At 43.9% G+C, this 144,179-nt stretch overlaps 3 protein-coding genes across 8 annotated transcripts in view; all 3 read left to right on the top strand.

Moving 5' to 3' along the window:
- ZFR (zinc finger RNA binding protein) overlaps positions 1-12,014 on the top strand; it is a 38,741-nt gene extending 26,727 nt beyond the window's left edge. For 5 of the 6 annotated variants that reach the window (XM_075587605.1, XM_075587620.1, XM_075587588.1 and 2 more), the window contains exons 12-21: positions 225-370; positions 672-822; positions 1,095-1,300; positions 2,645-2,795; positions 2,952-3,093; positions 6,347-6,444; positions 7,258-7,353; positions 8,237-8,348; positions 9,477-9,574; positions 9,760-12,014. In XM_075587605.1, the coding sequence (XP_075443720.1) occupies positions 225-370; positions 672-822; positions 1,095-1,300; positions 2,645-2,795; positions 2,952-3,093; positions 6,347-6,444; positions 7,258-7,353; positions 8,237-8,348; positions 9,477-9,574; positions 9,760-9,939 (1,380 nt within the window). In that variant the 3' untranslated portion in view covers positions 9,940-12,014. Of the gene's footprint in view, positions 1-224; positions 371-671; positions 823-1,094; positions 1,301-2,644; positions 2,796-2,951; positions 3,094-6,346; positions 6,445-7,257; positions 7,354-8,236; positions 8,349-9,476; positions 9,575-9,759 lie in introns of those variants that run through there. The other variant, XM_075587630.1, reaches the window with a different exon arrangement.
- A 48,856-nt stretch (positions 12,015-60,870) lies between these two features.
- LOC142487741 (myotubularin-related protein 12-like) lies at positions 60,871-135,291 on the top strand. The gene is made up of 16 exons (XM_075587554.1): positions 60,871-61,043; positions 91,355-91,415; positions 96,922-97,058; positions 101,137-101,209; positions 112,355-112,485; positions 114,936-115,029; positions 115,277-115,406; positions 120,479-120,554; positions 120,928-121,034; positions 121,534-121,658; positions 122,402-122,480; positions 123,578-123,648; positions 126,405-126,574; positions 129,996-130,166; positions 131,738-131,899; positions 133,688-135,291. The coding sequence occupies exons 1-16, from the start codon at positions 60,963-60,965 to the stop codon at positions 134,261-134,263; spliced, it is 2,244 nt and encodes a 747-aa protein (XP_075443669.1). The 5' UTR covers positions 60,871-60,962; the 3' UTR covers positions 134,264-135,291.
- A 5,918-nt stretch (positions 135,292-141,209) lies between these two features.
- LOC142497610 (myotubularin-related protein 12-like) overlaps positions 141,210-144,179 on the top strand; it is a 58,964-nt gene continuing 55,994 nt past the window's right edge. Inside the window, exon 1 of the mRNA XM_075606081.1 lies at positions 141,210-141,272. Coding sequence (XP_075462196.1) covers positions 141,210-141,272 — 63 coding nt within the window. The remainder of the gene's footprint in view (positions 141,273-144,179) is intronic.

Raw genomic sequence — 144,179 nt, 5'->3', positions numbered from 1 at the left:
CAGTACCCCTGGTGGGCCACTATATAAGAGCATGTCTGTCTGATTAGAAAAATGATTGGTTAACCTGCTTCATCTGTGGTTGCTCACAGAGATTAAATGTAAGAAGCCAATACAGCCCCTTAGCTAGTATTGGTAACCTCGTCTTTTTAATGTAGAGATATTAACTAGAAATAAAAAGCGTGGCATAAAAGTCCATTGTGCACATTTACTTTTGTCTGAAATAGAAAAAGGTGAATCCAGATTTACAAGTGGAAGTAAAGCCAAGCATCAGAGCAAGAAAGATCCAGGAGGAGAAGATGCGGAAGCAGATGCAGAAAGAGGAATATTGGCGAAGACGTGAGGAGGAGGAGCGATGGAGAATGGAAATGAGGTAATGTGGCACTCAGAGCATTTCTTATACTTCTCTTCCTCATGCTGATGGCTTGAGGTGGATCTTTGTTTGATTTATTGGAAAAAGATTTAAAAAAAAAAACTGTTAAACCTACATAGCAGAGTTATGGGTTTCTGAGCCCGTTTCTTTTATCATTAAAGCTCATAAACATCTGAAGTGAAATGTCCAATGTTTTGTAAAATGTAGTTATTTTGGAGTTCATATTGTAGATTTGTTGAGGCATCACTTATGAAATATTTCACTAATTTACATTAAATGTGTGATTTATTTATTTTTGCAGACGCTATGAAGAAGACATGTACTGGAGGCGGATGGAAGAGGACCATCACTGGGATGACCGTCGGCGAGTACCAGAGGGAGGGTACCCCCACGGGCCTCCTGGCTTGCTGGGAGTTAGACCAGGAATGCCACCCCAATCTCAAGGACCAGCAGTGAGTTTACGCAACAGTGAGAATAGTATGTTGGCAAAGGAATGGCTGGAAACATTATTAAAGCCCTGTAAATTGTGATCCCAAGACATGTAGCACGCCATGTAAGCCCACCAGCAAGAGCGTTTGTAAAGGAAATACAACAAAATGGACTAGGAAGCCATGATTGTCTCACTGATGTTTTTAAAGTTTCTTTCAGGGCCACCCAGGTTATGAGGTCATATCTTAAGCCAATATATGTTGGACTTGGCATATTTGTTTTTCTCTCTCTCCAGGCTTTACGCAGACCAGACTCGTCTGATGACCGCTATGTGATGACTAAACACGCCGCAATCTATCCAACAGAGGATGAACTCCAGGCAGTCCAAAAAATAGTTTCTCTCACAGAGCGAGCTCTTAAACTTGTGTCTGATTCCATGGCTGAACAAGACAAGAGTAAGATCACGGAGAGTGATGAGAAGAAAGAACCCACTAAAGAAAGGTATTTTTAGGATCATGAGTTAAGATTAATGTTAAATAGAAAAAATGCTGTCCTGCGCTTCAGCCTAACAGTAGGCACCGAAGGTGTCAATCCGCCATGTCTCTGGGTGTGAGGGAGCATATAAAAGACCCTAGGGTGACCGGAGTGTGTGGAGAGGTAAAAAATAAATAAATCTCTTACCTTAGTTCTCCACTCCGGTCTGGGTCCTGCTGACGCCTCTCTTCCAGTGTCCGCGTGCTGCCCTCAATGGATGCGAATGGTGGATGTGTGAAGAAGGCGCTACTGCGCATGACAGAAGTCCAAACAGGTCCCGGATGATACAAAAAGCTTTATTGACAACACACTTGGGGGCTACACCACGATCTCCTCAAAGATTAATGTTAGGCCACTTAGCAAGGCTGCATTAAAAGCCTTTAATAAAGTATTCAGATGAGCGACAGTGATGCACCTGACTGCATACTGATTTAAAGCAGCAGAGGAGCGCTACATTCTGAGAGTATTGTATGAATGTGGGAAAAGGAACTACTGAAACTGTCTCGTTACGTTGTTTTGGTTTATAGATTACGTTTTGTGCAGGAATGTACAGTGGATTTTAAGATTTGCGAGGCGGAGGTTCATGACCGCTTCATCATAGGTAAACGCTTTGATGCAGCAAGCACCCGCAACACTTTGCACTGCAAAATTTGTAGCCCTTCTGGCACTGAATCACATCTAACCCGTGTGAGGTTGAAGAATTTAAACCACTATCCAGATTTTTAGTTTAAGATTTGCTAATGGAGTGTTGGATCCGGCAGCTTTCCGTTATTAAAATCCGAGTCCAAATGATGGAAGTGGTCAAAATGTTACCAGAAGATCTTTACATACTGCTACAGGGTACATGTGAAAGAATTGCTGTAGAAAATATGCGATTTGTGCGCGCTAAAAGGCTAGTCGACATTTTCTAAATATACATATTTTAGTCATTACAGAAAATCATTCCAGATGGGAGTGCATTTATGGCAACATAAAAGATCTTTGCTATTAGTATTATGTAATTTATCATTTGTTTATATGCATTATTTTGTCTTCTTACATTGGTCCTCTTTGTCACCAATTGCTTTAATTTTGTTATTTCCCCAATCTCTTATTATGCTCCATACTTTTTTTTTTTACCTGTATAGATGTTAAATCTGCATAAAATGCGCTTCTTTCCTGTACCAGTTGGTACAGATGATGTTGGATTACAAATAAATCCTTGTCCTGTTTGTCTGTCTTGTTAAAAATATCGTATAGTTGGTTGCATCGCAAAGCATGTGTACGACACCAAAACAGGAGTAGGATAAATAATCTGTTTCTTCTCTATAGAGCGCTGAAAGGCGTCTTGCGTGTTGGCGTACTGGCTAAAGGATTACTTTTGCGTGGCGATAGAAACGTCAGCCTGGTACTACTCTGTGCCGAGAAACCTACAATAGCCTTGCTAACCCGTATTGCTGAAAACCTGCCCAAACAACTTACAGTAAGCAGAATGAATCACATCTAACTATTGCTTCTATTTTATTTGTAATATGTCCCAGGATGTGGTTTGCACAAAATGAATGTCGGTGACGCGTCATTTGGCTGTAAATATTGATCTATATGATGGGCTGTTTCCCCTGTGTTTTTGTCTTTATAGGCTGTAAGCCCTGAGAAGTATGAAGTGAACTGCTCTGTCCAGGAAGCAGCCATTGTTTTGTGTTCTTGTGTGGAGCCTAAAATGCAAGTTACAATAACACTGACCTCTCCAGTTATAAGAGAAGAAAACACAAGGGACGGAGGTTGGAATACATTTAACAATGTTACTTCTATAACAACTGTCTTGTCTTTATTGTATTTTTCTATTTGAGATGACATTCTACCCTGGAACATAACATGCTGGCACAGACATTCATGTGAGATGCAAACAGGCAGCTGCTGTTACTTTCAATGTAATGAGCAGACCTTCTGTTTGAGCAGGTTGTTTTTGTTTTTTAAAGTGGATTACTTTATTTTAGCAAGTTATTGCCGTTTTGAACATGGTGTAATGACTTGATGGCCCTTGTGTTTTATTTAAAACGAGTGCATTATGGTGCACAGTTAAGTTACAACATTGCGTCTCCAGGGATAATATTTTTAATAGATATAATGAAAATACATTGGATTGTACAGATTTTCTTTTTGCAGATTTTAGCAGTTTGCTTCCCGGTTGGTCTCGTTATGTCTTTAATACAGACCTAGCTATGCGCATCAGTTGCATGCCTTACCCAGTCAGAAGCAGACCTAATAGTACTAAATAACAATTTAATTCTATTCATATATTGCAGTAAGATCTACACATTTGAAAACCTTTTGCATCTTTAAAATGAAATGTGCTGCCAGCATTGTTGCTCAGGCCTGTTCTGTTCCCTCTCAGACTTCCACTAGCTTTGAAGCCAGCAGCCGCATGGTCACTGTCTGCATTATGTTGGTTCTGTTGCTCTATGGGTCAGATGAAATGACCTTTGTTTCCTTTCGTTCATGTTTGTCCATAGCTTGTCTGCAACTGAAGGCAACTGCTTTTTGAGGAATGGGCTAGTTGCCATCTGCCATAAACATGAACCATAAGTGATCAGCTCCTCCGACGTATCTGCATTATCCTGTGATATTGCTTATGTAATATAGTTGAACATTTGCAAGCATAATCACATCTATAATTACATGAGTTGTAGTGCTAGGCTAATTATCCCACTGTTGGTATTTCTTATTGCACTTTAGACCTCTAATCCTACAATATGTAGAACGGTATGGCTGTTAACGACTGTGTAGATTTATGTATTTTTGTATGCTTGCTAGTCATAAAGGAAACAAAACCGTCGTTTGTCTGACCCAGTCTGGATCTGGTTATACGGAGCTGGACCGAGTTACACTTTTGGTAGTTGCCACTTTCCTGGGAGATTCTGTAAATGCTACTGAAAGACACGGAGATATGATGTACTGAAACACTGCCCATAGTCATTCGCATTGGAGTTGCAAGTTTTAAAATGTGAGACGCCGCTTGCAAGATATTCTCTAGAATACATAACCTAATTCCTAACGCGTTCACGTAACCCATTGCTTATTAGATTCAGCACAAAATAAGTGTACTCCTTGCGCTGAGGTTTCATAAGGCTCTGTGTCTGTCGCATTCTCAGGAAGGCTTTGTATGGAGAAATGTAGCACAGCTAAGGAAAAAAAATTCTGCATGCATTTGCGCCAAGGTGTTGTGGTCCTATTTTAGGCTAAAAGTGTTTTAAACAAAAAAAGTATATATATATATTTTTTTTGCAATGGAACGGTTAATCGCATTGTATATTTTCTTGCTAGGCTTGTGCGTTTAACAGTTAAACACCTGCTATATAATTAACTTTGAATCAATATTCAAACTGTTTTAACCCTTGCTGCTGAATCCACCAGCAATTGTGTGTTTTTTCCCCCACCCTGAGCTTATCAACTTCTAAAGCCTTCTAGCAGAGTTCAATCCTGCCAGGAATTGTTGCCAAGACGTCGGAAGGATTTTTGACCAAGGTTTTTTTTTTTCTAGCTCAGTGTCACACCAGTCATGCTTTGTTAGGACGGGATTTGGTTGCATAGTCCAGGCATCTGCTTTTCTTTTCATTTCCTCTTTCAAATTTAAGCAACGTTCACGCTATTTTCTGTGATGGCTGACTACAGTTGTACAGTAAAGGGTCTATGAGGACTTTACTAGAAACTAGTGGAATTGTCAACTTCATGCAAGAAATAGTGTGGACAGAGCATTCTTTCCACTGAAGATTAACCCCTTATTTCAAGGGCATTTTAGAAATAGTTACTTTTTCAATCTGGTTACACTAGGTTTTCATCAGTATAGCTTGTTCCTAAAGCGTTCTTGAATTGTTCTCTTTAAGGGGTTAATCCAAAGAAATATAAAATGGATGCAAAAATCCACACCAAAATTGAAGTTGTTTTATTGGTATTGGGAGATTCTGTGAATTGTGGTATAGAGTTGGGCAATATACCGATATGATAGTAATGTCGCGATAATAGAAAATGACGATAAATCAATGCTATCTGTGAGCCATGAGTCATTGATGTTATAGGGACAGGAAATGATGTGCAGATTAACATACCACAGTTACAAAAAGGCAGAGCTACCAATGTAAACAGAAGTGCAGCTCTATCGACAGAGGATCCCTTTGCCCTGTGTTGACCAACTCCTCCTTAATCCCTTTCCTTAAATACCTCCAGAATTACTTATTTTTAACATTTATTGGGGGAAAGGGGAAAATAATTATGTAAAAATAAATGTTTTTTTTCCTTTTGAACATTTGTCGTAATTAATATCACAAAAAAAGTTATTGCCCAACCATAATAATGCCCTTTTATTGAAATGACATGTTTGTTAAAGATACGGTCATTCCACAAAGTGTCTAAACCCCTGAAGAGCTCTGATTCTCATATTGCATATAGTACGTGTGACTGAGTGCAGGCTAGTCCTGATTGTTACTGGTTTGGTGAATATTTAATTGAATATTGCAACTGAGTAAAGAAGTCAATATTGACACATTATTGAAAATGATATCACTTAAGACTTTAAACTTGTTATATCATACTTCACTATAGTGGATTTCTGCATCCTTTCTGTCTTGTGTTCTTTGTGCTGGTGCATTGTGGCCAACCATCCTTCCTTCAGCATTCAATTTTTCCAATAATTCCTCACAGAAAACTCCTTTTGATGTTCTACCAACCTGCTAAATGCAACCTGCCACTGTTTCAGTCTTTGCTGGATAGGCATGCAGCACACCATGTTTCAGGCCCTTTCAGCTCGGAAGGAGATCAATAAGCAATATATATATGCATATTTCAGCCTATTTTTGCTGATATAACTAATCTCTGGCTCATATTTCAACTTCAGGGTGCATTGGTCAAAGCGAAGTTTGTGTTAATTGAACCTTTTTAAATGGCTTGTGTGACACTGAAGCTACATAAAGGAAGTGTCTTGCTCACCTGGTCAAACACCCGTTCCTCACTGCATTTTGCCAATTCAATTCATTTTAGATGTAACCTCGGGTATGGTGAAAGACCCACCGGACGTCTTGGACAGGCAAAAATGCCTTGACGCTCTGGCTGCTCTACGCCACGCTAAGTGGTTCCAGGTTCGCAACATCATTTTACTTTCTTCTTGTAGCCTTATGAGAGATTAGCACTATGAATGTTTAATTTGTTGCATATAAAACACGCTTGTCCGTGGTAATGTTTCTTTTAAATTGAAATGACCAGAAACATGTGGCCAGAATTTTTTAATGTTTACAATTTGCATTATGCTGTTCTTGCCAATTTGACATTTGAGGTCTCTCTTTTGTTTGTTTTTTGCATCATTTTAATTTCAATTTTTTTTTTCTGGTCATTGAGTAGTCATTAACTATAAAGGCTGACTCATTTTTCAGTGTCCCCATCATACACTGTGTTGTGAATCTGTAATATTCCATAAGGCTGCATAGTATTTTTGCTTAACAGATGGGATACATGTTAACTGCTTCATGTTTAGCTTTAAAATTTATTGAAACTCACTTAAGTATAGGAAGTGAAAGGTACAAAGAAACTGTTTGGTATGGTGACTTTGCACTCTGGCAAAGGCACAGTATGAAAACCAAACCGATTCAAGCAGCCTTTCAGTCCCTACCAACGCTTTGATTTATTATTATTTTTTTTTCTTTTTAGATATTTGTTATTTTCTAATGTAAATGTAATAAAACTGTTTTTGTTTTTCTGCAAGGCTTCCAAGTCAGTTTACAGGATATAAAGCATAAATCTTGCTTAATTTATGCACTTTGACTCCATTTTAAGTATTGACACATGTAAAATACCACTGTAAATGGGAGCTCATTGAGCTTACATTAGAGTGGTATTTTAGCCTCTGTGTACTTAGGTTGATGTAAGTAATTTTGTGTTTTGTTATTGCACACAAGGCTAGAGCTAATGGACTGCAGTCCTGTGTCATTATTATCCGCATTCTACGTGACCTATGCCAGCGGGTGCCTACGTGGTCAGACTTTCCCAGTTGGGTGCGTATAGCTTTTAAGTGTTATATAAAACATGAAAATAGGTTTTTCAACTTTGTTGTATATCTGCAATGAAAAATGCATTGCAAATGTAAATTAAAGTATGTAGTATAGGATATAAACAAATCCCAGGTAACACAACTAAATCTAAAACAAAAAAAATCCATACTTTTCTCAGACTGTATTTAGTGGTGCAATTTTGTCAGTGTAGGTCACATCAAACAGCAATGTCTCAGTAGGAAGCCAGACGGTTCTTTGTCAGCTTTGGGATTCGACCGCATACTTTGTACTTGATTCAGAGTCTTATTAATTAAGGATTTGTGCCCTAAGTTATACAGTTCTCAGTTGTGACAAATGGCAGTGCTTGATGATAACTTGTGACCCATGATCATTATGGCATGATACTACTGAGTAAATATGACCCACGATGTCCTAATCATGCTATTAAAGCTGTAATTTCCCAAAGATAAATCTGTAAATTAATTTAAATTGAACTCCGATGGGGTTTTCTATACAAAAAGATCTCCACTTTGGATAACTTCCCTCACCCCCCACTCCCCCTCTTGCTTTGCATAATTAATCTACATGATCAGGACATTGAATGTTTTGAAATCTAATCCTCGGCAGTGTGGGAAATCCTACAGGGAGAGGTGATGGGGATATTGAGCAAGATGAAGTGTGGTCATATCAAGCTGATTATAAGGTGTAAAGAATTTACAGAATTAAAATGGGTTCTTCAAAGTTGCATCCACTTGCAAATTTACATTAAACTGCAAATCCGATATTCGGAGCTTTCAGTGCACAGAGTTGGGTGCATTGCACGGTGATACTTTAGTGGAAACAAAAGTTGTGTAACTAATTTGCTTACTAACTTCTGCTGTCTTAGGCCATGGAGTTACTTGTAGAGAAGGCAATAAGCAGCTCTTCAGGGCCCCAAAGTCCAGGTGATGCTTTGAGAAGAGTTTTCGAGTGCATTTCATCCGGCATAATCTTGAAGGGCAAGTACATTTTACTTTTGATATTTTAGTAGTCAGAAGAGATGGTTACTTGTACTGTACCTTCCAACAATGTTCTGACCGTCTTTATGATGTTTTTTTGAACCTCTAGAAAACATTGGGTTGGCCAAAGTAAGCTTTTGCTGGTAGAATGTAACTGAATTGAACACTGGTTTTGTAAATGGCATCCAAAGTTTGTGTAAAAAAACAAGTCCTTCCCCCTTCCACCTCAGCTTTTATGGCTGCATCTGGAGGACTGGGATGAACCAAGCCAAATCATGTCATTTTGAAATCTTTTGTATGCTTTTCTCTCCCCGCCCCCTTCTACTTTTTTTTTTTTCCCTCTATCATCCCCTTGTGTTTTCCCCTCTACCCCCTCCCCCCCCCCCCCCCCATCATTCTCACACTTCCCCTCTATTCTGCCTACCTCCTCCTTTCTCCCATTCATTCTCTTCTCTCCCCCCCCCCCCTCTTACGGGATGCCCCTACCTGTGGAGGGAGGGGGTTCCATCTTGGGCAGCAGACACTGGAAGTTGTTCTTGTTGCTATGGATCCTGTCCCCCTCTGCAACCGCATCCTGTGCCACCCTTCTCATGCTCTACTAACCCCAACATCATGCTCCCTCCTCCGCCGCTTTCTTCTGACCACATGTACATCTGCTTCCCTCTAACCCAGGGGGTGCGTGATTTTTCTGGGGGGAGGAGGGAGTGCGGTGGTTGCAGAGGCCCCGCGCTCTTCCCCAAGGCATTTAAATTAAATGCCGGGGGATCGCATGAGGCCTCTGCAACTTCACTTACAGAAGCTCCGTGTGCATGGCAACGTGGGGTCTGACGCCGGTTGCCGCAGCAACATGACATCACAAGATCCAGACAAAAGAAGTATAGGGGGGAGCAGGCAAGAGTGGCGCAGCTCAAATAGTTTGCGCACCCCTGCTCTAACCCTCTACGCCTGGGATGACTGCCCTGCTCGCTTCCTCCCTCATCCCATTAAAAATATTTTGAAACCATGATTCCAGTGTAATTAAGTGAGAAACCCAATTATGCATAAAAAGCTATGTATTCCTTTTTTATATTTAATAAAGAAATGGATGTAAACGTTTTTAGCGCTATTAAACATTATTTTGTTACACAGGGGGTCCCGGCATACTTGACCCATGTGAAAAAGATCCTTATGACACACTGGCTACAATGACTGATCAGCAGCGGGAAGATGTTACTTCCAGTGCACAGGTAATGATTGTGTCCTCATGTCTTGTTAAAGATGCAGACCTGCTGCCTTGGCCCCAATTTAAATTGGAGATCTTCCAGTCTTATAATTGTTTTATGTGAACATGTATTACTTTTGTTAGGTTTGCCTACTTATAGAACAGTTCCAGTTTGTATGGTTATCTGACTTTGCTTTTTCTCCTTATCAGTTCGCATTGAGGCTTCTTGCGTTCCGTCAAATACATAAAGTGCTCGGCATGGACCCACTGTCTCAGATGAACCAGCGCTTCAACATTCACAGCAACCGCAAGAGAAGACGTGACAGTGATGGTGTGGATAGCTTCGAAGCTGAAGGGAAGAAAGATAAAAAGGATTATGATAGTCTCTAAGGATTGCAGAAACTCTGGCAACTACACAATGCCTGTGCAGTACTTGCCTGAGAAATACATTTTCATTCATAGTTGTTTAATAGGTTAAAACTATTTGTATAGCTGTTTTAGATTACATTAGCAGAAGATGCTCTTATCTTTTCCCTCTCCCAAAGAAAAGAAAAATTGCTAACCTGATTTTATCCCGTCAGTGCTCGAGGCGCTATACACATTGCGCTGCAATGATTGTCCGCTCTTTTGGCAGTGATGGGATCAACACACTATGTAACAATAAAAATAAATAGGAGGCTACAGCTTGACGCCTACTCACTCACCTCTGTGATGTCATTTTATCTAATGGTCACATTGCATTCTAAGTTGTGGTTTAGTTAGCTATGTGTTTGCAATTTATTTTATTTAAAGAATTATGGCAGAGGGAGCGTAAGTCTTTCATTAGTTGTACTTTAATTTTTTGTGCTAGACATGGCATTGGCCTTCACTAACTCTTCATATTTGACAGCGTTTTTGTTTTGTTTTTTTGGTTCTGCAAATTGATACAGTTGGATGTATTTGTTCTGTAAGGATTACAACACAGGCTGAGCTGCCATTCGATTGCTCAGAAGTAAATGTTTCTACAAATCTTGTGGCATTTGTCTCAAGTGATTATAGGTGTAATTAAGGCAGCTTTCTGTCAGTTCGTTTGCTTTTAGTTGTGCTAGTGACAGAGAAAAAAGCTAATATATATATGTATGATATGGTCTTGCAAAAAAATTGATTCAGCTACATTATTGCTGCCAGTACTTGCATGACATTTTTGTTTTTTTTTATAGAATGGCTTTTAAAACTTGTATTTTAGGTCTTATTCCTGTTTGCTAATTGTTTGTCATTTTGATAAAGCAGGGCCAATGTGAATAATTTTCAATATTTTTTTTTGTGGATTAATCCCTTCACCCTTATGCCATGTTCCCGTGAGCTGTTAATTTGCAATGAAATCTGCTATTTAAGACTTCAAATCGGTTTGGTTTATTGGAGTCATTTTGATTCTGTTAACTTGATCTTCTTTAATGCAGCAGTGACACTTTTGCTGTAAAAAGAAAAATACAATAATTAAGTTTACCCTTTGCCTTTATCACCCATATGATGTATATCTTCAGAATTTCTCCAGTTTTCACTTTCTTTTTTTTTCCCCCTCCCCAGGGGGGGAAAAAATCATCTTAAACACTGAGGTTCGTTAAAGATGCTTGCTGTACATTTCTTGCTTTAATCCAGCCCTCAGCAGGAGAAATCATTGCTCCATTCGTTCCACAATGATGCTTATGCCCTTGGCATTATTGTGTACAAAGTATGGGTTCAGGTCCTATGTTAGAAAAGTTATTAATCATTTTAAGAAAATTACCATTTAAGAGGTTACCGGGTTAGTCAGAGTAAATCGCTTGACTACATTTCTGGTACATCTTATTAAAATCAGATAATTTGCAGAGCCTGAATCGACTAGAAAAACCTGTTTGGACATCTACAATAGCAGTGTTATCTTCACCATATATTATATAAGCAGCTAGTATTTATTATATTAGCTGTACTTAGGCATTGTGTGAGCAATGGGTTAGCCATTCAGACCGTGCGTGACATTCCTGCACAATACATATATGAATGCTGTGCTTAATGTAGATAGTGGGTTTTGGTGCAGCTCCCGACAATGAATGTCTTCAGAAAAGGGTTCATTGTATTCCTTGAGGAAATTAGCAGTTGCAGTGGAATTTAATCATTACAAGATTAATATTGAAGTGAATAGCTTGTATGAGCAGTTACACCATAAATGCTGGAGCATTGACGCGACCGTTCCTAAACATTTCTGATATTTTAGTAGTTCATAAATTCATTTATACCATGATGTGTAACTCGCAGGAAGTGAGACTTGCAGAAAATATTAAAACCTAGAAAATTGTTTGTTTTGGCCTCCTTTAGTTTCCTGTTCAAGGCTGAATATGATGACAGTGGTGTAATGTAGTTTGCATCATACTGTTAATGTATGCTCTGGTACAGATATTTGTTGTCACAGCACTACAGTGAAATAAAAATTCAAGTTGACAATCTAAGTTTACATTTTATTGTGTGGCAAAGCTTTTAGTTCAACATTTTGTCTGTGTTCTCATATTTTGCTAAAATTCCAATCCTGCTGATCTTTCCTTTTTGTGTAAAAAAAAAAAAAAAGTAATTCTGTCTCAAATATACATCCCAAATACTTTACACCTATTAGGAGTGGATGTTGCTATGGATGTTTTAAAAGTGGTAAACTCTTTGTTAGTCTTAATGTTGTGTTGGTGATCAACAAAATTAAGAAGTTGCATATTTACAGAGCTATTTAGTGCTGTTACGTACATTTTATCGGAGCAATGAGTTGCGCCCTGCTGAGCTCTGTTTAAAGAAAGGTTAAAAAAAAAAAATTCAAAGACTAATAAGCTTTGTAGGGCTAGGTACCTGCTGCAGCCGGCGGCATGCGCGCCTCTCGCCAGCCCCTTACCACCTCCCTAGCTGTCCCCAGTGGTGCCTTGCTCCCCGGCTCACTGCACACAGTGATGCGTCAGCCAGCAGGGGCTACAATAGAATTGTGATCCTGAGCGCTTACAGAGGGCATGCGCTCTTCCCCACAACATTTAAGTAAAATGCAGGGGGAGCGCGCAAGGCCTCTGTATGTCTCTTACTTCTTCTTTGACGGTTTCTGGCAACACGTCGCCATGACAACGCAGAGTCAAATGGCAATGCGTTGCCAGACGTCAAATGATGCCGATGCTGGAGAAAAGGTGGGGGAAGAGAGGGTAGAGCAGGCAGGGGGTCGCATCAAACAAAGTTGCAAAACAATGTCTTTCTCTCCCCCCACATACCAGAACCAGGGTGTCTCCTTTTTTTGGGGTGGGGGGGGGGGTGTGTGCTGGTCTTGACCAAATATGGACATGGGGTCAAGAATAGAAAGTCACAGTTGTGTACCAGGCACTGTCCATTTTGTGTTTGACAACCAAATATTCTTGCTTAGTGGACAAACCTGCTCTGTCGTTCAGGGTCCTGCAGTCTGGGGATCACAGATCAGCTCTGTAAGATCTCCTGTTTCAGGTAAATAAAAAATAAAACAGCAGACAGGATGGACTGCTGGTGTATTAGTCTAAATATTGCATTGAGCCTGCTAAAATAATGTGAACTTTACGGCCATCACTTTCCATGAAACAAAAAAATTATTATTTTAATATTGGCTATTACAGTGCATTGTATCCAATGACAACCTCTAACTGAGCAGGTATGTAGCAGGTCTGACAAAAGCTGCAATGTTCACCACCAGGATTTTCTACAGGGCACAGGATTTGATCTTGTAGAGTTTATTCATTAAAGGATTTATCTCCCTTAGGAACATACTCTCTTACTGGAAAAGCAATAAACCAAAGTCAAAACAGTTGATTGTATAGCACCATAAACATTTTTACAACATTTTAAACTTTTTTTTTTTTTGCTAATTCTTAACCATAGATCTGAAAAGTAAAGAAATAGCATGTGAGGGGCAAGAGGCTGAAATTGTATACACCGCATATGCATAGGTGGGTTGACTCCAAAACAATTGCTCACATGGGTGTTAATGCTTTTTTTTATTGGATCGCCACACCCCTGTAGATGTGACTACACCAGAGGGTAGTCCTGATACTATTCAAACATGCAAGGAGCCTAGGTTCCTAGAACGCGGCAACCAATGATTGCTTAGTTTATGTAGTCATATGTAAATAATGTATTCTATGTTGTATGAAGAAGTTGCTCTATGTAGTGATATGCATAAACATTTTATATATATATATATATATATATATATATATATATATATATATATATATATATATATATATATATATATATAGTGTTCGACAAATCACCCAAAAATCTACTCGCCCAACCAAAAACTCTACTCGCCACCTAGTCCCGCCCCTAACCCCGCTTTAAAATAAAATATATAAATAAAATACATTTAATAAATTCCTAGTCAGAACAACATTCGTTTTTGACAAATGTATTTATTACATTATACTACAATTAGTCCTTGTTACGTGTGTCTGTGTCGGATCTAGAAATAAAAGCCACAGGTGAATGACTAGTTTCCTGAACCCCTTAACCAGTGTCTGGACATCCCCGCTTCACAAAATCTAAAGCAGCAATCCCGCCTGGGATCTTACCTGATCCGCAGTCCCTCAATGTCCAGGTACCTCATTCCCGCAATGTTATAAGTTGGAGGGGATGTGTTCCCTACCTGTCTTCTGGGTTAGGGGGGATTCCGATGTCTTCCGTGTGAAGCTTGAGTCAGATCTGGAAGAAAGCAGTATAAGTTATTTTGGTGTAGTATAGGACAGGAGAGAGAGAGAGAGAGAGAGCGAGAGAGAGAACGAACGGGGAGGGGAGACTGGGGGAGACCAGAGAGAGGAGACTGGGGGAGACCAGAGAGAGGGGGGCAGGGGTGACTGACTAACCGGGGCAGGTGACTGATTGGGGGGGGGGAGGGGGTACCTCTGGTGTCACACACATACACACATACACATTCTCCCATATATATATATATATATATATATATATATATATATATATATATATATATATATACACACACTCTCTCCCCCCTACACGCACACTCCTCTCCCGCCCCCCCGCCCCCTTACTCACCGTGGATCGCTGTGGTCTCCGGTCTCTGTGACAGCCAAGGAAGCGGCAGGCCGGGTGTCGGCCTCGGCCTCGGCGGCTGTCGCTGCGGGTCACCGGGTGGCAGTGAGGGATCCGGACACATGGGAGAGAGGAGTGGGGGGGGGGGGGGCTAGTGATGCGGCTGGTCACCGGAGGCCGGGGACACGGAGTTGGAGGTGAGATTGGGAGTGGGGAGATTTGGGGTGTCGGGGGGGAGATTGGGGTGTCGGGGGGGGGGGTCACGGAGGCCGGGAGAGATTGGGGTGAGGGGGGGGGGTCACGGAGGCCGGGAGAGATTGGGGTGAGGGGGGGTCACGCAGGCCAGGAGAGATTGGGGTGAGGGGGGTCACTGAGGCCGGGAGAGATTGGCCCGATGGGAGGGGGGGGCGACAGATGGCTCTGCAGGGGCCTGAGGCAGACAGGCATGGAAGGGGCTGGCTGCCGGAAGGGGGAGGAGTGGAAGCGCTGAGGAGGGAAAGTTGCTGAGACAGCCGGAGGCGGGGTAATCTCCCCCAACAACATGAACCCGCCTCTGGCTTTTTTTTTTTTTTTTTCTCCAGCGCGAGCGCGGGAAAAACAGCAGCGCGAGCGCAGGAAATTTAAAAAACACGTGTGCTGCTTGGGCCAATATTTACTCGCCCAGGGTTAAATCCACACGCCCCGGGCGTGTAAATGTATATAATTGTCGAACACTGTGTATATATATATATATATATATATATATACACACACTACAGTGGTTGACAAATCACCAAAAAAATCTACTCGCCACACAAAAAAATCTACTCGCCACCTAGTACCAAACGTATGCTGCTTGGGCCAATATTTACTCGCCCGGGGGTTAAATCCACTCGCCCGGGGCGAGCAAATGTATAGGTTTGTCGAACACTATATATATATATATATATATATATATATATATATATATTATAAAAACTGTCCTTGATGCCTAAAAAAAGTCAGCACACTAAAATACTATCGAACAGTAAATTAAAATAGTCCACCCCAACAGCCAAAGGTGGTGGTATACCATAAAGATGGCTCCAATGTAATCAGCTACTGAAAATCTGAGGTTGTATTTACCTAATTTTAAGACCTGCTAAGAAACAGATGATTATGTCCTAATATATAAGACCATAGAATTCAAAGAGGGTGTACTTTCTTTTTCACACAACTGTATGTCCCATTATAACTTTCTTTCCCCGTTATCTCTTATGTAAGTCCTCTTAGCTGCAAGCAGTTACAGGTTAAATCTATGGGCTTTTGACCCCCCCCCCCCTCATGCCCATCTTTGTGAGTCATAGAAGTAAGGTGGTGACTCATGGCCTGTGTAAGCCTATCGGGGATAGGTATAGACCATGAGCCCGCCCCTTCTTTAGTCCCCTGGGAGGGTGTTACCAAGTTTGTCAGAGTCCTGCTTGAGCTCTTGAAGAGAGAGGAAGCACAGAGCTGTGAGTCTCTCCTATGGCAGGATGAGCGTGCTCTGCCTCTGAGCTGGGGGAACATCAGATTCAGCCTGATGCCCTATACTATCAGGGCAAAAGCACCATCCAGAGGAATGGGACCTCTGAGACCATGTACCGCTGTGATGAAGAACTGTAGTGAGTGCCAGCCAATAAAGATCCTGTTCTAATACACCTCAGTCTGAGTATCAGTCCTTGGGCTGAGGGGGAAAGAGGGGCTGACCGCTGAACATACTGGAGCCCACTACTGCTAGAGGCGCTAAGCACCATGAGAAGAACCTAAGCCTGTTCTGATCTCCACACTGCTGCAGCTCAGCTCTCCTGACCCTAACAGGTATCGCACCACACACTAGGTAGCATAGGCTGTAATCTCACTAGGGGGGGAGGGAGAAGAGATAGAAACAGTGCTACATTTGTGGGAGAGATTGGTAGACTGCCCATGTCAACTAAATTTGGAATAAAAGTGTAATATAATCCAATCCTACTTTTGTATTCTCATTAGCTTGCCTGTTGTCAATTTTGGTATAATAGAGTTAAGATCTTGAGAAATACCAGCCTAGATCCTCCTCACACTGCTGACCTAGAGTTCAGTGGCAGGTGCTGTGCGCATCTATTGTCCTGTCAATGTGTGAGGAACAGTAGCGCCCAATTACTAAGGGAACCAGCCACTCAGAAGACACCCACCACCATTGTACTGTGAAACAATGGTAAAAAGGAAAAAAAATACAGGTGCTGCGAAGGTATAATACTCTGTCCTATATCTGCATCTACATGTTCAATTTACATGCATTGTAAGCTGGATATGTTGTGTCCAATGTTCTGAAAATGTGTGGCTTCTCAAGATGATGCTTTCAAGAGGGTGTCCCGCCTACTGCTTTTATGCTCAATAAACCTACTCTTAAGCATTCTTTTTGTTTTCTTGCCTTAGTAGATGGAGTGGCTCAGTGAGTAAAGATACTGACTGGCACTGAGTTTGGAGCTGGGGAATCTTGTTCAATTCACGGTTTTGGCTCCTTGTGACCTTGGGCAAGTCACTTTATCTCCCTGTCTCAGGCACCAAAAACATAGATTGTAAGCTCTACGAGGCAGGGACGGTCTACAAAAATGTCTAAAGTGCTACGTAAAACTAGCAACGCTATACAAGAACAAACAATTATTATTAATTAGTAAAGGCCACACTGACACTTCAATAATTAAACTTTATGGTCTGTTTCACTTGTAAAAAAAATAAATGTCCTTAACCCCAGATGTCTACATCTGTGTGCAGTGGCGGATGGTACTTACCTGCCGGTCCAGGCGATTCTTTGAAGACTGGCCTCCTGCAGTGTCGAAAGGTGTCGCGGTGTCATTTGACGTCGGGTTGCCATGACAATGTAACGTTGCAGGAGGCGTGCTGATCCAGAGAATGTAAGACCCCTCTCACCATTCACTCCAACAAACACAAACTTACCTTGGGGCGAGGAGAGATCCTGCAGGTCCCGGGAACACTCCAGCTCCCTCCTCCAGTCGGGCAGACATTGGATCGACGGAGAGTGGTGCAGGTGGTGTGGATGGCCAGCCACTGTTGTTGCTCCTCCATGGTAATATCCAATGCTAGAGATTAATTTTCAGCACAATAAACTCGGGGCTAATAGCGATATTGGAATTTTCTCATATGGGCTTCTGGGAGGGATTACTGCTTTGGGCAATTTGCCAATAAGTTGACTATAGCACACTGCATCTGCAACATCTATAAAAAGCATTTTTAGTTTGTGAGGAAATATAACTTCCTATATTTGTCTTGATGAACTACTGGGAATGTTTATCCCTATCTTTACTACTTACTGGTACCAAAAGGTCATCTCTGTTAATCAATGTAACTTTTTCAAGTGGCAGCTTCCCCTTTCCAAAAATCTGTGATACATATAGTAGGGTTCCAGATGCATTATCGTCCCTTGTTTCATGGAATTGTCCTATTGTCCCCGAAAGGTCTGTTGGGATGCATAATCTGTATTTTCAGATGGGAGAGCTCGGACAACAGTTCTCTGTTGGCAGCCGAGCCCCAGCTCTCACTAGCTGCAACCGCTTCACCGCGCCAGAAGTCGGTTCCCGTTCTTCATAATGAAAACTTCCACATATTTTCATTTGTTGAGCACAATGGCAGTATGCCGGGCACCATTGGTGAAGAGATAATCTTGAGAAGCTACCAGTAGAGCAAAAAAACTTGCAGCCATGGACACCTGTTACAATGCATGGCAGTTGACAATATGGGGTAGATTGAGACAGAGTACTATTATTGGAGGGGAGGTCTAGTGCATACGCACCTCGTGAACATCTTGACCACTAGAAATATCAGGCTTTATCTTGTTTTCAGGATGAGATGGCCTTTGTTATTGGAGGGTAATGGTATATGTTTAGAGAAGTGTTAGTGGCACTACCCAGACCACCTCCACTCTGCGCAGGATGTTTATATTACCAGTACCGTTTTATCAATTGAAGTACTGCTGGTAAAACGTTTGCCTCAACATTGACCATGGCCACTCCTGTCGTTCCACTTCTGTTTGACCCGCAAAACCTCTGGCTAGTGTTTGATATTTCTTACTGATATACTGAGGCCATACAAACTATCCAATAACTTGGTAACTGCCTGTCTCATTTATTTACCCCATTGACTATGATTTAGGATAATTGTGTTTAATGTGAAGACAAAAAATCAAGCGCAAATACTGTATTGACTAAATTAATTAAACTGCGTGAACACACTGGTGAAAGTGAAAATTGAATATATACAGTCCTCAGAATAGGTGCCACGCCTGTAGTGGACTCAATCCAATCCAAGTCCATGAATAGTGTAGACAGTGGGTCAGGAGCGCACTCACATCCAGGGGTATATTAAAAAGAGAAAGAACATGCACATATAGTGCACGGCGCATACCAGTGACTGCAAGATGCACCGCGTGTGACAACAGACCCGGTGGGCATAGCAACCATGATGCTGCCGAACAGCGCGGAGCGCGAGGCAGCTGCTTGTGGTCTGGGCAGCTGGGAATTGCAGGTTAGTATGAGTGTGAATACCTGATATTAAATAAGTGTATAGTGGCGAAAAATACACAACAATAACTTTAAAAGACAAGTGATTGTGGATTGTTAGTGGTGCTGATCGACATAAATAGAAACACAGTATTAAAACGAGTTGGTCACTCATGATAACCACAAAGCCCTTCTCACTCTCAGAGAATGTGAGTGAATTTCATATCATTTATTAGAACACTATCATCCAGTAATTTGTTGCACTATATGTGTATGTTCTTTCTCTTTTTATATATACCCCTTGATATATATACCCCTTGATGTGAGTGCGCTCCTGATCCACGAGTGGGAGTGGTGTGGATTGATTTTGTAATTTGTAATACATTTAGTAGAACACATTATTTATATCAACACACGTGCTTGCAACTCAATAGTATTGATTATTCAATAATTTCATATTGTCTTTTCTACGATCTAACTACCAATCAATAGTTGTAAATATACTGTATGTATTGTTTTAGAGAATAAACAGACGACCAAAGAAAAGGCCTCCAAAAACATATAATTTGAGTGCACACCACGACAAAATTACATTTAATAATAATCATTAAAACATAAGTGATTAATAATTAAAAAGGTGATGGGATGGAAAACATTCCCACAGAAAAAGGATACATAATTGGGGAGCTTCAATTAACAATAACTATCTAGTAAAGAATCATACCCAATTAATAACGGCATGACGGAAAAGATTCACTAATAGGGAAGACAAATATAAATTTGTAGGAGTTAAGTTCAGTAATAGCCAAACTATTACATTTAATATTCAAGGACTCCATTTCCACAGGCTCAGTACCACAAGATTGGCGTAACACAGATGTGGTGCCTATATTTAAAAAGGGAGCTAGATCCCAAAACTGGGAATTACAGACCTGTAAGCCTGACTTGAATAGTGGGGAAACTACTTGAAGGTTTAATACGGGATAATATTCAGGAATACCTAATGGAAAACAAAATTATTAGTAATAGTCAGCATGGATTTATGAAGGATAGATCATGCCAAACTAACCTTATTGGTTTCTTTGAGGAGGTAAGTAGGAATTTAGACCAGGGTAATGCAGTTGATTAGATTTTGCAAAGGCTTGTGATACGATTCGACACGAGGTTAGTGTACAAAATAAAGCAAATTGAACGAAAAATATTTGCACCTGGATTGAAAACTGGTTGAAGGATAGACAACAGGGAGTTGTCATAAATTGAACTTTTTCAGGTTGGGTTAAAGTCGTGAGTGAAGTACCTCAGGGATCAGTACTGAGACCCCTGCTTTTTAACTTGTTTATTAATGACCTTGAGGTTGGCATCGAGAGCAAAGTTTCCATCTTTGCTGATGACACTAAATTGTGTAAGGTAATAGAATCAGAGCAGGATGTAATTTCTCTCCAGAAGGATTTGGAGAGACAAGAAACTTGGGCAGGTAAATGGCAGGTGAGGTTTAATACAGATAAATAAAAGGTTATGCATTTGGGAAGCAAGAATAAACAGGCGACTTACAAATTAAATGGGGATACATTAGTAGAATCCGTGATGGAGAAGGATTTAGGAGTGCTTGTAGACAGCAGGCTTAGCAATAGTGCCCAAAGTCATGCAGTAGCTGCAAAGGCAAAAAAGATATTAACCTGCATTAAACGGGCAATGGATGGAAGGGACGTAAACATAATTATTCCCCTTTATAAAGCATTAGTAAGACCACACCATGACTATGGAGTACAATTTGGGGCACCACTCCTTAGAAAAGACATTATGGAACTAAAGAAAGTGCAGAGAAGAGCCACCAAATTAATAAAGGGGATGTGGATCATCTGATTTATGAGAGGCTAGCGAAATTACATTTGTTTACATTAGAAAAGAGGTGTCTAAGGGGATATGATAACTATATACAAATATATTCGGGGAAAGTACAACGAGCTTCCAAAAATAAATATTCATCCCAAGGGCAGTACAAAGGACTCGGGGCCATCCCTTAAGGTTGGAGGAAAGGAGATTTCACCAGCAACAAAGGAAAGGGTTATTTACAGTAAGGGCAGTTAAAATGTGGAAGAAGTGTCATCTGACACGAAACGCGTAGGTGACGTCATTACGCGGCGACGCACGTCTGTGACGACAGACATTGCGCTGATGCTACTGCCCAGAGACACCACGACGACGCCACCAGGGAGATTTACGAGATTTACGAGTGCTCAGGTTTGATTTTCACCATCTTGGCAGCCTTAGTACTCTCTTCCCTTTGTACTAGCTAGGGGGACATTCCCTGTGTGAGGTTGGGGTGTTCACACTCCTACTCCCATGTGTGTCATGGGCCATATCTGACCTATGTGGTCTATATCTAAATGCAGTGTCATGTGGCCTTCATATTGATACAATTTATGTGGTAATTCATGTGTTCTTTTAAGATTTATGTACTAATTTCGTTTTTTCTGGTTTTCTTTCCATGCGCTCCTATTTTGGTGTTATATGTGCTGAGTGTGCCCCGCTGATCACGGGAGATTAGGAGCTGCAGGGTGAACTTGAAAGCCGAGGGAGAACATTGGGAGGGACAGCGCGCTCAATACCCTATTTTTGCTTTAATAATTGCCGACTTTTCTCACAGGGCTTGTATATCGAATGACTGAATTTTATTCTGATGTATACGTAGTACACTATCTACAGTATAAAGCATATTAAAATATATCAGTGGCTATGTATATCTATCCATCTAGGTGTATGTGTGCATATCATGTGTGTCACACCTCCATATTTCTTTTAATATAAGGTTGCAGGATTCAGTTCCTTATAAATCCAGAAGGTGTCAGTCTATGTCTGTTAGATGGGCCGTGCATCATCAGTTACTAAATCAAGGTAATGTGTCTTTATTTTCCACACACAAAAACCCCAACTAAATATGAAATATATATATATATATATATATATATATATATATATATATATATATATATATATATATACACAGTTCGGTCTGGAAATAATTGGACACTGGCACAATTTTCATAATTTTGGCTCTGTACGCCACCACAATGGATTTGAAATGGAATAACCGAGATGCAATAGAAGTGCAGACTTTCAGCTTTAATTCAAGGGGTTGAACAAAAATATAGTATGAAACGTTTAGGAATTGCAACCATTTTCATACACAGTCCCCTTATTTCAGGGGCTCAAATGTAATTGGACAAATTAACACAATCATAAATCAAATGTTCATTTTTAATACTTTGTCGAGAATCCTTTGCAGGCAATGACTGCTTGAAGTCTGGAACGCATGGACATCACCAAACGCTGGGTTTCCTCCTTTGTGATGCTTTGCCAGGTCTTTACTGCAGCTGTCTTCAGTTGTTGTTTGTTCGTGGTTCTTTCTGCCTTAAGTTTTGTCTTCAGCAAGTGAAATGCATGCTCGATCGGGTTGAGATCAGGTGATTGACTCGGCCATTGCAGAATATTCCACTTCTTTGCCTTAAAAAAACTCCTGGGTTGCTTTCGCAGTATGTTTTGGGTCATTGTCCATCCGTAAAGTGAAGCGCCGTCCAATCAACTTCGCTGAATCTGAGCAGACAATATATCTCTATACACGTCAGAATTCATCCAGCTGCTTCTGTCTTCTGTCACATCATCAATAAACACTAGTGACCCAGTGCCATTGTAAGCCATGCATGCCCATGCCATCATACTACCTCCACCGTGTTTTACAGATGATGTGGTATGCTTCGGATCATGAGCCGTTCCAAGCCTTCTCCATATTTTTTTCTTCCCATCATTCTGGTACAGGTTGATCTTAGTTTCATCTGTCCAAAGAATGCTGTTCCAGAACTGGGCTGGCTTTTTTAGATATTTTTTGGCAAAGTCTAATCTGGCCTTTCTATTCTTGAGGCTTATGAATGGTTTGCACCTTGTGGTGAACCCTCTGTATTTGCTCTCGTGAAGTCTTCTCTTTATGGTAGACTTGGATAATGATATGCCTACCTCCTGGAGAGTTTTCTTCACTTGGCTGGATGTTCTGAAGGGGTTTTTCTTTACCATGGAAAGGATCCTATGATCATCCACGACTGTTGTCTTCCGTGGACCTCCAGGCCTTTCTGTGCTGCAGAGCTCACCAGTGCGTTCTTTTTTTTTCTCCGAATGTACCAAACTGTTGATTTGGCCACTCCTAATGTTCCTGCTATCTCTCTGATGGATTTTCTTATTTTTTTGAAGCTTAAGGATGCCCTGTTTCACTTGCATCGAGTGCTCCTTTGACCGCATGTTGTGGGTTCACAGCAACAGCTTCCAAATGCGAATGCCACACCTGAAATCAACTCCAGACCTTTTACCTGCTTAATTGATGATGAAATAACGAAGGAATAGCCCATACCTGTCCATGAAGAAAAATGTTATATCTATGGCGCTAAGCCTGAATCAAAATATATACAACCAGATAGAAGTGGATGTCCTCTGGGGCTCTCCTCACGAAGACGGTCAAATCATGTAAAAGATATAAAAACAAACATAGTGTAATACAATAAAACCTCCTAAAGAACAAACATACTAACACATATAGACAACGAAGGCTGAGACAAACAGATGATTGATGAGCAATAAAAACATTTAATAAGACAATTCAATATATAATGAATAATAAACACTAAAAAGGTATATGTGTGCACACCAACACTGGCTAAGCTGGCCGCTTACCAGACTCTGGTGGTAAATAATCAGTGGATAATTCAGAGAGTATCCCCTCTCGTGATGGTAGATGTCAGCTCCCAAACTCAGCAGCGATCCCACGGGACACAGGAGCTTCCAACGGGGTTTCTCCTTCCCCTTCTCTGCTCAGGTCTCAGCTGGGCAGGCACGCCGGACCGCGTGTAGCCGGAACAGGCGTCACCCCGTGCGCAATGACAACGTGGGACCCAGGCAAATCACAGCAACGCTCCGTGGCAGATGAATACAGGCAAGGGTCTGCATGCAGTTGGAAGCCTGTGAATTGTCCGTGTAGCTGAAAGTCCAAGGAGCTGTTAGCGATGTAGAGGGTACTCTGAAACGTCGGTGGTGCACAAGTGATCCACCCTACGCGTTTCGGAAGACTGCGCTTCCTTCCTCAGGGGCAAAAAACAGCTTTTGAGTCAATTGTCCAATTACTTTTGGTCCCTTGAAAAAGAGGGGGCTACATATTAAAGAGATGTAATTCCTCCAATTTGGATGTGAATACCCTCAAATTAAAGCTGCTAAACTGCACTTTAAGCCCATATTCATTATTTAACTGTAACTTGAATTTATTTTGGTACACAGCCGAAATAACCAGTGTATGCTGTGACGGCCGTGGAGCGGATGCTGTTGCTGTGAATATCCTTGTCTGACCATATGACCCAGGGTGGTCTGAATGCTCTCAAACAAGGGCACTTATGTAAGTAGAATACTTTGTGTTTTTAAAATTAAAAACAGTATTATACTATTTTTTCTTCCCCCTTCTTTTGTATATGGATTTCCCCCCCCCCTCTATGTGGATCTGGAGTACCCGTCTGGAGACATAAGTTGGTAACTTCTAATAACCACAACGCTTTCATTTCACGTTAAACACATGAGTGCAAATTTTATAGAACTCTCCACATTGAAATTATTTGTTGGAGTAGACAATATTGCACTATTTTGTGTTTCTACTTTCTTTTCATGTCCTGATGTGATTTGCGCACCTGTTTCTCCTTTGTTAGAGGATATTAGTAGCCAGGGGTTATATGGCTACATACATGAGTCATCTATGTACAAAAGCAGGGGTATTACACACCCTTCTCTACAGATTTCCTATTTACTTTATTTGACTAGCTACAATTACATAGTTACATAGTAGATGAGGTTGAAAGAAGACATAGGTCCATCAAGTTCAACCTATGCTAAATTTAGACAACAGATACTGTATCCTATATCTAGACTTACTTATTGATCCAGAGGAAGGCAAACCAAAAAACCCCATTAAGGGGAAAAATTAATTCCTTCCTGACTCCAAGAATTGGCAATCGGATTAATCCCTGGATCAACATCCTTCCCATGTATACTTATTTGGTATATCCCTGTATACCTTTCCCATCTAAAAAGTTGTCCAACCTTTTTTTGAACAAATCTATTGTATCTGCCATCACAGTCTCCATGGGTAATGAATTCCACATTTTAACTGCCCTTACGGTAAAGAACCCTTTCCTTTGTTGCTGGTGAAATTTCCTTTCCTCCAACCTTAAGGGATGGCCCCGAGTCCTTAGTACTACAGTAATAGAACTACTGTAACATCATGGCTGCTTTGATGTACAGGTGATGATGCAATCATAGAACCCTGCTACTGCTGCACTCTATGACATCTCTCAGCCTGGAGTATATAAAGCAGTGCATGGCACAGGGCAGTCACCTATAAAGATTTGTGAGAGTAAGTGCATCAGGGTGCAAGTCCCTGATTTCTCACCTTGTACCCCTTTTCCTCTCTTTCTTGCTTGTGGTTCCTTCATTCTCTCTCTTTCTTTTTCTAACCCTTTTGCTAACCGGTGTTTATTATTCTGCTTCTCCCCTTTATGTTTTCTCTCACACACCCTGTCTCTTCTTCAGTGGCCCAATTCAATGTGCCGGGAAGCCGTCTTCTCTGTGCTGGAGAAGACTTCATTCCCATTCATTTTAATGGAATTGAGCTCTTCTTCTGGATGATGCTTCATAGAAATAATGAATAAGCGGCTCTGCCCCATTTCACTCTGCTCTTGCTCTCTCCTTCAAATCTTAATTCTGACAGATATGTGTTCTCCATAACAGGAATACCAGTGCTTTATTAGGTAAGTACCTCTGGGACCATCTGCGTATTTGGAAGAAATTAGAGAATTGTTTCTGGAACCATGGAAAGGAGAAGAGAGATAAAATAGGTTACAGCTGTATCAGAGAGTGTTTGTATATAGAGTATATTTATTTGGGGCACATAAGAAATTAATTCCTTTATGGTAGAGGGGCATTAAACCCATTGCTTCCCCCTCTCAATGGGTGACGTTAATTGGACTTCATTGCTTACCATTATGATATCATTGGCTGATCTGGGATTTTAAAGATGTAAATTGCAGTATTTAATTTTTTTTTACTGGAAGTTATTTGAAACAAAATTGGCCTGTAACATATTATCGGAAATAGCAAGCTCAGGCACTATTGAAAATAACCAGAGGCTGCCAGAGGGGGGCAGTAAGCCTATTGCTCCCTCCCCATTTAACTTTGGCCATTATTATACATAATTTCTGTCATTTCATTAGGATATTATGTGCTGATTTGGGGTTTCAAAGGCTTAGGGTGTAATGCATAGCTCACCACAAACGAGGCGCGACCGCTGTGCTGAGGTAGGAAATTGGTTAGCTCCGACCCACAGCCACGCGGGCGCGCCTAGGATGTTGAGTAGTCGTTCAAGCCAGTTCAGGGTTATAGATTGGAGAATAGTAGTAAGTACTTGCCAGGTCTGGAGTGGAGAGTTGCGGATCGTCGGAGTGCGTAGCCAGGTTCAGGATAGGAGAGTATCGGATCGTAGGAGTACTTAGCCAAGGTCAGGACTGGAGACAGGAGAATGGTCGTTCGTAGCCGGATCAGCAGAGAAGTGCGGAGTCCAAGAGAGATGCAGGGTCAGGCAATAAGAGTTCAACAGGCAAGGTCACAGGAACTGGAATGCAGCAAGGCACGGCGTCACACTAGACTATGCTCAGCAAAGACTGAATGCAGCAGGAAGGTATATAAAGGAAGGGCCTCCAATAGCCAGCCAGAGCGGAACCAGGAAGAAGACTCCAATAGGCTGCTGGTGCACGGAGGCATGCCCTAGGATGCAGCCTAATCAGGGATGGGGCAGAACCGATCGCAAGCCGACCCACGCATGTCACGGAGGTCAGAGGGCGGAGCCTGAGACGAGTGTCACTCCCATGCTGGTCCTAGAAATCCTTAGAGCGAATGGAGGCAAGACCGATCACACGTCGACCAGTGCACTTCATGGAGGTCAGGGGGCGGAGTCTGAGGTGCGCGTCACTCCCATGCCGGTCCTGTCTATCAATAGGGGGGCGGGGCTTGGATCGTGTGTCAGAGGCGAGGCTGGACGAACGCAACTGTCGTTCGTGCGTCGGAGCAGGGGGGCGGAGACGGAATCCGCGGACGGGGAATCAGGCCGCACAAGATCCGCGTGCGTAGTAGGACCACGAGACAGCGCATCCTGAGTGTCCATCACGGAAGGGATATTGAGGTGAGGAGACGGCCTGCGACCGCTAGGATGGCGAATCCTCACATAGGGGGGATTTAAAAGCATGGATCCTTTATCTGGAACCTGATTTCAACTCTAAAGTCACCCTTTTACCTCCTTTCACTGCCAGAGGATCAAGAAATTGCAAGCCCTACAGCAAATAAATTTAAGGGAGATTAGATTTCCTGAATGTGTGGGGCAAGATGTGTTTTGCTTAATGGGTCATTCTTTTCAATATTTTTTTCTTTTAACTCCATGGGGTCATTTTTTACAGAGAATGTCTGAGGAAAACCTGGGAAGACTCGTGAGTGTCACCTTTTATTCTTTAAAGCTGCAGTTCAGTCAATATCCTGCATGTGTGTTTTTTTTTAATAAATCAGTTCTGCAGTAAGAAAAAATACTTTTAGCATTTTCTGTTTTAAAAACAACAACTTTGAAAGACCAATTTTCTTGTATTCTATTTTAACAGCCATTTGCTAAGGCACTGCCCCTTCATGTCCTGTCACAAGCTCTGGCACACCCCTTTGTCAGCCCTGCCCTCCCTCTAGCACATGTCAGTGCAGGAGTGCTCATGAATATTCATGAGCTTCCACTGAGAGACAGAAGCAGAAGAAAAACAGATCCCTTCACTAATTATGTCACCACATTTCGCCTATCAATACATGGAGAACGAATTGACCTGCAGCTATACCGTCCTTTAGGTAATTAGAGATTGCACACATGAAACTATTGAAGTAAAAAAATAAATAAATAAATTTAAAAAAAGACTGAACTGCATCTTTAACATCTTTGAACTTTCATGCAACATTTTTGTAGTGGTGTAAATTCCACATAAGCAAAAATGCATATCTATGTAGAATGGTGTATATCTGTGTGTATGCTCTGTTTCTATATTTGTATAAACAGACCAGAATATAGAAGTGTGTATCTGTGTTACTATTGCTCACAGCAATCTATATTAGAGCAGTGTGTGTGTGTGTGTGTGTGTCTTTGTCCTTCTTTGTGTGCAGTGTGTGTGTGTGTGTGTGTGTGTGTATGTGCAGAGCAATGTATGTGTTTGTGTGCGGAGAGCAGTGTGTGTGTGTGTGTGTGTGTGTGTGTGTGTGTGTGTGTGTGTGTGTGTGTGTGTGTGTAGCAGTGTTTGTCTCTGTGTATGTCTATGTTGAAATAATATTACACACATTTTAACCTTTAGTTTTATTTTCATTCTTTTTTCTCTTCTAGATGTTGGAGTATGAGAGAAAAAAGACAGAAGTATTATTATTGTTTATAATAGATAATTAAAAAGAATACCTACACTATTATTTCTAGAAATGTATTAAGCCCCAACCTAATTATTAATCCAAACACTGGCCTTTATATTATTCTAATTAATATATGTATCCGAATTAGGAAATCATTTTATCATCCAACTAATATTTACATATAGCGAAAATACAGGGGCGCAAATTTTACCCAGGAACATAGAAGAAAATATATAACAAGACTAGTGCAACACTGTATAACAATCTGAAACAGTTTTGGTTAATCTTTGAATGTTAGACTCGCGGGTTTCACGTGACAAACAGGCAGTTCGGTTATATAGAGTAACCAACTCTGAACTCATCCAGGTAAATTCTTCACACCGTCACAGACGATATCCCAAATGTTCCACAAGAAAAATAGAGGGAGGGGAATCCCACATACAAGAAGAAAAAGCAAATATAGCGAAAAATGCTTTAATTATTAAAAAAACACAAAGTAATGCACTTACATGAGTGTCTTTGAGGTAAGCATTCAGACCACCCTGGGTCACAACACAGGAGCTGGACAGACAGCACTCCCAAAACAGCCTTAGATTCTGCTGCATGGCCTATAGGCAGTCACTGGGCTGAGTAATTGGAACGTATTCTAGGCTAAACTCCACCAACGGTGAGTGAATGCCCCCCAAAGTCTGTAAAAGTGAATGCCCCCCAAAGTCAGTTTGTACTGCAAGACTCCGCCCTACGCGTTTTGACTGTATCAGTCTTCCTCAGGGGTTAATCTCATATTCAGACTTTTAACTCTTTATTGCAACATCAGTAACAGCAACAGGACTGTTTTTTTAGTATCTTGAGACTTGTACTTTTAGTTCATCACACTATGAGATTTGTAGTGGCTCGTCTCTTCTGTAGAGCCTCTTGCCCTGCCTAGTACAGACCTAGATTCTAGCATCCAGGATTTACCAGCAGCCCACCCAGGTCTCTTCTTAGCCCTGCAGCTGGAACTATTCTCTACTGTAGTGTAGCTTCTTACAAGCACTATGGGATACTGGCCATATACTAAAAACAATACAATTGTCCTCCTTACAGGCTAGAAGAGCCTGGGAACCCCCCTCCTCTGGTACTTTCTTGGAATTCAATGATAAAAGGGCTTGAGCCCTGCCTTATATAACCTAAGTACCCACCCCGGTTGCTGGGTATATAGAATTTCAGACCGTGATGCAGTCCAAAAAGTCTAGTGCTCTAAAAAAAATAGAGGTGTGTAGGTGAGAATACGCTGTATACTGATGTCTCTGAATCCTGTGATAGACACACTATGTGAGTCTTCCTGTGAGCAAATGCCAATTGGAACGATATAAAGGTCAAGTAATGTATAAGTAAGAAGGCTTGTTGTCAACTGGCTGCTACATGCAGCACGATCGCGTCGTTGTGTTGTTACTCACAGGTATGTAGAATAGTTGTGGAGTGGATATTCAAATCCCCTGGCAAACACCGATAACCAGCAGCTCCTCCAGCTGCAGCCTCCGATGATGGGCAGCGGGGCATCAGGCAGAAGGGGAAACCCCGTGAAGGAGCTCAGCAGCCTCAGCGAGGGCGAATCCCTCTGTGTTGTAGGAGGGAATAGACAAGCCCCCAAGTCGATGAACCTGCCGCAGGGTTGATGCAGCCTCAGTACGGCTCGTCAGTAGTGTGTAACCGCCTGCCTCAACCACCAGATAGGTCGCTGTGTGTACCGGGGAGGAGGTCTCGGTTGGTATGCAAATGAGGGCTTCCGACAGCGTATTCACAGTGGCGTGCATCCAGGTAGGAGATAGTAATCTGGATCGATGGAGAAACCGGAGCACAGCCCACCAGTGCAAAACAGGACACAAGGGTCTTCTTTACAGTATAACGGTTTATTGATTAAAAGAACATAGGGCAGAGTTCGAACTCTGCCCTATGTTCTTTTAATCAATAAACCGTTATAAAGAAGACCCTCCTGTTTTGCACTGGTGGGCTGTGCTTCGGTTTCTCCATCGATCCTGTTGCTGGGTAGACTAAAGGGTGGGCCACATGTTACAAAAAGGTCACCCCATATCAGGTGACCTTCTGGCATCATCCAGAACTAAGGCGTTGCCAGACACTAACCTTTAACTAGCAACATATTAGATACACAAAGTGTAACAACTAGGCCCAGGGAATAATTAACCCCTATACTGCCCTGTCGGGACCACGACTCACTGAATAGAATTTTGCAAGGGTGCTACACATATAAGTAGTATAGAGAGGAAATCACCACAATGGTAGGTGCTGCAAACCCTTTAGGCAAAGGTATATAAGTTGGAGATATGCACAATTAACCCTTTAGGTTCCCGGAATGGCAACCACAGAACAATAGTAGATACCTGCAAACACCATAGTAAGAGCCAAGCTGGCGATCACATAGTATAGGGACAGACTGACTCCCGGCGATCTTGGGCTCCCCCCGACGGGAACCGGTAGACAGAGAGACTCCCTTAGTGATGCATGAGAAGCGGTGATGAGCAGTAAGTGGTAAACGTACTCACGAGACCATGAACAGGTGTGCCGAACTCTCCGGTATGTAGCGTGCGTCCTCGGGTAGGGAAGCAGAGTAAAAAAAAAAAAATATATATATATAATAATTGTATAATTGGTTCCTTTAAGAACGTTATTACTGAAAGAATCTGCATGGAAATACATTATAAACCATTATAAAGTTTTAACTGCTCTATAACAATATCCCAGATAATTCAAAATCTAAAACCTAATGTGAATTCGTTACATACTGTAGCTAAGTGCTCGCATGTTATTACAGCTCCTGAATACATACTCTGCTAAAACAAATGATAACTGTTCATTTCTCTTTATAGTTACAACAACTGGAGGTTATTCTTTATAGTAAGTCATTCAAATGCTTTGTTGAATGGGCATGAAAATTAATCCTTACAAAATGTTAGGGAAATGAAATCTCTCTCACCCCGAGCCCGAAGTCCTAATATTCCTGGATCCTTTGAGATCATGAGACATTAGATGAATAAACAGCAAAACCTATGAGAAAGAATGGAATCTAATGTACAACTTAATCCTACAATATATAAGCAGACGTATCTGCATCTAGAATGCAAATTCATAAAAATAGAAGGAAAGATGAATAAAGGAAAGCATAAATAAATAGGCTTGTTTCAAAATGTAGAGACATACGGGATATTGGCTATATATCGTACTGAGGATTCCCTATTAAAGCAGTGGTGTCATCTAGTTTGGTAATTTTTTTTATAAAAGCATATTTTGATGTTTCTTCCTTTTCTCCCCTAGATAACAACTTTCAGACTGATTTGTAAGTATTTAGAAATACTGACCCTATAGAAGGTGGTAATCACCTACACTGACCTTAAAGAACATATCACTGGCATAAGTGCACTATGGTCCTATGCCAGGCTGCATTTTATTGAGCCTAAAATCTGCACATTACTACTTCTTTTTAGTGAGCGGAAGGAAGTGCTCTCAGCGATGCAGAGAACAAGGGAGGAGTTAGAAGAACTTGTAAGATATTTCAATTTATTGTTTAAGGATTTTTTTGCTGAAATAGAAGGTGTTTGTTTTTTTAAATATTTCCATTGGAACCCAAGATGACCCAAACTTTTTTCTTTTTCTTCTATAGGACAATCAAATGGGGGTAGTTTGGAGGAATAGAGGTGCGTACATAATAAGCCCACCATATATAAGAAAATCACCTTACTCATTACACCAACAGAATATATTGGGCCCAGGACCAATGTGAAGAACAGGACCCCCATTCTCTGCTCTCCTACAGTTATACTTCAATTTACTTTTCCCCGTTATGTCACTTTATTCCCTCCGCTCCTCCTCCTCTTCCTCCTGGCAATCTCTAGTATATCCCATTACTAAACATTTTCTTCCCCAAAATATACTTCTGTCGATGAAGTACGTGATCAGGTTAATAATGGCAAAGTCAAGAAAATAGTGCTGCTTTTAGCTGGTAATCTATATTGTTTTAAGGACATTGATTGGAATGAATACTCTGACTGCTCAGCCAACATTTGAGCTCGATATGTATGTGTAGATTATATCCAATGTATAGTGTATCAGACTCATAACTGTTCTATAAACGTAGTTCTTCACAATATGCCGTCTCTCCCACGACCTTCATGTCATTCCATATATTCCCCTTGTGTCCCCTCTTCTTGTGTATTTATCTTCTCACCACCTTATGTCTTTCACTCTTTTCATCCCCAATGTATTTTTCTTCTTTCCTTCCCCTAAAGTGTTTCTCAATTTATTTTTCCCCTTATCTATCTCTGTCCTCCAATGTTTTTCTCTCCCCCTCCCCCTCCAATGGCTGTTATTTTCCCCTATATGTTTCTCTTTTTCTCCCAACATGTTTTTATCACCCCAACATATTTCTTTCCTCTCCCTCCCCCAGCATCTTTCTGTCCCCTCTTCCCCTAATATCTTTCTCTTCTCCTTCATCCAGCAGATATTTCTGTACCCTCTCCCCCACCAGCATCTCTCTCCTCTCCCCCACCAGCATCTCTCCCCCACCAGCATCTCTCTCCTCTACCCCACTAGCATGTCTATCTTTCTCTCTCCTCTCCCACTAGCATGTCTATCTTTCTCTCTCCTCTCTCACTAGCATGTCTATCTTTCTCTCTCCTCTCCCACTAGCATGTCTATCTTTCTCTCTTCTCTCCCACTAGCATGTCTATCTTTCTCTTTCCTCTCCCACTAGCATGTCTATCTTTCTCTCTTCTCTCCCACTAGCATGTCTATCTTTCTCTCTCCTCTCCCACTAGCATGTCTATCTTTCTCTCTCCTCTCCCACTAGCATGTCTATCTTTCTCTTTCCTCTCCCACTAGCATGTTTATCTTTCTCTCTCCTCTCCCACTAGCATGTCTATCTTGCTCTCTCCTCTCCCACTAGCATGTCTATCTTTCTCTCTCCTCTTCCACTAGCATGTCTATCTTTCTCTCTCCTCTCCCACTAGCATGTCTATCTTGCTCTCTCCTCTCCCACTAGCATGTCTATCTTGCTCTCTCCTCTCCCACTAGCATGTCTATCTTGCTCTCTCCTCTCCCACTAGCATGTCTATCTTTCTCCTCTCCCACTAGCATGTCTATCTTTCTCTCTCCTCTCCCACTAGCATGTCTATCTTTCTCTCTCCTCTCCCAGTAGCATGTCTATCTTTTTCTCTCCTCTCCCACTAGCATGTCTATCTTTCTCTCTCCTCTCCCACTAGCATGTCTATCTTTCTCTCTCCTCTCCCACTAGCATGTCTATCTTTCTCTCTCCTCTCCCAGTAGCATGTCTATCTTTTTCTCTCCTCTCCCACTAGCATGTCTATCTTTCTCTCTCCTCTCCCACTAGCATGTCTATCTTTCTCTCTCCTCTCCCACTAGCATGTCTACCTTTCTCTCTCCTCTCCCACTAGCATGCCTATCTTTCTCTCTCCTCTCCCACTAGCATGTCTATCTTTCTCTCTCCTCTCCCACTAGCATGTCTATCTTTCTCTCTCCTCTCCCACTAGCATGTCTATCTTTCTCTCTCCTCTCCCACTAGCATGTCTATCTTTTTCTCTCCTCTCCCACTAGCATGTCTATCTTTCTCTCTCCTCTCTTACCAGCATGTCTTTCTCTCACGCCTAACACATCTTTCTCTCCTCTTCCTCACCAGCACGTCTCTCTCCTCTCCCCCAGCATGTTTTTCTCTCTCCTCTCCCCCCCCAGCATGTGTTTCTGCCCTCCCCCACCAGCATGTCTTTCTCTCTCCTCTCCCCTCTCATGTCTTTCATGATCTTTGCTAAGGAAATGGCTTCTAAAACATGTATTTTTTTTCTTTTCAGAGACAGACGTGGATAACAGGTAATTTATGCATTTTATTATATGCAATTAGTACAGGCGCAATGATGCTTTGCAATATTATAAGAATGATGGATTTTTTTAGCTGCACAGTATACACAAAACTACATAAAAACCCATCCATAAAATCCTGGTGCCAGCTCCTTGTAACCTTGGTCAAGTCGCTTTATCTCCCTGTGCCTCAGGCACCAAAAAAAGTGTGACCTTTAACTCTTCCCCACGTCTTTTTCTTGAACCTCCCTATAAATAACAGGCTCAGGCACATATAGAACAATTGCAGCAGACGTTGACACCAAGAGATGTGCCGGTTGTGTTCCAACATTGCTTTGAGATGTATAGATATATACACATACAGTATAAAGAGACAGAGGCACCACAGCTGCAATATATTTCATACACTCGCTGTCTTTCATACTCTATGTCTAACAGCAATGAAGAGAAGGTGGATGAGGAGGAGGAGGAGGAGGAAAAGCAAAATGTGTTCCCGTCTGCATGTGGAACCAGAGCATAGAGTAGCAGTCTCTGGAAAAACACCCAGGATGAATGTCCTTGCTGCCGGGTCTCAGGCGCATCTGTCTCATTAAAAATGTTGAAATAAATGTGTTTTTTGGTGTGTGTGTAACCCCATGTGTGTGTGTGTGTGTGTGTACTCACACACTGTCACACGGCCCCCTGGCAGGTTCCTCTCCAACGTGACTGGTATGGACATGAGAGCAGCCAATAATAATGGCTGTGGAAGAGGTGGGACTATGAGGGAGAAATCTGGGTGGACCTGAGCACAGCAGGTTTGTCCAAGGTCTGCAGAGAGAGTGCACGTGTCCTGGTGGCAGGAGCTGAGAGCTACAGTTACAGAGTGGAAAAGAGATCACGGGCTGCTGGAGGGGACCTTCAACAGCTATAAAGACACAGTGGTACCGAAGCATGTTTTCGAATAACAGACCTGCAACAGGTTAAAAAACGGCAGGAAAAAGTGGAGCACTGCACAATAAGAAGCTGGAGGTATAAACAAGAATAAAAAATTTATTGAGACATCAAAAAGGTAGCGATGGAGACAACCCTCTAACGTGTTTCGTGCCTGCCAATGGCGCTTTGAGGGGGGGAAGAGAGAAGTGAGGGGGGAAGAGAGAGAGAGGTGAGGGGGGAGAGAGGTGAGGGGGGAGAGGTGGGTTGAGAAAAGGGGTGAGGGGGAGAATTGGGGGAATGGAGGGGGAGAGGTGGATGGAGGGGAGATGTGGGAGAGAAGTGGAGGGACTGTGATATTAACTACAACTAAATAAAAAGAAATACAAATTACCTTACAGTAGCACAGGCAACAGATGTGGTGAGAAATATTACTTTGTTGCAAGCAACAAAGTTACCAGTTGGGACACATGCAGCTTCTGACAGCACTAGCAGCTGTGAGAGAGAGGGGGAGAGAGGCTGCTTGTGCTGCGTGTTCAGTGTGCTCATTGAGTAGAGGAGCGGAGGTGCTGCACTTAAGATTTAAACTTGCCGGGTTTTTTTCTCAGCGCCAGCCCCTGCATCTCTGCTTTGATGTGAATTGGTAAGTTGTCAAAAATTCCGGGCATTACTGAATGAATAATGCCCGGAATTCTGACCAATCAGAGAGCAGGGATTTCAGTAATGCCCGGAATTTTACTGCTTTAGCTTATAATCAGTTATATTTAGTTTGTATACTAGGCATAGTGCACTATCTAACCTCAGCATGTGTGCGATGACTGAAGAGAAGACAACACTTCCCTGAATTTTTTTAAATGTTTTATTTTAAACATAATCTGCTGTTCTCCAGAGCAGAACTGGGGCTACTTGCAACCACAGCAACAGACAATTGGTGGCATGGAAGAGACAAGTCCCCCGGAGCTTTTAGAAAGCTTCACTTTTTTTAAAAGCTGTTCAAAGGACAGATACCCTAGGCCACTTAACTCCCCCCAGATTGTGTGTCCCATCCAGTAAAGTCCTTCTATGTCAAGATCAGCTAATCCCCAATATACAGTTTAATAATCTGCCATCACAGTCATATGGTCAGAAACTAAGACTTTTCTGTACAGGTAGAAGAAGCCTTAGCAGCAGTGCAGAGATCCACCACAACCCCACTACTATCACTACTGTAGTGCCCCGTGACCACCTGCAATCCAGTGGGCTCGTCCAGCAGACGCAGTTAGCTGCAGCTAACTAGGAGAGTGTGCCAGGGGCGCACATAAGGGGAGAGCATGCATGGAAGGTGTCTCTGGCACAGGAGAGTAATAACAGCTAAAGTTTAACAGCTGTAGAGAGTCTGGGCAAAAGAGGGAAGAGCCCTGAGCAGGAAGAGCATTGAGTAGGCAGGATATGCTACCAGACTGCAGATAATAGGGCAGTATTAAGTGGGGAAAAATAAGATAATAAAAATGAGAGAGTGAGAAATACAGAGATTGGGAAAGAGAGAACGAATAAAAGAATAAGTGGAAGAAAGAAGACACAGACATTTCTCTTTCTCACAGTGATAAAACTCTCTTGTACACCTGGTACGCACCCCAGTTAGACTCAGGAGTAGGATAATCCTCAATTCAAAACGGTCACGTCTGACAAAAACGTCACTTGCCAATGGCTGATTATTGGATTTAAATGACGCATATTTAGGTTTTCAGGAGTCAACTTGACAATTCTTAATGGCACTGGCTAAATTGGTTGTCCTGATGACATCGCAGATTTCTATTGGTCGCCAGACCCTGCGCCCATTTTGTGTTCCCTGGACAAGTATTCCAGCATGGCGGACAAACCTGCTTGTCAGTTGAGAACTAGAAGGAATACGTTAATGTAAAACATTTCAAACAGACAGGACTGCTGCTTTGAAGCAACAGCCCACTCTGATTACAGTTTATTTGCATTTCATTTCAATATTTAGGAGCCCTCTTCTTGCTGTTTTTATTTTTCAAATCTGATGCTCCATTCAGGAGATATAAACTTTGGAAATATAAAGTGTAGGTGTATAAAGAGAGCTCACAACGAAGCTCTCCCCAGAGCCCAGTGCAGCCTAAAGGATACCATGGTAGTAGAAATTCTGAAAATTATGATTTTTAACAAAAAAAGAGCAGGACATGCTCAAGGGGCAAGATACTAACATTATACTAGTTAAAAGTATATATGTTTTAGGGGGAGATTGCTACTTTAAGATCAAGGCCCATGAGACCCTTAAGGAGAAATAATCCAGGCACACGGTCTTTTCTTGAAGTCGTTTAATCAGCAATGAAACCAATGTTTTGATTGCCGCGCAGTCTTTGTCAAGGTGAGCCCTCACCTTGACAAAGACTGCGTGGCAGTCGAAAAGTTGGTTTCATTGCTGATTAAACGACTTCAAGAAAAGACCGTGTGCCTGGATTATTTCTCCTTCTACGTGATTCATTTGGGATATTTCAGGACAATCCCTCCTATCCGTGAGCACTGGCAGTTGATACCTCTTATGCTATTGACGATATGTGTGCCAGGCAGCTATACTATTGACCATAAGCCCCTTAAGCCCATTGACTGAAATTACCTGTAAGGTGTCTCCCAGTGCTGGAAGGTACCTGAGAACAGAAGACTGCTCAGTAAATATGGTCCCAAATCCTTTAACCTTGTTCTTTCTATTTAGAGAAGCAGGACTGTACCAAACTGGGTAAACAATGTAAAGTTATAAAATGTGTGTAAAAATCCGTGCCACGGGGGAGATGCCCCCATCCTGGCATTTTATGCATGGTTATATTGGCTTTTTTAAACTGCATTCATAATCAATCTTGTCCCGTGAATTTGATGTCTCTATGGATGATCTACTTATACTACTGTTAACCTTTCACACGCACATCCACATTATGCAGAATTCCTCAATCTTCTCATCACGCTTTCATGCAAACAACTCCCAATTTGCCTCTGGGAAATTCCAGACAGGATGTTCTTGATTCCATGCTCTGTATTGCAGTTTTAATTTAACGTTAACTAAAAAATGAAGACGTGTAAACATTGACATTTCCCACTGACATTTTCCAGCTGTGTTGGCAAATTGAAGAGTTAACTCCTTCTCTGCCAGAGATGACCTCTCTGATACTGAATACTGACTATATATTACAGTTTATCCTCGTTGAATATTCCTTTTTTTATGCTGTCAAATGATATCTAGAACAAATTCCATAGTACTGTCCTTTAGCAACCACTGCCAGGGGATGTGTCGTAAGTGGAACAGCAGAATATTCCAATCAAATATGGGGAGCAACTCAATGATAGGATTTATCTGGTTGGAGCAACAGGGTGGCCCACAGAGGCTTCATAACTGGGGGCAAAATGATTGTTTCCCTTGTGATCCTTACCGTCGTCCTGGAGCCTCCTCAAAACCTCCATATTTATGATTGTTCTATAACATGGTCAACAACATTCATCTCAAAGACTGAGAGCAGATGGAAATCTATTCTGGAAGTCTGTCTGATTCTGTAAATGGGTTAAAAAAACACAAAATCCCAGCAAGCTCTTTTTGGAAACCCCTGAGCCCCCACAATATATATATATATATGTGTCAAAAAGGAGAGCTATTGAGCGTGGCATATGTATACAACAGACGACAGAGAAGCCCAATACTACATCCAACATGACAGAAATACACAGTAAAATACTTATATATTCTCTTGAAAAAGGGTCATTTAGTTTAACCCTTTGGCCAAAGCGTTGTAAGCTTGCGAGCCACGACAAGGCAGACACCTGTGTATTTCTGTCATGTTGGATGTAGTATTGGGCTTCTCTGTCGTCTGATCCAGTAAATGCACTGTACTCTGCCGTTTCAACTCTATGTCCCTTTTCCAAAGAGCCAGTTAAGCTCAACGCTGCAAAATTGTTATATCCGCTCACTGTGATTATTATTGCTACTTCAGTATTTCCTTTCACCGTATGTTTGTGCAATGTGGGCAACGCCACGGCGTTCAGGGAAGCCAGTGAGGAAGGGAAGGAAGCATGTCTGAAATATTTTCCGCTGCCTCTGGCACTCCCTTATGTTCACTGTGCACAAAGCCCCCTCTATCATGGCCAACCCGTGTTAATATAGAAGCCAATGAAAAGCTTTTCAGTATTACAGTATGCTCTCTTACCCATACTGCTAGTCACAATCCCTAATGAATATACAAATATTCGCACTGTCTTTGCATGCTTCCAGCCACAGAGGGTGTAATCCGCTAGTGGTGGCGGTGGCAATGCCCTTTTCGCAATGTCACCTTTAAATCTGGTGCTGTGATCATTATACCCATATAGCTTTTATTTTTGGTATACTTACCCTATCTCTTCTGTTTGAATTATTTATAAAAAAGTTGATTGTTGATATTTAGCTGATGTTGCTTTTCATTGTGCTAGTATCACATCATTTACAGATGCAGAATGATGACTTTAGTGTTATTTTAGTGTTATGTTATTTTACATTTTTAGAACAAACTTCTCATGAATTTAGAATCACAGAGGTGTGTTGTATTTATTTTATTGTGGCAGCAGAGACGCCGCGCTCGTGCTGTGAAGCGTTGTCAAGTAGAATAAGCCCCTTGCTGCTGGATGCCTGGAGGTACTCCCAGCCACTCCTGCGTAGGAACGCCCTAAGACGAACTTACCATGCAACGAAAAAAACAGAGGTGCACACAGCGCACCAGGGGTTAATAAAGAAATACGCGACACCGTGCGTTAATAAAACTATACAGCCCAAAAGGTGATTATTTAAAATCACCAATAATGTGAATGAGGCTCAAAAGAGACAACAAACTATCACTAAAAAAAAACAAAACAAACAAATAAGCCACACTAGGGGATGCCAAGATACTGACCGGGCTACATCAGCACAGATACTGATACAGCCAAGATACTGACCGGGCTACATCAGCACAGATACTGATACAGCCAACATACTGACCGGGCTACATCAGCACAGATACTGATACAGCCAAGATACTGACCGGGCTACATCAGCACAGATACTGATACAGCCAACATACTGACCGGGCTACATCAGCACAGATACTGATACAGCCAACATACTGACCGGGCTACATCAGCACAGATACTGATACAGCCAAGATACTGACCGGGCTACATCAGCACAGATACTGATACAGCCAAGATACTGACCGGGCTACATCAGCACAGATACTGATACAGCCAAGATACTGACCGGGCTACATCAGCACAGATACTGATACAGCCAAGATACTGACCGGGCTACATCAGCACAGATACTGATACAGCCAACATACTGACCGGGCTACATCAGCACAGATACTGATACAGCCAACATACTGACCGGGCTACATCAGCACAGATACTGATACAGCCAAGATACTGACCGGGCTACATCAGCACAGATACTGATACAGCCAAGATACTGACCGGGCTACATCAGCACAGATACTGATACAGCCAAGACACTGACCGGGCTACATCAGCACAGATACTGATACAGCCAAGACACTGACCGGGCTACATCAGCACAGATACTGATACAGCCAACATACTGACCGGGCTACATCAGCACAGATACTGATACAGCCAACATACTGACCGGGCTACATCAGCACAGATACTGATACAGCCGAGATACTGACCGGGCTACATCAGCACAGATACTGATACAGCCAAGATACTGACCGGGCTACATCAGCACAGATACTGATACAGCCAACATACTGACCGGGCTACATCAGCACAGATACTGATACAGCCAACATACTGACCGGGCTACATCAGCACAGATACTGATACAGCCAAGATACTGACCGGGCTACATCAGCACAGATACTGATACAGCCAAGATACTGACCGGGCTACATCAGCACAGATACTGATACAGCCAAGATACTGACCGGGCTACATCAGCACAGATACTGATACAGCCAAGACACTGACCGGGCTACATCAGCACAGATACTGATACAGCCAAGATACTGACCGGGCTACATCAGCACAGATACTGATACAGCCAACATACTGACCGGGCTACATCAGCACAGATACTGATACAGCCAAGATACTGACCGGGCTACATCAGCACAGATACTGATACAGCCAAGATACTGACCGGGCTACATCAGCACAGATACTGATACAGCCAAGATACTGACCGGGCTACATCAGCACAGATACTGATACAGCCAAGATACTGACCGGGCTACATCAGCACAGATACTGATACAGCCAACATACTGACCGGGCTACATCAGCACAGATACTGATACAGCCAACATACTGACCGGGCTACATCAGCACAGATACTGATACAGCCAAGATACTGACCGGGCTACATCAGCACAGATACTGATACAGCCAAGATACTGACCGGGCTACATCAGCACAGATACTGATACAGCCAAGATACTGACCGGGCTACATCAGCACAGATACTGATACAGCCAAGATACTGACCGGGCTACATCAGCACAGATACTGATACAGCCAAGATACTGACCGGGCTACATCAGCACAGATACTGATACAGCCAAGATACTGACCGGGCTACATCAGCACAGATACTGATACAGCCAAGATACTGACCGGGCTACATCAGCACAGATACTGATACAGCCAACATACTGACCGGGCTACATCAGCACAGATACTGATACAGCCAAGATACTGACCGGGCTACATCAGCACAGATACTGATACAGCCAAGATACTGACCGGGCTACATCAGCACAGATACTGATACAGCCAAGATACTGACCGGGCTACATCAGCACAGATACTGATACAGCCAAGATACTGACCGGGCTACATCAGCACAGATACTGATACAGCCAACATACTGACCGGGCTACATCAGCACAGATACTGATACAGCCAAGATACTGACCGGGCTACATCAGCACAGATACTGATACAGCCAAGATACTGACCGGGCTACATCAGCACAGATACTGATACAGCCAAGATACTGACCGGGCTACATCAGCACAGATACTGATACAGCCAAGATACTGACCGGGCTACATCAGCACAGATACTGATACAGCCAAGATACTGACCGGGCTACATCAGCACAGATACTGATACAGCGAGATACTGACCGGGCTACATCAGCACAGATACTGATACAGCCAAGATACTGACCGGGCTACATCAGCACAGATACTGATACAGCCAAGATACTGACCGGGCTACATCAGCACAGATACTGATACAGCCAAGATACTGACCGGGCTACATCAGCACAGATACTGATACAGCCAACATACTGACCGGGCTACATCAGCACAGATACTGATACAGCCGAGATACTGACCGGGCTACATCAGCACAGATACTGATACAGCCAAGATACTGACCGGGCTACATCAGCACAGATACTGATACAGCCAACATACTGACCGGGCTACATCAGCACAGATACTGATACAGCCAAGACACTGACCGGGCTACATCAGCACAGATACTGATACAGCCAAGATACTGACCGGGCTACATCAGCACAGATACTGATACAGCCAAGATACTGACCGGGCTACATCAGCACAGATACTGATACAGCCAAGATACTGACCGGGCTACATCAGCACAGATACTGATACAGCCAAGATACTGACCGGGCTACATCAGCACAGATACTGATACAGCCAAGATACTGACCGGGCTACATCAGCACAGATACTGATACAGCCAAGATACTGACCGGGCTACATCAGCACAGATACTGATACAGCCAACATACTGACCGGGCTACATCAGCACAGATACTGATACAGCCAAGATACTGACCGGGCTACATCAGCACAGATACTGATACAGCCAAGATACTGACCGGGCTACATCAGCACAGATACTGATACAGCCAAGATACTGACCGGGCTACATCAGCACAGATACTGATACAGCCAACATACTGACCGGGCTACATCAGCACAGATACTGATACAGCCAAGACACTGACCGGGCTACATCAGCACAGATACTGATACAGCCAAGATACTGACCGGGCTACATCAGCACAGATACTGATACAGCCAAGACACTGACCGGGCTACATCAGCACAGATACTGATACAGCCAAGATACTGACTGTTACGTTACATCAGCACAGATCACAGCAGTCCCGCTTTTCAATATTCCCGGTCATTATCTTGGCACCCCCCAGTGTGGTTTATTTGTTTTGTTTTTGTGTATGTTCACAACTGAGTTATTGTTTAGTTCTTTGTCTGTGCTCACGGTAGTTTTTTTTATTACATCCTTCTGTACTATTTAAGTGGTTATGCCATTAGTGGTAATTACACGTACACATATTTCATTTGTGTGTATTTTTTTATGTATCAATAAATATTGTGTTACACTTTTTACTTATAGTTTGTTGTCTCTTTTGAGCCTCATTCACATTATTGGTGATTTTATTTTATTGTGTTTCCTACCATTTTCTCACTAACTCTGACAGCTAGTAACCCCATTCAGATCCAGCATTTAGGCTATTTCACGGCTAATGTTCAAAGAGAGGAACAGGTGTCTGCAATTAGTCTAATGACAAATGAGCACCTGTGGTAATTGGAATGAATATCTAAATAACTTGTAGTGACGAGTTAACACAGATCCTCAAATCTGAGATCGTGCTAGCTATGACACAAGAATGCATTAATACAGATGCCAGGAAATCCGTGAGCAGTAAACTTGTCTTTGACGTGGGAGCCTTGGAGTCTGCCATGGACACATCAGGTAGAAAATAGCACTGTCATGCACTCTGGGGTGCGTTGATTCAAGTGAGGCAAGATATGTATGGATCGGTGGGAGGGCTAGTAGGAGGTCCGTTAGGGAAGGTATAGAGTCCTGGAGGTTTGCAGTGCTGCGACTGATCTCCAATTTTGGACACAAACAAAATCCCATATATGTGAATACTATTTAACTCCGTCGGGGGACTGAGTATAGGGTAATGGAGGCAAAGAGAACCTTTGTACCTCCTATTGTTGACCCTCTCATTCAGCTCTGAGTCCCACCATCCATGGAGATTCACACCGCCCGTCCGCGGCAACAAAGAAGTCTCCTCCTCCCGGGTGCCGCTGAAACCAGGAAGTAACAGGTGACAATATTCCAGGGCACTCACGAAAAATCCAAGGAGTCCAAGATAGAAAAAACAGGGTACCCAGGTAGTGAAAAACTACAAAAAGGCTTTATTTTAATATAGATATGTGGTATTCAGTACAGAATAGTCCTCCCACGCGTTTCACACAAATGCTGCGCTTTCACAAGGAGTAATGGACAGACTGGAACATTTATATGGGCTGAATAATTAATAAAACCACATCAGACGCAGCTGATTGTGGTGTCGCAGTATGAAAACATTTGAATCAATTAAAAATATAAAAATAACAAAGACTATAAATCGTGATTACCATAGTCAATATATAATCCATACATAATAAATCAATGGATATAATTAATATAGATAGTAATCAAAGAGTCAATCTTAATTTAATGCATCAATATATAATTATCTATTTATACTAATAGGGTAGAATATTATATATAAAATATACATGCAATCATAATATATAAATTAGAGCATAAATAATCTATAAAAAATTCTAACAGATGACACATAATGGATAATGCTTCAAATGGAAGAAAGTATTGAAGTTAAAAGAAACATGTATAGGTTAAGACATGGAATATACCAAAAAAACACAATCAATATCAATATACCATTAATGTCCATATTAAATCTATCTCCAAAGGATAATTTTATATATATATATATATATATATATATATATATATATATATATATATATATATATATATATATATATATATATAATGTTAAACAGTAACAACCTATTGAATATTATTTTCTTCTTGTCAAACTATTTTTTTTTAATATAGGTACAATAAGTGTAAACCCATATCTATTCAAATCTGATTTCCATAGCCAAAATGGATTCAATTAAGACCTTGACTAGGATAATGACAATAGTGGGTTGTACCTAAAACATGTAGATTTTTTTTTACAAAGAACTTGAAGAAAAAGGATATATAAATCCAATTATATATATGGTTAGTACAATGTCAATTTTGATTGTATTGTATAAACCAGCAACAGAGAATGGCATTTAAATCTTTTTATGGTCCCTTCGCAACAGAGTTTGGGGCAAACTGGTAAATCAGAGGAAGCAGCCCAGGTCCCACTCAGAGTTAAGACCATTGGGGTTGAGTGTTCCCAGCGTGAAAATCCAAAATTCCTATCTCTGATACAATGCCTTTGTTCTGTTGCCATCTCTGTTGGGCATGGGAATATGTTCCAATGCTGTGCATTTAAATGACCGAAGAGAACCTGATTGGCATTCTACAAAATGTTTAGACACTGGATGATTTAGACACTGATTTAGATTTAGTTAAGGATGCCAAATTAGGATCTATCACGTGGCCAGACCATGCTCCCATTTAGTTGACACTCTAACTCGGGGAGAAAAGGGTTCCCCAGTGGGCCTGGAGACTTCATGAGAGCTTATTGAAGGATACAGAGGTGCCTGAGGCAGTCAGGAAGACTCCTCAGAGAATATTTCCAATTTAATGTGGCTAGCGATACTTCAGCAGCAATAAACTGGGAATCGCACAAATGATTTGTTAGGGGGGAAGATAATGAAGTGAGCATCCTTTAAGAAAGAACTAAGAATTATAGCTGTTAAGAAACTAATTTCACACATTCAGGAGTTACTGTTACTGCATAAGAAAAATAAACAGCAAATGCTGGAATTGAGCTAATAAACCAAAGAGGGAAGCTTACAAGCCTATTGAACCACAAAACAGAAAATGCCATGTTGTGGTCAAAACAAAAATATATATTGAAAAGGGAAATGAAGCTGACAGATTATTGGCCTTAAAGCTGAGAAAAAAACTAAACCAACAATATGTAAACTGCCTAAAAGAGGAAGGCGGAAGTGTCACAACCCAAAGCAAATAAGAGAGAATGATTTATGCACAAATTCTACAATCTCCTTTGTCCGAAGGAGGATAATCTCTTAAGTAAAATATCAAATTATCTGAAAAAGATAAAGCTGGAATGAATAGATCAAAAGGGCAGTTAAGCGATTAAACCAGCCTATAGGGTCTGTGAAAATTGAATAAGAATTAAGTCCATGCCAATGGGTAAGGCTGCGAACCCGCTGCGGCCGGTGGCACCCGCGGCCGCGGGTCACCAGACCCTTAGTTGAATGGTCCTTGTCCCCGTTGCCTCCTTCCGGCAGGGCTGACTGCGTACTGTGACGCGTCAGCCTGCTGGAGCTACCACATCCTTGTGCTTTGCAACGCTGACGCGTCACGTGGTGCACGCGTCAGCCAATGAGGGGAGTAGGAAGGAGCTATGGCGGGAGGGAGGAGGCTTGTGAGGGAAGTCTGAGGCAGCCGTGCATGGTTCTCCCTCCCTCTCCCCCCCCTCCCTCCAAAAGGTAGGGGGGAAGTGTGTGTGTTGTGTGTTGTGTGTGTGTGGGGACGGGGGGACGCAAGAGGTCCTGAACCTAGCAGGATGGGGGAACAAACTTCTGCTTTATTATTTATTTCCTAATTTGCTGGGAGCTGTATGTAGTGTGGGTGGAATGAGTCCCTGTTTAGAACGGATTCCCCTCCTCCCTGACACACAACATGGCTGTGCCCCCCTCGTCATTGCCCCTGCCCACCCGACCCGCGCAACACAGTTCACTACAGACCGCAAATCGCGGTGCAGTGACTTGCACGCGCCGCCGGCAAGCAAGCTTGCCCTGCGGGCGCGTGCAGCGGGGCCTTAGCCTAAGATCCCTGGCTCGGACTGAAATTGATTAAAATCCATTAAAATTCCACAATTGATTGACCTGGACCATGTAAGCTTTGTCCCTGGTAGAGAGGCCAGAGACAATACAAAAACTCATAAACCTCAGACATGTTATACAAACCAAACAAATCCCTGCAATGCTCCTGTCGATGGACGCAGAGAAGGCGTTTGATAGTTTGGGATGGTCCTTTATGGAAAAGGTGCTGGCACAAGTAGGCCTAGGTAGCATATTTAGGAACCATGTTAAAGCACTTTATACTAACCCCTCTGCAATGGTAAAGGTCAATGGAGAACTTTCAGATAACCGACAACCACCCTTCAGGTTTTGTTGTTGTTAGCAACCACTGTGCCTGCGCATCTGGCGGGAAAGTTGCGCATTGAAGCTGCAGCTTTTTGCTAAGATCAAAATTTTGATTTTTCAGGTGGCTGCAGCATCACGTGTAATTTTCCGGCCAATCAAATTACAGTTTTAGTCAAAATACATTTTCACCCAAGTTACCTCAGTGTCAGTGTCACATCTCACAGAAATAAACTTTGGTTTAGCAGCATAATTATCATCTCTTGTTTTTGTAAATTGATATATACATATAAAAACGTGTAGCTTTTATATTTATAAATTGAATCTTTGTGCAAAAATTATATTTATTTCGTTTTTATTTTATCAAAAAGTCAATTTTTTATAAAAATAAAAAATGATTATTGTATACTTACAAAATACAATGGATAATTCAGCTGTTGAACAGTTAATTTCAGAGATTTTCCAGCGAGATGCGTTGTGGAACCAATGCAGTCGGGCTTATCATGACCGATATATACATGATAAATTGTGGCGTGAAATTGGGGCTATTTTATCAATCACACGTAAGTATATTTAATATGTATCGATTACTTGATTTTAATATTTAGTTATGTAATTCTGTTAAAATCTTGATTATATAAACTATTGTCTTATTAAAAACGCATTTTTTAATTATTGTACTTTTTGCAGAGTGTACCACACTCAATGCTACATTGAGTGTGCAAGTAGTTTTATGTTTCAAATAGTCTATCTATTGTTTCAATTTGTTAAATAAGTATTGAAATCAATTCAGTTATTTAAATTGCATCTTTCTTTGATCGATGAATATTATATATATTTTTAAAAACAATTGTTTAATGTTGAATTAACATACAAAGTAGGAGCGCAGAGAGGACTAGATGTTAGGCAAACAATCCACTTTTAATAGCACACGTTACATACATAGACTTACAATCAAGTGCTCCTGCATGTGCGTTGGGGACCCCACACCGTTCCGACGCTGCCACTGCAAGGACCTCCTTCCTAGTACACTACGGATCACCAGCGAAAACGGGAAACCGGAAGCGAACCCAGTGAGTGACTGGAGGCTAGGCGGGCAGTCTCGCGAGAGTGTTGAGCTTAGCTAGGGCTGAACACTCATTGCGTGAATCCCTAGGAACCGTCTAGGTTAGGAGTACTTCCAACAAAGAGGTATCACACCAAACTTGGACGTGTGAACCTTGCAAACCCTCTACGCGTTTCGCGCTGACTTAGCGCTTCATCAGGACGTGAAGGGGCATGTCGGGAGGTAGCTTTGGGCTAAATGTGTTTGTCTCTTTTTTTAAAACTAATAAAGTTGTTGTGTAAAAAAATGTATTTGTTAACCCCCTTCCGCCTCTATCCGATAGGAGCCCAGCTGGCATGCGTTCCAGGGTGGAAACGGACGCATCTCAGTGACGTGGTCTCTGCTCTCCAGGACTTGTGCCAGAGGGGGGGCGGGGTCACGGAGATGCGACGCGTCACTGGCGCGCATGCGCAGTGTACTCAATCGGGCGATTTTGGCGCGAACTGGGGCTATTAAAGGTAAGGAGGTTGTGTTATGTGATACACCTTGATAAAGTCCCGTGGGACGAAACATGTCGGTGTGTGGGCTGTGTTTCTGTCCCTGTGCACTTATTCAATAAACCACCCTCAGTTTTAGAACGGAGTTGTGCCCTTCATTTTTTCTACAGGACCCTTCCTGCAGATTTTTAACCCAGCTGTGCTCCTTGCTTCTCTACATTCTGGTTCCTTCTATCAGGACTGCACGCAGTGGAACTTCGCCTGGATGGATTTCGTATTCCTATACACTTAATGGAAAGGTAATGGGCAGTAGCCCTCATTTATTGTTACCTTGGTCCCTATTTAGGGAAGTGTATATGTTAAGGGGGGTAAGCAGGGTAAACCATATCTGCGGTAGTCGTGCTGACTGACCGCTAGGTCCCATGTATATGTCCCCCCTTAACTCTGTATTATACAATGGTGGAATGATTTATTGAAGTTCCCATCTATCTATATGTTGATATACAGCTTGTGAGTCCATACACGTGTATGAGCGTCAATCTCTACGTATACACATATAATTTATAGATCCCTAGATACCTTATTAGATCAAAGAGTTTGTTTTTGTTATTGTTACTGTTATTAAAATGATCATAATAGTTTTATATTATTTTATTTTGTTTATTTTTAAAATTTTAAAATTATTAAAATATATTAAAAAATAAATAAAATATATAAAACCCCCTAAGGATTAGGTTATCTAAGAAAGGGGTTGAGCTCTATCATATCGTTTAATCCACCTGGTATTTTGCTTTTTAGTGTATAGATCCAAAACTGTTCTCTCTGTAGTAATTTGAGTTCCCTGTCACCCTTCCTAATATCTTTTAGTACCACCTCAAGGCCTCTAAAACTTAACCCTTCTGTTTCTCCATTGTGATATTCCAAAAAATGGTGTGCTATGTATTTTCTGTCCTTTTTCTGCATTGCGTTTGGCATTTTTAATACCATTTACATGTTCACCTATTCGCACCTTTAAAGGTCGAATGGTTTTCCCAATATAGCACTTCTTGCATGGGCAATCAATAGCATTGACTACAAATTTCGTTTGGCATGTAATAAATTGCCTGATTGTATGTTGCAGCCCTGTATTAGTGTCTATAAAAATCTTGTCTTGGGACATATATTTACACATGACACATTTCCCACAGCGGTAATTCCTATTTGGTTTCTTTAAAAAGTTCCTACTATTCTCAGTTACAATTTTAGATCCTTATAAAACACTGGGCGCCAAAATACTTTTAAAATTTTTCGCCTTTCTAAAAACTACCTTGAGTCTGTCAGTTAGCTTATTTTTTAAAATGGGGTCCATTAGTAGTACATCCCAGTGCTTATGAATTATTTTTCGTATTTTGGATTCCTGTTTACAGAAGTCTGCAATGAACATTGGTGTTTGGTTATCGTCACTGGGTGCAATCCTAGTTTTTGGCCTTAATGTTGAATTGCATCATACTTAATTCATACCAACAAATACTTTAAAAAAAAATCCTCTTTTAATTAGCATTTTCCGTCACTGTTCATAATTATTTGTATTTTTATTTTGTATTATTTTGTTAGGTGACTTTGCCAAGTCCAAATGGAAAAATGTGAGGGATTCTTCCCGACGTGAATGAAAGAAATGAAGGCCTGGGCGCTCAGGGGAAGCCAGATCCAGCACGCAGGATCGTCCATCAACATGGCCCTTCTTTTCTAGTATGCTCTTCCTGAGGGAGCAGATGACACCAGCAGTGATGGATTGTAATCTATATCGCCTGACAACATCATCTGCGCCTCAATTGTATGCAGCCTTATCATGTACTCCCTCAACTACCTCAACTCCCTCAACTCCATCTCAAGTGCTTGCAGAAAATTTTGTGGAAGTTCCCCAGTGTTTGCAGGCCGTCTGACACAACTGCATTAGTAGAATTAGAGGATTCAGTGTGTGAAACCGTTACCAACAGTGAACCACCACACAAAAAGAAAAAAGTAATGAATGACTACAACAGGGAGATGTTGACCCTGGAAAACAGGAAGCTACAGGTTATAACAAATGTGTTTCAGGGTTCCAACGATTCAGACATGGATTTTCTAAAAAGTCTACTTCCTTTTTTAAAGAACATGAAGCCTGCAAAGAACTTAAGAACAAGGCATAACATGTAAACAGTTGTGCTTAGGGCAGGAAGAGTAATTGTTTATTCTTCACTAATGTATTCCCCTGTTTTCGTGCTGGTTTTACATTGTTATATATCAGTTTTGTTACCTATCTAACGTTCAGTTTGCATTGTTGGTTGCACTTGTTAATAAATTATTTTTTTGTTCACTATACGTCTACGTTGAACCTTCTTAACAATTAACAGGTGTGAAGTATATAATATATAATAAATCTATCTGAAAATTAGACAATGTAAGTGTACTAAAAAAATATAATAAAAGACGCCAAAACAAATTGAAATATAAACCGTTTATTAAATTCTAACACTATAAACATAATCAATTAAGTACGTTTATTACAATACCCACAGATATAGTCCGTATAAATATCAGAAAATGATCAAATAGCATACATTTCTCAATAATATATTGATACACAGCAGTATTTGAATACAATTGTTTGGCTTTGCAAATTTATTCATTATACATAGATCACAACATGTATACTGTATGTCAAATAGTTGAATAAGTTTATTACATATATATATATATACATACTGTTTGTGATAACCTTGAAACATCACTATTATAACACGCTCAGAAACATAAGATATATAATGAATATTTAAATATCATATTGCCATGGTACAACGCCATCACCATTAAAATATTCTTTAAAACGATTACGAATGTTTTTTGACATAGTAGCTGTGGGATTATTTGACCTACTTATGTGAAGCTGATTACTAGCAGTAGTAAAGTGCGTAGCTACTGTTAAATCATTGCTGCCTTCTAAATCGATTACAATATTGTGTAGCATAGCAACACATGTAACAATTATTTTCTCATTAGGCACATTGGTCTCAATGGACTTAAGCAGGATTCTCCATTTTGCGGTCATTATGCCAAAGGCACACTCCACCCACCTTCTTGCCCTGGAAAGCCTATAATTAAAGATTTCTTCTTCTTTGGACAATCCTTGTCTGCTGAAGGGCTTCATCAAGTAAGGGAGCAATGGATAGGCCTCATCCGCTAACAGTACATGTGGCAATTTGAGGTTTGTTTTACTCAGTGGCAACATTTGGTCAAAAGGTAGCTGTAAAGTCTTGTCTTCTATTAGCTTGTATAGTGAAGATGCTCTAAAAACACCCTCATCACTTTGCTTACCAAATGCACCAACATCAATAGCAATGATTTTATAGCAATAGCAATAGCAATGATGATAGCCCAAACATGAGGAAGTATGGGGAGAATCCAGTTGACTCGTGTCTGGTGCAATTGTATGCATGCACCAAGGCCTCCACGTGTCGACTCCACTCCGATTTCTGAGCACTCTGTAGTGTTCCTAGCATGTCTAGCAAGGTCCGATTAAAACGTTCGGGTAGTGCATCTCCTTCGGGGTGATACAGGGTCGTTCGGGATTTGGCAATGCTCAGCGTTTTGAGCAGTTCCCTGATCAATGTACTCTCGAAATCCCGTCCTTGGTCAGAGTGAAGGCGGTTGGGAAGGCCGTAATGTACAAAGTACTTTTCCCATAATATCTTCGCCACGGTGATGGCTTTCTGGTCTTTAGTAGGGAAGGCTTGAGCATACCGAGTGTAATGGTCTGTGATGACCAGCACGTTGCATATTCCCCGGCTATCAGGCTCAATGCACAGAAAGTCCATACACACGAGGTCCATGGGACCAGAACTTTTTAGATGGCCCATGGGGGCGGCTCGTGTAGGCAGGGTCTTGCGCTGTATACACCTAGTACAGCGGCGACAGTGACGTTCAACGGCCTCTCGCATCTTGGGCCAGAAAAAGTGGTCTCTGACTAACCCAAAAGTCTTGTCTATACCAAGATGTCCATGATCATCATGTAGGGACCTCAACACCAGGTATTGTAAGTTCTTAGGGAGAACTAGTTGTCGCCTATCCGGGTGGTTGTGGTATTGCACCACCCGATATAGTAAGCCATTGTCTATTTCAAATTTTTCCCATTCCCGCATGAGCAAAGCCACTAAGTCATTTGGTGCCGCTTCAGAAGGGTTGGATTCCTCCAGGCAACGGCTTGTCGGATGATACTGACAACAGGATCTCGTATTTGATAGTCTACCAGGTCTTTCCACCGTAACACCTTGTCATGCGTGATGTTCATCCCTTTTGGGTCGCAGTAGGCGGCTGGGACAGCCTGCGACCGGCATCCCAATGAGTCGGCCACTCTTAATTCTGAAAAGGCCACTTGGTCGTGGACGATGGCGGCCATGCTACACATAGCCCGTACTCCAGGTCCTGGGAGTTCTTCCCATTCCTCATCGTCCGGAATAGCACTTAACCCGGGCCGTCTGGATAGAGCATCAGCCCCTATATTCAAAGGTCCCTGCTTATACTTCATGGAGAAACTTTAGTTGCTTAGGGCGGCCAGCCAGCGGTGTCCGGCGGCGTCCAACTTGGCCGAGGTGTTGACGTATGTGAGGGGATTGTTATCCGTCCTTACCTCGAAGGCAACACCGTACAGGTAATCGTGGAGCTTCTCAGTGATAGCCCACTTGAGGGCCAGAAACTCCAACTTGTGGACAGGGTATCTCTGTTCACTGGGGGTCAGACTGCGACTGATGTAGGCGACAGGCCGAAGGCCCTCGGGGTGCTTCTGGTGCAGGACGGCGCCCAGTCCATTCAGACTGGCATCCACATGCAGAACGTATGGTTGTTCGGGATCAGCATACGCAAGCACCGGTGCTTCGGTCAGACATTTCTTCAATTTCGAGAAGGCCTGTTCGCACTCAGACGTCCATTTATCGCCAAATGGTTGGTGAGCAGATACAGTCTTCCTCCCGGTTTCTTCGGGGTATATCTTCAACAGATTTTTCAGGGGTTTCACCTTACTAGAGTATCCTTCCACGAATCGACAGTAGTACCCGCAGAATCCCAGGAAGGATCGCAGCTCCGTGACATTCTCGGGACGAGGCCAGTTCACGACTGCTTCTACTTTGGCGGGGTCGGTGGCGATCCCTTGGGCGGACACGATGTGTCCCACGTAGGTTACTGAAGGCAAAACCGGCACTTGTCTAGGGATAATTTCAGCCCTTCATTCCCCAGACGGTCTATCACTTTAAGTAACCGCTCTTCGTGCTCTTCTAGAGTTCTTCCGAAGACAATGATGTCATCCAAGTATACAAGACACTCCCGCGGACTCATGTCTCCGATAGTCTTCTCCATCAGCCTTTGGAAGGTAGCAGGCGCCCCACATATACCTTGGGGCATACGGGTAAACTGGTAGAATCCCAAGGGGCAGACGAAAGCTGTTTTCTCCTGGTCTTCCGCAGTCATAGGCACCTGATAGTACCCGGACCGGAGGTCGAGCACGCTAAACCATTGACTTCCATTCAGCGCGTTCAGGATCTCTTCAATGCGTGGAAGGTTATACTGATCTGGTATCGTACGATTGTTCAGGGTTCGATAGTCGACACACAGTCGTACGGACCCGTTCTTCTTCCGCACCACCACTATGGGGGACGCATAGGGTCCCCGGGACTCCGTCACAATCCCAGCGGTCTCCATGTCTTGTATGGCGTTCCTCACATCGTCCACATCACGCGGGGCAATGCGACGCGAGCGTTCCAGGAACGGAGTGGCATCGCTCAGTCGAATGGTATGTTGGGCACTGCGACTGCACCCCACATCCATCTCACTCGTGGAGAACACATGTCATCGTTGGAGCAGCTGGGTTGTCAGCCGTTCTTTCCACTTGCTGGACAGCGTCGACTCACCGAAATCGAAATCGACTAACCGCTCCTCCACGGCCGCCGCCTTCACCTGAGGCGTGGTTTCTACAGGGCTGACAGGATATATGCAACCTAACTTCTGGTCGGCATCAAATTCCATCGGGAAGGGGGAGAGATTCTGCACATACACGTGGGTTCGTAGAGGGATCTTAGGCGTCCACTCCCTCACTTCAGGTAGTACCCTATATCCTCTCTGGACCTCTTCTTCTTCAGGCGTATTCTCCAGAGAGAACAGCTGGTCGCTCTCATCTCGTTCGGGATAACAACACCAGACGGCCATCTTTTGCACTCCCCCTGGTAATATGGTCGTCAGTCCGCGTTGACGGTTGTAGAGATCCCCGTGGCGCTCCATGGCGTATACCCGTTTGCACTCTTCTCGTAGGACCGGATCTAGGAGAGAGGTAGCTAGCAGCAACTCGTTAGTCTCTTTCAGATATGCTCGGATCACCGCTTGTACTATATCCGCGTTGGTGCCCAAGATGATCGGGTACTTGTACTGGTCTTGGGGCTCCGGACAGACCAGGGCCGCCACCCGCATGGGGTGTCTCTTGTCGGTGTTCAGCTGGGGTATTTCTATTTCAACCTGTACAATCCCATCGATAGGGTAGTCTTCGTTGCTTAGCCCCCGTACTTTTACATGATCGGCCGCTCTCAGGGGGCAGTGTCTGAGGTGCTGGTCATAGAACGGGCGGTATATGATAGTCACTTGCGATCCCGTGTCTAGTAGTGTCGCCGCATAGATCCCTTCCAGTAACACCCGTACTATAGCTGCGGGGCCTACTTGGCTAAGGGCTTCCCGAGTGGAGACATCATCCCCGGTGCTGGCGTCAGCAGGGACATTGGTGGCTCTTGACGGGGTTTCTGGGCCCTTCTCGGCAGTTTGTACTAGACATACCGTCGACCGGGCTGGGTTTCTTCTGTCGGGCGTTTTTTCTTCTGGGAAGTCCTCCCTCTCTGGGCAGTTGTAAGAGACGTGGCCCTTTTTCCCGCAGTTGTAGCAAACTACTTCGCGACGCTCAGGACGCTCCTTGTACGCAGCGGATGCCCTCTCAGGAACACGACTTTCCCTGGTAGGCGGCTTGTGAGTCGCTTCTTCCTCTGGGGCGGAAGATTTTTTACCCTTCGGGGCAGCGGGAACCGCGGGGTCACCCTTGATGGTAGCTTTGGATTTCTTTGGTTCATGGAAATGTCGCTGCACTTCATGTCCTCGGATGTACTCCATCAATTCTCCATACTTGGGGGGTATCACAGCGGTCGGTGCAGCCCGCATCATGATAGCTATGTTGTGATCCGGTAGCGATCCCTTGAGTAACTGTTTGAGTCGGTATCGATCCGCCTCGGCCGCGGAAATGATATGTTTGTCCAGAAGAGTCCCCAGGGATAGCTGTAGATCGCAAACGAAGGCCGATAAATCCTGTCCTTCCTTTTGGCGAAGAGCTTTGAACTGAGCCATTAGTTCATCCTCGTCGTCTTTTCGGGCAAAGGACTGGATCAGCATTTCTACTAATTCCTGGGCAGTAACTTCTCCCTCCACGCTCCGGTGAGTCCGTACCAACCGGGCGGCGGGGCCTCGGCGGCACTCGACCAGCCTTTGTCTTTTGCTGGCTTCGGAACACGACCACTCCGTGATGGCGGGGAGCGTATGTTCCCTCCAGGCCTCGATCCCTTCTTCTCCCACTGGAGTCGGCAGAATCCCAGAAAAAGCTTTTAGTTTCCGGTAGTGCTGGGCTTGGGTCGAGATGGTGACAGCTTCTACTAGTTGGGAGGCGATCAGATTCAAGGAAAAGTCGCCACTGCTGTGTCCAGTTCCTACACCAGGCATGTTTGAAGGCCCGCCACTGGACCGTCTATCAGGAGTAGGTGAGGTGGGTGGGCTTCCTGCCCAGCTGCGGTTCCTCCCGATACCGCTCGGGGTGAAGGAGACCTTGGGGGGGCCAGTCCATTGAGGAGTACTGGCGGCCCTGTGGCTCGCGCTTGGTCCAGTGGGTGTGGGCGCGTCGTCAGGGGCCTGGGTGTCAGGATAGATCATGATACAGTCCTCTGCAGAGGGCTTGGGTAGGTTCAATACAAGCGGGACAGTCTCTGAACATATGTCATGGGTGGTGGCCATAAGGTAGGTGGTTTTTCGGCCACCGACCCCCAGTTTAAGGTCTATCAGCCGGGCAGTGGCTAGTCCCGGGCAGTCCCGTACTTGGGTGCGTACGAGGTAACAGTCCGTGTCGGTGGGTACTCCCGCCACTGCAACCACGCGCGTTGGGGACACGCAGCACGCCAAGGCCCAGTCATGGACGTCTTGTTTTGACGGCACGGACATGATGAAAAATATGAACTGGATAATTTGGAAAAATGAAAACAGGGCACCCCAGATCGGCTCTCAGCAGCGCCTCCAAATGTAACGGGTTTCCCCCCTCCCCCCAATCGCAGATTATACTGTGGGTGCGGAGAAACATACCATGTTACCATAGGTGTGGTGCATTACCTGTTGGCTCGCAGGAGGGCTGAGCTTCCGCCACGGGGAACCTGAGGCAATTATACTAGGGGTACTCACTTACAACGATGCAGCGCCTCCACCTGCGATGGCTCCCACCAGAGGGGGAGTGGTTCCTCGCAGGACAATACACAATAACCACATACAACAGATTGGATAACAACTGGTGACTTTACTAACGGGCATATAGAGACAAGTAACATCAACACATAGCAACAAGGGTTCCCCGCTAAGGGCAACCAGACTACGGCGTCTTACATGATACTAACGCTAACTTGCACCACGGCGGGTGCCCACACTTTATATGTCACGGCGGACGCTAACCTCTTAGGCGTCACGGCGGACGCTAACCTTTATGCGTCACGGCGGACGCTAACCTTTATGCGTCACGGCGGACGCTAACCTTCATGCGTCATGGCGGACGCTAACCTTCATACGTCACGGCGGACGCTAAAACCTCCACAGAGTGATCCCACCCCGTGTCCAGTAAACCCAACCCAATGTCTCACACTCCCAAATCACATACAAGTGTGTGTGTGTGTGACTGCGCAGCCACTATGTCTGGTGATAGGCCTGGTTGGTGCACGTGAGGTAGTGGGTTACCTGCCCGGGCTCCAGCCACGGGTGCTGCTATACCACCGGGGTTGGATCGTCGTGATATCCTCCTACGCGTGGGGTGAATTCCGGCGTGGATAATATCATCGCAGCTCCACACCGGCTGTGCCTTGGCGAGGATCTGTATGCTGCCTGCAGGCCGCAGTCACTGCTGGCTTGGCCTCCCGGAAGATAGTCCAGCTCTCTGTCAGCAACCGATCAATATTCTTGGTTCACTACTAATAACTAAATAATGGGGCAGAGTCCCTAACCTAGGGCTTGTCCCTACAACACTCAGCTAGGATGACTCAGGGTTATGTGGGGCCTAGGGGAGTACTGGTCTAGTGCAGGGAGCCACAGACTCCTGCAACCTACCTCCTTCCTCTAGCTGCTCCTTTCACCAACTGACTAGTGTGCTTACAGCCCGCCAAATGTATCACTATGTTGCAAGCAGAGCTCCTGCAGCCCTATTGGCTCCCTGGCGTCATGGGGCCACTCCAGAGGCTCATGGGACTTGAAGTCCTCTTGCAGAGCCCTCCTCTCATAGGCTAGGGCTTCGCGGGCTTTCTGTGCCTCCACTGCGCATGCGCTAGCTCCCTGAAGTCCTCCCGGTGCTCCTAGCCCTTGCGCATGCGCAACGCCCCTAACAATGGCGGCGCCCTGCTCCGCGAGCCGGCGGGACCGCAGCAACGCGATCGCAGCCTTAACGACGGCCCGATCGCGTCCCAGGCAACTGGCCCGCTCGTGTCCCCGGCAACCGGCCGCAACTCTTAGTAACGCGCGGCTCGCGCACCAGAAGGAGGGGGGGTCAATACGGCAAGGGGGACCTGGCTACACACACTATGTGAGAACATTATGGGTCCTTTTCAAAAATGTAAAAGTTTGAAAATGCAGAATTTTGAGTCTCCAAAAAAGCCAGTAGAAGAAACAAGTTAGGATGCTGGCACTGCAAAGCAGACTTCAGACTACTGTACAACACATGGGAAATACAGCTGGAGCACACCCGCTAACTATGACTAATGTACCAGCGGCGTGTACAATTAGTACACCTAGTATTACATGTAATGTTCGGTTTGTGCAATACATTTTGATGCATTAGTCATACTTGGTGTTTTCTTCCTTGAGTCTCCCTGGTGAAAACAATGCAGTTTGTTCTGTACTGCACAAGCGGGGCTGGCCAGGCCTGTGTATGCAGGGACACAGTGCTCAGTAGCAGTGCTATCATAGTAAGTATGGGATTGCAAAGTCTCCAGGAAGCAAAACCAGCACATTAAACTGTCAAAGTGTCTATTTACCAGCCGGCTCTGTTACCCTCTTCCTCTTCCTTGTGTCATCGACAATGATTTTCTCCCAGATTATTAGGATTCAGACAGTGCCGGTTAAGGTTAGGCTGTCCTTATAGTGCTGGCGACGCGACGTCGCGGCAAAACAAATGTATTGCCGCCATCGTGTGCGCTTATAGTAAGCGCGACAGAGCGACACTGGCGGGTCAAATTATTGAAGCCGGTCAAATTTGATTTTTCAGAGGCTGTCACCACATGTGACTGCCTCTAAACCAATCAAAGACCTGGTCGCCCGCGACGTCGCCGGAAAGCGAAATACAACTTTCGCTAGTGGCAACGGGTGACGTCATCCGCTGCCGTCGCGCGCACTGTAAGCGCGGCCTTAAGCTGAACAAGCTCCATATTTACCCAGTTGCCATTTCAACAAGGACGAACATGTCGGGTAAATAGCCTCTACCTAAACCAGCACCATGTTCACCAAACAAAAAAAATCCCATTCAAATCCAAAGTATTTTCTTGCTTTGATAACCACGTACAGTAATTATGCCCCACTTTTATCAGGATTTTGTAGACATTGATAATTATCCCCCAAAGGCAGCTGAGTACACAGGTGCATTTCCACCTAGGGTTTAGTAGTGGGAAGCAGGAGGTCTCTGTAGCTGAAGCGTGTTTATTTCAGCTCTGGGAACCCCCCTGCTTCCCAAGATACAGCGATTACAGTACCTGCTGTAGGTCAGGCTGGTAGCAACTCCGGCTGGGCACGCAATACGATGGTTTTAAAGGTCTCACGTCACACTGGCAAATAGAAAGCCACGACTACTGGCCAGCAGTGCGCGGGTCCTTTAAACACGCATTAGATACCGGCATGACCTTGTATGTATCCCTGGAATCAGGGGGGTCCCCGGAGCTACAATTAACACGGTTCAGCTCTGGAGACCCCCTGCTTCCCACCTAGGGGAAAACAAATATGTATATATATTGTTTGAAAGATGACGCGGCGTGCTCATTTGCATGTCATTTCCCAGAATCCCTAGCTGCAGTGGAAGCACTAAGAGATCATGGGGACAGGCAGACATGTGTGAGATATGTGAATGTGCTCACAGGAGCCATTTGTATTTGCTATTTGTTAAAGGAGTGGTTCCTTTAATGTTATCCTGGATATGGGGTTTCATTTCCTATGAATAAGGGCATTTCTTGACACACAGACCCTATGTAGTGTAGTGCAGACCTGAGCTGTCTCACACATCCCAACCCACCCACTGTACAGACATCACAGAGCAACCAGGAACCGCTGTGGGCCAATCAGAAGAGAGTGACAGGGTAGGGAGGGGGGGGAGAAAGTCGCTGTTGATACACAGTCTCCTCACCAATCAGGTGCGGTTTCTTAACCCCTGAAATTGAAAGTCCTGCGGTTCCCGCCCCCCGTAAGAAGGTGCTAGCCAATGGGAGCAGGCGGTGGGCGGGGCTTGTCAGGTAGCCGGAGCTGGGGATCGGGCTCGGGTCAGACGGACAGAGGGGACACTGGGAGCGGCGGGGACACTGGGAGCGGCGGGGACAAGGAGAGAGGAGGAGAGGCGACGGGGACACTGGGACACGATATGCTGGGGCTCGGAGCGGGAGCGGCGGTGGCCGCTAAATCACCCAGGCAGCCGTCCTTCGTTTCATACCTGACCCCTGAGGTGAGTGAGCGAACACGGGCGGGGTGCAGGGCGGCGGGGACGTGGGGGTCCCGTTGTGTGGGGCCTGGGGGTCCCGGTGTGTGTGGGGGTCCCGGTGTGTGTGGGGGTCCCGGTGTGTGTGGGGGTGTCCCTGTGTGTGGGGGTCCCGGTGTGTGGTGCCGGGGCCCCCCGGTGTGTGTGGGGGGTGTCCCGGTGTGCAGTGCCTGGGGGTCCCGGTGTGTGGTGCCCGGGGCCCCCCGGTGTGTGTGGGGGTGTCCCGGTGTGTAGTGCCTGGGGGTGCCGGTGTGTGGTGCCCGGGGCCCTCCGGTGTGTGTGTGGGGGTCCCGGTGTGTGGTGCCGGGGCCCCCCGGTGTGTGTGGGGGGTGTCCCGGTGTGCAGTGCCTGGGGGTCCCGGTGTGTGGTGCCCGGGGCCCCCCGGTGTGTGTGGGGGTGTCCCGGTGTGTGGTGCCTGGGGGTGCCGGTGTGTGGTGCCCGGGGCCCCCCGGTGTGTGTGGGGGTGTCCCGGTGTGTGGTGCCTGGGGGTGCCGGTGTGTGGTGCCCGGGGCCCCCCGGTGTGTGTGGGGGTCCCGGTGTGTGGTGCCCGGGGCCCCCCGGTGTGTGTGGGGGTGCCGGTGTGTGGTGCCCGGGGCCCCCCGGTGTGTGTGGGGGTGTCCCGGTGTGTGGTGCCTGGGGGTCCCGGTGTGTGGTGCCCGGGGCCCTCCGGTGTGTGTGGGGGGTGTCCCGGTGTGCAGTGCCTGGGGGTCCCGGTGTGTGGTGCCCGGGGCCCCCCTGTGTGTGTGTGGGGGTGTCCAGGTGTGCAGTGCCTGCGCTGCTCTTCTCTTGTAAAGCAGGAATATTGCCTGTGAATAGAGGTAGATGCTTTAAAAATAAACTGTAAAAGTGCAGAGATGTAATTTTTTTCCCCCACGTGAATTTGGGGAGATAATGAAATATCTTTAGGCTTTATACAGTGTATACACACGCACTGTGTGTGTGTGTATATACACAATCATTGGGGAGCCCTTAATCCAGCAGTTGATTGACAATGTCTGGAGATGATCTGTAGTGTTCACATAAATCCTTGTTGATCCACTGCTGGATATACTGCAGGCATCCCGAATTATCTTCAAGGTATTGTGGTTACAGATCCTCTCCCCGGGGTGCTGCCATTGCAAGCCCCTCTCCCCGGGGTGCTGCCATTGCAAGCCCCTCTCCCCGGGGTGCTGCCATTGCAAGCCCCTCTCCCCGGGGTGCTGCCATTGCAAGCCCCTCTCCCCGGGGTGCTGCCATTGCAAGCCCCTCTCCCCGGGGTGCTGCCATTGCAAGCCCCTCTCCCCGGGGTGCTGCCATCGCAAGCCCCTCTCCCCGGGGTGCTGCCATCGCAAGCCCCTCTCCCCGGGGTGCTGCCATCGCAAGCCCCTCTCCCCGGGGTGCTGCCATTGCAAGCCCCTCTCCCCGGGGGTGGGGGCTGCCGTTGCAAGCCCCTCTCCCCTGGGGGGCTGCCGTTGCAAGCCCCTCTCCCCGGGGGGGGGGGGGGGGCTGCCGTTGCAAGCGCCTCTCCCCGGGGGGGCTGCCGTTGCAAGCGCCTCTCCCCGGGGGGGCTGCCGTTGCAAGCGCCTCTCCCCGGGGGGGCTGCCGTTGCAAGCCCCTCTCCCCGGGGGGGGGGCTGCCGTTGCAAGCCCCTCTCCCCGGGGGGGGGGCTGCCGTTGCAAGCCCCTCTCCCCGGGGGGGGGGGGGCTGCCGTGGCAAGCCCCTCTCCCCGGGGGGGGGGCTGCCGTTGCAAGCCCCTCTCCCCGAGGGGGGGGGGCTGCCGTTGCAAGCCCCTCTCCCCGGGGGGGGGGGCTGCCGTTGCAAGCCCCTCTCCCCGGGGGGGGGGCTGCCGTTGCAAGCCCCTCTCCCCGGGGGGGGGGGGCTGCCGTTGCAAGCCCCTCTCCCCGGGGGGGGGGGGCTGCCGTTGCAAGCCCCTCTCCCCGGGGGGGGGGGGGCTGCCGTTGCAAGCCCCTCTCCCCGGGGGGGGGGGGGGGCTGCCGTTGCAAGCCCCTCTCCCCGGGGGGGGGGGGCTGCCGTTGCAAGCCCCTCTCCCCGGGGGGGGGGCTGCCGTTGCAAGCCCCTCTCCCCGGGGGGGGGGGGGCTGCCGTTGCAAGCCCCTCTCCCCGGGGGGGGGGGGGCTGCCGTTGCAAGCCCCTCTCCCCGGGGGGGGGGGGGGCTGCCGTTGCAAGCCCCTCTCCCCGGGGGGGGGGGGCTGCCGTTGCAAGCCCCTCTCCCCGGGGGGGGGGGGCCTGCCGTTGCAAGCCCCTCTCCCCGGGGGGGGGGGGGGCTGCCGTTGCAAGCCCCTCTCCCCGGGGGGGGGGGGCTGCCGTTGCAAGCCCCTCTCCCCGGGGGGGGGGGGGCTGCCGTGGCAAGCCCCTCTCCCCGGGGGGGGGGCTGCCGTTGCAAGCCCCTCTCCCCGAGGGGGGGGGCTGCCGTTGCAAGCCCCTCTCCCCGGGGGGGGGGGGCTGCCGTTGCAAGCCCCTCTCCCCGGGGGGGGGGGGCTGCCGTTGCAAGCCCCTCTCCCCGGGGGGGGGGCTGCCGTTGCAAGCCCCTCTCCCCGGGGGGGGGGGGCTGCCGTTGCAAGCCCCTCTCCCCGGGGGGGGGGGGGGGCTGCCGTTGCAAGCCCCTCTCCCCGGGGGGGGGGGGGGCTGCCGTTGCAAGCCCCTCTCCCCGGGGGGGGGGGGGCTGCCGTTGCAAGCCCCTCTCCCCGGGGGGGGGGGCTGCCGTTGCAAGCCCCTCTCCCCGGGGGGGGGGGGGGCTGCCGTTGCAAGCCCCTCTCCCCGGGGGGGGGGGGGGCTGCCGTTGCAAGCCCCTCTCCCCGGGGGGGGGGGGGGCTGCCGTTGCAAGCCCCTCTCCCCGGGGGGGGGGGGGGCTGCCGTTGCAAGCCCCTCTCCCCGGGGGGGGGGGGCTGCCGTTGCAAGCCCCTCTCCCCGGGGGGGGGGGGCTGCCGTTGCAAGCCCCTCTCCCCGGGGGGGTTGCCGTTGCAAGCCCCTCTCCCCGGGGGGGCTGCCGTTGCAAGCCCCTCTCCCCGGGGGGGCTGCCGTTGCAAGCCCATCTCCCCGGGGGGGCTGCCGTTGCAAGCCCATCTCCCCGGGGGGGCTGCCGTTGCAAGTCCATCTCCCGGGGGGGGCTGCCGTTGCAAGCCCCTCTCCCCGGGTGTGCTCCAACGGATTTTCTGATTTCATCATCCCATTTAACTTTTAGTGGTCGTGTTCTTTTGATTTTCATTGAAATCCGGTCGTTTACCATCTTTGTCCAACGACGGTCTGTTCTTCTTGCGATATGTCCCACCCACTGCCATTTTAACTTTGCCCTTGTGATAGTCACAGACTTATGTTTGGTTTCAAACCCATTCATTCTTTTTCATGTCTTCGGGTAATCTCCATACTACTTTCTGTTGTCCGAAGCTTCTGAATTGCCTACACATTTAAAGTCTCAAGTTTCACATACATACGTGAGCACATGCAGAATGCATGGCTCGAAAACTTTCTACATGCACCCTGTGTAGGCTGACCATATTGGTGGTTTATGTGACTCCCATGTACTGTATGTCGAACATGCTTATGAAATAGTGGTACTGTACGTGACTCAAACTCTCCCCAAAAACTCCAAAACTTGATGTAATATTGTACAAAACCTATTTATAACCATATTTTGGAAAGACATACAATATTTATGATGTGACAAAGGGAGATTTTTTTCCCTAAAAAGTACATTGTTCCCCAACCTGTTTTGTAATGTGCTATACATTATTTATGTCATAGGTTAGGTTGAAGAAAATACATCTGACCAAGTTCAACCTTTGCTGAATTCTAATTGGGCGATATACTTAACCTTTAGTTATAAATAAAGCAATAAATAAATTGTGGTACTTGATCTTTAACCCCCTGGTACGATCACATTGTGACCACTGCTCATGTTCATTATGTATATATTTAGTGCTAAGGGTCGCAGACATGGCAATGCATTGAAGTGGTTGAGGATCTCATCCTCCAGCTAAAGGTACAACCTATGGGGGCAAGTTACAACCATGTACTCTTCTAACACGCACTGCAAAAGGTGGGGGCAGTTAGTAAGACCGGTCTTAAGTCCCAATGCGATGCTGCTTTTCTTCTTGTCATGTATCATGTTGGTGAAATGGAAGCTCTATCCCCAGAGCTTTTTAGTGTGGGAAACATAAGCCCAGCCAGAAGAGAGGGATGTGACAGCAGCTCTCCAATATGGGGAAGCTGAATATTAAAAAAAAAAAAATATATACACACACACACACACACACACACACACACACACACACACACACACACACACACACACACACACACACATCCCCTCCAGTTTTTTAAAATATATATATTTTAGATATAGATATATAGATCCCCTCCAGTTTTTTAAAATATATATATTTTAGATATAGATCCCCTCCAGTTTTTTTCTTTCTTTTTTTCTTTCTGTGACAATTGCATGCTGGTGAGGAGTTTTTCTGCAGGGATTTCAAGCCACGACTGCTGTCTTCTGTTTTACTGCAACTAAGGGAAATTTGTGTACATTTTTCCCAATTGTGGATTTCAGACATAATGTTGAGCAGGTAGTATGTGGGAATGTTGTGGCTTCACATCTACACATAAATGTGTGTATTCTGGTCTGATATATCAACTCTATAAATTGAAGTAAACATGTACAGAGTCTGTATGTATGTATGTGTGTGTGCGTACACAGTTATGTTGTGTGTGTGTGTGTGACTGTACATGATATATGGTACAAAATACATATGTACTTCACTAACCAAATATGCAACAAGTAAACAAATTGCGTTTCCTAGGCCTAGCAGAAAAGTATTTAAAATGAATGACCTCACACGTGCTCATAGCTATTTTGTAACGTTGGGTCCTACTGGGCAGATAAATGATAGATGTGCGTCCATGTACATTATCTGCCCCCCTCACCCACCGCCTTTTCTGTTGGCTTACCAAATTCTCTCACGGCTGGGGTCGGGGGGAAGGAGTGGGATGTCACGGCTGGGGTCGGGGGGAAGGAGTGGGATGTCACGGCTGGGGTCGGGGTGAAGGAGTGGGATGTCACGGCTGGGGTCGGGGTGAAGGAGTGGGATGTCACGGCTGGGGTCGGGGGGAAGGAGCGGGATGTCACGGCTGGGGTCGGGGGGAAGGAGTGGGACGTCACGGCTGGGGTCGGGGGGAAGGAGTGGGACGTCACGGCTGGGGTCGGGGGGAAGGAGTGGGACGTCACGGCTGGGGTCGGGGGGAAGGAGTGGGATGTCACGGCTGGGGTCGGGGGGAAGGAGTGGGATGTCACGGCTGGGGTCGGGGGGAAGGAGTGGGATGTCACGGCTGGGGTCGGGGTGAAGGAATAGGATGTCACGGCTGGTGTTGGGGGGGGAGGAGTGGGATGTCACGGCTGGGGTCGGGGGGAAGGAGTGGGATGTCACGGCTGGGGTCGGGGGGAAGGAGTGGGATGTCACGGCTGGGGTCGGGGTGAAGGAGTGGGATGTCACGGCTGGGGTCGGGGGGAAGGAGTGGGATGTCACGGCTGGGGTCGGGGGAAGGAGTGGGATGTCACGGCTGGGGTCGGGGGGAAGGAGTGGGATGTCACGGCTGGGGTCGGGGGGAAGGAGTGGGATGTCACGGCTGGGGTCGGGGTGAAGGAGTGGGATGTCACGGCTGGGGTCGGGGGGAAGGAGTGGGATGTCACGGCTGGGGTCGGGGTGAAGGAGTGGGATGTCACGGCTGGGGTCGGGGGGAAGGAGCGGGATGTCACGGCTGGGGTCGGGGGGAAGGAGCGGGATGTCACGGCTGGGGTCGGGGGGAAGGAGCGGGATGTCACGGCTGGGGTCGGGGGGAAGGAGCGGGATGTCACGGCTGGGGTCGGGGGGAAGGAGCGGGATGTCACGGCTGGGGTCGGGGGGAAGGAGCGGGATGTCACGGCTGGGGTTGGGGGGAAGGAGCGGGATGTCACGGCTGGGGTCGGGGGGAAGGAGCGGGATGTCACGGCTGGGGTCGGGGGGAAGGAGTGGGATGTCACGGCTGGGGTCGGGGGGAAGGAGTGGGATGTCACGGCTGGGGTCGGGGGGAAGGAGTGGGATGTCACGGCTGGGGTCGGGGGGAAGGAGTGGGATGTCACGGCTGGGGTCGGGGGGAAGGAGCGGGATGTCACGGCTGGGGTCGGGGGGAAGGAGCGGGATGTCACGGCTGGGGTCGGGGGGAAGGAGTGGGATGTCACGTCTGGGGTCGGGGGGAAGGAGCGGGATGTCACGGCTGGGGTCGGGGGGAAGGAGCGGGATGTCACGGCTGGGGTCGGGGGGAAGGAGCGGGATGTCACGGCTGGGGTCGGGGGGAAGGAGCGGGATGTCACGGCTGGGGTCGGGGGGAAGGAGCGGGATGTCACGGCTGGGGTCGGGGGGAAGGAGCGGGATGTCACGGCTGGGGTCGGGGGGAAGGAGCGGGATGTCACGGCTGGGGTCGGGGGGAAGGAGCGGGATGTCACGGCTGGGGTCGGGGGGAAGGAGCGGGATGTCACGGCTGGGGTCGGGGGGAAGGAGCGGGATGTCACGGCTGGGGTCGGGGGGAAGGAGCGGGATGTCACGGCTGGGGTCGGGGGGAAGGAGCGGGATGTCACGGCTGGGGTCGGGGGGAAGGAGCGGGATGTCACGGTTGGGGTCGGGGGGAAGGAGCGGGATGTCACGGCTGGGGTCGGGGGGAAGGAGCGGGATGTCACGGCTGGGGTCGGGGGGAAGGAGCGGGATGTCACGGCTGGGGTCGGGGGGAAGGAGCGGGATGTCACGGCTGGGGTCGGGGGGAAGGAGCGGGATGTCACGGCTGGGGTCGGGGGGAAGGAGCGGGATGTCACGGCTGGGGTCGGGGGGAAGGAGCGGGATGTCACGGCTGGGGTCGGGGGGAAGGAGCGGGATGTCACGGCTGGGGTCGGGGGGAAGGAGCGGGATGTCACGGCTGGGGTCGGGGGGAAGGAGCGGGATGTCACGGCTGGGGTCGGGGGGAAGGAGCGGGATGTCACGGCTGGGGTCGGGGGGAAGGAGCGGGATGTCACGGCTGGGGTCGGGGGGAAGGAGCGGGATGTCACGGCTGGGGTTGGGGGGAAGGAGCGGGATGTCACGGCTGGGGTCGGGGGGAAGGAGTGGGATGTCACGGCTGGGGTCGGGGGGAAGGAGTGGGATGTCACGGCTGGGGTCGGGGGGAAGGAGTGGGATGTCACGGCTGGGGTCGGGGGGAAGGAGTGGGATGTCACGGCTGGGGTCGGGGGGAAGGAGTGGGATGTCACGGCTGGGGTCGGGGGGAAGGAGTGGGATGTCACGGCTGGGGTCGGGGGGAAGGAGTGCCATTGATCCATCCCTACACTAAATTCTTTGTTTTTCGTTCCCATTGAATACGCCTTTTAAAATGATTTAAATGGGTTGCTGCCTTCTGCAATGGGGCTCAAGAACGAATGCTTTTTAATAGCTTGTTGACGTATCAATGTATTGGTGCGTGCACGTCTGTATGGATGTGTTATGTGTCCCGTATATATTATATTCCTTAGGTCATGTCTGCTCTCAAGAATTTCTCAACTACTTAAAAAAAATGTGTGCACCTTAGGCTGTGTGTTATCTCTTGGTAACATGTTTCTTGATTAAAACAAGCTCCCTGGGGAGCTGTTCTGTGATGGTAACCTGACTGAACGATGAATTCTTCACCATTAAGTGGTATGTTCTGATTCCGATGCAAAACTGATGCTAACCAGAAAAAGAACAAAGGTTTGAATTAGTTGAAATGAGATGTCAAGTGTTTAGATATGGAAGAAAGTGACCGTATAGGTGTGGCCTAGATATGAAATGTATGTCACTGAGCACGTGAAAATAAAAGCTTCCTGAGGAACTGGGATGTTTCTGACACTACAAACACTTTGCCTCCAGTTCAATCTGCCGTAATATCCGTAACCTTTTATTAGCAGAGTACTAACTTTTTCTTAGGTTTACAGAGCTTAATAATAACTTAATTTCATATAGCGCTTTTCTCCAAATGGGACCCCAAGTGCATTACAATTTAATAATGTGTGGCACGCAGCACATAGGAATTTTTACAGACCCTGTCCCGTGGAGCTTACAATCTATGTTTTTGGTGTCTGAGGCACAGGGAGGTAAAGTGACTTGCCCAAAGTCACAAGGAGCTGACACCGGGAATTGAACCAGGTTCGCCTGCTTCAAGCTCAGTCATTGTTTACAGTCAGTGTCTTTACTCACTGAGCGGCTCTTTCATGTGCATATCAAAGGTGTAAATCAGAGATACAGGGTATTTGTCACTGTACATTTGTACCTTTTTGTTGAAGACTAATTTGTGGACCAACACTGCCGGGGAGGAGAGAATAAGGTCGCGCTCATGGTGGCGTCGTTGCTGTGCGCGCACTTCCAGGACTCTTACCTGATTTCCTATTGTAGTTCCTCAAGTGCCCGCGGCGCTGTAGCGCGTTGACGCTGCTACATTTTGGCCCGACAAGTAAATTTGTGATTTCGGGCTGCAGTCGCGTGACGTCAGTCACGTGAGCTGGTTCAGCCAATAAGGGCGAACCAGCTTCGTGACGCGTCCGTGACTTGTTAGCCACGCCCCCAAATCGCCTCCCCAATCTCATGCAGCCTAGTGCACACATCGCTGGGGCTGCAGGAGTGCGCGTGGTGGCACCCGCGCAACCACCATGGGCGCGGCCATACTCTCGCTTCTCCTAAAGAGACCGTTCTAAAAGCAGACAATAAGTTTTGTTAAACAAGTTATCAATGTAGTTCACTTTATTTGGAACGGTTTAATTGCCTTCAATTCATATAGGTTGCTGGGATGGATTGCAGCTTCAACTTGTAAAATATTAATATCTTGCCCACTGACCAAGACAAAAATAAATAAAAGTTTAGTGTTAAAATCCTGATTTTCTTAAACCCTTGATTCGTCCCTTCAGGAAAACCATTTTAACCTTTTATTCTGCTCTGGGGGAGCTTTATTTTACCCTTCCGGACAATTATTTCAAACGCTTTATATCGAACATGGAAAAATGAAAATCGGTGTTTTAAAAAGTGCAAGAGATCGCTTAAATTAAAGCAAAATGTGAAAATAATGGCAGTTGGTGCAGACTGCTGTTTTAAAGTAATTTTCACCTTTTTCATGTGAATTGTGAAAATGTGTCTTAATTTTAAGTCTGATGTAAGTTTGAGTGTTTGTTTTTCTGATATTTATAAATGTATCGTGTTTAGCCTGGCAACGACAGGGAAAGACCTGTTTATCCAGTTGTGGAGCACAGGTGTGGTTCTGGAGGAGGGCGGATACAATCCAACATGACATATTTGGGAAGGAAGATGCTCACTTCAGTTTGGATAAGCTGAGGGACTCACGCGTGATGAAAAGCAACTCAGAGCTTGTGAGTTTTACAGGACACAACTCTACACTGTTTGATGGAAAGAGTGCATATAAACACATTGTTAATTTAACACTATGGTCGTATTTTTGGTCCATCTATATCCTACTAAACGGTATTAAAGAGTTCTCTCTGCAATCAATATGCCTCAGACACCAGCAACATAGATTGTAAGCTCATCTGAGCAGGGACTGTCTGCAAAATGTCTCTAAAGCGCTATGTAAAACTAGCGGTGCTATACAAGACCAAACAATTTTAATTATTATATATATATCGGGGATCCGTATGAAAGGATTTCCACCTTGTGTGATTTTACACATGAGAAAGAAAAAGCACTGGTAATACTCGCAGGGATGGCAGGCAAACAGAATGAGGAAGGGCCTGGTTCATGGTCCAGGATTGGATTCGGTGTAAGGCATATAGAATCCCTGTTTAATAAAGTAAACTATAAAGAGTCGGTATCTGATAATTGTATTTGTTATGACAGGAATCCTAATGGGGGTTCACTTTAGTCACTGGAAAAAAAGCTGTAGAAGTGTTTTTCACAGGGGAGTTTCAGATGTGAAATGAGAGAGAACAGGTTAGTAATTACATTGTGATAGTGGGACATAGACCTTTCCATTGACTTCTAACTCGGCCTTAGATGGGAGTTTGTGTGATAGTGCCCTGATCGGTACTACTACATTTTAATGACTATCTTCCAATATGTACACACTTTTTTTCCCTCTTAAGCTATAGAGCGAGCGACATGTTGGTTTAGGATGTTTTGGATATGCAATCAAATAGAAGCATTCATATGACAAATGCATTGATGAATAGTTTGAATGTTTGCCTCTTTTTTTTTTTGACACGTGTTGAATAGCTTTTAGGCATAAAGACTGAAATCAAAGCAACACATTTCAGTGTACACACACCTCTCGTTAGGGGCTAGTTAAGGGGTTGTATCTAGGTTAGGTGAGTTTATGGCAATGTCTGAATAGTGGCCATACTAAAGGCCCCGCAAAGTTTATTTTACATAATTTTTCTTTATCATTCTACACTGGATATGTATTGGACAGTTAAGAAAGAAAAGTGCGGGTAGTGTTTGAAGAAAATTGATATTGAAATGTGTAGGCAAAATGGGGGCTTTAGTCCATGTTATTTCTGTAGAAAGAAACTGTCAACAAGCCAAAAGACACTGCACCACTTGTATGAGACAGTGAAGAGTGTGAAAAAACGAATAATTTGTAGCAAAAAAAAACTGGGAGAAAATTACATTGACATGTTTCGCTCCATAGAGCTTTATCAAAATGTATATACATCTACGTGTATCTACATCTCCAACATTTTGCACACTAGATTGCACTGGGCAAGTGAAGAAAGACTCCTGTTTCAAGAGGATTACACCAGGAGAGGACATTCATTCATCTGTGAGTACTTTTCCAAGCTTTGGATTGTCTTGATACTAGGAGGTTACCCTTGGGTATTGGGGCATGCAATGTCTTTTGCCTATTACACTCTGCAATGAGTGGGATCCTCCACAAGATTAATGCTCTAGAATGGACTTATCATAGATTTGCCTAGTGTGTATCTTTGCATATATCTCTAATTCTGAGTGAACATATTGGAAGAATTCTCTATCCTTAAGTGCTTTTCTCATTTAATTAGTGCATCCCAAACCTTGAGACCCATTTTCTCCCTCCTGGGAGTTTCTATTGCATGTTATTTCTGTGACTGAAAGGGATTGCTTAGTGGTCAATAGTATTGGCGTACTAATATAATAGGCTGTTACAACATTCCTTTGTAAACTGGATTGTCACTGACCAGTGATTTAAAACAGCCATCCATTAACATTATTGGAACTGTTGGCTTCTACTTGTTAAAATATTGAAGGTTGAAAAATGTCTTGCCGAGTGGTGAGCAATCCGCCCCCTTCCTGGGAAAGGCACATATAGCTCCTCTTTTCGTTGCAGATGGTAATAAATAGTCACTATTCCAACCATATATAAAAGTATATGCACATAATCTTAAAACTGCCCGTGAAATGATTGGCGTTCTAGCTGTGTTAGATGTTGCCCGGCAGCCTGTACAAATTGCTGCCTAGCAGGGAAACCTCATCAGTATTTATTTATAAAATGTTTTACCAGGAAGTAATACATTGAGCGTTACCTCTCGTTTTCAAGTATGTCCTGGGCACAGAGTTATGATGACAAATAGTACATTGTTACAAATACCGTTACATAAGTGAACAGGGTATACATTATATACAAGACATTGCATGCACAGTCAGAGAAGATGTATATTATAGGCGTATGTAACAGTTACAGACCAGATTAAAATGTGAGACAGCTTTAGTTTTGAAAGAACTTAAACTGGTGGTGGCTGTGGGAGTCTCAGGTAGATTGTTCCAGTTTTGGGGTGCACGGTATGAGGAGGCCGGATACTTTTCTGAACCTTGAGACCATGAACGGTCTTTTGGAGTCAGATCTCAGATGCTGCATGTGGTAGGGTTGAGGAGCTTGATCAGATAGATGGGTAGCTTGCCCAGAAAGGCAAGACAGGAAAGATGAACTTTGCACCTAGACTCTAGTGATGACCAATCTAGTTCTTTGAGCCTTTCGCAGTGATGTGTGTTGTAGTTGCATTGGAGAACAAAACGGTATATTGAATTGTAGAGGGTATCAAGTTTGCTAAGGTGGGTTTGGGGTGCCGAGCCATATACTATGTCCCCATAGTCGATAATTGGCATTAGCATCTGCTGTGCGATACGCTTTCTGACCAGCAGGCTTAGGGAGGATTTGTTCCTGTAAAGTACTCCTAGTTTGGCATAGGTTTTGGATGTCAGGGTTTCAATGTGCATCCTAAATGTTAAATGGGAGTCAAACCATATGCCCAAGTATTTAAAACTAGTAACAGGAGTTAGGGTGGTTTAGCGTTGGTTCTGATCTGGAGCTCAGTCACTAGAAGCTTTAAAAATTTAGACTTGGTCCCAAATACCATTGTTAGTCTTGTCAGTGTTTAAAACAGTTTGTTTTGGGAAATCCAATTTTCAAGTGTCAAAAAGTCTATGGCTGTGTGCATATAAGATTTTCATCCACATGTCTATTGAGGCTCCCGTATAAGCTGTAGGAAGATCAGTGATGAACACTGAGAAGAGTAGGGTCCCCAGAACTGAGCCTTGCGGGACGCCAGAGGTGATACCCAAAAATTTGATATTCAAACATACCAAGATCACTAATAAAGGCCGGGTGGGGAATTTCTTTTGAAACAGGGGTATTTGTAACATTTGGTATTCTAAGATTCCTGTTCTGAATGGTCAGCTAATTGTCATTTCATTTGAGAAATTCCATACTAACCCTTTTAGTGCCAGGCTGCGGTATAATGAATGTCTGTAACGCATTTAATTAAATCTGCATAACAGTTCCCTTAACCCCTTTAATGCTAGTAGGATAAAACTGTCAACTGTCCTGCCTTCCTCTTGCCTGTCCCCACTACAATCTATCCTAAACACTGCTGCTAGAACCACTTTACTCTCTCTCTCCTAAGTCTCTCCTGCTGAAATCCCTCTCCTGGTTTCCTATCAAATCCCATATTACTCACAAAATCCTCCTCTCGACTATACAGTACACCAGGCCTGCACCGCATGCGGCCCGCCTGGCCTCTCTGTGTGGCCGCCTGGCCTCTCTGTGTGGCCCGCGATGACCGGGCGCCAGTTTAATAAATAAATAAAAAAAGTTTTTAAAAAAAATGGCGGCGATTCCCCGTGGACCCGGCGCGCATGGGCAGGACCCGCTCCCCCCTCCCCCCCCCACCCCGCTTGCAACGTGGAACGGAGGGGGAAGTTACAGCCAGCTGAGCTCTTCTGCGGCCGCTCTCCCCCCCCCCTCCTGCTCCCAATGTGGATATGTGCAGGGGGGTGATGTGAGGTGCAGCCAGGGGGTGAGGTGAGGTGCGGGGGAGGGTCATTGGAGGTGCAGGGGGGGGTCATTGGAGGTGCAGGGGGGGCGTCATTGGAGGTGCAGGGGAGGGTCATTGGAGGTGCAGGGGTGTGTCATTGGAGGTGCAAGGGGGTGTCATTGGAGGTGCAAGGGGGTGTCATTGGAGGTGCAAGGGGGTGTCATTGGAGGTGCAAGGGGGTGTCATTGGAGGTGCAAGGGGGTGTCATTGGAGGTGCAAGGGGGTGTCATTGGAGGTGCAAGGGGGTGTCATTGGAGGTGCAAGGGGGTGTCATTGGAGGTGCAAGGGGGTGTCATTGGAGGTGCAAGGGGGTGTCATTGGAGGTGCAAGGGGGTGTCATTGGAGGTGCAAGGGGGTGTCATTGGAGGTGCAAGGGGGGCGTCATTGGAGGTGCAGGGGAGGGTCATTGGAGGTGCAGGGGAGGGTCATTGGAGGTGCAGGGGAGGGTCATTGGAGGTGCAGGGGAGGGTCATTGGAGGTGCAGGGGAGGTGTCATTGGAGGTGCAAGGGGGTGTCATTGGAGGTGCAAGGGGGTGTCATTGGAGGTGCAAGGGGGTGTCATTGGAGGTGCAAGGGGGTGTCATTGGAGGTGCAAGGGGGGAGAGTGATGTGAGGTGCAAGGGGGGAGAGTGATGTGAGGTGCAGGGGGGGGAGAGCAATGTGAGGTGCAGGGGGGGAGAGGGATGTGAGGTGCAGGGGGGGAGAGGGATGTGAGGTGCAGGGGGGGAGAGGGATGTGAGGTGCAGGGGGGGAGAGGGATGTGAGGTGCAGGGGGGGTGAGGGATGTGAGGTGCAGGGGGGGTGAGGGATGTGTGTGGTGTGCAGGGGGGTATTATGTGTGTTGGTGAGGGGGAGATGGGGGTATGAGAGATAGATGGGGAGTATCGCAAAGGTTGATAGTGAGGGGTTCTGGGGGAGATATATGAGGATGATGATGAGAGGTGCTGAAGGAGAGATGATGATGATGATGATGATGATGATGATTTTACCCGTGCGGCGCAAATTTTTTTTAATTGGAGCAGTTCGGCCCTTCTCGCTTTGTGTTGTGCAGGCATCCAGTACACCCTTCTGCCCCTCCTTACACCTCAGCCCTAATTTTTCGCTATGTACCTGTCCGACTCTTACGTTCTGCTCGAGGATGTCTTTTGTCTACCCCTCTCCCGCCTAAAACTTTTCTCACTCACTGCCCCACACCTCTGGAATGCTCTTCCCCCTCTAGCACCGTCTCTCTTATCACCTTTTATGGCCTATCTTAAAACACACCTTTTAACTAAGCATTTGTATAGCTCTATTGGCTGATACTTTACACCTCCCATATGCATTGACCTTGACCCCTTGCAGACTCACTTACTGGAACACTGAAGCGCCATATAAATAAAGATATACATACAGTACATGTATGATGCATTCAGGTACTCCTAAGTGTACTCTTACGGTTATTCACACAACCTTAATTTGTCTGGTTTCCAACCACTGGCCGATTCCCAATAATGAAATAATTAAGCTCAAATTGATGAGACCAAAGCATTGAAACTGTTTTCTGAGTGTGGGCTTTCTGTTTTTGCACTTGTGTTCCAGGCTTCTCTGTCCATAGCAGGCAAGAGCTCTAGGGAAAATATCCCTGTTCAAAATGAGTAGGAAGCAAAACGTGATACTCTTAATTCTTATTTTTATTTTATTACACAAGTCTTGTGTGCAGTTTGGTTACTGTAGGTTTTGTGGGACCTGTGGAAGATCTACGATTTGCATTTGTGAGCGTTTATTTTTCTTTACACACATTCACTCACTATCAGGAATTAAAAAACCTGCATACTAGCGCTCATCCAGTTATTCACATTCGCCCCATTCAGTCAAACCTCGAGATTTCCGTTAGGCCCTGGCTCAGGGCGGCACAATTTTGGGGCTGCAAAAAATGTCCGCCCATATTCATTTGCTGCGCTATCGGACCTGCTTGGAAGTCACTTGCATATGCCGGTCGCCCTCCTTTCTGCCGCCCTCCTCCTCCCCGATTTCGCAGCGTCAAATGACTCCGCGGACGTCACCAACATGACGTTTCGTTGCCATGGTAACGTGACGACGCAGCATCAAATGAAGTCACGGCATCGCATTACCATGGCAGCGAGACATCATGTGACGTCTGCGGCGTCATTTGACACTGCGAATCGGGAAGGAGGAGGGCAGCAATTTCGAAATCCACCGCTGCAGTCGATGGCTAATTTGCTCATATTCAGGCCTTTCACTGCCTGACTCCAAATAATAACCTGTGGGTGGATCATACAGGGCCCTAACCTGAAGGGGAATGCAAGTGCCTGTGTTTTAGAATATCATTACTGTATATAATAAGTTGGAGGCAATGTTTTCTGCTGGAGGATCTAGTGTTCCTCCTTGTGCTTTCTGTGTCTTCGGGGTGATCTTGTGATGTTTTCAGAGGGACTGTGCTGCCGCAGGTGGCTTTCAGATGCATACTGCTTCCTCTCTACATCTTCTACAGCTTCAATCCACCTCTGAACAACTTTCCTGAGGGGAGAAGGCCAGCCCTCGGGAAGATCCCACATACCTGGAGTAATGTGGCTCTCCTTTGCAGTATCCTGTGCTTGCCTCGCTGTGACACCCCAAATAAGCACAAAACGTGCGCTGTTACAATGGCATGTACCGCTTTCAAGTGATTAACAGCGTAACCACCAGCAATCAGTGATGGTGAACAATTGGCATGGGAATATGTTTGCATTTGCAGTGGCAATGGGAAAAACATGGGGAAACTTTGGGGACGTACACACGTGTGTGTCCCCACAGGGAAATGAAAGTGCATGCACATGTCTTTATACGTACGTAATTGTAGGCCCTGATAAATTCACCCCCAACCCCCAAACAAAAGACAATTTGTTAATTGACAAACTAAAGCCTTAACTACAGGTTAGTGATTTGAAACTCTAATGGCAATCTCAACATTTTATTTTCACTGTTAAAATGTTGTGTGAAGTAAACATGTCTTCGGATTAAAAATAAATAAATATCTGATGATGACGTGCTTGTTGGTGTTCTGTTTTGACACTGGTTTGAGCCTGTGCATGTCTGCACATGATGGAAAGTATTGCATTAGTGCACTGTAAACTGTGGGGCATTTGTATTTGCTGTATGGTGGAGGTTTTTTGTACTTTGTCATCAATCATCATAACTTTTTAATGTCTGGTTATACCCACTTCCCCGCTTCACATTGCAAAGCCAGCAACCAACCTCTCACTGAGACCTAAACTGTGGAAAAGCTGTCTGTGAGCAGGGTTACTGGCTATGCACTTCTTTAATCCAGGCTGTGCTGAAAAGCTGTGTAATGCTGCAGGCATAAGCTTATAGGGCTCTATGTAAAATGCTCATTTGTATGTCATTACCCAGAATCCCTAGCTGCAGCGTAAGCATTGTATCCTAAGATAATGAGGAAAAGCAGGGTTGCAGACCTGTCTGAGATATGTGAATGTGCCAACAAGTGGTATTTGTATATGATGCACCTGTAAATCAAACTATTGGGCTACGACCTTGCTGTATTCAAGACCTATAGACACAGCCAATAGCAGTTGTGGAAGTCTACTTAATATAACCATGTATTTGTCATCAGAACTCTGTGCCCAGGACATACTTGAAAATGAGAGGTAACTCAATGTATTACTTCCTGGTAAAACCTTTTATAAATACATACATCATAAGCGGAGCCACATGAAACCATAGCAGTGTCACATTTGGTTTGAGTAGTGTTGAAAATGCTGTGTGTTTTTTGGTAGAGTTCTTTTCCAAAGGCATTACAATTTACCTTTTGTAATTGCTCGTGACTGATGAATAATTTAAATCTTTGCAAGCCCCTTTGGCCAGTGAAATTATTATAAAAAGTCTTGTCATTCAAATGTTCCTCCTCACTGGTGCTTTACACTGATTGGAAGGCATATTTATATATTTATTTTTGAGGACTTCTGGTGATCTGTATCTGCGCTGTTTAGTCTTCAATTTTTTTCCCCTCTTACACATTAAAGCAGGGGTGGGGAACCTTTTTTCTGGCAAGGGCCATTTTGATATTTATAAAATCATTCGAGGGCCATACAAAATTATCAACTTAAAAATTAGCCTGCTATATTTGGTCAAACATTTAATGAACTCACCACTAATGTGATGACTGAAACTGCTTCTCTTTGGGTGACTGACTGACTCTTGGGTGGTGGGTGACTATGACTGACAGCGGGTTGGTGTCTGTGCGCACGCACATGCGCCCGCGCGCGCGCACACACACACACACACACACAGAAATCGGGGAGGGAAATCAGACTCTCAGACCCACTCTCTCTCTCTGACACACTCTCTCTCTCTCTCTCTCTCTCTCTCTCTCTCTCTCTCTCAGGCAGACTCTCACTCTCTCTCTCAGACTCACTCTCTCTCTCTCTCTCTCTCAGACTCTCTCAGACCCACTCTCTCTCTCAGACCCACTCTCTCTCTCAGACCCACTCTCTCTCTCAGACCCACTCTCTCTCTCAGACTCTCTCTCTCAGACTCTCACTCTCTCTCTCAGACTCTCAGATCCACTCTCTCTCTGTCAGACTCACTCTCTCTCTCTCAGACTCTGACTCTCTCGCAGACTCTCAGACCCACACTCTCTCTCAGACTCTCAGACCCACTCTCTCTCTCTCAGACACACACACCTGAGTGGGGGGAGGTTCGGGGAAATAACACACACACACACACAATCACCCACACACCCTCACCCACCCACACACACTAAATCACCCCCACACACACACACACACACACACACACTCACCCACAAAATCACACACACACACATACACACACACACACACACACACAATCCCCCCCACACACACACAATCCCCCACACACACACACAATCCCCCCCCCCCCACACACACACACACACACAATCACCCACCCACCCACACACACACACACAATCACCCACCCACATACACCCACAATCACACACTCACCTACACACAAAATCACACACTCACCCACCCAATATCACACACACACAATCACACACAATCAGCTGCAAGAAGTGACAACTTGAGATGCATGCGATCACACAGTCATTTTATGGGGGCTCTGCAAAAGTTAATCATACAACTTGTATTGAAGTCAAGGAGACCAATGATGCTGGGATTAGGCTGCGTCCACGCTAGCGCTGAGCGGGCGGCGCTTGGTGAGGTGACTTGTATATGTATATGTATATATATATATATATATATATATATATAAACCATAATACTGAGTTAAGTTATGGTGAGTAAAAAAAGTGACAAAAACCCTCCACAGGAAAGCAAATATGCAAATATAGCTGTATGCTCATCTGCATGTCTTAGGCAGGTCTGCAACCCCGCCTTTCCCCATTATCACCCAGCATACAGCACTTCCACTGCAGCAAGGGATTCTGGGAAATGACATGCAAATGAGTTTGGCCTATCCCATAAGCCTCTCTTGCATTCCCAGTAAAATCAACCCCACACTGATGAGACCCATCAAGGTCGAAACAGCTGTCTGTGGGTGGTTTTCTGGGTATGCACCTTAACCCTGGCTGTGCTCAAAGCTGTGACCATGCAGCAAGCTTAAGCCTATAGGGAACCATGTTAAAAATGGTTATTGAGGCAAAAAGTGACACTGTGTGCTCATTTGCATGTCATTTCCCAGAATCCCTTGCTGCAGTGGAAGTGCTGTATGCTGGGTGATAATGGGGAAAGGCGGGGTTGCAGACCTGCCTAAGACATGCAGATGAGCATACAGCTATATTTGCATATTTGCTTTCCTGTGGAGGGTTTTTGTCACTTTTTTTACTCACCATAACTTAACTCAGTATTATGGTTTATATATATATATATATATATATATATATATATATATATATATATATATTTTTTTTTTATATATATATTTTTTTATATATATATTTTTTTATATATATATACATATATACATATACATATACACACACATACATACATACAAGTCAACTCACCAAGCGCCGCCCGCTCAGCGCTAGCGTGGACGCAGCCTAATCCCAGCATCATTGGTCTCCTTGACTTCAATACAAGTGGTATGATTAACTTTTGCAGAGCCCCCATAAAATGTGTGATCGCATGCAGGGGAACCTAGAAAGTTTTAAAAAAATTTTTTACTCAAGCGCTGGTGAGCGTGTGTGCCCGCCGCATACGCATCGCGTGAGCTTATATATATATATATATATATATATACATACATCACCTCGCCAAGCGCCGCACGCTCAGCGCTAGCGAGGACGCAGCCTGTGTGTGGAGGAGGAGGACCGTGTAAGTGCGCAGGGCGGGGTCCGTGGACGTGCGCATGGGGGGGAATCAGCGGGGGGATCGGAGGAGGACCGTGTAAGTGCGCAGGGGGGGATCGGAGGAGGACCGTGTAAGTGCGCAGGGGGGGATTCTGAGCAGGGGGGGGATTCTGAGCAGGGGGGGGATCAGAGGAGGACCGTGTAAGTGCGCAGGGGGGGGATTCTGAGTAGGGGGCGGGTATTCTGAGCAGGGGGTGGATATTCTGAGCAGGGGGGGGGATTCTGAGCAGGGGGGGATCGGAGGAGGTCCGTGGACGTGCGCAGGGGGGGGGGGGGAATCTGAGCAGGAGGGGATCGGTGCAGGTGCCCACCTCCGCAACTGCTGCCCGGTGTGGAGATTCAAGTTTCTTCCTCCGCAGACTCGCTCTTCTGTGGACGTGCTCCGTAGGGGGGGGGGGGGGGGATCTTGGCAAAAAAAAAAAAAAAAAAACTCTGGCTGCCTCGTGTTGTCATATTGCCAAATCAGGAAAGGGGAAGTTTTTTTTTTTCCCCCCTCTTTTCTTTCGAGCGCGCAAACGGCCGCCTGACTCACGGGGGCCGGACCAAAACAGTTTGGCCCACGGGCCGGACGTTCCCCACCCCTGCATTAAAGGGACAATTCCCATGTTTAATTTAAACTTGAAAGAGATTTGTTCACCTTCTTCCTTTTTTTTTTTTTTTTTTTTTCTTCCCCTTCCCTGCTTTCAAAACCTAAATTAATATGGCTGCTAAGACTCTTTTCTCAATTAATTCAGACGTTAAAAGAACATTATTGTAGAAGTTGAGTGCCTAATGACATAGCCTCACCTGTCTCCCCTACAATCTATCCTAAATGCTGCTGCCAGAATCACTTTACTCTTTCCTAAGGCTGTCCATAGTGACTTTAGCTGTGCAGAGGCGCGCTGAAGCTGCGTGAAAGCGGGTGCTTTCCCTGGCCTTAGTTCGCGTGCCGTCGGGGGGGCGGGCCAGTGACGTCACGGAGCTGGTTCGCCCTCATTGGACGAGCCGCTCACTTGACCGGCCCTGCGCTCCCGTGAGCGCCGAAACTAAAATTGAATTGTCGGCTACGCTTCCGCACGCCTGCGGCAGCGTGTGCGAGCCCCTGCTAAAGCCGCTCTCATTGCGGCAGCAGGGGCTCACTGCTGAGTGTGAGCGCGGCTCAGCACGGCGCTGACCATGCCCTCGGCCTAGATCTGTCTCAGCGTCTCCCCGGCAGATATCATTCTCCTAGCTTCTTATCAAATCCCGCTTCTCACACTCAATTTTCCTCCTCCCTTTTAAAGCTTTACACTCTTGTGCCCCTTCTTACATCTCAGCTCTAATTTCTCGCTATGCACCATCCCGACTCTACCCCCTTTGTATCTAAAGCCCTCTCCTGCCTTAAACCTTTCTCACTGACTGCCCCACACCTCTGAAATGCCCCTCCCCTCAATACCCGACAAGCACCCTCTCTATTCACCTTTTAGACCCAAAACACACCTGCTTAATGAAGCATATGAGTAGCTCCGCGGCTAATACTATACATATGATACATAAAGCTTGACCCCCTGGAGACCCATTTACCAGAACGCTCTCCTACCGTCTCTGTACGTTCTTCCTACCTACCAATTAGATTGTAAGCTCTTCAGAGCAGGGACTCCTTTTCCTAAATGTTACTTTCATGTGTCAAGCACTTATTCCCATGTTCTGTTATTTGTCTTATTTGTTATTTATATGATTGTCACGTGTATTAGACATGCATACATACATAGCCACCATGTCATTGGGTCTCTCTCCGGGGGCCCTATGACTTGGTGGCTACATGATGATGGGTTTTAAGCCTGTGGAGCGTTTTGAGTGCGCTCTAGTCGGCACATTAACATTGGACTCCTCCCTCTTCTGTTCGTGTCGTCGCACGTCAGTGATGCTGCAATCTCGTGATTGCTCCTAGGATAGTTACCTGGTCACGGTGTACTAGAGGGGCGGTCACACTATGGTGCTCTGGCCCCTCTAGCACGCAGAGGGTAAAGATGCCACATATTTTTTTTAAATTTAAATGTGACACTTTAGTCTGATTCTGTGCTGCCTGCGGAAGTGGCAACAATGAGAATAAACAGCCAGAGTTGCCATGTGAACACTACTGCAGGCGGTGGGCCTTTTTTTAAATAAAAATAAAATCGCCAATAGCTAGAAAAAAATAAAAAGGTTTGTTAATTTTGCTGGAAAAGGCATGGCATGGAGCTGTCTTTGCAGGGTATATTGGCAGGAACTGCACCTTTTTAAAGCAGCAGTTCAAGCTGCCATTTAAAAAAAAATAATATATATATATATATATATATTATATATTTATTTGATATTCCATTCAATATGTGCATACAATCTGCACACTGATAAGGGATTAACTAAATTGCCGATTGATTGGCAAAAATTCGGCTCTGGGTTTTTCTATATCACTGTCAGTGCAGCAGAAGAGGACCAAAGATGCAAAGTTCTGTGGTGAAGATCATGTGACCAGGCAGTCACTATAAGCAATTGGTGCACTGCTAGAGAGAGGGCAAAAGAGGTGTGCCAGAGCCTGTCTCAGAAGAGGAAGGGGATGTGATTTATTTATTTATTTTAATTTAAAAAAAAAAACACATGTATCATATTGCTTGAACTGCAGCTTTAAAATCTGACAAACAAGTTCAGCCGAACATTAAATGCTATTTTATCACTGCTAATTACTTTAAACTATTTCTCTGTTGCAATAACCTCTTGTTGCTTTTTATTAATGCCCCATTCAACTGCCAGCAAGGGCATTAATTCATTTTTTATTTATAAAATGTTTTACCAGGAAGTAATACATTGAGAGTTACCTCTCGTTTTCAAGTATGTCCGGGGCATAGTTATGATGACAGATACATGATTACATTAAGTGAGCAGGGTTATACATTATATACAAGACATTGCATGCACATTAAGAGAGATGTTATAGGCGTATATAACAATTACAGACCAGATTAAAATGTGAGACAGCCTTAGTTTTGAAAGAACTTAAACTGGTCGGATGTGAGAGTCTCTGGTAGGTTGTTCCAGTTTTGGGGGGCACGGTAAGAGAAGGAAGAGCGGCCGGATACATTGTTTAAATACATGGTTAATAAACATGTACGGGCAGTCCTCGGTTATCCAACACAATGCGTTACTCAAAATGGCGTTGGATAGCGAAACGTTGTAAAACGAAACACGTTTTCCCATAGGAACACTTTTTAAATGAAAGGTTCCGTTCCTGAAGGCATTTTTAACACTAAAATACACCAAATATTTTACGCAGGCAATAAGATATGCAGCACACACATACATTTTATATAGTGTATATCAGGCCTGCACAACTCGTAAAGTGCGGAGGGCCGAACTGCTCCAAGGAAAAACAAATTGGGCCGCACGGGTAAAATCATCATCATCATCATCATCATCGTCTCTCCTCCAGCACCTCATCATCATCCTGCACCTCCCATCACTCTCCCCCCCCTGCATCTCCCATCTCTCCCCCCCCCTGCATCTCCCATCTCTCCCCTATCTCTCCCCCCCCTGCATCTCCCATCTCACTCCCCCCCCTGCATCTCCCATCTCCCCCCCTGCATCTCCCATCTCCCCCCCCCTGCATCTCCCATCTCTCCCCCCCTGCATCTCCCATCTCTCCCCCCCCTGCATCTCCCATCTCTCCCCCCCTGCATCTCCCATATCTCCCCATCTCTCCCCCCCCTGCATCTCCCATCTCACCCCCCCCCTGCATCTCCCATCTCTCCCCCCCCCTGCATCTCCCATCTCTCCCCCCCCCCTGCATCTCCCATCTCTCCCCCCCCCCTGCATCTCCCATCTCTCCCCCCCCTGCATCTCCCATCTCTCCCCCCCCTGCATCTCCCATCTCTCCCCCCCTGCATCTCCCATCTCTCCCCCCCTGCATCTCCCATCTCTCCCCCCCCTGCATCTCCCATCTCTCCCCCCCTGCATCTCCCATCTCTCCCCCCCTCCATCTCCCATCTCACCCCCCCCCCCCCTGCATCTCCCATCTCTCCCCCCCCTGCATCTCCCATCTCTCCCCCCCTGCATCTCCCATCTCTCCCCCCCCTGCATCTCCCATCTCTCCCCCCCCTGCATCTCCCATCCCCCCCTGCATCTCCCATCCCCCCCTGCATCTCCCATCTCTCCCCCCCCCTGCATCTCCCATCTCTCCCCATCTCTCCCCCCCTGCATCTCCCATCTCTCCCCACCCCTCCCCCCCCTGCATCTCCCATCTCACTCCCCCCCCTGCATCTCCCATCTCTCCCCCCCTCTGCATCTCCCATCTCTCCCCCCCCCTCTGCATCTCCCATCTCTCCCCCCCTGCATCTCCCATCTCACTCCCCCCCCTGCATCTCCCATCTCACTCCCCCCCCTGCATCTCCCATCTCTCCCCCCCCCCCTCTGCATCTCCCATCTCTCCCCCCCCCCCCTCTGCATCTCCCATCTCTCCCCCCCCTCTGAATCTCCCATCTCTCCCCCCCCCCCCTCTGCATCTCCCATCTCTCCCCCCCTGCATCTCCCATCTCTCCCCCCCCAGCATCTCCCATCTCACTCCCCCCCCCCTGCATCTCCCATCTCTCCCCCCCCCTCTGCATCTCCCATCTCTCCCCCCCCTCTCATCTCCCATCTCTCCCCCCCTGCATCTCCCATCTCTCCCCATCCCTCCCCCCCCTGCATCTCCCATCTCACTCCCCCCCCCCTGCATCTCCCATCTCTCCCCCCCTCTGCATCTCCCATCTCTCCCCCCCCCCTCTGCATCTCCCATCTCTCCCCCCCCCTCTGCATCTCCCATCTCTCCCCCCCCCTCTGCATCTCCCATCTCACTCCCCCCCTGAATCTCCCATCTCTCCCTCGCCCCCCCAAGCTTCTTTGCCCCCCCCAATCTCCCTCTCTCCCCCGCATCTCCATCTCTCCCTGGTCCCACGGGTCCCACTCCCTGCCTATGCGACCACACTGCCGGGGTGCAGAAGGGAGGGCCAGAGGGAGAGTCTGGGTGCCGGATGGGGAGTTACAGCGGGAGAGCGGGAGGGCACGTGGCGGCCCCCACCCCTGCCCCCCCCAACCCCCAATCTCCCTCGCCCCCCCCCAAGCTTCTTTGCCCCCTCTCTCCTGGTCCCACGGGTCCCTACCTTATGCGGCCACGGGTGAGGTAATGAAATAGACAGAAGCTCCAGGTGCTGCACTGGCTGGTGTGCAAAAGCGCGGGAGAGCGTGGCTGCTGCTAGCCCCGCCTCCCATCCAATCCCGGGCCGCGGCTCAGCTGCCTCTGCATATTTCCAGGGGGGGCCATGCATCCGCCCCACGTTGGGAGCAGGGAAGGGGCGCCATTTTTTTTTCAAATTTTTTTTTTAATTTCATTGAGGGCCGCACAGAGAGGCCAGGCGGGCCGCGTGTTGTGCAGCCCTGGTGTATATACTGTATTATATATATATATATATATATATATAATACTGAGTTAAGTTATGGTGAGTAAAAAAAGTGACAAAAACCCTCCACAGGAAAGCAAATATGCAAATATAGCTGTATGCTCATCTGCATGTCTTAGGCAGGTCTGCAACCCCGCCTTTCCCCATTATCACCCAGCATACAGCACTTCCACTGCAGCAAGGGATTCTGGGAAATGACATGCAAATGAGCACACAGTGTCACTTTTTGCCTCAATAACCATTTTTAACATGGTTCCCTATAGGCTTAAGCTTGCTGCATGGTCACAGCTTTGAGCACAGCCAGGGTTAAGGTGCATACCCAGAAAACCACCCACAGACAGCTGTTTCGACCTTGATGGGTCTCATCAGTGTGGGGTTGATTTTACTGGGAATGCAAGAGAGGCTTATGGGATAGGCCAAACTCATTTGCATGTCATTTCCCAGAATCCCTTGCTGCAGTGGAAGTGCTGTATGCTGGGTGATAATGGGGAAAGGCGGGGTTGCAGACCTGCCTAAGACATGCAGATGAGCATACAGCTATATTTGCATATTTGCTTTCCTGTGGAGGGTTTTTGTCACTTTTTTTACTCACCATAACTTAACTCAGTATTATGGTTTGGCCTATCCCATAAGCCTCTCTTGCATTCCCAGTAAAATCAACCCCACACTGATGAGACCCATCAAGGTCGAAACAGCTGTCTGTGGGTGGTTTTCTGGGTATGCACCTTAACCCTGGCTGTGCTCAAAGCTGTGACCATGCAGCAAGCTTAAGCCTATAGGGAACCATGTTAAAAATGGTTATTGAGGCAAAAAGTGACACTGTGTGCTCATTTGCATGTCATTTCCCAGAATCCCTTGCTGCAGTGGAAGTGCTGTATGCTGGGTGATAATGGGGAAAGGCGGGGTTGCAGACCTGCCTAAGACATGCAGATGAGCATACAGCTATATTTGCATATATATATATATATATATATATATATATATATATATATATATAATTATAACATAATAAATAATATATTATATAGTATAATATTATATATATATATACGCTCTTACGACGCTTTGCAACGTGTGTGTGTGTGTGTGTATATATATATATATATATATATATATTATATTATATTATACAGCTGCGCTAGCTGGAAAACCGGACAGATGGGTAAATCCACATAAAATAGGTAATTAACCAGTTAAACCAATGTATACTAGATGATATACCAGTATGCCACAATAGACAAACAAACAAAACAACAACAGACACACAAACAGGGAGAAAGGAAAAGGGATGCCCCAAAGAGAAAAGAACAAACAAAAGTGTCTGCAATCAGCTGCTAGGTGTCGCTGCCAGTCCTCAGGAACAACCAACTTCCTCTCAATCTATAAGACAAAAAGAGGACAGCGCGGCTCCCATAGCATAATACTGTAATTTAATAAAGGTATAAGCTGATAGAATAAGGACACTTACAATATAAAAAGAGATTACAAACAGTGGTTAAAAGGTCTTTGACATCACCCGCAGGACCCTCCGTTTGCTGATCCGTGTGTAGTGTGTCAAACCGCGCCTGCTGCGGACGTCAGGGAGATGCGCGCGCACGATCTCCTGCTGATGCTCAAATCCCGCGAGAGTTGGCGGCCGTGGATGAGACTAGATACCATAACGGCAGACTCTGCTCTATTCACTGTAAAAATGTGAATAAACAAAGCGGACGGGCTCCAAAGTTTGGCGGATGAATGCCAAAAGTACTTGGATTAAAAATATATATTTTAAAGTCCAAATGACTTCTTCTCTACGCGTTTCGTCGCTGCATGCGCCTTCCTCAGGGGATGGCACTTAACTAATAAAAGACAACATTTATAGAACAGTGCTAATAGATACATTTGAAGCACATGAGTGATAATTGGATGCTTGCATAATTAACTTTGGGGCTGGATGAGGGGAAGACATGGAAAAGGACAACATATGAAGAAACATGAGGTAGATGAGGGAACACAAAAAACATGAAAAATCCATAAAGAATTAAAATGAGTATAAAACCATTACATTGATAATAATAATAACAAATATATCTTTAAAACATACTGATAAACAATAATGCTGCTAAAAACATGAATAATCCAAATTACAGATAAATGTAATATATACTAGACAATAATAAAACATTATAATAATAATAAAATAAACCACTTGATAATGTAGATATTTTTGTTTGGGTCTTACAGATATAGCCTCATACACATTTAGAACAACAATGTTCCACACATCAAGTAGTAGACATCTATAGAGAGAGAGCATATTTTGATGTATATTATTCAATATTTAATGCTATAAAAACCATGAGAACTTTTCAAACATATATAAAAATAAATAAAATAACTATGCACCTAAATAATCGATATTAATAAAGGATCTAGAGGTATTTAAGATATAGTTAATATAACAACACTCCAACTGTAATTTCAACAATAGTTTATCATATCAAAAATATATCACAAAGAGTATTATCTTTTGATATGCCAATGGATGTTGTATAAACAGGATGATGTAGTCAACAGGCGAGCAAGGGGACCAGAGAGATGTTACACCAACGTGCTCGTATCTATATGTTCATTGAACCCCTTGGGTGACAAAGTGTCCAGTGTATAAATCCAGAAGGTCTCTCTAAGACACAACCTCCTGAATCTATCACCCCCAATGAGAGACACTGACACGTGCTCAATACCCCTAATCGTGAGAGATGCAGGATCTTTGTTATGGCAGATGGAGAAATGTTTAGCGAGACTATGAGCGAGATTACCATTAATGATTTTACGTCTATGCTCTAGAAACCTAGTGCTCATAGGACGAATGGTTCTCCCTATATATTGGGGACCACAAGAGCACGATATGAGATAGACCACATAGGCGGAAAGACGGTTGATCCTGCCCCTCACTTAATGCTCTCTCTGGTTGGAGAAAGAGCAGAATTTGTCCCCGGCAGTAAGATCTTTACATGTAAGACATCTGTTACGTCCACATGAAAAATTGCCGGAGAGAAGGTCAGACACAGCTGAATTCCCACCCGTAGTTGCTCTCATCGTAGTCGATTGACTAGGGGCCACAATATTCTTGATGTTCCTAGCCTTTCTGTACGTAACACGTGGGGATACACGTGGGTAGAGTAGGTCCCAGGAAAGGATCATTCCTGAGAATATTCCAGTGGCTGTTCAATACCTTTTTGATTTTATATGCAGATTGGTTAAATTGAGTGATGAACCTAGGACAATTCGCTTGGTTAGATCCGATACCATTGGTACCATTAGTCCCAGTCGGACAAGTATTGACCTTGGATTTAACCAGTTTGTAATCATTTTTTATATTGTAAGTGACCTTATTCTATCAGCCTATACCTTTATTAAATTACAGTATTATGCTATGGGAGCCGCGCTGTCTTCTTTTTGTCATATATATACACACATATACACATATACAACGTTGCAAAGCGCCGTAAGAGCGTTGGATAAGCCGTTTTGGCGTTGTAAAAATGAACATAGGTATGCATTGCATAGCGTTGGATAAGCCATTCGTTGTAAAATGAGGACTGCCTGTAATGCCCTTTTCTGGTGGTGTTTTACTATAGTCATATTTCCATTATAGGTAATTTTTGTTTTAATTTAAGTCCTGTAAATGTATACTTTGCTCTTGCCAGTGCTGGGGATGGCTGCTGTGTGGAACCGCACCTCACTGGTAGCTGGCAGCAGCTTTCACAACTACTGTTCTTCTGGGAAATATTTTTAAATGAGATCTGTTGTCTGAGGGGTCAGCATTACATTGCTTTGGTCAACGGCTAAGGTTTGTTCTTTAGTGGCCGCGCGCGGCCTTTGTATAGAAGAAGGGTTAACTAACCTCAGCCAATTATAAGGCCCGCGCACGGCTGTGGTCGTGCATCCGGCCGACAGCGGGGACGACGGGGAATACAATGATTTCGCGCTGAAACGTGTGTGTGTGTGTGTGTGTGTGTGTGTGTGTGTGTGTGTGTGTGTGTCTGCACAATGTTAATAAATATTTTATTTTTACCAATGTGTGTTTTTTTTTTTTAAATAAATAATAAATTACACACACATACACACATACAGTCATACACCCGCGCACATTATACACAAAACGTGTGTGGCACGCCACGGCCGCACACAGTATATAACAGCTTAAGCTCCAAGCTTTCCTGTAGGAGCTGGAGACCACTGTTAAAAGACACGGTGATGCTTAGGAAGCGGCTGTACCTTGCCCGCATTCTCCCTTCTGCCATAGGCGTCTTTACATTTTTTGCCATTTGTTGCCGGCAGCAAATTCTGAGAGCATGTTGCTGATAGTACAAGAGGAATTAGGGGCAGCTGCTGAACTGTCCCCGGTGCTGGTTGCAGCTGCTTGCAGCTCTGATCCAGCCTTCTCTTTAACGCACTATTTTCATTGTGTACACTTCAATTTCATTGTGTGTGCACTTGATGTCCAAACCTCAAAGTGTGCATCAACTTCACAATTGTAATTTTCTTAATGTATCACATTCATTGCCAGAGATGCTTGGTTCTCATTCATTTGCCAATTGTCGATGGCCTCACTGGGTGTGAAGGGATTAAAGCTTTTAACATAGGATTGAAGCAGGGGGGTCTTTGGAGCATGAACCCCATTAATTTCAGCTCTGTGAACATCCTGCTTCCTGAGATACCGGTAGCAGCTATGGCTGGGTACCTGAGGTTCTCGTAATGGCGGTGTTCAAATCTCCCGTGTCCCTCTTGCCAATAGGAAGCCATGATGTCATCCGGTGCGGCTTCCTATTGCCCCACATGTCAATGACCTGTTAGACCTGCTGTACGGGTGCCGGTTATCTCGGGAAGCAGGGGATCACTGAAGCTGAAATAACTGGGGTCATCTCCGGAGACCCCCTGCTTCAAACCCATGTTAAACGGTCTGTTTGGGTTGCTGGTTTAAGAGCCGTAATACTGGAACCTACAGGACAGAGCAGTTACCATGAAAAGGTTACATGTGTTATACGTGCCTCACTTCCAGTGTCAGTTTTCTGAGTCTTCAGGTTACCTGGTGCTTGCAGTGTTATTTTTCCTTACAAATATAATGGTTAATGTTTCTTCTGGTCCCAGCGGGATGGAAACATTCTAATGTCTTCCCTTTTTTCTTTTTTTGACAGGAGATAGATGTAAAAGAAAAAGATCCTGCAGAGGCGGTGGGAAATATTCCATTATTGCCAGGTAAATGTAACAATACTAGAAGTAGTTCAGAGTTCTAGTATGTGTATTGGTCCTGGGGGGAAAAAACAGGTTTGATGTAGGTATCACCTCCTACAGTCTATCAAATCTACTCTTCTGAAAGTGAAGACCAATCTAAAACATGAACAAAAAAAGCATCACACTTTTTTTTTTTTTTTTTTTACTAAACCTTTCTTTGGGTTGCAAGAACGTTAGCATGAAGCAGTAATCTCATTTACTTGGCAACTTTTAGATAAATTGAAGTGTCTATAAAACTGCCTTTACACATCTCATCATGCCTGCTACTGACCAGGTTACTTAGAAGCTGGCCCTCAAATCAGTCTGCTGGCTGCAATCATTGTAATGTTCCCTGGTTACTTAGCCCGGTTTCCAAAACAATTCCCCAACTTGCCTTGTTAGACTTTGCAGTAGCGGTGGTGAGTTGGTGAGTTAGTAATGCACGCCAGGTAGTTTTAGCAGCATGGTGCTGAACTCGGCTTTCGTCACCCTTCCTCACCTTGAATTTCGAGGTGAAATGGTTCCTTTTCAGCCCCCAGTTTAGCAAATCAACCAAGAACATGCACCGCTCATTGTCAATAGTTTTCAGAACTTCGTGTAACTAGGCAGTGTTTGCCTTGAGGTGTAGCAATGTAAAGGCGTTGTATTTATGTGGCTCAGAGAAGATTATGATAAGTTCCGTCACCGATCTGCTATGTTTAGAGGAAAGCCAGTTGTGTCTTTAAATGTTAGAGATAAAGGCTCCCTAAGCTGCAGGATCAAGACCACATCCTGTGCTTGACATGGATTCCTGTCCCTCAGGACATTATAATGGGAGGAGAGAGTAAATTAAAATATGAACAAATGACTACGTCATGAGGACCAATGTCTGTTCACTGTATGCTATACTTATCAGGAATTAAAAGGAGACAGGTTGTTGCTGTCGCTCTGTGGCTGTGAGCCTAGCATGTAGTTTTAACTCAATCGCTGCAATAAGGGATTTGCGCTCTGCAATGTGTCCAGGCTACCCTAACAGCTAAGGGGTTAAATAACTCATGTTTGTCATAATGTCAAACAATTGTGTTTTTCAAATGCTTTCCCCACAGGCTCTAAATAACTTCTAGTTTCAACTTATTTCTGATTACTCTTAGCCATTTCCTTTCTAGGAAGTGTGCTCTGGTAGCCTCTCCAGTGATGTAATGTATATTGAACGGAAGGAAATAAGGAAATCGCGACCAACAAAGTGTGTATTGTTAACTCTGTGCTCTGTCTAAGATGTACCAGAGTTTCTACCGCCTCTTTGCATTGTGACAATTGTTTCATCCAAATCCCAGGGGCAAATTTGTTGTTGGTGTCCTTTTTGGGGGGAATATGTATCTGTGGGCATCACTTTATTTTTAGCCATTTATTCTTCTACCTGCCATTTGTAAAGCACTTCCTTTTTCGAATTGGATATTGCATAAGTAGTTCTCATTGAGATTTATACTTATTCCAAAGTCCCACTGTTATTTCACTTACAGCTATTAATAGGAAGCTTTCTGAGCCGGGCCTATTGGTTCTGAAGAGACTAATTTAAAACATTTGTCCTGAGGCACAGGATTTGGAAAACCTGTGATAAAAGACGGTAATTACCATATAGTTACATAGTAGATGAGGTTGAAAAAAGACGTACGTCCATCAAGTTCAACCTATACAAAATTTAGACGACAGATACTTTATACTATATCTATATTTACTTTTTGATCCAGAGGAAGGCAAACAAAAAACCCCAATGCCATATCATCCAATGATATCTCATAAGGGGAAAAATAAATTATTTTCTGACTCCAAATATTCACAATCGAGTACTCCCTGGATCAACATCCTTCCCATGTTTATATATTTGGTATATCCCTTTATACCTTTCCTTTCTAAAAAGATGTCCAACCTTTCCGCCCCCTCCCAAGATATCTTTTGTATCTGCCATCACAGTCTCCATGGGTAACAAACTCCATATTTGAACTGCCCTTACTGTAAAGAACCCTTTCCTTTATTGGTGAAATCTCCTTTTCTCCAACATTAAGGGATGACCTAGTTCTTTTGAAAGCTCTTATATTGTCCCCGAATATATTAGTGTAAATAGTTATCATATAAATTGGATGTTAACTTCTAATTGTATCTTGTGCAGCACACATTAAAAATTATTTAATTTTTATGTATCCCCTTCCCTAAATTCTGAAAAACAATTAATAAAAAGTTAAGAAAGAACCCCTATGTTGAGAGCACTCTGGTGGCTGGTGAGCTGATATTGCTAGACCAGGAACTAAGGTAAGTACACTAACTAATTGTAATGGTGAATACGTTCAAATAAACTTTATAAGGAGGAATCCTCAAATAAAATATATAGGTCAGTGGGTAGACCTCTGTGTGAGGTATACCTGAACAAATAAGCGAAATATAAAATAAGGGGGGGGGGAGATTTAAGGATAATTGACCATACTGGAAATAATCTAGTCTTTTGATAATACTGCCATCCAATATGTGGTAACTGGGTGACACAGAGGACGAGTTAATTTGTGTGAGCCAATACCTGTTGGATCTGTTGTATATGCCTATCACTGGGTGAAGGCTCAGCAATAGCAGATTGGTATGCTCACAGAGTAACCCGGTAACCAATTCCCTCATTGGAATATCTTAAATTAGACACATTCTGTATGTTCAATAGTGTGGATAAAGTATAAGCAGAGGCTGAGAAGCTACTGTAAGAAGTTCATAGCCCACATAAGCAGATACCTTTCATCATGGTGTCTTTTGTCTGGATAGAAAGGCAGACTGTATACGTCTGTCAGAATGTCTATTGACAGATAAGCTGAGCATATATTTATAATATTACATAAAAGATGATACCGCAGTGTTTAAGCGGGTAAGTGTAATGTTCAGCGCACTAGCTGGTATCCCAGGAGCATATGTTCTGCCTTAGATAGGTATACAGCACTATTAGACTGATAGTTAATCAATATATACACTGAAAGTGTGGTTGTTTATAGGGCTGCGAGTCAGACAGGTTGGGAGACTAGTTTTGTCTGACAAGATGTCATCAGTGACCACGTCTTATGTCCAGGGAACCTTGATGGGTCCCATAAATCAAGCTATCTGGCTATATACTCCTTGGCATTGAAAGTGTCAAATGTGCTTAAGGTGCAATAATCTGCTTAAAAGTTTCATAGGATATGTGCAAATGGGGTGATACACCCGTGTGTGTCACTCTTCAGAAGGTAGTGAAAACTAAAATAATTATATAACATACACACTGCGTGACTGGACAAAGTAGCAGACTGCAAACGTCTGACACTATGTCTCCAACTGTCACGGCTTACACTGCGCTGTTAGTACATCAGTAAATGGTCATATGTCTCTACGGCAGTGCAGTGCCTTTGATTCCCCCTCCAAAGTGCAGAGACGTTTGGTCTGTGTACCGTGTAACTCCAACCGTGGGAGATGGAGTACAGAGTTTAGTCAATGAGCATGGGTGACGGGCAGGAAGTCTCTGTTACCGGCCCCAATGACGTTGGTACGTCTACTGCCGACGGCTTTGTACGTCGGCAGTAGACGTACCAACGTCATTGGGGGCGGTAACAGAGACTTCCTGCCCGTCACCCATGCTCATTGACTAAACTCTGTACTCCATCTCCCACGGTTGGAGTTACACGGTACACAGACCAAACGTCTCTGCACTTTGGAGGGGGAATCAAAGGCACTGCACTGCCGTAGAGACATATGACCATTTACTGATGTACTAACAGCGCAGTGTAAGCCGTGACAGTTGGAGACATAGTGTCAGACGTTTGCAGTCTGCTACTTTGTCCAGTCACGCAGTGTGTATGTTATATAATTATTTTAGTTTTCACTACCTTCTGAAGAGTGATACACACGGGTGTATCACCCCATTTGCAGATATCCTATGAAACTTTTAAGCAGATTATTGCACCTTAAGCACATTTGACACTTTCAATGCCAAGGAGTATATAGCCAGATAGCTTGATTTATGGGACCCATCAAGGTTCCCTGGACATAAGACGTGGTCACTGATGACATCTTGTCAGACAAAACTAGTCTGCCAACCTGTCTGACTCGCAGCCCTATAAACAACCACACTTTCAGTGTATATATTCATTAACTATCAGTCTAATAGTGCTGTATACCTATCTAAGGCAGAACATATGCTCCTGGGATACCAGCTAGTGCGCTGAACATTACACTTACCCGCTTTAACGCTGCGGTATCATCTTTTATGTAATATTATAAATATATGCTCAGCTTATCTGTCAATAGACATTCTGACAGACGTATACAGTCTGCCTTTCTGTCCAGACAAAAGACACCCTGATGAAAGGTATCTGCTTATGTGGGCTATGAACTTCTTACAGTAGCTTCTCAGCCTCTGCTTATACTTTATCCACACTATTGAACATACAGAATGTGTCTAATTTAAGATGTTCCAATGAGGGGATTGGTTACCCTGTGAGCATACCAATCTGCTATTGCTGAGCCTTCACCCAGCGATAGGCATATACAACAGATCCAACAGGTATTGGCTCATACAAATGAACTTGTCCTCTGTGTCACCTAGTTACCACATATTGGATGGCGGTATTATCAAAAGGCTAGATTATTTCCAGTATGGGTAATTATCCTTAAATTCCCCCCCCTTATTTTATATTTCACTTATTTGTTCAGGTATACCTCACAGAGAGGTCTACCCACTGACCTATATATTTTATTTGAGGATTCCTCCTAATAAAGTTTATTTTAACGTATTCACCATTACAATTAGTTAGTGTACTTACCTTAGTTCCTGGTCTAGCAATATCAGTTCACCAGCCACCAGAGTGCTCTCAACATAGGGGTTCTTTTCTTTCGTTTAGCTATTGAGTTATTTCCCCTGATTGCAGCACCTCAGCCTTGGCAGTAGTGAGGGTCCTTTCCCTTTCCCCCCCCCTCCTTTCCCTGGTTGTAATAAAAAGTTAAGTAACAAAAAAATAAATATAGATAGATAGAGATTACGTCGCCCATCTTCAGTTTTACCGTATGGTGCAAGGCTGGTCAGAAGTAGGACAAACAAAGATGCAGCTCACAAAAAGAGAAAAACATTTTTTTAGTAAAAAATAAAGTAGCAATGTAATTGTCTTTCTTCAAGAATTGTGCTCCACTGTACAGTAAATATTTTACTTTGGGAATTAAGTTATTTTCGGTAGGGGTTTTCCCCACCCTTTGCCCTCCCCTCATTGGCAACTGATCAATTGTGAGAAGAGGGAGAGACAGACGGGCACTTGGCAAAAGGGAGGCACTAAAGTCAAACCCCTGCAACTTTCATCTTGCCATGTTAACAAATCGCACACAATTATTTTATAGCAGTCTGTTCAATACCTGGATTCAAGCCCCATCCGTCATTTTGACCATTTCCGTTCTGAATTTGTATGCCGCATTCCCGAGTGGTAATTATAATGGTTTGTTTGTGTTGCCTAATTTCTAGGAGAGTTGTTGCTGTGTGAGGCCAATACCGTGTTGAAGTGCACGCAGGATGAAAGTTCGCAGCGTGGGGTCTACGGAAAACTTATCTGCACAAATTTCAGGATCGCCTTTCTTTGTGAGGAGGTGCCGGACGATAACGTAAGGATCCAACGTTTTCCAAACTTGCTGTCATGTCCAAACACGACTTTGTAGAGGTACTTTGTGTGTGTCCCTGTGAAACGTGGGCGTAGGGCCTATTAAGCATAGTTCTGCACATTCTAAAAGATTTTAACATTAATTGAGATTCACCCAATGCGTCTGCTTGATAACTACGCAGGGCTGGCGGCCGCTTTCTCGGGAGAAAAGGACTAGTCTCCACCTGGTGGTGGTTCTGGATAGTCAGGGGTGCTGACAAGTTGTTCAGAGGGAGAATCCAGGCTCTAACTGGTGATGAGGTAGGGACTTGCCCAGGAGGCCGATGGAGGTATCTGGGCCTAACTTCTGGGTTCGAAACACCAAGCCCCTCTGTCACCAGGTCCGGGACAGTTGTCCTGCCTAACCCCTCCTCTCCCTTGTCCTCAGCCCTGTGGTGCTTCAGCAGTTTCTGATGTATTGAAAAAACGACTCTTCAGAGTGCTCTCATGTAACATTTACATGTGCCATACTTTGGTATTTCCACCCCTTCATGAACACAGACAAGTTTTTTTTTTTTTTTGTTTTTTTAAGGGGTGCACATGCTTTAGTTCTTAAATGTGGGTTTGTTTACGTTGACATACAGTTGAACAGCAACTTTCACCGGCATTAAACTGGCTTAAAAAGTGGTTTGGATCTGAAAAGTAAACTGATTTTCACATTGCCACACAAATTCTACTTACACTGTGCAATACAAAATATACTGTTATAAAAAACAGATGCTTGTTGGTTAATCAAAATCATTTTTTTTGTCACTTACTGAATTAAAATATACAGCACTCGAGTTGCGTAGCAGTTTGTAGAATGAAGACAATTCGAAATGTTTGTATATTTTTAGGGTCCTTGTGAACATTTATTTTGAATGCAGGAAGGCATTCTTGGCAGTAAGCCAGCTCGTGCCCACAGCTGGGCCTGCACGATTGCCTCCAAACTCCAGACAACAATAGCCCATCAGGAGGATCTTTTACAATAGAAGCCAGTCAGCAACTGTTTCTAAAATGTGTCCGGTGGTTTCATCTGTATTATTTCTGGAAGCATTGGTATTGTGTATGGGCCATAAGGTGCCTTCCAGTCAAGTGAATGAGCCGTAAGGTTTCTTGTGGCTCATTAAATATGGACCCAATCAAATACATGTATGATGGGTCTTTTAGTTGTTTAATGAAAGATCTAACAAAAGGGGTCTTTTCCTTCCAGCGTGAAATGCAAACAGACCCTTTACAGATCTGTAGCCTAGGATCTCTTTGCACATATCTTCATTATTAATGGTATTGGGGCTTACCCCAGCTGCAGGATTTGAGACATAGACACTTGGGTCACCAGACCATGCAACAACATCCTGGCAACATCCTAAAACAATCATGTTCTTTTATCGTTGCAGGTTGTGACACACAATTTTTTTTTTTTTTTAAATATTTCTATGTATCATAAGTCTGTCACACAAAATATCTCACCGCAGTCTTCCCTGATAATACCTTCATGTTGGTCTCTTAAAATTAGTATACATATTAATGGTTGTAATATAAAATGTCATGTTTTGCAGCAGCCCCTTTGTCAGGTTTTTCAAAACGTTGAATTGTTTCCGACCAGCAGTTAAAATGTAATGTTTCGGCTCAATTTTCTACCTGCTCTGTGTGCTACATGTTCACAGCTCATGTCTTATTTTTGGTGGGTTCAGACCAGTGTGGTATAAAGCAGTAAGGTTGTATTTCTGCCATGGAGTTCTGCATACTTTCCTTGTTGCTGTTGATGCACTGCTGTTTACCTCCTACTTTTGTTCTCTTAAAGGTGCAATCCCCAGAAACATATAGTAAAGAATTTAAGTCTATTTGACTTCCTTAAACATAACTGTGTTAAAAAGCCAATATCTGGATGCTTTTGTTTATTTGCAAATGAAGAACAGATTTGTTTTTTGAGGGCCTGTGACTAGGAGTGTTAATCAGTAAAGTGTTTCGCCTAACTTTAGCGCACCCCGTCTTATTCACAGAGCCAATACAGATGGGGCTTTCACTGTGCACACTCCTGATCACACAAAAAATAGAGGGGAAATCAAACCCCTCCTGAGTTCTCTTACAAAGTTTACAAACCAATGCTAATGGTGTAAACAATTAATTAGCCACCCTGATTGAATCCCTTCCAAATTTTGCTACCACACACTCTTTGGGGATATTGTACCTTTAAAAAGTACTACAACCAAAAGGGAGTCCACAATCCAACAAAAATTATAATGAATAAGCCTCCGTATCCCCATACTCTCATGATTTCTTATGGAGCGAGTGGCTCATCGATTTTACATCGTACCAGAAGCAGCTATGAGCACTTTGACTAGAGGAAAAGTAGTGTCCCTCTGTCTCTCTCTAACCTTATCCACAGTATAAATGATGATTTTACCATGTCAATATGAAATTCTTTAGTAGATTTCTCTGAGGCCCCTTTATAACATGTTGTGAAATAAGCTACTTAAAAGTAGCTGTAATCTTTCTGAGCGGGGGGCAGGGGTGGCTTCACTGAATATGAAATAGGGGCCTAGGGAGCATCACATGAATTTCGTGTCATCTTGAACGTGAAACTCTCCATTTAGCTTAAACTTGTTTTACTATTAAAGTTACACTTTTGAGTGTGAATTTGATGAGCTGTTTAACGCCTCTTAAATTGTGACGCGCTTGCCAATGTCATAGCGCTGTGTGTTAAATGGAAATGGGACTTTGGCAAATGAAATAAAATGGTAGCCACTGCTGGAGGACTGGCGTGAACTCCTCCTTTGCTGGAGGTGAATTGAATGCATTGCAATGTAAGGCTAAGCCCCCGCTAGCACTGATTGGGCTGAGCGGGCAGCGCTTGCGCCGGGGAATTACATATATAGATTTATGTAAGTCCCTGCTCGTGCGCGGGCACACACGCTCAGCCGCGATCGGTACTTACATAAAGAAAAGACCTTTTTGTTCACAGATGCATCCGATTCAACCTCACCCACTCCAGCGTACATATGCGTTGCCCCAAAGGCGCACAGCCTGATGGGGGGGGGGGGGCCCAAGAACTGCTCCCCTCTGCACAGGACCAGCGTGCTAAGGGTTAACATGTGCTTGTTCTTTGTTGAATCGGCAACCCCACCCACTGGAATGTTAATGAGCCATGGGGACACAAAGAAAAGATCTTTTTGTTCACAGATGGATCCGATTCAACCTCACCCACTCCAGCGTACATCTGCGTTGCCCCAAAGGCGCACAGCCTTTGGCGCAGCCAAAGGGCGTGAGCCGTTTGCTGCCGTTCACTGATGTTAGTTGATGTTAAAGCTGCTCTATTTCTATCTGAAACTCACAAGCCCTTTATCCCCTATACCCAATTTTCCTACTTTCTGTCCATGAAATGTCTGTGAAGTGACTGTATAACCCTGTTGTTTTATTGTAACCATGTATTTTTTATAACTCTGTGCCCAGGACATACTTGAAAACGAGAGGTATCTCTCAATGTATTACTTCCAGGTAAAACATTTTAATAAATAAAATAAACAAAAAATCTATACTTACTCGCGCGCTCAACTACCCGCAATGCCCCACCCCACGCGTGCGTTCAAGCCGGACACCCGGCGCTCATGCTTGGAGCGCTATCCAAGCATGAGCGTGCTCAGCGCCAGCGGGGACTCGGCCTAATCCATTTCTCGCTTTCCCACAAATGAAGGAGCAAATTGTGCTATAAACACCACTGTGCCCTTGCTATACTCCATAGGATGAATGTCCGCAAACGCTTGCTTCTACACACTGTAAGTTTGTTGGGCTTCATGAAGGGTGAAGTAAACTCTCCTCTGCACAAGCCAGTCAGTGACAGAGTTAGTTATTGTTTTTTTTCCACAGCTCTGCACGAATGATTCATAATCAACAGATTTACTTGACCGGCTAGCAGATTAAAACAAACAACACACAGGGATGATGGATATACAGTTGCTTTGGCAAAGATGTTTGGTATTCCTGTTTTATGGAGCATTGCAACCAGTGGAAGCATTGCCAGCCTTTTAATATTCATGCTTTGAATTTTACATCTTGTATTTCAGATTCCAGAATTCCGGAACAAGATTGTTGGTGAAAATGACATAACTCTTCAATGCGTGGACCAAATGTTTGGAGGTACTTATTTGACAGCTTTTCCTAGTGATTTGGATTCTCTGCCCATGATCTTACGAAAAAGATAATGCAGAAGGTTAACTCTTACAGCGGTATTGTAGTTCTACATAATTTTATTCTAGATGCTAACATTTGTCACACACATAGTTGTTATGGTGATGTAATTTTAAGTTTCCTGATTTGTATTTTTCACAATCTTCTTCATCTTTTGTTTTAATACATGCAAGTAAAAAAAATATATATCATTCTCCTATACCTCTCAATTGGGTGGCTTCTGCATAAATCCTCCTCTTTCTATTCTTACACACACACACAAACACAAACACAAACACAAACACAAACACACAAACACAAACCATACATGTGTGTTTCCTGGCCATAACTGTCCTCAAAGAAATCGGAGAACTGGCATGTTTTGGACTGCAGTAGAAGGCAATATTGAGTATACATTTCTAAACTGTTTGTGCTCTAAACTGTTTGCCGCTTTAAACCTCACTGCATTCCCCACTTCTTCCCAGTACCCTCCAAAGACCAGTAGAGCAGCCAGGACCGCAGTTCTAGAATAAGTAAAGTCCACATTATAAATTTAGCAAGTGTGAGTGCGTTATCTTTGGGGAGGTATAATTGTATAGCAAGACTCTGCCTTATTGACCATAAATTATAAGTTCATTTAAAAGGGGATACTTATTGAATATGATCCGTGTCACGATAAAGCTATTGAAGGATTAATGTATGTGAGCAGTACAGTAACCAAAGGGTTTCACTTTTCTTTTAGCTTTTTTTATTTTCTGATATTCATTCACAGTTATAACAAATTTGGGGAGGAGTAGAACGGGTAACACGAGGGAGATGGGGTGATAAAGAGTAGGGTGTTGTTACAGATATAGTTAAACATGATAGCAGAAAGCAAACATTTTATACATTGCTATAAAATAAGTCTTGTTGATATATTTGGTGGTTAGAGGGGTCACGTCACTGAACGTGGGGGAGCATTTCGCAACCTGAATATGTCTACACTTCTTGACTGCGCAAACACTGATACCCATGGATCCTATGAATTCAGGCATGGTGTGGTTGATACGCTGTTCGCTTTTCCATATACATGGTTTCCCATATGTTGTTTTTCATTTGTGTTAAAGACTGGCTTGACTGCGTTTTCTAATTTCTGGCAATTAAGCGTCTAGTAGCTACTGTGATTTGCGTGAGTGAGTTTGCTTTCAGCCTTAAGCATATCTGGGAAGGGGGTTAACCTTTCTTTACAAGAACAATTTTAGTTCTGTGTTTGTTAATCATTGAAAGCCATGCTTACATTTAAAATGACAAGTAATAATTTACAGATACGCAACCAGTTATTATTCTATCTGCTGGGGCCAACTTCAAAAGAAGTCCTAAATTCCTGGGGCATTCTCTGATGGAGCAGAACCAAAGGTGACAGAGGGTCACTATTTGTTCTCATTGCAGATTAACATTCTGTGAGAATTCATATCTGCTACAACCCATAATAATGATGGGTATAAATCCTGTACCTGGCAAAAGTACTCGTGTGTAATCATCTAACTTGTGAAACTATCTATGTTGCAACTAGCGGATAATTGGTTTCTCCCTCATGGTTAAAAGTGGGAATATCACCAGTGGTATCTTCGGAACGCCTGGATGTGATCATCATTAAACTGGTTGGTCCAAGGAGAGAGTTATGTATTTTTTTTTTATACTCTCCAATTTTAAATTGAAATTAAATAATTCCCTTTTACCAGAGAAGTGGGACTTTAGTGTCACAGGGAAGAGCGTGATAAATGAGATGACACACCTACAAAGGCTGGTCCCGGCATCTGTTCTGTCACAGGTGAAAGACTTTGAGCACCTGACCTGGATATGGGACCAGGGTTAATACACAGCAGCTGGCCCACGTTTTACCTTCTGCTAAGGTCCCTAAAATAAACAAGACCTCCCCTCAATCCAGCCTATATACCATCTATCACGGACTGCATACATGTGAGCACATGACTTCTATATGAAAGAAAGGTATACATGGCTATTCTAGCTAACACCTTTCTTATGTGTAAGGTACTTCAAATTAGTTAATATCAAACCCGTACTCTATTGCAATCTAATACGCTTCCACCACCCAAGAAATAAGCAGACAAAATATGTAATTATATATATCTGTCAAGGTCTAAGGACCCTCTTTATTAACGAAAAACTAAGCACGTGGCACACACAAATGTTGGAGCAAAATGTGTCTGAAAATGTACTTTGCTCTACAAAGTGTGCAACCAGTTCTATAAGAGCCCAAAGCATTATTTCTTAAAGTTTGTCTTTAATATACAAAAATACAGTTCTTACATTACAGAAAAAGATTGTTACAATAAATGCAGAACAGTTTCTTTAAAATAAAAGGATACTACATAAGTAAAAATTCATGTACTTTACCACGTCATAGGTTTTTCCCATAGAGGTCACTGGCATAGGAAAGATGAAAACTCGCGTGGCTGATCCAATACACACCTGGTTGAATACTGATTTTCTATTCAAACATGCCAACATTTATGCGCAGACCTTCTTGCATTGAAATTCACACAAGATCCACCCCTGTCGTAAATCAGCTACTTGGGTGACATTTATTACTTGAAGAAGGCGGGGGGAGACGGGACATTTTCTTCTGATATTTACATTTGACTGAATATAGATACACACTCCTAGCTTCATTTCTCTAATACTTGGACAGCGGTGAGTCATCATAATAGATTCAGGCGAGTTTACTGAATGTAACAATACTAATTTTGACCGGCTTTCCCCTAAATTAGTGACAATGGATATCTGGCCCTTGCCACCTCCGAAACATCAAGTGTTGGGCCTTATTGCATTCGTCTCCGTGAAATGATTACAAATATCTAAACGTTATACTTCAGAATAGGTGTCAGGTCCAGGATGACATATTTGATATCTTTTGCACGGTAGGGTTAGTTACGCCCCTTGGCACTCTGTAGAACCCTTCCAGGTATGCTTTGAAAGTACATCTAAGTGTCCTGTTTTCTTGAGTGTCAGAAGAGCCATAATTTAATCCCATCTCTGGCAACACAAATGCCCTAATCTCTAGATTCTATGAATCCCATACAACTAGGACTGGTCAAGGGTTTAACAGGGCATAAGAAAAACATTCCTTTGCATTTTTTTTTCAAACTTAAATTTTTATTGGAGTACAAACATTGTTTCACAGCCCGTTGTATCACTTCCAATTACAGAAACCCACAAGTTTGTTCACCACCAACATCAACCAACAGACGACACCACAAACAAGAAGGAACAGACAAGGGAACCGAGGGGGGGAGAGGAGAAGGGAGGGAGGAGGCGAAGGGCTCGGAGGCGTCAAGATTCTTTGTTCGTTGCTGTCTTTGTGCCGTCATGGCAGATGCTTAATGGATTGGCTTTCTGGGGCGAGGCCTGCCTTTGTGTCCGCTTTCCTAACCTCTACCTGTGGGACTGTCTGCTACCAGTTCGTCGCTATGTCGAGTCGCGTTTCCGACCTTCAAAGGAGAACGCATCTAATCTTATCAATGAAGAATCGTGATGGCATCCACCCCAGGGATGTCTAACTGGGCCAACCACGGTGCCCAGACTTTCAGGTAGTTTGTGCCGGAGTCATAAACCAAACTTGTTAATTGTTCCATCCTGCAGACATGCCAAATCCTGTTTCTGGTCTTAGGGATAATTGGGATTTCTTGTTGCTTCCATAATGCTGCGATCTCGCTCCTCGTGGCTGTTGCAAAATGCGCGATTAATTTGTGCGCTGCATTTGACAAACCCCGGATCCGCCTGCCCAACAGGAACACCCACAGGTCCAGGGGGATCTCCAAACCGAGAATCCGCTGTATCCAGTCTCTAATCTGTTCCCAAATAGGGGCCACCCTTGCGCAAGACCACAGCATGTGTCGCAGATCTGCCACCTCCCCACACTGTTTAGGGCAAAGCGGGGAGTAGCCTCTCACAAATTTAGCTAAGCGGGTTGGGGTGTAATACCACCGCATAAGGACTTTATATGCGTTCTTCTTTAATGTGGTGCAGATTGAGCTTTTTGCTGCGGCCTGGATAATTCTGTCCCACTCTTCGTCCTCTAATGTCTCCCCTAAGTCCGCTTCCCAATGTCTAATGTAGAACAGTCTGTTTTCGTTGGGCGTCGTTGGGCAGATCACTTCCCTGTACATTCTAGATGTAAGTCCCCTTGTGTCCGTACTTCTAGAACACAGCTGCTCAAAATTAGTTTGTGCCGGTCTGATTGGCGTTTTATTGTAAAAATCTCTGATCTGGAGTTATCTAAAGAATTCATTGTTTGGGATAGCTTTAGTGGATTTAATTTGTTCAAAGGTTTGTATAGTTGTTCTACCCTCCAGATCTTTAAGACGGGTTATCCCCTTTTGAGTCCAATTTAAGAAGTTCTTGCTATTCAGTCCTGGAGCGAAGTCTGGATTGCCCACAATTGGCGTCATCAATGACCCTTTAGTAGTCAACTGACAGCTAAATTTAGTGGCCTCCCAAACTCTTAGTGAATTGGCCATGGTCTGCAGCGGCGTTTCCATCTTGCGTACCCCTCTTTTGGGTAGCCAGATTAAGTTTTGGAGTTCAATCGGTGCACAACACTTCCTCTCCAACTCTACCCATCTCCGTAAGCGTGGGTCCGTGTGCCATTGGAGAATCTGCCCTAATTGGCACCGCTAAACCTCCTCTTATGGTGGGACGCTTTCAAATACCCTTAGCAATTCTTGGGTTTTTCTTATTCCAGATAAATTTCATTATTTGTGACTGGAGGGAGAGGATGTCAGCCTGTACCAAAGGGATAGGGAGACTCTGGAAAAGATATAACATCTTTGGAAGGAGGTTCATTTTCACGCTATGTATCCTCCCAATCCATGAAATACTCCCTTTCATCCAGGTCCTGAGATCCTCCCCCAGTGTCTTAATTACCCTGGGAAAGTTTGCTTTATATAGTGTTTTGTAGTCCCTTGTGAGATAAACCCTTAAATATTTGATAGCGGAGGTTTGCCATTTAAAATTAAAATTGAGGTCAATCAGTTTTTCTACTTCTTTTGGTAAGTTGATATTGAGGGCTTCGGATTTAGACTGATCTTAAACCCCGAAATTTGGTTAAATTTACCTAGGATGTTGAATACGTTTGGGAGAGACGTGAGAGGTTTGGATAATGTTAGAATAACATCATCAGCGTATAGAGCGGCTTTGTGCATCTGGTCTCCAACTGGGATTCCAGAAATGTCCGGGCTATTTCTAATGTGTGCCGCTAAGGGCTCTATGCACAAGGCAAACAGCAGTGGCGACAGTGGGCACCCCTGCCTCGTTCCGCTTTTGATTGCAAATTGGTCTGAGGTGAAACCCTGATGTCTCACTCTTGCTGTAGGGTTCTTGTATAGCGCAAGGATGGCCTGCAGGAGGCGTCCCTCAAAGCCAAACGCTCTCAATGTTTCTGTTAGGTAGGGCCAGTCTATCCTGTCGAAGGCTTTCTCAACGTCCAGACTTAATACCATGGATTGTATGTTTTTCTTTTGGGCCAGATCGATCAAGTCAATAATTCTCCTGGTGTTATCTGCCGCTTGCCTTCCTCCGATAAACCCCACCTGATCCGTATGTATTAACCTGGGAAGGACAATACCCACCCTGTTGGCTATAAGTTTGGAGTATATTTTAATGTCTGAATTAATCAGTGAAATTGGCCGGTAGCTCTTACAGTCCGCCGGGTCCTTTCCAGGTTTATGGATCACAGAGATTGAGGCTTGTAGCATTTGTGCTGGGAATGAGGCCCCTGCTAGGATTTCGTTAAATAGCTTCAACATGTGGGGGGCTAGTATTTTAATATACTTCTTGTAGTATAAATTTGAGAAGCCACCCGGCCCTGGTGCTTTGGCAGGTTTTAGTGCTTTGATGACCTCAGAGAGCTCCTCAATCGTCAAGTCCGATTGGAGTGCCTCCCTCTCACTTCTCTCCAAAATCGGTAGATGCATTTTAAAGTTGAACTGTAACCACATTAACCCCTGAAGTACCAGATTGATTAAAATACGTAATATCATGATATTATCATGACCATGTGTATTTCAGTCTCTACTTCATGACCTCTTAAAGGATCTAATATCTTTCGATGCCAATGTATGCTGTTTTGTGTTCCTTTTTATTTTGTCTGAATCCATGCACTGTTTTTGTAATTAATAAGCACTGTATGCCGCTGAGATTTAATGGAACCTATTACCTTTTTAAGGGACTGCCTTTTTGGACACATTTTGCTCAATTGGGTTCTTGTTTTAATTACATATTTTCCTAGTATGAGGAGACGTAATTGTGGTGCAGTGTGACAGTTTTGGGGTGTGAGTGCTCGTTTTCGGTGCCTTGCAGGGAGGTGAGTGGGACAACTACAAGCTGGTTGTTACACACATACGCGCACACATTTTATTATCTATATTCTAAAATTCTTTACATGTTTGTTATCTTTAATTTAATAGATTATGTGGGATCATACAGAGTTTTTCAATACACATACAACCAATGTCAAATAAGGGTCATGTAGATACAATTTATGTATGTATAAGCATACATGTACAGTAGAAGTAACTCTTTTAAAGGCAGAACCCTGCTTTTGCAGAGGACATTGAAAGTAGTTTTGTGAGAACTATTCAGACCACAGAAATCCGTATACAGTGGCGAGAAAGTTTTTGAACTCAAATGACTATTCGGGAAATTCCATAGTTTTTCCATGATCACCTTCTTGAATCAAAACCAGTCTTCTTAAATATCCAATAGGGTTTATTTGAACCAATTCCATGTCTTTTTAAACAAAACGATGGATTAATTAGACAAACAATGAGTAATTAAAAGTCAGGGTATGTGTAAAAAGTGAAACCTTGGTTTGATCAGGTAAATTAAAGGGGATAATTATAATCGGGTGTTTTAAATTGGGTAGATCTTCAGGGCTGAGTTTGGGAGGCCTCACCCTATATAAAGATCAGAAACTGGAAGTGTCGTCTTTACCATACATGTGTGAGGAAACATGTCAGGCCACGATCAAAATAAATCTCTGTAGGCCTCAGAAAAGCAGTTATTGATGCTTATCAGTCTAGTATGGGACCAATCAATTTCTAATTTGGGGCTCCATCAAAACACTGTCAGACAAATGGAGAACGTTCAAGACAATAGTCACTCTACCCAGGAGTGGTTGTCCTACCAAAATCTCTCCCAAGAGAAAACCGGCAAATCATCCAGGAAGTTACAAAGAACCCCAGAGTAGCATCCAAGTATCGGCAGGCCACTCTTGCCTTGGCTAATGTGAGTGTACATGACTCCACTATCAGAAAAAGACTGCACAAGAATGGTGTTCATGGAAGGATAGGCAAGAGGAAACCACTGCTCTGTAAAAAGAACATTGCTTTCTGTCTGAAGTTCACAGAAGAGCACATAGTTGATTCACAAGACTTCTGGAACAATGTTCTCTGGACAGACGAGTCAAAGATGGAACCTTTTGGTGTCAATGAGAAACGTTATGTTTTGCGAAAAACTAAAAACTGTGTTCAAAAAGAAGAACCTCATCCCAAATGTCAAGCATGGTGGTGGGAGTGTGATGGTTTGGGGCTACTTTGCTGTCTGAGGACCTGGGCGGTTTGCCATCATTGACACAACCATGAATTCTGCATTGTATCAGAAGATTCTAGAGGAGAATGTCAGGCCATCCATCCAGGAGCTGAAGCAAAAGTGGGTCATACAGCAAGACAATGATTCTAAACATACACGCAGATCTACAAAAGAATGGCTGCAGAAGTAATTCCACGTTTTAGAATGGCCTAGTCCAAGTCTGGACCTAAACCCCATCGAAATGTTGTGGCAAGACCTGAAGCGAGCTGTTCATGCAAGGAAGCCCTCAAATGTCACGGAGTTGAGGCAGTTCTGTAAGGAAGAATGGGCCAAAATTCCTCAAAACCAATGTGAGAGACTGACCAGCAGTTACAGGAAACACTTAGTTGAAGTCATTGCTGCTCAAGGGGGCGCCACCAGATTCTGAATCTAAAGGTTCTCATACTTTTTCACACATGAATATTGAATGAAGAAAAATGCTGTGCCCCAGATTGTGAATTAAACAGTTGTTAATATATAATATAGTGTGAACTTTCACTAAGTATATATCAGCTCAAAGGGGTGAGTGATTGAGCAAGATATTGTAATGTATAACTTAATAGCAATACTGTGGTATAAAGGAGAGGTGCACAAACTGGGTGTGTGACATTTTCGGGCGGGGGCGGCAGTTCCAGAGGTCCCGTGCGCGCCCTCAAGGCACTTAAAGTAAATGGCGGGGGGATCGCGCAAGGCCTCTGTAACTAACTTACCTTGGCCTCCAGCAACGCGTCGTCATGGTGTCACGTGGTCACGTGGCATCACGTTGCTATGGTATCATTTGATGCCGGCGGAGAGCAGGCAGGGGAGTGCAAGGTGAAAAGATAGTGGAACCCTGATGTAAAATACAATGCCTTAAAAGCCAAAAACAATATAAATCAGTGATAGACAAAATGATACGGTTGTATCAGATTAGCAACAAAACCCTTTGTAACAATTGTAACTCTGCGAGTCTGCTGCTTGTCAATAGAGATGGCTCATCTCGGGCACTAGTAGAAAATAGGACAAGCGCACAACTCTCGTGGGGATAGTAAAATTGTATCGTGCTTTGATAAAAAGGCGAGTATTGCACGTACATCAAGATAGGTCTTTAAAGCTGATCATGTTAGAAATATGTTGCCGCGACGGGACACTGCTCTCTCATACGACGTGGGCGACCGTCGTCGTTATCTCCCCAACTTGTTAACCGCAGAAGAGTATTTCGATGTGAATGTCCTTACTTTCCAGTATTCGTGTTCAGGCGATGTCCGGGGGTGGCAGCTGATATTATCGTAGTGGAGATCTGGTGTGTCCGTAATCCCAATGTGACTCACACTAACGGCAGAGATGCTCGTAGCCCTCGGTAATGCCAGAAAACACCCTCGTGCAGCAGGCGGCGTCTAATGGAGTCGCCGCTTCGTCTGTGGTGGCTGCGCGCCACACCAAGTACATTCCTCTATGGGGCAGTCCCCAGTCGGCGTGTGTGCGGCCGCCCCCAAAGCGTGATCTCCGACCGCCTTCGCCAAAAGACAAGATTTTTGTCTCTTGGCACGGCGGCATTTTAGCCAATGAGGGCAAACCAGCCGTGTGACATCATGACCGCGCCCATGCCAAAGATCTTGCCTGCTCTTCTGGAGGAGCAACCCTAGGACCACAGATCGCGGCTTTAGGCTTCGTCCCCGGTGGTCGCGGCTGCGCGCGCAACGGCATGCGTGCCGCACACAAAGTACAGCCCTCTATGGGACAGTCCCCAGTCGACGTGTGCTCGAGTGCGCAAAGTGCGATGCGCAACCGCCTTGGCCAAAGGACAAGATTTTGTTCTTTTGGCCATTCACGCCTTCCCGTCCCGAGTTGACTGGAGTCCATCAGGTCGTGCTGATGCAGGTAACGAGCGCCACCAGGCACCCCGTCGCGTGCACTGGGGCCTTAGCCTTACACATCAGAGGTAGCGACTGTGACGGACCGTTTGGTGACCCCCATTCTAATTGGCAAGCAATGAGTATAATTCTAATTTATCGTTTAGTATTTGTCTTTTTATTGACATTATCACACGACACAATCCATTCTCTGATTATTCACTAGTCTCCTTTTCATGTGAAACAAAGAACAGCGGGGTCTATGTAAGGTAAAAAGTGTTAAGTGCTGGTCTTCCGTGACAGCGACCATACGGCGGAGCGTTCTACTGTATAGTGGCGTGTTACGGTGACATCATTAACCGCTACCTACTGCACTGCCTTTGACACCCCCCGACATCGCCTGAACACGGATTGGGGGAAGGAAGGACATTCACATCGATCCTCTTCTGCTTTTACCAGGCTGGGGAGATAACGACGACAGTCACCCACGTCGTATATGAGAGCAGCGTCCCGTCGCGGTAACATTTTTCTAACATGATCTGCTTTTAAAGACCTATCTTGATGCACGTGCAATACAGGCAGTCCTCGTTTTACAACGCTTCGCTTTACAACGAATGGCTTGTCCAACGCTATGCAATGCATACCTATATTCATTTTTACAACGCCAAAACGGCTTATCCAACGCTATGCAATGCATACCTATATTCATTTTTACAACGCCAAAACGGCTTATCCAACGCTATGCAATGCATACCTATATTCATTTTTACAACGCCAAAACGGCTTATCCAACGCTCTTACGACGCTTTGCAAAGTTGTATGTTTATATAATATATATATCATACTATATAATATATTATATTTTTATATTATATTATATATTATGTTATATTATATATATAATACAGTATATGCACTATATAATTTGTGTGTGCTGCATATTTTATTGTCTGCGTAAAATATTTTGTGTATTTTAGCATTAAAAATGCCTTCAGGAACGGAACCTTTCATTTAAACAGTGTTTCTATGGGAAAACGTGTTTCGCTTTACAACGTTTCGCTATCCAACGGCATTATGAGTAACGCATTGTATCGGATAACCGAGGACTGCCTGTACTCTGCTTTTTTTTTTATCAAAGCACGTTATACAATTTTACTACACCATGAGAGTTGTGCTCTTGAATTCTTTCTATTTTTCAGTGTGTATGATGCCTTGACACTTTGGTTTCATTAAACAAGATTAGAGACGATAATGTCAAGGTCTAATAGGAAGTTAATTATTAAACCATGTGCATAAAATGTGGTTTGATACGTGAGCATGCCATAAAAGTGAATATTATTTGAAGGGGAGGCAGTGCTACGCTGAGACTTTATGTATACATTAGGTGACGATCCCCATGTGAGCAGCATGCCCAAAATATTTTACCTGTTAATATATCTAACTCAATTTACAAAGAGTATTCTGACCCAAATATTTTAGTTTCCAAATGCAAGTCTAGAACATCTTTGATTGGGTATATACATCAAAATCTTTTGTTTCTGCTTTTCTTGTTACATCTCTGTTTTAGAACTAGAATAAACGTCGCTTAACCATTGTGTGCAAAATACCCAAATTGTGTTTTTTTGTTTTTGTTTTTTTTAACATATATTTTCAGTGTATGATAAAAAGAAAGTTCTCATATGTGGACAAGTGAAAAAATACCCCGAGAGTCTAATAATCTACTGCAAAGATTTCCGTGTGTTTCATTTCTGTCTGCGGTACACAAAGGAAGAGGAAGTGAAGAGGGTAAATATAGTGACTACTCAAACACGCAGCAGTGAATTACAGCTATGAAATAGTATGCAGTATTTTAGTGGAGCAGTCTCTTTCTGCAATCAGACACCAAGTATATGAGGAGAGATTTAAATTAGCAGCCTTGCTTAATTATATATGTGAAGTATGTTGAATGAGTTGGATTAAAGCTGCAGACCAAGCAATATCCTACATTAAAGCTGCCTCTATCTCCTCTATCTCTATTACTTGTGAGCACATTCACATGTTTTAGACAGGTCTGCAACCCTGCTTTTCACCATTATCATCCAATATATAGTGCTTCCACTGCAGCAAGGGATTCTGGGAAATGACATGCAAATGAGCACACAGTGCCACCTTTTGTCTCAAGACGCCATTACATGGTTAACCCTTAAGCCAATGCATGCTGCTTTAAACACAGCTTTTAAACATGGCCTGGGATGAGATGTAAAGCCGATAAATCCACTCGCGGACGGACTGTTTCGACATTGTGGGTCTCGTCAGTGTGCGGTTAGTTGTACTGGCTTTGCAACTTGAGACATGAGTAGGTCTTCACCACGCATTATTTAAGTTATGGTGGGTGAAACGGTGACTAAAAAAAAACCACTGTATAGCATATAAAAATATTATATAATATATCTATATCTCAGTTCTGTACTATGAGAAATTACCTGTAGCATAAAAAAACCCTCTGAATTACATTTAAAAATGTATTATGTAACCAAGCAAAGGAAGTTGACTCGGGGCACTACAGATTTTTAACTAATTTATTAGGTCAGTTTGACCTAATCTATCTGTCTTTATCATATCTGTCAAACTTGAAAAAGGTCACTGTGGCGGCCAAAAGTCAATATTCTGACCTAATAAATTAGTTTAAAATGCATAGTGCCCCGAGTCATCTTCTTTTGCTATGTATTATGGATCTCAGGAACCAGGAGCACCGGTAACCGTATGTATTTTGTTACTAATATATTCTGGTGTGCAGCATAGAACCCATATTTTATAATGTAACCAGCCTTTTTTGTTTACAAATTTGTTTTACAAATCAGATACTGAGTCAATACTCCTGCAGCCATTTAGTGAACCCCCGAGCCAAATCTTCGCCCATCGATTGGCAACTTGGCCAATTATTTATCATTGTGTGGATTGTATTGATGTACATATGGAGGGGGGAGGGGGAATGGCAGCTTGGACTGCTGCTTTAAAGTGAATGTAATACTTTATTATTATAGTCCTCCATGTTTTGAGGGTTTTTTTTTCCAGCTTTAATATTGAAGCTTTTTAGCATCAATTTTGCTAGAGGCCAATTACTGCCATCAGTGAGCAGTTACAGTATAAAGCAATATTTAGGAAGTCAGAATGGCAGGCAGGTTTAAGAGTCCCCTGTATTATCCTAGACAAAAAAAAAACCAATGTAGTACTGGGGAAATTCAAAAGGAAGGAAAAAGTAGTATTTTTCTTGGGGTGAAATGGTCCCCATAGCCCCAGCAAGCTCTAAATCGTCCAACTAAGGGCCTTGTTTAGAGAAGTTGATGAAGTGGATTTGGCATCGCCAAAAGGTTTCATAGTACTTCACCCGAGGAAACACAGGTTAAACGTTCTGCCTAATTGAAAAAAGCATAGTTTTGCTGCTTTTAATGCAGTCAGCCTTTTGTGGTCCGCTTTCTCATTAAAATGTGTAGTTTTAGTTATTATTTTTGTTTAAGCACTCATGTAGTACACTAGGGATTTGTATTGTCCCAGTGGCTGATTTATATATTGGCGTTTTTTTCTCTCAATATATATTATTTATTTATTTTTTCCCCACTACAATACATTTTCCTCAAAATATTTTTTTTTTTTAATGCTATTTATTCAAAGTCTCATTTTACCTGAGGTTTCAGTATCTGTGCGGAGCTGCTGTTTGTATCAAAGTTATCTGCATTAAACATGTTTTTGTTTTTTGAAAGCTTGCTATGAACTTTGTATGGGCCTAAGATTAGTTGATGAGCACTCCGGGATTAAGCAAACACACTTAGGCTTGGTCCCCACTGGCTGCTGCAGCGGGGACAAGAGCCGCCACTCAATGGGGCCGGGCCCGCTGCAAGGGGTTTCTTGCAGACCCGAAAATTGAGATTAACACTGGTGACGGAGCGCTAGGCCATGCCCCCGGCGGTTCAGCCAATGAGGGTGAACCTGCCGGGTGATATCATGGCCGCTCCCCCGTCACACCCCCCTGTCTCCCCCTGCAGCTCACTGCAGACCGGGGACCAAAGCCTTAGAAATGTTTTGCCATCTTCTCTGCTGCTGAATGCTTTAAGACGGTGTGAAACTGTGACTGGCAAGTGTGACTAACTGAAATCTTGCAGCCTTGTTGTTTTTAAACTTTGTTTGGCATGTAGAGTTTGCAAAGAAAGATTTAATTTGTTTTACAACTAATATTTAACTGTTCTATTTTTCTTCAGATCGTCAGTGGTATAATTCATCACATTCAGAGTCCTAAGCTGTTGAAACGCCTGTTTCTATTTTCATATACACCCGCTGCTCCACACTATATAGGTGAGGTTTTGGGGTACCTGGAAATGGTCAGTGGTGATGGGTTTTTAGAAGGCTTGCAGCAAACTTTGCAGCCCTTAATTTTCACGATTGGAAAAATATAAAGAACCTGCATTTTAAGGAGAGCGGTAAATCTTTTCCAAGTCTGCTTTGTGCAGTTCTATATTTTAAAAGGACTTGGCTGATAATATTATACAGTATTTCTACTTTAGTTGCTTTTGCTTTACCATATTAATTGTTTTTGTTTAAGCAACCTGCACAAAGGAGCAAACTTTAATGTTTGATACAATTAAAGACTGGTGTATGGAATTGAATCGGACCAAAGGAAACCTAAATTTCAGAATATCATCTGTCAATGAAGGCTACAAAGAATCAGAACGGTAAGTGGGCTACTGTAAGTAACTGTAAAACCGTACAAGTCAAGAATGTTTCCTTTTCGCTCTCGCAGATGACTTCCATGTTAACAACCATGTGGAAGGTCATCCTGCATCCTTAATTCATCAATAGTATTAATTAGATCATTAGAAACATAATGGATTATTAGCAGCTTGTCTCGCATGAACATTCCACACTGTTCTTTTTACAGTGTTAGAAAGGGCCATATATTGCAAGAGAGAGCTATCGAGTGACTTACAGAGGTTATTGGGTTCCACCACCAGCCATCGTATGCGCCACCGCTGGTCCAAGGACCACAGTTTGAGAGGCACTGGTATGAGTCTTGGATTTAAACTTTTGCTACTTGGGTGGCATAAATTTTTTGTTATGATGCTCTAGAGCAGTTTAGGAGATTATCGAGGGACACTGCTAAAAATTATAATTTTCTAATTGAATTAAAAAATGGAAACCTTTCTAAGTGTTTTACAGCAAGTTACGGTCCATTGAGCTTGTCCTACCCTTCCCACTAGTTCATGTTCTACTACAAGAGTTTGTACTATGTATCATTAATTCGATCTTTCATGTTTTTGTAAAGAAACCTGATGCCTTTTTACTCTGACAGTAGTTATAGAGCACATATTGCACTTATGTTGCTAAATGGTTTCAGTGTTCTACATTGTGCTTTTTAAAGAGTTAAGGGACATAAATTGTAAGATATAAGGGAGATAAATGGATAATGAAAGGATGTTATTGAAATTACATGTACAGAATACAAGGAAGGATTATCAAATGTTTTTTTTAGTTCTTACAAGCCACAGAGACGGCCGAGAAAAATACAGTTTGCTAGTGAAAAATTATCTTGCTACCATTTTGAGAGGTATGAAAGTACCCTTTTGAGTATGTTTGTAGTGTTTTTATGAAAACAGAAAAGGAATTGTTACGTGTGGATGATTTGAAGAGGCTAGCTTCTTCTAATAATAATAATAATAATAATTTAAAAAAAAAAAATATATATATATATATACTTGCAAATGGGACTGAAGGCCTTGTTCTAGATCTACAATGTGAACCATTTTTTTCTAAAAATCCACATAGACTTCAATGCCTGATTGGCCGCTTCAGCAGATCTAAAAAGAGCCAAATAGTATAATAATATTCGTGTATTTGATCAAAAAGTATCACAGGGTAAGTATATCACACTCATGGTACAACATGTAAAACCGCATTTGAATAAAATATTCTGTATGATCTCACTCATCCAATGGCGTATTCTTTTCGTCTGTTTGCTCTGAAATGCTGAAGGAAGGTCCGAGTCCTACACTCCTCCGTCTGCTGGTAAGTTCCCATAGTGCTTGGCATTGCACTACGGAAAACCAGAGGTGCAAAAAAGGACTCCAGTCCTACAGGAAATAGCCCTACATGTTTCTTGGATCAAGCACTTCCTCAGGTGCCATATCTAATGTTATTGCTTCTTCATCCTTAAATAGGCAAGCTGCCAGGACATTACTAATCAAAAGAAATGTTTACCTTGTTAAAAACAAAACGGGTGCATTTAGATGGATCCAGTCCTAATACTTAACAATCAATACTAAAACAGATGGTACAAAATCTAACAATGTCAGAGTAATGATACATGCAGTACTAATAATTCTAATAATGACGGGTGTATCGATCTATTGTGATAGAAGTGCATGGGAGAACAATAGCATGAAAAAATGGCCATACTTTAATAACATAAATCACAAAATGTAATTAAAAAAAATAAGCATGCGCTCAATAGGGGTGTCTAAAAATGCTTATTCGAATGAACAGTCCAAATGGCAGTGAAGCCCTATATATCTATATCTGCCAGGGTCTCCGGTCCCTGTTTATTAAAGAAAAAAAACTATGCACTTAACACACACCTGTTTTAGCAAAATGTGTCCGAACATGTAACTACTCTACAAAGCGTGCATGCATACATTACCATACCATTGCTTTACCCATTCCATTCTCCATTAACCACTGCATTCTATTCTCCATTCAAAATGACATTACATTCACAAATAAATTCCATGCACCTTTACATATTTCTCGGGTGGTGATAGTGTATTGATATGATTGGAATTGTGTAAGGGGTTTAATATTAACTCATTGAAAGTGCCTTGCGGAGGAGAAAGGTGAGTTGGCTACAGTAGCTGTGTGTATTAACCCTGGTTGCATCTCTTCGTCACGTGCTCACAAGTGTGCTGTTCGACACAACTGGTATATGGGGACGGGGTTAGGGGAGATATTGTCCATTTTGGGGACCTTTGCGAAGGTGAAAAGTAGGCCAGCTAGAGAGCTGTGCATTAACCCTTGTCCCTTATGCAGGGCACGTGCTTACAGGTGTGCCGTATGTGACAATCCTTTTATATGGATGTAAATATTTGGCATAAGATGGGGATTGCCTATAGGTTGTCAGCAGTCTAACAAGCCCTTGGGGATATGAACACGTATATACCTCATTTGAATGAGCTGATATATAGAAAATTTTGCTCGAATTCAAATATAATATTAATCTTGTATAACTGGTACAAGATCTGTGTCTTCATTTAGACCCTTAGGGTGCATAGTATCCAACGGGGCGTCTTTTCTTGCCATTTTTCTGTCCACATGTTCACTTCTAATTTCTCTAGAGGCTAGTTTATTCTTTAAGGAATTTTCTTTCCTATATACCGTTTTAGGTCTAGTAGGTAGGACTGGTTTGAGAAGAGGATTGCACAGTAATATCTGCCAATGTTTTTCAACTATCCCCTTCATCAAACCTGCCGCTCAATTACATTTGGCAATAAATGGTATACTGAAATCTGAATTTATTGGGTTTATTCCCTTTCGTGGTTATATTGATAAGTATTTCTCCTTGAGGTTTCTTTCTTTCTCTATCTTTATCTACATTTTCTCGTTCATATCCTCTCTCCAGAAAACGATCTTTGAAAGATGATGCTTGTCTTTCAGTTTTTCTGATTACTGCAGTTCTTTCTAAGTCTTTGGAACTAGCATTAAGGGATATTTTTCTTCCGTCCTTTATGGTGATTACTATAAGCTAATAACTAGCTATTGCAATCTACATGTTTTAAAATTGTTTTAGTGATTATTATACAGGTCACACTCAATTTTGATCTAAAAATTCTATTTTGGCATCCCATTTATTTGTTAGACTAATATTCAAATTGTTACAATTAAGTATCCATAAATCCATTTAAGCTAATAGGTCTCCCTGCCAAATAATCAATGTATCTTCTATAAAGTACCTCCATGTTATAACCTGTGTGGCAAATGGGTGGTTGTTCCATACAAATTGTTGCTCCCAGCTACCCATAAATAAATTGGCGTAGCTGAGAGCAAATCTTGTACCCATTGTCGTACCACAGATTTGAAGTAAATCGGTATCTATGAATTTAAAGTAGCTATGAGAGAATCTAAATCCCGTGCTATTCATTATAAACTTGCAATGGGCTTTGGGGAGAGATGGCTCAATCTCCAAAAATGTATTCCACTGCCTCTAATCCCTGATTTGTTTTATAGATGTATAAGGGGACTGCACGTCGCAGTGGCCCAGCAATAAGCATTTTTCCATTCAACTGTATCTAGTAATTGTAATACTGCAGTAGAGTCCCTAATGTGGGATCTCAGATTTACCACATATTTCTGCAAAAAGGTATCAACGTGGTGTTGGCGGTGAGGGAGTTCATGCCAGATATGATCGGGCATCCTGGGGTTTTTTTTTTCCAGTGCTTTTATGAATTTTTGGAAGATGGTAATATATTTTTTATTCTGAGCGTCCGCTAACAAATTTCTTACTTCAGGAATGTTGTGGTTGAATCCCAATCTAAAAGTGGTTGATCCACGAAAACGTGTAGGGCTATTTCCTGTAGGACCGGAGTTCTTTTTTTGCACCATTTTGGCTTTCCGTAGTCCAACGCAAAGCACACTGGGAATTTACCAGCAGAAGGTGTGTTGGCAGCACTGCGTGCTTCCCTCCAGATTGCAGACCAGACGGGCAAAAAAAATGCACCATCGGATGAGTGAGATCATACTGAATATTTTATTCAAATGCTGTTTCATATTATGTACCAAGTGCGTGCGATACTTAACCTGTGATACTTTTTGATCAAATACACAAACCATCTTATACTATTTGGCTCTTTCTTGTGCTTGTCTCCTGTTGCAAAGTAATTTTTGAAGGTGGGAGTGGAGAAATCGCACAACAATCGCATGGATTCACGAAATGTCCCAGTAGAGCATGTCCCAACGCGTTTCGTCACCAGGTGGACAACAGCATCACTCCATTACAGGCTAGCCAGCCACTCATTCTTTGACTATTACACCAGCAGGTCTGGTTTCTCATCATTGATTCGATTGATATTTGACTGCTGATTATTTTTTTTTATTTTTTTTGTATCAATCTTTTTTTTTATTGGCAGCAACACATACAGACATGAATACAGTAGTGTCATAGGCACATGACAGCATTTCTTATCTGGCTTCAACAGGGTGTTGGCCAATCTGATTATTTCTTTTTACAATATTATTGTGTTATGGTTTTTAACCTGTGTGTTTTATATAGAAGTGTTTAGTAAATATTACTATTCACATATTCCTGGAACGTGTGCTCCTATTTTTGTTTTTATGTATTTATGCAAAATGTGGTTCATTCTTTAAGGAGCAGTCACTTTTTCCAAGATTCTTTTCACATTTTTAGTTTATACTAGTACATTTCTGAACTATTTATATTTATTGAATTAGTTTGTCACACATTTTCAATATTTATTTATTGTATCACTTTCCTATTTTTATATTGTGACTTAATTTCCACCATCACTTTCACAGCTGAGGTTTAATAATAAAGGTTTTCGTGTGTGTGTGTACACACACACACAGGTAAAATGCTGAATTAGTCATTTAAGTCTTCAAATGTATCTCAAATGATATTGCCGTAAGCTCCTGGCTCTTCTGCACCTAAATGTTTTCTGATCTGGTCCCTTTGGAGAATTAGTTGAAGAGCTGTAGTATACGGTATGTTTGCATGCCATAAAGACTATTCTTATTTCATTAGGTTACCACAATACTTTGTTGTCCCGCTATCTCTATCTGACGATGATATATTTGCATTCCAAGGAAAAGGAATTCCAGTAAGTACTTGTATGATTTTTATAATGGCAAGAAAAGTACAGTATTGCCAGTTGAAAACATTTATACAGACGGCAGCTATTTCTTAGGCCTATGTATACTTGTATAATATCGGACGTGTCCTTTCATGGAGAGAACCTCCTATTAAGATGAAATAAGGGCAGTTTACTGCAACAACGCGGCAAGTGCAAGCATCAGAGTTAGGCTTTACTCATTTACTGTACCAATTGCATCATAATCTTCAAATTGCAAAACAAAACTTAAGACCTTTTAGTACCGGGATTCAGCTGTCATAAAATAAGTTCCTTTTTGTTTGTAATTCGGATACCGTGACTTTCCTAATTTCTTTCCCCCCCCCCCCCCTTCTGTTTTTAGATTTGGTGTTGGTCTTGTCATAACGGCTCTGCCCTTTTAAAAATGGCTTCCCTTCCTAAAGAAGTGGACGATGCTGTTCTACAGGCACAGAGAACATTTTTAGATCGGTTTGTAATATTTAATCGGATTTGTCTATAGTTTGTTTAAGATTGTGTGTGTGTATGTAGGATTACATCGCATGTTTTGTCTGTGGTCATGATGCACAGTTTAAGTAGTCACAGGCAAGACTCATTTGCTTTGTGCAGGTTGTGCATATGACAAATAAAGATGGTTGCTTGTTTCGTATAAGTGCGATTGGCAACACAAAAACATGCAAAATTAGCTTCTTTTTCAATTAAATTTAGATGTATTTTATAATACTAATTCAGAAGTCAAACGTGGGGATTACTGTGTATATATATGTATATATGTATATATGTGTATATATATATATATATATATATATATATATATAGTATATATAATTTTCTTTTAATTTATTTTGCGATGTGCTAATCCTGATATTTCCTATACTGATATAGCAACTGAAAGGCATTAGATATCACTATGCCAGCCGAGGTTAAGAAGTAGTACAACAAAATAATATGATCACCTTGTTCCATTCAGTGTAGAGAAGACCCTTCACATACCTCCATATGAAGAAGTCCGGAGTGAAGATTTGTCGACCAGCCTCCCATCCCTCTCAGAAATTCAGGCAGCCTATAGTCGATTTAAGCAGCTATTTCTAATTGGTAAGAATGAGCACCAAACAAACTTGCCTGTGATGAAATGCTTACTAATTTTACTGAAGACTGTAAGACCCACAGTGAGAGCGCTGAGCATTCTTTAAAGGTGAGGTTTCGCCTAGGTTTTTTGCCCTCAGGTGAGAATTAGTGTGGGGGGAGGGGGGTGGGTCCTCTGGAGTTGAACTGCATTAATTTCAGCTTTGAGGTCCCCCTGCTTCCTGAGAAAAGACCATTACATGAAGTTCTTTTTATGTTATTTTCTTTTCTAACTAAGTGGATTGCACCTGTAAAGGAAGTCACACCCAGCACATGTTTAAACATACTTTATTTATTTTTTCCTTAATTAGCGTTGCACAAAATACTTGCAGGTGTCTATTACTGCCATTTTTACTGCCACATACAAAGCACAGTTAACATAAAGTATAATCCATGGCACTGTTTTTTTGCCACAGAGATCAGGTAGGTTTACATATATTTTACTATTGTCCTAAAGTAGCCAAAAGACCAGCAAAAGTGAAACCAGGGCTGGACACAGTCAGTTGGCTTTTATATTTTTTAATTCTTTAAAAACCTTTTTGCAATGATTCTTTTTGCTAGACCACTTGGGAATATCAGTGTATATATTTCAAGGGAAAGTAGTGGCCCCGGGTTAACGGCATTCAATTTGTAATGGGTAAACACTGATGCCATCCCGCTGCCAGCTACAACGCAGTGACTGCATTTCTAACGCGACGCTGTTTCTTTTACAGACAACGCTACTGACTTTTGGGATACCGATGTGAAATGGTTCTCCTTGTTGGACACCTGCAATTGGCTAGAAATAATAAGGTTTGTTGAAGAGCCAAAAAGTTCAAAGTGAGCACGGTTGTGTAGTATTTTATTTTTGGGTCTTTGCAAAGCGCCAACATATTTCACAGCACTTTGGGGGGAGGGAGGGGGAGTACACTGACATCATTTGCATAAACAGAATGACATACAAATAAGGACAAACAAATGCAAACAGATACAGAAGGTGATGAGGGGCTTGCTCATGAGAGTTTACAATCTAGAGGGGATAAGGGGCTATGTTGAAGTGGCTGCTCATTGTGGGATGGAGTATGGTCTAGCCGCACAGCTGGATCTATTAAGGTTAGGGGGTGTTAGTTAGCATGGAGTTTGGTGCAGCTGCACAGCTGGTACCAATAGGGTTGGGGGGAGGGGGGGGATGTTGAGTGTACCAGATAAGCTTCCTTTAAAAAGGTGTTTTTTCAGAGTTTTTAAATGTCTGAACGCTGGGTGGTGCATGGTAGGGAATTCCAGAGAGAGGGGGCAGCACGGGAGAAGTCTTGCAGGCAGGCGTGAGTGAGGAGGCCGTAGGAGAGGCAGTACAGACAGGGCATTTAGGGATTTATTTGGGTTAAGGGCTTGTATGTAAGGGCGTGCAGCGTTGTTGAGAGCTTTGTAAGTCAGAACTAGGGTTTAAAATGTCCTCCTAGAAGATATGGGAAGCCAGTGTAGTGATTTGCATAGTGGAGCAGTGAGTGAGGTAGAGGAGTCTGGCAGCAGGGTTTTGGATGGATGTTGGGAGAGGCGGGCGAGGGGAATGTATAAGTGTTATAGGGCCACAAATGGTATGTGTAATATATATATTATTGCATAAGCGATGTTTGAGCTTCTTACACTGGGAACTAATGGGTTGCACAGGAGAGAAGGGTCCCAATATTTACCAGCGCACTGGTATTACGCAATTTTGAAGTTGTCATTGTGATTTGCCAGACTTGAACCCCCCCCAAAAAACTAATCTAGATCTTAAAAATGAATCACAAGTGATTGCTCTTGTACTTTGTTGCAGATTCTCATGTATGTATTTATTTACTGCTGCGGTTTGAGGTTTTCATTCTACAATTAGAGAGCTCCACATAATTCTTTAATTTTTCTTTTTAAAGGCATTTCCTTAAGAAAGCCGTTGAAATCATTGAATATTTGGAGATGCAAAAAATAAATGTTGTTCTTAAAGGTAAGAGACAGTTATATTTGTGCCTTTATTGTTCACAACATCTTTACTGTAATTATTTAGATTCATTAGTCACAACAGGTTACTTTTGATGAGTATTTGTAAACCCTACAATTTAAGCCCAAGATCAAATATGTTTGCCTTCGGGTACTCTGACAACCTCTCGGCTTCATATTGCCACTGTATTTAGTCTTCATAGACTAATGGAGAGTTAAACAGAGAGCGTGCTGTAAATGCCAAAGCACCAGTGGGTTCTGCATTATTCCACAGTATACATCAGGAGTGGCCATTTCCAGTCCTGTATCAGAACAGGTGGCTCAGTCGAAGACTGTACCACTGTGCTGAAGCTGGGATATCCTGAAAACCTGACCTGTTGTTGGCCCCTGAGGACTGGAGTTGGCCACCCATGCTGTACTTTTTGTAGCTAATTAATGTACAGAGTCATTTGCAATTCCAGCATCAGTAGATGTACAATTGTGTACTCGTCCTGATATCTGTATATCTGCTTTTGAATGATATAGCATTTTCAGAATTGAAATATAGTTTGGCATGTTGGAGGTGCACTCCAGGATCCTATATTTAAAGTAAACATTTTTGTTGTTTTTTTAATTAAACCCTTGTATGATCAATGGCCATAACCTTTCCTTTTGTATACTCCAGAGGTATACACTTTGGTTTTTGGAAATAAAAAATGTATCTGCTACTTTTGTCCGATAGAGGGGAGTTATTGCTATTTAAATGTTATGATTGAGCAAAGCATAGTATAAATACATCTGATATTTCCCATTAGCACAGTGTTATTGAGAGGTTGCTTTGCAGTGAATTAAAGGAATAAATGTCTCACAATGTTTGATTTATGACCTTGCTCACTTACAGGATGTCGGTGTTCAGGGTTTAGCTTAAAGATACAGTTGCGTTTTTTTTCACCCCCCCTTGCTGGAAGTCTAACCAGGTTTGGGCAACTCCAGTCCTCAAGACCCGCAACAGGTCAGGTTTTCAGGATATCCCAGCTTCAGCACAGGTTGCTCAATCACAGGGCTCAGTCTTTGATAGTGCTGAAGCTGGGACTGATTCAGCCACCTGGCTGTTGGGTGGTGGGGGGGAGAGAAAGGGAGAGGGGGTTGGTGTGTGTCCTGATAACTGGAGTTGAGCACCTCTGGTCTAGAGCGTCCTAAAGTAATCTCTGTAAATACAGCAAAAGGAACCGTTTGACCGCATTAGGGATCCACAACACTTAGATAGAGGATAACACTCAGAGCTACATTTATTTTCACCTTTTGGTCCACAGAATACACAACGTTTCAGGGTGACTCTCCACCCTTCATCAGGTGTATACAGATAGTCACCAAGAGACCTTATAAACATAAGCCACACCCACAGTTACGTGCCTCATTTGGCTACATCTCATTTACATACAACATTGGAACAATTCTTATTATCACCGGTTACTAGTTGCAACCTGTACTATATGCAGCTGCTGTTTCTTCATATAATTGTAAGTGCAATGTTAATGTTTATAGAAATTTACATACAATTAGAAAAAAGACACATAATTAACAACAATGTGACTTATTGTAAAAAAAAAAAAAATACCTTTCATACAAGTTTTCAAATTTTGTTAGAAACAACTACAAAAAATATAGGATATAGAAAAAATAGTTTCTAATCAATTAATGTAATACAATTTTATTTCAAAAGAAAAATATTTGAATTCTTTCAATTATCTGAATATAATTATATCCTTGGATACATCAGTGAGCATTCTATTTACTATAAAAAATGTCCAATAGTATTATCCATTATATTATCAAATGTATATAACAGTGTAGAAATTGAAAATGTATCGAAGTACATTTATGTTATATCTACAATACAAGGAATAAATCCTAAATTCACTTAACATAAGAAGCATTTGAAATTTGAATCTTCTTTTGTGCTACCTGTATCTAATGTATCAATCCAAAACATTTCTCTTTGTAGGAGGTATTGTTTAATTTCCTCCTCTGATACGTGTCAATTTGCTCCATCACCTGTCATTTTAATTGTGATGCGTTTATGTAAATAAAAATGTCTTCACACTGGTATCTCCTTTTTTTTTTTTTAATTTCTAATGCTGCATTTGTATTAAATTAATCTGTTTTATTGCTTCCAGTTTGTCCTACATACACCTTCCCACATTGACATTTTAACAAGTATATCACTAATTTAGTGTCGCATGTAGAAAATAATTTCATTGGTATTTTAACTCCTGCTGACCAAAACGTGAAAATAAATGTAGCTCTGAGTTTTATCCTCTATCAGTATTGTGTATCCCTAGTGCGGCAGTCAAACTATTTTCTTTTTAAGTGAATTAAAGGCCAGTGCGTTGTTGCATAGTAGATATTGTATGTTTTTAGTAAAAAACAAAAAAACAATTAAATGGTGGGTTCACTTTCTAACAAAGAAGTGTTGCATGGCATACATTGTAATTCCAGTGGATGTTGTATGTGAGCTTTGGGGCCATATGTACTTGGCAGTCTTCTGCTGCTGCTGAAAGACACAATGCATTTATTAAAGTCAGTGAGTTTGTAAGAAGTCTTCCAGCGCTGGGAGGTGTCTAATGGCAGTAAACACTGTATGGGCCTTAATTTCCACATTGTAAATCTTCAGTACTACAAATCGTTAATATGTCTAGCAAAGCTCTTTTAAAGAACACACTAACCTTATATTTTGTTTGTTCACGTCCCCTTTAGCTAATAACCTTTTTTGTTTTCTCACAGAAGACAATGCTTCAGACCTCTGTTGTGTGATCTCCAGTCTTGTTCAGATTATGATGGATCCACATTGCCGCACCAAACATGGCTTCCAGAGCCTTATTCAGAAGGAGTGGGTAATAGGAGGACACTGTTTTCTAGACAGGTGCAACCATCTGCGGAAAAATGAGTGTGAGGTACATTGTGTGACACTGCTGCTTGCACCCTCTTGGTCTTGACAAACATTATCCATCATTATCCTTCATTCCAGTACATGACATTTAAGATCTCATCCCCTCCCAACTGGGGACAGCACGTCTGCATTTTTGTTGTTAGAATCATTAGGTGTTGAGTACAACATACCAAAGTAATGAAAAGCGCCCTCGTTGAGGTAATGGTTTGATTTATTTGAAGATTAATGTAGATGTCACCTTATCTAAATAAGGTTTTAGAAAAGGGCTGCAATGTAACCCATTATTACCGGCCCTTAAGTTTCCATGGTAGAAGAACATGGTAATAGGCTGTTTTCAATTGACTGGCAAGTACAGGGATCTTCCTGCAGAAAGTCTTGGAAGGGGCATGCCAATATACCCAGCAATTGCAAAAATTCAAACTGCGGCAATATAAGCTGTGATGATTTATTCAAATAATAAAGCATCACACTATTTGCTGTGCACATATCACACCAGCCTTTTTTACAGCATGCTTTTGACCCAATAAACTGAAAGCTATGGTAATTACATTTTCTCTAACATACCATACTAACACTTCAATAACAGTCTCAGCCAATCGGTCGATGTTTCTTGCGCATGGCAAGCAATTCCCATGCAATGTTAGCCATGGGTCCAGGAATGTTGGCAGACAAACATCAATGTTCCTCTTGACAGTGAGACTGTTAAAACATATGCAGAACGGTATACAGTATGAACTAACCAATTTAGATCTGCTGTAAGTGTTTACAAAGTTGTGCATTGCAGACACTTGTATAGCTGGACATAGCATGACTTCTCTTTTGTCTTTTCAGAGAAGCCGCTAAATAACAATAGATGTTAGTTAGAAAACTGCCATGTTAATAGACCCTTTACGGCAGAGTAACCCTTTCTTAGAATAACATATGCTGTACTTCAGAAGGCCCCTTGGCATGCGAGCCCTCCCGACATAACGTGCATTTTATAAGGGTTGATAAAGCCAAGAAAACATGAAGTATTGTGCTGCACAATGCGGACCTGGCTATATTTATTTATAAAATATTTTACCAGGAAGTAATACATTGAGAGTTACCTCTCATTTTCAAGTATGTCCTGGGCACAGAGTAAAACAAATAATACATGGTTACAAATACAGTTACATAAATGAACAGGGTATACATTATATACAAGACATTGCGTGCACAGTTAAAGAAAATATATGTTATGTGCGTATGAAACAGTTACAGACCAGATTAAAATGTGAGACAGCCTTAGATTTGAAAGAACTTAAACTGGTGGTGGATGTGAGAGTCTCTGGTAGGTTGTTCCAGTTTTGGGGTGCACGGTAGGAGAAGGAGGAACGTCCGGATACATTATCCTAAATCATTATGCAAAAGGAAGTGTAGTTTTTCAAAGAGGGGATTTTTTTTTACAGACTGAAAGATCAACAGGCCCTGCATCAAGTTTCAGTGTAAATAGAAGATTTTTAATCTTCCATATTTTTTAAGGATTTTTTTTTTTACATAGATTTTTTCGAAAGTAGTGACCACTCTAAACAGAGAGGAATGCTTTAGCACACCCTCACTGCTGTACTCGAGCATGGAGGGACGCAGAGAGAGAGAATTATTCTGAACAGTCCCATTTTTTTTTCTTGTCTATACACTGTTCTCTTCCAATTAATGTTGTTTTTGAATGTATTGATTCAGATTCGTCACAATTTTTGTGCTAATAACATGTATACTGAGATCACACACACACACACACACACACACACACACACACACACACACACACACACACACACACACACACACACACACACACACACACACACACACACACACACACACATACACACACACACATACACACACACACATACACACACACACACACACACACACACACACACATACACACACACATACACACACACACACACATACACACACACACACACACACACCTGTCGCCATATGGCTGCATCTTAAATACAGATTAGTATGTACTTACCTGGAGGGGATAACATTAAAGATTGCAAACTCATGTAAAAAAAATAAATAACAAAAAAGATATCCTAAAATACTTATACATAGATGCAAATATGCAGATATTCATTTTGATTGTACAAGGTGGATAGCCCTGATTAGTCATTAATGTCCATGATTTTCTCAGTTGTTTTAATGCTACAGATTAAATTGTGACCAGGATGGAAAAATAAATCGGGTTATCTTGATTAAACTACAATAAATTGGAAATGTTGAGTAATCTGATGACCATCCCTGTCAGGATTTGACTTTCTCCACCATTTTTTTTACCAACATGGAAACAATATTGATATAAAATCCTATTTTAAGTACCGTTATTTCCATCATATAATCCGCAGGACTATGGAACGAGCAAAAAAGATGAAGAAAAAAATAATTGTCGTATAATCGTGGCTAAAATTGGGGGGGGGGGAATATAGGGAAAAAATATATAAAATGACATATATTTTAAAAATCATGTGTAAAAAAACGTAATGAACTTGAAATTCGGATGTGTTCTCTCAGAAGTAGTAGGAAGATGTCAAATGGCATGAACTGAAAATAATAATTAACATGTAGGTGAAATAGCATGTAGGTTTTCCTTAATACTCCTTTTTTATTTTGATAAGATATGCACTTAATTTCTTTACATGTAAGTGCTTTAACCATGAAAAGCCATAAAATGCAGCTGTCCACTCACCCTTATGAGAGGAGGTAAAAAAACTTTGTTGGGAATTTTAATTTTGCAGATAACCAACAGCTCCCTATTTTCTCACTTTTAACAACACACAACCCATGGATTATATGTTGAAAATTACAGTAACTTCCATAGGCAATTCCCCTACTCTCCTTGCTCTTTAAAATAAAAATAATTGAACCTTTGGGTCCTCCGGAGCACAAAAATAGTGCTCAGCACCTCCAGGGACCCCTCTGGCCTGGATAGCAGTTTTTAGTTGCCAGTGTGTTGGCTCTGACCCGGGAACTATAAAGGGCCACCGGGTCCTGCACACGAGTAGGAAGCAGTGCAGCTTCCCATTGGGTGACCGCAGGTGAAATATGTCCCTCGACTGAACACCGGCCCACTAAACTGGCTGGTAAGTATCTTGGTATACTTAGGAAGATTCGGCTCTTGAGGAAAACCCTGGTTCGAGTTCCTATATTACAAATAATAATAGGTAAAGTGGGTGTGATTGCTGATATAAGTTTAATTTGAGGTGTTCACTCAGGATTACATTCCTTGCTTGTGTTTTTTATTTTATGTCTACTTCCGGTTTGCATATGGAAATTAAATTGTTGATTTTGAGCACAGCCACGTTGGGAAGAGTTTGGGGCACTGGAGTTTTTCTCTTATTCATGCGATACAATGTAAACCTACTATTTTTTCTTTTCCCCCTGCATTTTAGGCACCGGTTTTTCTACTCTTTTTAGACTGTGTGTGGCAGCTTGTACAGCAGTATCCTGTTGCTTTTGAGTTCACTGAGACATATCTCACAGTCTTGTCAGATAGCATCTACATACCCATCTTTAGTACATTCTTCTTCAATTCACCATCCCAAAAAGATGCACACAGCTGGGTAAGATTCCTCTTAGTGCTACTGTAAGTTATTGAATATGTTGGTAAAACCATAAGAGCTTCATAAATGTCGTATGTACACATTTTGCTTATCTACTAAACATCAGGATTTGGAAGGTGCCTATTTGTAATTTAGAAGTATCGTAGTCATGCCTGCTCTTAACTACTTGATCTATGTTCGAGACTAGGGATGTTAAGATAGTGTTTAATATTTTCATGGAGTAAAGACGACATGTCAACCATTCGGATGCATTTCAAGTTCATGCGTTTAGGGGGCTGTCCCTAATAATCATGTGCACCTCTGTAAAATATACTGTACTGGGAGGCTATGCTGCTCAACCTAAAGATAGCATCTTTAATCAGTTGGTACCATTATAGTAAGTGCAAAAATCTGCCTACATACCATTTTCCAATCCTGAGATACTAAGCCTCAGGAATGTGTTGTCTTGAGCATTAAAATAACGCTAGGGACTGTAAAAGCCAAAAAATATATATAAATGAATCTCAGACTTTATCTTCAGGGTTTAAAAGTGAAACATTCTTGTAGAATAAATCTGTATCATAATATAAACATTTGTCTAAATGTTCTGGTGTTAAAGTTATATTAATGCAAAAGTGGGACAGTCAGTGAATTAACTAGGATTAAAAAAAAGTGTGTTTCTTTTTACATTTCCTTGAATTTTCTCTTCGCACTTTATAATCCAAAAAAGAGCACATAATAAAAAAAAGTTTGTGAAAATACAGTGGAGCAGACGTGACACAAGTATTGTGACTTTCTTCTGTCCAGGTTTTGTTCCTACTGTAGATCATGCGGCAGATTTTGATCCTGTGAGAATGAGGAAAGGAAACCATTATTTCAGCACAGATATTCAAATCTTTCCTAAGTGGTGGAGGGATCTGATAACTAATATTTCATGTCACTATATTCACAATTCTTTATTACTGGATTGTTATATTCTGACGCAGTGGCGTGAGCTGTAATGGTTTACATTTTCCATAATCCGACACTGGGCCATATAAGGCCATATAAACCCCAAGCATTATACGCCATTAGATACTTTACAGCACGGCTTCAAGTAAATGGGCACTTAAACTATATTGTAATATGGATATTATTGCTTTTTGAATGTGGCCTTTATAGCCCGTGCTATGTATGGGGGCCATAAGGTGTCTTGTGGAGTATATATGCTCCTTTCTCTTGCAATATGCCACTATATATATGTGTTGTGTAAGATGTTCACCTTTATGGTAGAATTTTATCCTGGATTATGGCCATTTTATTTTTGTAGTGTCTTTTTTTTGTAAAGCATGGATGCTCTGTTTTATTTTATTTAGCTATTATGCTCTGTTTAATGGATTGTGTTTATAAGTAATTTGCTGAATCTAGTCTGGAAAATACCATTTATAAAGACGGCGGAGATAAAGGAGTCCATTTTCCATAGCTACGTTACAGCAGACAAGAAGTCCATTATGTGGCTAATAAGGACAATTTTATGATTCATGCAAAGTTTTTATAAGCAAAGATCTGTTTCCTTTAACTCCGAATCATCGAGGTTCCCCCTGTTTTGGCAGGCAGAAGACGGGCTGGGTAAACAAAGTGAGCCTTTGAGTTTTTACGCTGTCTGGGATTGGTCCGTGCAGTTTGAATCAAAAGCGCTGTCGTTGTTCAACAACCCTCTGTATGTGGAAAAGCCCAAACAGGACACAAGTCTGCGGAAAGCTATACGACCAAAGGCAAGTCTTTTTTATTTTTTTTTCATTAATTACAAGTGTGAGTCCCTCCCATATCTGTTTATGGAAGCAGCCATTTTAAATTCCCAGTGTGTAAATGTAAATATATATATATATATATATATATATATATATATATATATATATATATATATATATATATATATATATATATATATATATATACGAACACACACACACACACACATACATACATCTCGGCAGTGCAACCTCTGAGTTTAAAATGATTTGCATCACTACAGTTGTCTGACAGATGGATCCCACAATGTGATAGCTGTACACAACAAGCACACGTACAATGCATTCACCAATGCATTAGTTTATTGTAGATCGATCAATGTTGACTGGATTACAATAAACATGAAGCATTGGGAGTACATGGTACTTAGACTTGTTTTGGATTATACAGCTACAGCTTTCCACCTGGTCAACTGTCTTACTATTCGGAGTGGTCAGCTATTGTGACATGTATGTATAAGGATGGCACGCTAACATTATCCTTTTGCCTCGGTTCACAGAGGAATAATTCTATATAACAGCGAACAGAAGACAACCACTCTCGCGCGCCTTTCTGGAAGTAAAGTGATGGTGGTGATCTAATCAATGTTTCGGTCCTCTCCAGGACCTTTCTTGAGGACCGAAACGTTGATTGAAAGAGAGGGAAAAAACCCATCAAAACCATATTATATTTCCTTCCCCAACAGTAAGGATTATTACATTAAGTGAATACTTAAACCACCATAAATTTTGGGTGAGGGTTAAACAACCAATACATTCTACTTTTCCAGTTGAATTGGACAGAAAACAGATGAAACGTACCTTCAAATTGAAGCTGCTCTTTTCTCACTTGCAAACCTCCCCCCCCCCCACCCCCCCCCCCTCCCCTTCAGTTGGGATGGATGGGTTGTGCAAAAGTCTTCCGGTGTAATGCTGCACTGCTTCTAGGAATAAAAGAGCTTCTATACTACACTTGGGGGAAAAAAGCATAAGATCAGTAGGAGAACATGCAAAGCGTTTTCTGTTCAAACAAACCCTTTCTCCGGACCTTAACGTCATTTGTTATGACTCATAAGGAATATTAAAATTGGCTTTGAGAAATGTAAAAGTAATTCACCCCTTGAGTGACGGGTAACTGAAATGATTTTTAATGTGTTCTTTTTTTTTTTTTTTAATGTTTGTGGTGCATGGGAGTTTAGTAAAGCTGACAAATCTTCTGTTTTGCAAAGATTGGTATACTGCAGCAGCATAAAATACTTGTTCTAATAACTAAACAATTTTCTTTAAAAAAACTACAGATTAGTTTTTTTTTTTTTTTGCGCCAATTAGATTTGCAAGTTCTTCTGAGCAGGAGCTTCTGTGTGTTTGCGCAGTGGTTAACATTTCTCGTACAATGCATTGTCAGGAGTAGACCTAATTAATATAATAAGTAAATAAATTAAGAAAACTGATGAAAACCGGCACTCAAGTGGGATTTTGCAAACAAAATAGTAGCTTTATTTCAAGAGGATTGATGTTTTGGTCTCTGCGTCTTGATAAAGTCTACGCAGAGACCGAAATGTTGTCCCTCATTAAATAAAACCATTATTTTGTTTGCAGAAGCCCACTGGAGCGGCGGTTCTCTTCAGCTCCACGCAAGTGGGCTTGTCCATGCACCGGTGGCTGTTTATCCAGTTTTTGTGAGTGCACCTACTTCCTCTGCTAAGTAAATAGAAATTATGCATAAAATAGTCATGTGTTACAGCTGAAATGTTACTTTATTGTCATTTTCAGCATCAGAGACAGCTTTCCCTGCCACTCGCCCAATCAAAAACTTCAAATAAAAGAGGATTCTTCAAAGACGAGACAGGACCGTTTATAAAAAATCTGCTCGGCAAAAGAATAAGCAAGTTAATCAGTGCCTCGGACGAAGTGCCAAACAACTTCCGGGAGTTCTATGAAAGCTGGCACAGGAAACCAGTAGACCTCCATGGTTTGATTCTGCCTCACATTGAGGGGCCCGAAATTCGAATCTGGGCTCAGCGCCACCTGCGTTGGATTCCAGAAGCGCAGGTTCTCGGAGGAGGAAATGTTGCCACCATGCAAAGGGTTTTGGAAATAATGGATGAATTGCAGAGCTTGAAAAATAAAATCGAGCAAAATCCCACATTACATCGTCTTTCCACCAAGGAAAGCGAAGTCGATGCCAGGCGCAAAAAGTCAGTTCGGCGGTCATCACTATATCCATTTGCAATGCTACATGGGATCTCTTTTAGGCCAGTCATAGCCACCAGCACATGGCGAAGTTGGGAAGCAGAGGATGACCTTGTGAATAGGGAAGATGAGGACATAGACTTGGGCAATCTGTGATGTATATAAAATGTGTATTTTTTAATTTTATTTCCATGTTCTGTAAAATTGCTGATTTTGCAGGTAGCTGCATCCACTGTGGTGGCTAAATTATGATTATTATTTTTCTTCTTTGAATCTTTGGTTTCATTATGAAACAACCATATTCCAGAGGGCTTTATTAATGGTGTTCGTCAATCTATTAAAAATAAATAAAAAGATAACCAACATTCAGTTTACAATGCAAGGACACTGGGTATTTTTTTCCAGTCCTGAAGACTTCAGTGGATATAGTGTAATCTACAAGTCTGTCTTGTAGACTTGTAGAAAGGGATAAAAACATTGGCACAGGATTTATCTTTCAATCCCATTCCTGAGTAATAGCACTGAGGCAGATCTGTGTATAGCCAACGTTGTGTTAGTGACTGGTCCATTAAATGAGCGATGCAGAGAGATGAGCATTAACACCCCTTTGTGAATCAATTCTCAGGTATTGGTCAGATCTACTGGCTGTGTCTGGGGTTTTTTTTTTTTTTTTTAAAGATTCTTTCTGACTTAGGCTGCATCTATAGAGGGGGGGAGCAGCGCTGACGCTGAAGCTGTGCGATTTCATGCACATGCAGGGGAGCTAGCGGGCGCGATTGGGAGGCCGGGCAGTAACATTGCTGGGCCAATCGCCCGCGACGCACTGACGTCAACGTCACGGCGCCGTGACGCTGCTTCGCGCTGATTGGATGTTTTTAGCCGACAGTGCGCTGAAAAACAGCTTGGCTGTCGGCTGAAAAATCCAACTCCTCAGCACGCCTGCGGACGCTCGCCTGAGCCCCCTCTAAAAACATCCTCATTGAGAATGCCGGGGCTCAGTGCGGAGCGTCGCACGGCTCAGCGCGGCCTGTCCTTCTATGGACTCGGCCTTATGCAGAGGCTGCTCTAGTACAGAGCAGTGCAGGCGGAGTTAAACTTTTTTGTATCCTTCTAGTTTGTATGAAGAGGAATCACAATTTTCATATGATCATAGTTTGAAAATGTTGATTTTTTGGGGGGATGGGGGTGGGTTTGGGGGGGGGGGGTGGGTTTCCCCCACAGCTATTAAATGAATCCCCTGCTAGTTCAAATCATATATGTTCCCAGGCGAACAGACAATCCATGGGCCCTTCTCTGCATAAGGAGCCTACAGTACATTTCTTTGTATTTATATGAGCTCACTGCCGCTCAGATTAGAAGACAAAATAACGATGCAGTTACATATTTTGCACTTTGTTAAAGGTTTCACATTGTCTGCAATACGTGGAGTATACAATTCCAGTGCTCTGTTAATTCTGGAGAAAACTGAATGATTTGCTTCTTGTAATCCCTTTGTCTTTGATATATATTTTTTTTTTTATCTACGTGAAATTTGCAGAATTCTTGTTGCTTGGCATCTAAAGCCAAACCATGCTCTCAGATGTGCAGATGGGCCCATCAGGCTCGCACACAGCATCTCATATCATTTTCATGTCGGAGTTATTTGCTAGGCGTAAAACCATTCCTGTATCAACGTATGATGACCGTTGTTGTTAATTTACTAGAATGAACACAGATTTAGCAATATGCCAAAACCTGGGTTTGCGTAATTAATTTGTTATTTTTTTTATTAATGCGGTTTATAGTACCAAATAAAGATGCCATGGCAGGAATTTATTTATTGTCCATATAACTGCGTTAACTTACATGAACAGAATCAGTCATTTACCGTCCAGTCCTGAAAGTCTATTCTACTGGAGCTTTCCGAATAATATAAAATGGTGGGAAATGGTCATACTTTAAAACTATAAATTGTTTTACATTTTTGCCATTTGTGGTGACTTCTTTTTATCGTTGCAATTTGTCTACATTTTTTGTAATCTCGCTTACTCATACCGTTCTGGGCAGGCACCCACAAAAGTGCCACACGTCTGCAACGGTGTGTTATAAAGGAATTCTGACGCAGCTGAAGACGCCAATAACCCTTCCTACTTCGTTGCTTTAAACTGTGGCTTGGTCTTGTTTTACAGTTTTAGATGTTTTTCGTGATGCAGGTGTAATTTTGTTAGCTCTTACAAATGCATCACATCTATCAGCACAAACTCAAACGCGTGGCTCGATGATGTACGTTTCTGTAAAAAGAGTTACAAACGCAGTGCTTGTTCTTTCATATGCGGCTGTCAAACATTCGGTAGATGCCACATCTGCTCCGTATGGCAGTCAAGCACATTTGGTCGCAGCCGTTTCGCCGCGACCAAATGGCCGCCAGTGCTTTGTCGCAACTCTCCCCTGCCAGAAGCTACCGCCGGCCGCTACGATAAGTAAAAACCCCTTACCCGAAAACCCCCTACCCTAACACCTAAAGTTAACCGCCTACCCGCTAAAACCCTTAAATTAACCCCCTACCTATACCAATAATAAAACTTCCCTTCGAAGCAGCTGAAGTTCCAGTGGCGAATCGGCTGTGGCAGAGGCTAAGTCTGCGGCGAAGCAGCGGCGGCCATTTAGTTGAGGTGAAACTGGCGCGTCCAAATGTTCCCTTCTGTCGTATGGTTTCTTTGGGATGCTACAGAAGTAGCACGCTTTACATCGCCACTTCCTGCCGCCTATGAAAAATAAATGTCGTTCAGTTTATCAATGGTTTTTAATTAATATATAAAAATATATATATGAAATCTGTTAGAATTACACTTATGGAGTAACACCACGTGGTGAATATAATCCTAAATGTATACTTCATCGCCTAGCACACAAAAAAATAGTTGTGATCGCGCGCTCACAAGCCAGCACTAGCCTGCATACTCCCTGCGAGCACGCGGCGTGAACCAAAGGCAGGCCATAGAGCACGTGACCGCAAACGCGATAAAGCGCGACCACGTGCGATTCCCGGGTAGACAAAATAATTTGATTTTGTTGCTCGACAGCCGAGTCACGTGTGCGGTTCAGCCAATGAGGGCGAGCCACTCGCATGACATCACAGGCACGCCTCTTCGACGTGTCTCCCTATCCTGTAAGCCACAGATCACCTCTGGGGCTGTCTCACACGACGCCACACGCTCCTACTATATCCGTGGACTTACAAAATGCCTATGAAGTAATGGGCTTATGGCAAATATATAACTGAAACTGGCAGCTATGGTTAAATCCCAATAACATTGTGTATTAATCTACTGAAAAGCACGTATACAGAATGTTTATTTGCAGTTAGAAAGTTTTTCACATTTTCCACAAAACCGTGCACCATAAAAAGCGGCCCGTGATTTGAGCCGCTAATCCTAGAGGTTTAAGGTTTCAAGGGTAAACTCTCTGTTCTCTCTTCACGTGGAAGAGATACATATATACAATGAATAAGATTATTATTTTATTTATTTTTAAAACCTTTCTCCATGTTGAATAGTCGACACACACGGCAACCCAGCGTTGGGTACAGCTGTCCCAGCATAAAGCATCAGTCTTAAAATATCCTTGGTGGGCAGGGACTATGTATAAAGGTACTGAAAAGAAAGCAACTAGACGTACAGCTCCGACATATAGATTTGTCTGCTCCAAATATAAACAACTAGTTAAACAAGTGTCTGACATTTGACACAGATCTTTAGTCAGAGAATATTATCCCGAGTCAGGCAGAGGATTTTGACAGATACAAAATAGGTGGGTGGGAGCAACGCACACAGTTTTATTCATGTTATATGTGGCATGTGCGTCTGGTGATTCCTCCTCTAACCACTATACCAAAACACAAGGTGACACGCAGGGCAAAAGTGGTGAGAGAATTACTTTGATACATTGACATTTGGAGACGCATTTTTGCAATGCCCTTCAAATAATCATTTTTTACAGCAACAAGAGTAATTGCATCCCTTTATACATGGTCCCCAGTGTATTTACATAAATATGATGGTGTGACAAGCATAAAAGCTTAGATACTGTTTTTGTCACTCATTTTATGATGACGCTGTTCAGCCATGTAAGATTGAAATACTGTATACTGTACTAAAACATTGTAAAAGTAACATTTTAAATTGCTTTGTGCCATATCTGATTGACATACTCACCCTGCACTTCTAAAGACTGTCCCCTCTGCGGATCGCCTTATGATAAATGAATCTGCGATGTAGCACAATTGTACACAATAGAACAGCACCAACACCTTCACATTCCACAAGTTAAAACAAACAGGTTGATTATTCTTAACCACAGTGAGGTACATCCTTGGGTATACTGAGATTGTCTGGCACCCATCAATGATTCACACTTTGGGGATTCGTCCTTGAACTGTGATGATGCCAATGAGGGCACGATCGCACCGAAATACCACATGGAAGCCAATATGCGTGTCTGGTAGTGCAGGGTCAGCACCGCCGCAGTGTAATGAAGAACGCCCTTTGTTCCCTTTACCTTTGAAAGAAATATGGACAACTTTTTGAAGCGTTTACCAGAGCAAGTTTTTTTTTACTTTATTTATAAAAAAAACAAAACATGTTTTTTATATCCTATTACACACCCCATCTTCAATAGAAATGTCACATTAGTGCTGCCATCTACTTGAAAAACACTTGTAGAGAAAGACATGCTAATGTTACAGATGTGATCATTTTGGGCAAGGTCTGTATTAGAGGCAAACTATTTAGTACCAGTGTTGAAAAAAATGTCTTGTCTTGTGTTTTTATACCCTTAAAAATGCTACTTCACGTTTTGCTTTATTCCAAATGTAATCAATAAAGGTGTCACAAGGGGTTTTCTATGGCATATATGTATGTATGTATATACTGTATGTATTTGGCCAATCTGCATTTATTATGTATAACTAATTTTTATTTAAATGCTTCTGATGGGACATTGGAAAGTAACGAGGAAACTTTGTGAATAGGAACTGTATTTTGCTAAATAAAGCATGCTGCTTTTTTTCCCAATGTATTGTAAATTTTGAGAAACAAACACCTTCATTAAACAAAAATAATGACAAATGACATTGTTTTCTTTCTGCACTGCAGATTGAAATGCTGTAAATTTTATTTAAGGTGTAGTTTTCTTCCGTCTGTAGGCAAGATTTAATTAATGTTCTTGTAAGTTGATTTAGTGGCATTACTTGTATCGCTGCAACACCATTCATTCAACAACTTTACTTAAAGGTGCATTTTAATGGGTTTAGAAACATAGCAAGTATTGATGTCAAAATAAAATCTGGCAAGTATAATTATTTTGTAATAGAACCAACTTTAAGGTGGATGTTTATTAATTGAACTGCAATAGCGCCAATTGGGAAATCTCTTATGTGCCCTGATTGGCACTGTTGCAATTTAGTGACACAACCATATAAGTCAATCTTGTTTGCTTCATAAAAGTGAAACCTTATCAGATTTTATGTATGTGTCATCTCTGCAAATGGACAACATTAAGTTTTCCTGTGGAAATAAAGGCAATAAAACATGTAAATCTCATGTTCGTGTTATCTGAAGTTAAAAGTTTACGAATGATTCTGGACTACACATAGGAGGAAGGGGGAGGTAGAGAATCAATAAATGAATCTGGCACCCTGATGCAAAAATAAATATATTCTCACATATAATTTTACAAAAAGGGTATATGAAAGAAAGATTAACCCTTTTAGTGCCCTAGGATGTAGTCACTACATCATGTGGTTTAGCACTCCTGTGGCCCTATGACAGTGACACGGCATGCGCAGGGAGGGCTGAATTTCCCAGTTAGATTGTGTCCTGCGTTCCCATGGAGCGCCGGAGTTTATCTGTCCTGTGAGGAAACGGCAAATTATAACGCCACTTCCGTTTCATTAAAAAAAATGGCTGCAGCAGTCACGTGACCTCAAGGTGCCGGAGGCAACCTCTCGGGCGGTCAAAGGTTTAAAGAACAAATGGACCTGGTGAGAAATCCTTATTGAGGAAAAACCCTTTCTCATGGGTAATTTCCCCCCAACTTTCCTTTAAGTGCACCCTCTATCCCTTCTCTATACATTCACGAGGCACCCGCTCAATCCCATCACCTACAAAAAGAAAACTGGCATTAAACACTTGCGTTGCTCCACCTATAAGTTATGATTAAGGGATGCTGCCATAACGTGATTATCTGGATCAAAACACTCATTGGCGCTGCTTGTACTGAATCAGCTTCAGAATAAGGCTGTGCCTATAATGCCGGCGATGGCGTCACCGGCGAAAGTTATGTTTCGCCAGGCAGCGGCGTCGCGGGATTCCGGCAATTTGATTTGTTCAGGGGCCGTCACGTGATAGCCCTTGAAAAATCAAATTTGGCTGGCTTCAGGTTTTCGCGACGGCGATGTATTTGTTTTCAGGCGACATCGCGTCGCCTGCACTATAAGCGCGGCCTAAGATTAGAGATCAATAAGGCTTTTGGAAAGCAAGATTTTTAGTGTACTGCAGTGTCAATTCACTTATACAAATCCTTCTCACATACGCCCAACTTAATTTGAAGTTGGTTAAGTTAGTATCTTCTCTATCATACCTTCTGGGATCAATTCACTAGGCAAAAAAAGGTAGTGGAATAAAATTAGGTTTACTTAGGTAAACCCGCGTATACACGCATGAAATACAAAAGAAAGTTGAAATACACCTTGGGGGTGAAAACTAACCTCAACTAAGTGCAGGCCGCCTGCTTCAGGAAGGCTTACCCTGTCTGCTCCATGTCCAGGAACACACACTACTCTTTTTGGGAGAGTCACGGTGCTCTCCCCACTGCAGAACTTGTTCTCAGCTAGGCTAGGCTTCTCCGGCACCTCAATGCCTAGTGCTTTGCTTTTGCGCTCAAAGCACCTTGGAGAAGCCTGCCAGCGCTTCACTGGACCAAGTCCCATGATTGCACTGTGAGACTGAGAGAGAGCTCTCTGATCGGGCAGTCCCTTACATAGACCTCGGTGTCCTATGTCTAACACGTAAGAGAGATTAGCTACTAATCAGAGTGTGGGAATTTTTCCCACCAGCCAATCAGAATGGGACTCGCCTGGCTGCTGATGTCAGAGGAGGGGGTGTGCAAAGCCGGCTTGAAAAAACGGGTGAGTGGGAAATATGAATTAGCCAATGGGAAACGTGCCCACGAGCAGCATCTTCTCCCCAGCTAACCCATTGCCACCCCCTGGGCAGGCTCCACCAGGTCTGGCAGTCACAAAGGGGCCCCAGTGTGGTGCCCCCTGTTCTCTGGACCTAGCACTTGGTCTTTCCCGCTCACCAACCAGTTTTCTCACCTCTGGACATCCTTTCTCCTTTGAACTCTGAAGTCTATGCAGACATCCTGGCACCTATGTATATGCCGGGCTGACTGCATAGACATTTATACAGAATGTAGAAAACATTATAAAACATACTTTAATAAAGTATAGACCTTGGGGAACCTTATACCTGTGATGGAAAGGGTCTGGGATACCTGGGGTCGAAAACCAGAATTCAGGGGGTCACTGGAGCCCTGGTGTAATTCACATCGCGTACCTGCAAATCATGTCTGCACGTGTGGGAGAATTACTGGACCTTCGGTACCTTTGTCCCCTGAACTCCTGCAAACACAAGGAATACATTTCTACCCAAATATCCCACCTAAAACTTACACTCCCGAAGTTGTATGTCTCTAGGGCAAGGGGAACAGGTAAAGCCCAAAACCAAGACATGTTTTTACTTTGCATTGCATGGGACTTCCATAATACACCCTGTCTTCATCTGCAGACCGGTTCCCGCAACTCATACACTATTTGCGGGTAACATAACAGTACTACCGGCTACTCCGGTCAGCATCATTTAATACACTTTTTAACCCTAGTTGCTTCCCAATATCCACCCTTAATCTGCTCCCAAAGTCCCTGCCCTGTAGCTATATCCTAACAGGAATCCTAACTACACCTGGCATCCCTAGCTTACATTCCTGCAGGGGACCGTAAAATGGGAACAGAAATACAGAAATTCTCCCCCCCTCTCTCTCCCTTCTCCCCCCCTCTCTCTCCCTTCTCCCCCCCTCTCTCTCCCTTCTCCCCCCTCTCTCTCCCTTCTCCCCCCCTCTCTCCCTTCTCCCCCCTCTCTCTCTCCCTTCTCCCCCCTCTCTCTCTCCCTTCTCCCCGCCTCTCTCTCTCCCTTCTCCCCGCCTCTCTCCATTCTCCCCGCCTCTCTCTCTCCCTTCTCCCCCTCTCTCTCTCCCTTCTCCCCCCCTCTCTCTCCCTTCTCCCCCTCTCTCTCTCCCTTATCCCCCCCTCTCTCTCTCCCTTCCCCCCCTCTCTCTCCCTTCTCCCCCTATCTCTCTCCCTTCTCCCCCCTCTCTCTCTCCCATCTCCCCCCCTCTCTCTCTCCCATCTCCCCCCCTCTCTCTCTCCCATCTCCCCCCCTCTCTCTCTCTCTTCTCCACCCCTCTCTCTCTCCCTTCTCCCCCCCTCTCTCCCTTCTCCCCACCTCTCTCCCTTCTCCCCGCCTCTCTCTCTCCCTTCTCCCCCCTCTCTCTCTCTCTCCCTTCTCCCCCTCTCTCTCTCTCTCCCTTCTCCCCCCTCTCTCTCTCCCTTCTCCCACCTCTCTCTCTCCCTTCTCCCCCCCTCTCTCTCTCCCTTCTCCCCCCCTCTCTCTCTCCCTTCTCCCCCCTCTCTCTCTCCCTTCTCCCCCCCCCTTCCCTCCCCTCTCTCTCTCCTTTCCCCCCCTCCCTCCCCCCTCTCTCTCTCCCTTCTCCCCCCTCTCTCTCCCTTCTCCCCCTCTCTCTCTCCCTTCTCCCCCCCCCCCTTCCCTCCCCTCTCTCTCTCCCTTCTCCCCCTCACCCTCTACCTTCTCCCCCTCACTCTCTACCTTCTCCCCCCTCTCTCTCTCCCTTCTCCCCGCCTCTCTCTCCCTTCTCCCCGCCTCTCTCTCCCTTCTCCCCCCTCTCTCTCTCCCTTCTCCCCCCTCTCTCTCTCCCTTCTCCCCCCATCTCTCTCCCTTCTCCCCCCTCTCTCTCCCTTCTCCCCCCTCTCTCTCTCCCTTCTCCCCCCTCTCTCTCTCCCTTCCCCCCTCTCTCTCCTTTCTCCCCCTATCTCTCTCCCTTCTCCCCCCCTCTCTCCCATCTCCCCCCTCTCTCTCTTCTCCCCCCTCTCCCTCCCCCTTCTCCCCCTCTCTCCCCCTTCTCCCCCTCTCTCCCTTCTCCCCCCTCTCTCTCTCCCTTCTCCCCCCCTCTCTCTCTCCCTTCTCCCCCCCTTCTCTCTCCCTTCTCCCCTCCTCTCTCCCTTCTCCCCTGCTTTCTTCCCTTCTCCCCCCTCTCTCTCTCCCTTCTCCCCCCTCTCTCTCCCCCCCACCACACCACTCCGTTTGCCCCCCCACAGCAGCAGCCCGTTTGCCCCCCCCCCACCCCAGCAGCAACCTGTTTGCCCCCCCCACCCCACCAACAACCCGTTTGCCCCCCCACCCCAGCAACAACCCGTTTGCCCCCCCCACCACCCCAGCAGCAGCCCGTTTGCCCCACCCACCACCACCCCAGCAGCAGCCCGTTTACCCCACCCACCACCACCCCAGCAGCAGCCCGTTTGCCCCACCCACCACCACCCCAGCAGCAGCCCGTTTGCCCCACCCACCACCACCCCAGCAGCAGCCCGTTTGCCCCCCCCCCACCACCGCAGCAGTAGTCCGTTTGCCCCCCCCCACCACACCAGCAGTAGTCCGTTTGCACCCCCCCCCCCTTTCCACTTCTCTCTGCTCCCTCTCGGCTAAAAATTTAATGTTGTGTGTGACAGGAGGAGAACACGCCCTCCATTGGTCAGAGCAGGGTCATGTGACCCTACTCCCAGCACTAAAGTATCTCTCCCTTGTCTCCCCAAGCACAACGCTTGGGAGAGCGTGTGTGCACGCGCATGAGAGCGCGAGCACAGCGGGAGAGGGGATGTGCTGACCTGCATAGCGAGCTCAGCGCCAGCGGGGACAGCCTAAGTCAGACACGAGGACCAAGTTCTGAGAATTGAACGTAGCGG

The sequence above is a fragment of the Ascaphus truei genome, chromosome 1, assembly GCF_040206685.1.
Source record: "Ascaphus truei isolate aAscTru1 chromosome 1, aAscTru1.hap1, whole genome shotgun sequence".
Classification (NCBI taxonomy): Eukaryota; Metazoa; Chordata; class Amphibia; order Anura; family Ascaphidae; genus Ascaphus; species Ascaphus truei.
This window is presented reverse-complemented; position numbering and strand designations above follow the sequence as displayed.

Coding starts and splice junctions, on each gene's coding strand:
- LOC142487741 (XM_075587554.1), top strand. CDS start 60,963: ATGCTGGGGCTCGGAGCGGGAGCGGCGGTGGCCGCTAAATCACCCAGG. Junction 91,416..96,921: donor AAATATTCCATTATTGCCAG/GTAAATGTAACA, acceptor CCTAATTTCTAG/GAGAGTTGTTGCTGTGTGAG. Junction 112,486..114,935: donor AGGAAGAGGAAGTGAAGAGG/GTAAATATAGTG, acceptor ATTTTTCTTCAG/ATCGTCAGTGGTATAATTCA.